This window comes from Elaeis guineensis, chromosome 8 (assembly GCF_000442705.2).
Source record: "Elaeis guineensis isolate ETL-2024a chromosome 8, EG11, whole genome shotgun sequence".
NCBI classification, from domain to species: domain Eukaryota; kingdom Viridiplantae; phylum Streptophyta; class Magnoliopsida; order Arecales; family Arecaceae; genus Elaeis; species Elaeis guineensis.
In genome coordinates, this window is record NC_026000.2 from 636,504 (window position 1) to 750,112 (window position 113,609).

The following is a 113,609-nucleotide window of genomic DNA, read 5'->3' on the forward strand; positions in this document are numbered from 1 at the left end:
TTACGATAGGAATATCCTGTAACTTCAATTCGTCATGTTCTTTATTCTTTATTGATACTAGGTAACCTCTGCATCCCTTTCTTAGCATCTGTCTAGCTTGCACAAATGAAATAATACGTGGAGGGATGGTTCCTATACTTTCATCAAAGCTAAATATTGATTCTTTCGGTATTTGAAAGTTCACTCTCTTTCCATAACAATCCACAGAGGCATGATAAGTAGCAAGCCAATCCATTCCTAGAATGACATTGAAATCATGCATATCTAGGACCACCAAATCTGTCGGTAATTCTCTTTCTCCTATTCTGATACTATATGACTTGCACACACTTTCGGTACTCAAAATACCACCTACTGGTGTCTCAACATATAATTTGATTTTCATAGGTTCACATACTATATCATGTTGTCTAATAAAAGTAGTGGATATAAAAGAGTGTGTAGCACCAGAATCAAATAAAACTAAAGCAGAAATACCGGATACAGGAATGATACCTGTCACCACAGCATTAGAGGTCTGAGCATCCTGTTGTGTGAGTGCATAGATCCTTCCTTGAGTTTTCGATCTTTGACCTCCATCATTTGTTTGTGTGGGTCTATTCTCATTCCTCTGGGGGCAATCTGCAATTTTGTATCCTTTCTGTCCCAGCTAAAATAAGAACCAGTATTCCATGGGCAATTAGAAGACTCATGCTCTCTTCGGCCACATCTCGAACATCTAGCTGTCTTATTCTCACGATTCTTATCATTTGCTGGCTTATTTGCTGGACCCTTATTGTTCTGATTTCGTCCTTGAGTTCCACCAAACCTATTTCTCTTCTTCTGATTCCTTTTTCTCTCTGCATGTACTTCATTAACTTCTCTCTCAATTATTAGAGCTTTATTCACAACTGAGGCATAAGTAGTTAACTCATAGGGTACAACTTATTTTCTAATTTTTGTCTTCAGTCCCATTTCAAATTTATGTACTCTGTCTTGCTCAATCTCAACTAATCTTGGAACAAACTTGGCTAACTCCGTGAATTTAGCTTCATATTCTGCAACGGATCTGTTCTCCTGTTTCAGATGAATGAACTCCTGCTCTTTCGTACTTGTCAAAGAATTCATCTCGAAATCTCTCCCAAGTGAGTGGTATCCTATCGTGTTCATATTTTTGTTTAAGTATACGCCACCAGTTGTATGCCTCACCTTGTCACAGATATGCTGTGTAGCGGATCTTCTCTTCATCGTGGTATTCTTGCACGACGAATGCCTTCTCCATTTCTATAATCCAGTTATCTGCTTCCAGTGGCTTGATGGTCCCTTTGAAGGCTGGAGGGGCTTGCTTCTTAAACTCGACGATATTATTTCTCTGCATCGGATGTTCTCCATGTCCAGGTGTCGATGGAAAATAATGACGTGGCTGTGCATGTTGTTGTTGAAGTAACTGTTGTTGTGTTTGAACTACTCCGATCAAAGTTTGCATTAGTTGAGTCATGTTCGACTCCTCCTGTACTGTCGGAGTATTTTCGGTAGGATCAAAGATTTCCTCCTGCTGAGATGTGCCGCTATTCAATTGGGGAGTGTTATCACCAAGTGAATTTGATGTCCCTCCTACCACTCCTTGAGTATTCTTCGTTCGTCGTAGAGGCATTTTGACCTATGACAAATTTGAGATAATAACTTATCTTTTATAAGGTTATAAACTTACTTGAAACAGGTCAGATCATAATTATCATAACTAACCTCTCAAATTTTCTAATATCTATCCATCACTCGCTCATTCTATTCTATATATCTTTATCTATCTACTTATACTCTGATACCATATTAATTATCACGCCCCTGACCCGAGATTTGAATCGAGGGTCATGGCAACCGCCGCATACTCATAGAAAATTTTTTCCATAAGCATGCAAGGCATCTCATCATGATATCTTACACATAAAGTTAAATAATTTTTTTATCTTTTTTTAATAATCAAATCTTAGTCCAAATAATAAATCAAAACTCAGTGTCCAAAAGAAAAATAATTGTCTGACAAAGTCAACACTTAAAATAAAAGTTTTGAATCAATTCTAAAAAAATCTTAAATCAAATGAGCTAACTCCATCTCTAATCGCTCTTCCAACCGGAATCCTGCATCATGCTAATTTTCTGAATCTGTAAAGAAAAATATAAAACTCATCATAAGCTAAATAGTCCAGTAAGCAGTGTATACCTTTAACTGAATGAATCAGACAATAATACTATACAAATCGATTTACTGATAATAACAAAATCAATATGTAATTTCATGAAATCATAATCATACTATCAATCATATATAAAATTCAATTCATCATAATTTCAAATTATGCTTATCATCTTAAATTCATCAATTTCTTAAGTTCTTCTTACCAACCATGACTATGACCATATTTTTTCTGTGGCAGGGTCATAATACCGCGTATCTGCTTGCGGTAGGCTGCGAATCATCTGGCAGTCAAGTCCTTTGAAACCGCTGGTCTCGCTGGTGGTTTGTCGCTAGTCTCTCTGGCGACATGTCGCTGGTCTCGCTGGCGACATAAATTCTCAGGACAATCAATTGCCAACGTATATGCCCCCATTGGCGGGGTCCTTTACATAGTCAGATTGTCAATTCATATTGTCTTCCAATTCATATATTATTTTCAAAAATAATATAAATAAATGATATTCGAGTCAAATCAATCATATCATTCATTATGATCATACATCATCATAATAATTTTGCAACAAATAACTTCATAAATAATTTCTATAATTAATTTTAATCACAAATAATTTCAACAATTATTTTTAATAAATATTTTCAATCACAAGCATGCCATGAATTTATTTAATTCAGAATTTATAATTTACCAGATAAATTCAATAAAAGTAAATACTACTTACCTCAAAAGAAAATCCAAACTAGAAATTCTAGAAATCTTGAAAATCCTTCTCTGGACCTGATACGTCAAATATCATATTTTGATCAAAATTTTATCAAATTAAAAAATTAAAATTTATTAAAATCCAATGTCCCCACATGGATCAACTTGACGACAGCATCCAGGATTTTTGGATTGATCCATGGAAACTCCTCTTATATTTCTTATCATTATTATATTATTATTATTATTTTTTAATTTCATAAATCCTAAAAATCTGAGAGAGAGAGAGAGCAGAAAGTTTCTCTCTCCCTTTTCTTTTTCTCTCTTTTTTTTCTTTTCTCTTTTTTTTCTTCTTTTTCTTCTTTTTTTCTTTTTTTCTTTTCTTTTCTTTTCTCTTTTTCTTCTTTTTCTTCTTTTTCTTCTTTTTTTCTTCTTTTTCTCAGGCTTCTTCCTGGCCGAAACAGGGGACCGACAGGTCCCCTCCTTTGCCCGACCGTTCAAGCCACGGCCGTCACGACAAAGGCCGACGACAGAGGGGGGCCACTCTCCCGATTTCGAAGAGGCAAGGCCGGCGGTCGGTTGTGATCGCCGGTGCCGGAAAACCCAAGGAAAGAAGAGACCAAACAGGGGTCTCTTCTTCGACCAAAAATCGATGACACCCGTCACCGGCAGTCGCGCACAGAGGCACGGGAAGAAAGGAAAAGAAGAGAGGAAGAGAAAGAAAACTTACTTCGGCCTCCGGTGACCCCACCGGCGAGCAATCACGGCGAGAATGAAACAAATATCCGCGACTCCAATTCGAAAAAATCAGGGAGGAAGAGAGGGGAAGAGGACCAATGATCGGCTTCTAAAGAAGGGGAGGATCTTTTTATAGAGAGTCCTAAGACTCCTGGTGGTCCTAAGACTCCCGATCTCCAGGGTTTAATCGGAGAAGAAGACTCCTATCGGGAGTCTTCTTTCCGATTTTCCTGTTTTTTTTTTTTTTTTTTAGGCTTGGGTCTTGATAGATGGGCTTGGGCTATAACAGAAATGATTGGTCAGACGGTGATGCCGTGGGGTATCTTTTTACCAACGGGCCGATCTTTGGGCAGAACCGGAATTAATCGACAGCAATTCTAGCTGGCCTTGGAAGATGAGTCCCGTCTCTCCCTCACCTGCCGGCTTTGAATTGGTCACTGGCTAACATTGAGGTCTGAAAGTAGAGATGATAAAATCGGATATGCATCCTATCTAAATTTGATTAAATTTAAAAAATAAAATTTAATTAAATTTGAATAAAATTTGAAAATTATAATACGGATATAGATAAAATATGGATAGTGCTATTTTCTATTCGAATCCGAACTCAATCTGAACCTACGGATATGGGTAATATCCGAACCCATATCCGAATATTTATATTTATAATTTAATTTTGATAATTTTATTTTAGTTGATAATATGTATAAAATTATTTTGATTATTTATATGTTCTATATTGAATTATAATTCTATTTCTATGTTTGATTCCTATAAATCTGGACTTATAAATTATGTTCTATGTTGAATTGGTAACTTTGTTTTGATTGATAATATGCATAAAATTATTTTGATTGTTTATTTTTTTTGATATGGGATAAGCATTGGGACGAATATGAGTTGAATATGAAAAAATAGGTTATCTGTGGATATTTTCGAATTCATTGGATATGGAGATGAATATCTCTTTTTTTATCCGATTGGATATCGAATAAGATTTGAATATAAAATATTAAATTTAAATTTAAAAATAAATAATATAATATTTGATTCAAATCTTATTCATCATCATTTCTGTGTTCACGTAGGTTAATTAGCTGAACAAAAGGTAGCATTCTTTTTTTTCCATTTTCTTTTAAAGTTCCATATGCTTTTTTTTTATAAGTTCCATGTACTTTTGTAGTAAAGTTTAATCTACTTTAGTATTGGATTTTTTTTTTTTATAGGATACAGGGTAACTTATTTGTGGATTTTTTTAAATAATATTTTTTAATAAAATATTTTAAAAATATGATGGCTCAAAAATTATTTTCCAATCTATCATTAAGTATGTGTCACGCGTAAAACAGTATGATTTCACAGCCAATTCGATTAGTAAGGTGCCATCAGTAAAATAGTCACTTGAAGTCATAATTAAAAAAAAAAAAAAATTCTGCTTCGACAATGTGGGCGCACGGAGAGGGTGTGTGGAAATTTTTTTTCTTTAAATTAGAAGGGGATTATATATTAAATAAAATAAAATAATATATTAAATAAGTAAAAATAAAAAAGATGGTGTGTTGAATAAATAAAAAAGAAAAAAATATAAGGTGGTTTGTTAAATAAAATTTTAACAAAAACAAAAAGATATGTTAAATAAAATAAAAAAAGATATGTGATGCTATTAAAATTTAAAAAAAAGATCTGTGGTGTGTTACGTGTGCAATGAATACTTGTTGATTATTTTATGCAACACAAGCATCGTGGAAGGGTGCTGAAGGCATGCACAGATGAGGTGGAGTGGTGTTTGGTGCCGGAGGAGGGAACGTGAAATTGTATAAAAATAAAAATATATATATATTAAATAAAATAAAATTTAAAATTTAAAAATATAAAATATAAAAAAATAAAAAAAAATTCTTCATGTCCATCCCACTATCTGTCCTAGCTCCATGCGGCTTTATGCAGTCCCTCTATCCACCCTTCATCCTACGGTGTGGTTCTGTACATCTTCGGGCCCTTGATGCAGTTCTGTGCACCTCCACCCTATGTGCAGCCTCCTTCCCCACCCCACCACGGCTTTGCACTCTCCGATCTTCATAATAGGCCATTTTTATTTTTATTAAGATTTCATAAAATCTTAATACATCATAGATTTTTTTTATATTTTAATGATACTATAAATTTTTTTTTATTTATTCAACACATCACCTTTTTTTATTTTTATTTTATTTAATATATTATTTTTTTTTTTATTTTATTTAATATATAACTCTAGGCTTCCTTCTGTCCTCTCCGCTCCCTTTTCAAAACACACGCACCACCCACCCAATCACCCCGTAAGTGCAAAAAAAAAAAAAAAAAAATCTCCAACACTGCATGCCGTAGTATTGAATAAAAAAAAAAATCAAATTTTAAAAATATAATTTTTTAAAATCATCACTTCAAATCACAGGCCCCTCAAATACCCATAGGCATCCGCAATAAGCACAAAAAAACAAAAAAAAAATCCTCCAACCCTGCATGCCGTAGTATTGAATCAAAAAAAAAAAAAATCAAATTTTAAAAACATAATTTCTTAAAATCGTGATTTCAAACCATGATTTTATTAATATCGTATCATCAATCAAATTGGCTATGAAATCATAGATTCAATTTACGATTTCACGCATGGCACATACAGAATGATAGATTGAAAAATAATTTTCAAACGATTATATTTTTTAAATAATTTATTAAAAATATTATTTAAAAAAATTTCTTATTTGTTGCGGCCGTTCTACCAGCATCAAACCATTAAATAAAATTTCATCATATTACATAATAATTCAAAATTTTAAAATATTTTATTTTATTAAGAATATAAATTAGAAATAAAATATATAGTTAACCATATATATTCCTTTTAAATTTATTTTTTGTTGAATTTTTTAATCTCAACAAATTATATGATAATACTTTATTTGATGATCTAAAATTTACATGATAAAATAATTCTAACCAAAATTTTTTTAAGAACAATGAAGATTTATTAAATAAAATACATATTGTTGGGTATAAAATACCCCCCATCCGAAGTTCGTGTCGGGAGTGACCCTCCAGGGATTCTACCGACGTCCGACCTTCGGCGACATCTTTCCGAATCTCCCCAGTGGCCGAGCCTCCGCAATGTTCCCGAGTTCTGTCGACGGATAAACCTCCACCAGTATTGACCGGATTCTCCGCGACGAACAGACTCCATCCAGGTGTCTGCGGTGGTCGACCACCTTCCAGACACCATCCGGACTCCTACGGGAGCCGGACTTCATCCCCGACTCCGACTGCGGGAAGACTCCATCCGGACTCCCACGGGAGCCGGACTTCGTCCCCGACTCCGACTGCAGGTAGTCCTCATCCGGACTCCTACGGGAGCCGGACTTCGTCCCCGACTCCAACTGCGGGAAGACTCCATCCGGACTCCTACGGGAGCCGGACTTCGTCCCCGACTCCGACTGTAGGTAGTCCTCATCCGGACTCCTACGGGAGCCGGACTTCGTCTCCGACTCCGACTGCAGGAAGACTTCATCCGGACTCCTACGGGAGCCGGACTTCGTCCTCGACTCCGGCTGCAGGAAGACTTCATCCGGACTCCTACGGGAGCCGGACTTCGTCCCCGACTCCGACTGCAGAAAGACTCCATCCAGACTCCCACGGGAGCCGGACTTCGTCTCCGACTTCGACTGCAGGTAGTCTTCATCCGGACTCCTACGAGAGCCAGATTTCGTCCCCGACTCCGGCTGCAGGAAGACTTCATCCGGACTCCTACGGGAGCCGGACTTCATCTCCGACTCCCGCTGTAGGAAGACTTCATCCGGACTCCCACGGGAGCCGGACTTCATCCTCGACTCCGACTGCAGGTAGTCTTCATCCGAACTCCTACGGGAGCCGAACTCCGAACTTCTACCGCAAGCGATCTACCCCGAGCTTCTGCTACAAGCGGTCTACTTCAAATTTCTACTACGAGCGGCCCGCGCCGGATTTTCACTGTAAGCCTTCACCCGAGCTTCCATTGTGGACGAATTCCTTCCGGGTTTCTGTTGCAGGCAGGCTTCGACCGAGATTCCTCGATAAATGATCCTCATCCGGACTTCTACGGAAATCGGACTCCAACCAAACTTCTGTAGCGGACAGATTTCGAGCGAACTCCTACGATACACGAAATCCAGCAGCTGGACCCCTCCTGCGGATGAACCTCTCCAGCGCCATCCGACGTCCACTGCCGGTCGGCCCTCTGCCGAAATTCTGCGCGAAACCGAACCTCGTCTGCGGAAAGCCTCTAACCGAGCTCCTACGGCAAGTGGCCCTCGCCTGCAGTATTAACGCCCAAGGCACCCAACGGTAGAAGGTTCGCCAGCGACATCCGAGCTCCTCTCAGATGGATGGCTACCTCTCTCCGCCAGGCACCTCAACCAAGCTTCGGCCAATAGGCCTCCACTCCCTGGTAGGCCACAGTAATGGCCACGACTCTGCTCCACTTCCTGCGACGGATACCGTGCAGCTCCACCACCCCTGGCAGGCCACAGTAATGGCCACGACTCTGCTCCACTTCCTGCGACGGATTCCGCGCGGCTCCTCCACTCTCTGGCAAGTCGCGACAACGGACGCCGCTCCACTCCCCGCAACAGGCTCCACGTGGCAGGCCAAGGTGATGGCCACGATCTCACTCCACTACTCTTCATAACAAACTCCTCCTGGTACCGAACGGCCCACTGCCAGATGGTTACAAATATCGCTATCAGTCTGTTGCACCTTCCGCCTATAAAAGGAGATCCCAGATACGTTATTTTCTAAGCTCTAATTTCTATCTCAAAACTCTCCGAAAATTTTCGTTCGAGCACTCCATTCTTATTGAGGCAGAGAACTGATTTGAGCGTCGGAGGGTCTTGCCGGAGTACCCCCAACTCCGGTTTAGACTTCCTTTGCAGGTCCTGACGGTGACCGCGGCTCCCTTGACTCCAGCTTCTCCGATGCCGGTGGATTTTTGCACCAACATATATAATTTCATGATCACAAGCAAAACCATGTCACAACCAATTATAATACATCTGGGGACTTGCTTTGCTATTCTCTTGTATCAAATACCGTTGGTCGCCATGCATTGCTCCTTCTTTTAATATATAATTAACTATGAATTAGTATATTGATAGTCATCTAAATCTCATAAAAAATATTATATTGCTTCATCATCTGAATCTTATATATTAAAAAAAATTATTAAATACTTCCATTAGAAGTGGTTGTGAAATGTCAATTCATGCTGAGACAATCCTTTTATGTTTTTTGCAGAATTAATCCATGCTATTCACTTACTTGGGTGTTTCAAGCTAGCCAACGATTGATATCCATGTCTAAACTGCTTATCAAGAACACACGCAACATTTTTCCCTCAAAAAAGAACGAATGCGACCTTAAGGTGGGGGTCAATAAGACAAAATGAGTTACATGGAATTTCTATGTTAAAATAAGTAAATAAATCAATATCTGAATAATAAATAAATAAATATTTTTTTTTGCACTGGATGTTTACCGGATCCTTGCAACAAAAACTTATGGATTGGTTGCCTGTTGTGGATGGTATCTTAGTAAGGTGCCCGAGTACATATAGGAATACACAAGCTGGTGCAACCAATACCCTACTCGATCAGCAACCCAGTCCCCTCATTCCCCCCATCCAAGGCAAGTTGGCATGGCTATAAAACACTTCACGTTTTACTGCATCTTCTTGAAGTCTCATTTCCTTAATCGGTCGTTCATTGGTTTCAGTCTAGAAATTTTTTTCATTTTTAATTAGCATCTAGGAGGAAGCACATGATACAAAGTTGTTAGAAAAAATTTCATACAAATCGATGATTTAAAGAAGTCCAAAGCTCACGATATTCAACCTGACAAGCTCGTTTGTTGAGCCCTTACTGACTCCTAATCGACCGTAACCATTATCGCTCTGTCGTCGACTGATCCTCTACATCCATCTTGTCAGTATCTCATATCCTGAGCAGATGAAGACCCGCTGACTGTCGCTCGGTAACTCTCACTCATGGCTGCTGATATCTCCTTATCATCCGACTCCTGTAAGCCAAGATGACGAGTCGACAGCACGTCCAAATGATCAGCTCAGTCCGATCGAAAGGCGGACATCAGCCGATCACACCCAGCCGACCAACTTTACGCTATCGGAATAGATCACAGCTTTGGACTTCTCCATCCAACGATGGCATAAAGCATCCGACTCTTGATCATGACCGACCAGTCCTCGGCTTACTGACGCCAGTTGGCACACGAATTTGAAATTCAATGCCAGTCAGGTGACAACCGTCGTAAAATTGATAAGGCAACTACAACTATCATATCCGAGAACCTCGAGCGATAGTTTCACCACTATGCATGAATTGTACCCTAGCTGGATGAGATCGTGCCAACCAACTTGCTAACTAAAGCAACCACCTCCGTCCATAAAAAGAAGGCCAAAGGGCATCCTAAAAAGGTACGTCATTACTCTGCCTCTCATGCTCCTCCATCTATTGAACGAGAGTTCTGATTTGAGCATCGAAGGATCTCCGCCGGAGCAATCTCTGACTAAAACTTTTTTGCAAGTCACATCCTAGGAGACCCCACTTTGCCATTCACTCTAGCATCTCGGCACCTTGCAGAATCTTGCACCAACAGATTGATGATAGAAGGAGGGGCCCTGAATCCATTCAGAAGAGTGTTGATCTAAAGCAACGATAACCATGCCATCTTGGGCGATGAATTCTTATCCTTCATGAATGTCTTTTTTGGTTATAATCAAATCTGGATGGCATCTGAAGATGAGAAAAAAATATCTTTTATCATTGACCGAGGTCTCTTCTGTTATAAGATCATGTCCTTTGGTCTGAAAAATGCAAGTATAATTTATCAGCACCTTGTAAACAAAGTCTTCAAGGACTAGATTGAGCGGAACATGAAAATGTATGTGGACGACATGCTCGTCAAAAGTAACTCCACAAGAATCCATATCGATGACCTCGGAGAAGCTTTCACTACCCTACGAAAGTACATGATGAAGCTGAATCTAATCAAGTGTGCTTTCGAAGTGACTTCTGAAAAATTCCTGGACTTCATGATATCTAGCCGAGGAATAGAGGCCAATCTGAAAAAGATCAGGGCTGCTATTTCCTTCAAAAATGATCAAGAAGGTGCAATGCCTCACAGGAAGGATCGCCGCTTTGAACCGATTTGTCTCAAGATCGGCTGAAAGGGATCTGCTTTTTTTCCAAGTTCTGAAGCAACCAAAGAACCTTCAGTGAACCGAAGAATGTTAGAAAGCCTTTGCAGACCTCAAAAACTACCTTGGTTCTGCCCTGCTGCTCGTTAAGCCTGACATTGATGAAGAATTATTTTTATACCTTGTGGAATCCCGCACCAACAAAAGTTAAATAGCAAAACCGTGTAATTAATTAGAAGGTTGTATTATCAAAGTTGTATTGAATCTTTAATCTCTTAGGACTCGTTTGGTTCGCAGGAAGAACTTTTCTTTCGAGGAAGTAATTTTCTGGGAAGTAACTTCCTAAGAAGTTACTTCCTGAGAATAAGATTTTGGTATGTTTGAATGACCATGGGAAGATGACTTATTATAAAGTAGCTTATATTTGGATGAACACCTATTTTTCTGAAAAAATTATGTAAAATACCTATTATACCCTTAGTAGATATAAAATCATATATTTTTACTCATAAACTTTATATAAATATTAATATCATATTTATATTAATATAAATATAATATTAATATATTATAATATAAAATTAGATCATAATAATTTATTATATTAATATAATACTAATATATTAATATTATATTAATATAATATGAATATTTTAATATAATAAATTTATTAATATAGATATAAATATGATATTATATTAGTATAAATATTATATTAATATTAATATCAATAAAAATATTATCTTAATGTAAATATTAAAATAATATTAAAATATAATAAATATTAATATTATATTTATATGAATATTAAGATAATATTAATATAAAATTATATTACTATTCAGTATTTCATCCTCACCATCTATTGATATTTTACTAAATTTTAGTTATGGATTTTAAAAGAGTATTTTAGGAAAGAAAAAAATACTACCACTTTCCATGTCACCTAAAGTGCCAAAGCCCATCCCCATGCGTTTTCACTTTTCATGAAATATAGGAAGTGGCTTCCTATAAAAAATATTTTTTTATTCTTTCTCCTTTTAAAACTTCAATCAAGCAGAAGGCAAAAATGTCTCATAAGAGTAGATGCTAAGCTTCCACCAGATTAGCTTCCAAAACGCAGAATGTGAGAGAGACAAGCGAGATGGGTGAGGCGTCCCCGAAGGATATATATCTTGTTTGTTCCAGGGGCAGAACTCTTAAGTTGGTCAGCATTAATACCAACAAGCTAGCATTAGCTCTTGCTACGACTCACATTTTGACCCAGACTCCGTCCCTCGCAAATGGGGAACATAACAAACAAAGTCCAATAATTTAATCAGTAATCGATCTCTATGATGGCTCTATGATTTTATTACTTTTTCTTCTTACAAGGACATCCTTCTTATCCTTTGGGTGCCCTGGAAGGGGACAGTCGAATGCAGTGTGTCTCCTCGAAGGAGACCAACTTGTTACAGGTCTTTGGTTTGTGGAGAGAGAACGCTTCAGCTTGGAGAGGAAAGCTTTCACCTGACCCAGTCATTGCAAAGAGAAAGGAAAGGGAAAGGGAAAAGGAACTAGGAAGCTCGCTCACTGCCAAGATGGACCCACACAATTTCTGCCGATTCCGAAGTTTGAGTCCCAGTCGGCTCTTCGGACCTGATCTGGATCCAAGATATAATGTTTGGACTCTTCGATCTTAACCATTGGCTTGGTGGAGCTCCTTTCTTGTGGGTAGGTGGACTAATTTGATGGCAGCTATGCAGTGAAAAAATTCAACCAGTCGAACAGCCGAATACGAACGCTATATGCATGCATCATGGTAAGTATCATTTTGAGCAGACGCAGAGATAAGGAAGGGGGGAAGGGACCAATTATTGTTAGCAAGGCCCCGTTATTTGGAGGGCACATTGATTAAATTCTAGGTCCCCCATCAGATGAAGGGTATGATCAGGGTACATTGGGTGCCGACACGTGTCAGTTAGGTGGCCGACATGATTATATGGGCCTCTAGGGTGGGGGGATTCCCTTTCCATGATCTATTGACATCAAATCAAATTGGAAAAGAGTAGATGGGTGGTCCGCTTTGTGCAAAAGAAGCGGACCCTTTTTCGGCCGTGGCCTCAAAAAGGAGGCAAAAGTGGCTCTCGGGTAAAATTCCACGCAGGGGAAAAAAAGACTTGGATGGCCCGACCTGAGGTGTACGTCCATGTAGTTGATTTTATTTTTGAGTAAAGATGCCTGTCCGATTGCTGATTTTCTTTCTTAACCATCCTTCTATGATCTTTTTACCGCATGCCGTCAATCACAACCGCCCATTTCTATAGTAATGCACTGAGATGGAGTCTACAGGAAGGAACAAGCAGCTACATATGGTATGCTTTTATTATTAATGGTTTGGTCATTTTATGGCCGTTGAGTGGTTGTGTTGAAAGATGATTGAAATGGTGGCCATTGGCTGGCTAGTTAGCCTATCAGAGCATTCCTTTTAAAAGTAGGAATCAAGCTTTCCAACAACTATGAATGACTTAGCTAGCCCTGAAAGTTTGAGATATGTTTGATTTCCTGATCTGAAGAGGAAGACTGTGGCATCAAGCCTTGGACTTTTTGTCAAGATTGCAAAGAGAGGAGACCCTAGCCACCATGGAAAGATGGGTTGCCCAAGAACTTTAGAATTAGTTATTTTCTAAGAAAGCCTGCTAACTTGTGAAAAATCAACCATATTTAAATTTAGGCAATAAAATAATCGTTCTATGAATTTTTTTTCTTTAGATATATAATTCTTGCCCCAGAAGGAACAAAGGGAAAATAAAAGTGAAGGCCCATCAAAGTAGGTTGTGTCGAGGAAGCAATCAGTGTTTTGCTGAAAGATTTTCATTCAGCACACTTCGACTTTAAACTCACGGTCGATGCAATGCAACTTCTTCTCTCATTCATTCATGTAGAAAGTCAGACCCATGAGACCTTAAACTCTCGGTCAATGCAATGTACGTAGTTTCCCCAACACGGTTCAGCAGAACTGCTCCGTGGACCACCAAGTACCGGAGCAAGAGTTTGGGGTAATGAATCTTTCTATATATCAGGGCAGGCAAAGAACAACGGACTTCATGATTTTGAGAAACGATCCATGGTAATTAAACTCTACCGAATGACACACAGCATATGTAGCGAGACGTCCAGGAGTTCTTAATTCGATGAAGTCATTATTATACAACTGGGTGCATGCTAGGGCCTTCGACCAGTTATCGATCTAGCTTCTATCACCTCGTCATCGACATGAGAATATGCGTTTATATTCTTCCCTCTCCTGGGTCCTGGCCTGGTGTTCGTTCTCTTGCCCATTTAATTTAATTGCATGGCACCACGTAATCGGGTGGATCTTCTTTGGTGCCATACCGGCGCAAAGATACAACCAAAGACCGCATTGAATGCAAATTTGAGCTCTAGTCCTCATGCATCCCCCTGGCACCACGAGAGCCAGCTCACCTGATACGGACCTCACCACTTGGTTATGTTGGGAAGTCCATCTCAGTCTCCCGCACTGGAGTGGACACGTCACAGGAAAATAGGTAGGTCCGGAAGTTCATTCAAAGACACCAACTTCTGCCCCCACCATCTTAATTAATGACCCATATCTTGGATCAGGAGAGACAATTGGGCTGGGTGGGTGAAGTCCAGTCAAGTGCTATCTAACCGACATGGGGTGACATTAATTATAGATATCGATTCATTTGCTATACGCAAATGGACCCATTTCCTTATCACGTTCGTTGTACTTGACCTCCAGCTGCGTCCATTTTGCCTACTGGCTACTGGTTATTATTAAGATAGTCTTGAACCTTTATCTTGCTCCGGTTCGGGTCCAAGGGCCGATCATTCTGGGTCGAGGTTTTATCTTGGCCAAGGTGCCCACTTACGTCCGTACACACACACACACACACATATGTGTATGCATGTATGAATATTATGACGATCCCAGTTATCTTGCCTGAAATAAATCCAGTTATCTCGACATATTAGGAAATACAGTATCAACTAATGACCAGTAGATATCTCTTAACCTTAATTCAATTGGCTATCCTAGATAATTTTGTTATTACAAAATAGTAGCCGGAATAGAAGGATGGTTAATTATAATTTTGATATATATATAGGCTGGGATCTTGACTGGTCTTGATTTTTTATATATATAAAGAAAAATATTCAGCAACTTTTCAACGATCTCAGCCGAAATAAGTCCAAGCATTGGCCATCCACAATATTACACCGGACTAGCTCGCATGCTTATTGTCATGGACCCCATGAGATGAGAGGGAGAGGGAGACGACGAACAGTGTGGGAACGGTAGTACTAGTGTTTGGGGTGCATGCCATGCCATCCTCCGAGATGCCAACACCAACGTGGAATGCTTGGGACTGTTGGTGGTGTGAGTCGAGTCAGACGGACTGGACGTCAGTGGCGGAGCAGGCTCGGGCACTGGGACTCATCATGGTTGGAGGGCCATCCAAATCTCATGACTCCTTTTGATGGCTAAAGATGGAATGGACAGCAACCAAGTCCATCACCTGGTCCTCCAAAGTGGGTGGCCGAATGATGCCCATTCCATCCAAAAAAAAGAAAGCCTTCCTGTCTTTGTTGCTGGCCTTGGAATCGGCATGGATTAGGATCTTCCAAATATCTTAAAGCCATCATGTGTTCTGAGCGTCGGCTCTTCTTTTAGGCTCGAACCACGTTTCTTGCCTTCCTTCCACTCACCTCTCATTGTGGCTTGGAAGGATGGAAAACTCACCACCAGATTGGGAATATTGGGTTCCCTTTTTTTTTTTTTTAGCTTCTTCTTTCTTTTTGGTAAATGAATATTGGGTTACTAGGACTTGACACCAGTAAGAGATGTCCGCTTTAGCACTCGGACATGACGTTCTACAACATCCAGATGAACTGAGTGCTCCTTTTACTGGCACACGGAATGCGACATGGTGGGTCCTCATGCTGGACTGGAGCCGGCTACGGGCTACTTGACATGGGGAGAAAGTGGGCTGAATGGACCTCGATCCCTAATCCGAACGCCCGGTTTCCGATCGGAAGCTAGCTAGCTACTAGGCCCAGTTGGACATGATAAGCCTCAGCCAAATATAATGCGTTATGTCTAGTCTAGACCTCCAAGTTTGGGGTTGGACTAATTCATAACCAATTTGAACTTGGTTAGAGTCTAACTAGATGTTCATCTGCCCAAATTGCAACGTTTGTGGTTCTCTGGGTAGTCGGTGATCGGATGATGAGTGAGGAAGAAGATATTATTTACCATTTTGACGTAGCTATTGCACCGTTCTTGGTTGTGGAATAAGTGAGGTGATAACCTCCTGTCCTCCAACTTATTCTGCCAAAAAATCTTGAAGTTTCGAGACTTTTATCTGTAAACTCATAAATTGTAATGGTTACTTTCCGCGGGGAAGTATTATATGCAATGCCAAGTTTGAAGCAGCATCAGCACGTGGTCAACCGGGACCATCCAACGCATAAAATAAATGACTGTTGTGTAATACATATTTAAATACGTTCTCTTTTCTTGAATAGATATTCGTCGCACTATTTTCACCACGTTTGAGCTAGTTCCCGTGTCTTCAACCGAAAATCGGCGGCAATGCTTATACTGATAGAACACTTTGCATTCAATACCTAACGTAAACCTAGAAGATGTTTGATGGGAAAAAATAGGATCTGAAATCTGAATCGGAATGGATAACTTCCATTCCAACTATTTGATTGGGAAGAATTCCATTCCGATTTCGATTCCAGAGTGGAATGAAAATTGCTCAATCTATATAGAACTCAATTTCTATTCTTTTTTATGGGTTCAAATTTCTATTTCAATTCTGATTTCGATTTCGGTCAGAAATCAAACGTTTTGGAAGATTTGACCATTTCGATTTCGATTTCAAATCATTTCAATTTTTATTTTCATTCTGATTTCAATTATGAACCAAATACCTCTCTAATATAAATATTTTTATATATTTAACATGCTGGCAAACCAGTGCCAGGATTTAGCTGGAGTTAGGAGGTCTTGGGATAGGTTGATTCAGATGACACGTGAAACTAAAATCAATCCAATGTCGATCGATTCTCAAATTTTGAATCAAGACCAAATCGATTGATGAACGAGGGAACCAACACAACCCAAATCAGTCTCGGGTTGATTCTTTCGTTATCATTTCTTTTTCAAAAAGTAGCAAATAAAGTACTAATTTATTAAAAAGAATGTATTAAAAACTAACAAATGGCAATAAATTATATATCCATCAAGTTGACTGCAAATTTGTACCATAAATACCAAAGAGTCAGGAACCTATGAAATGACATGGTAAAGAGAAGGGAGCGATCATCATCCAAATATTTAATACAAACATAAGCAAATATTGAATTATATATATATATAATGCTATGTATGAATGTGATGTATATTAGCATACAATTACATTTACTTATTCTATGTTCGGCCCCCTTTCGTTGACGAAAGTAACTGGGACCCTGGAAACCCTAATTCTAGCTTGCATTGAGGTCATGCTTTAAATCCACAAAAGGAGTGGTTACCAGTTATATATATAACAGAGTTCCACATGTAAAGATTAAAAAGAGAGAGGACTCCATAACGTGCTACGGCGAGGCCACACCACCCGAGGCAACACCGTAACAAACATTCACAACCGAGCCGATCTGATCGATAAGATTGGCAACCATGACAAGCATGTTGAGGGAATTACTCGACAGAAGCTGTGCATCGTTTAAAAGACCTTTTACGTGCATTGAGAATATGCTAGCTTTTCAGAAGATTTAAAATCTGATTTCCAAAATGCTTTACCAGTCATCAAACCACGCATGTATGGTCAGCATGTGGGCAAAGCATTACGTATCCCAAACTGAACAGCTTATTCAAGCTGGAAACTGTCATCACATCATATATCTTATTTGTAACTGGAGAACCTTTATACCCGGCTGGGGCTTCAGGGTTTTCTTGACTTATTTCAAATTTCCATCTGCCGAGGATGGCCGACGTCGCAGTCTTAGGTAGCCGAACTTTCCAGCACCAGGTGATGAGCCCTCAAAAGTGATCGGTAGATAGCCAGTGGCAGCTTCGTACCTTTGCTGAATCTGGGAAAATTTTAACACAAACATAAGGATGGCAGATTCCATGCATTAATTATAACTCAAGTGCACATTAACCACGTAGGGCAGTTGCCAGTTGGTAACTACCAGTGAAATTGGAAGAGCAAATATGATCGGTTACATTAGGTTGTGTAACAATCAGTATTTTCCCTTCTTAGAATGAAATGTTTCCTTCCTGGAAGAAAGGACCACCAGGCACATGATGCTCTTCTTTTCCGAAATCCGGAGTTATGGCAAGTTATGATGCTGCTGGTATTACTATCTCCCCATTCTTGACTTTCAAAATAACACCCTTGTCCGGATTTTCTTTTTATAATTTAAAATTAATGAGCAATCCAAAAGGTTATTTTCAAAAAAAATTACCTCAATAATTTCTTCACTGCTCCTAACGCAGTTCCTTCCAATAACACAAACTGAGCCACCTGAGCCTCCACCAGTGATTTTTGCACCAAATAAACTAGAGCTTCCATCATCAACTTTCCTATGATGCATTTCTTGCACCAATTTAACCAGCCTATCAGTCCCATCAGAGCCAAGTCCGCAGTCATTGTAGCTGTAATGGCACTGCAGCAAAGCAAGGATGGAAAGTTACAATATATGCTAACAAATATGTAGCATTGCTTCTAAAATCAGGATCACAATAAGACGACTGTGCAGTCTTTACTATCAATTTGAACTTAAAAATTGTAATTATTACATAAACTATCAGGTGTATGCCTATGACAAACAAAGAATTTTGTTAGTGTAGGAGATAAGGGAGTCTCAAGGTAATGGAGTTCCAAACAGTACTCCTGTGGACAAAACAACAAGGGTACACACAATTTATACAAAGAGAATGGATCCCTTGAATTGAATGGACAACTTACACTGTTCTGATAACAAATTGAAGGATCTAAACAATGTTGAATACTGTGTTGCTATTACCAGAAAGAGGACTCGATGATTGAGAGTAACTGAAACTACATTTACCTGATACATGAGTTCTCCAAGGGCAGAAAGTTGTTCGTCGGTTTTGGATGCGGTCAATAATGCTTTGAATGCCTATATGAATTGCAATACCATGGAAAGGTAAGTCCTAATCGGTTTCCATGATGGAACAATATAATTAAACCAAGAAAAAACAAGTATAGAATTACTAGCATAAAATATAGATGGAAAAAAAATACAATTCAAATAAAACAAATGAAATATATACAATGCAATTATGGACAGCTTCCCAAGCGCGAGAGCAGCACAACCATCAGGTTTATGAGAATAACATAATCTTCCTCTAATTATTTTTAGGACAACTCAGAGAAGATCAAATTTTCTGTGGAATGGAAATATTATGAGTTTATGACATAGTGTGGCATAGGTTTTCTGCCTAATAATCCTGTTGCAATTTAAAGCCTTCAAAATTTCCATCCTACTAGAACAATCATAACTCTATAAATATCTGCATAGTCTGCACATTATGGTATGAAAGCCTTATTTCTTGATGCAAAATTTGATGAAAACTGTAAGGTATATGGTCCCACATGGATATCTCTATATTCACAAGCAGGTTGCCACCTAACAATGACCAAAGTCAGTAGGCATATCTTCAAATTTTCTGACACTACAATACACAACACTAGCGCTGGTGGGTATTTGACATGTTCAATGTCAAACATTTGACTTGTTCTAATAAATAACTAGAAATGTATGACAAGATTGAACAATATACCATCAAACAATACAAAAATTAGTAAATAGATTTGCAAATGCAGAGGCAAGTTTTATGTAGTTTTCTGAAAAAAAAAAGGTATACAGTGAAAAGAGCCAACCTCAACACGGAAATTTTCGTAGATTGGATGTTTAGTAGGTGCCTTGACTACATAGGCACACTTGGGATCAATGACTGTTACAGTATCACTGTGATCGTTGTACTTCTTTATAAATACCTCTCCAGTTATGCACTCAGGAAGTTTCTTTGCATATACAGCTTTGTATCTGCAATAAAAGAATAAAAGGACACAATTCAGTTTCAAAAAGATACTCAAAACACCTTTGGTCCATAATGAAATCCATATGTCAATGTTTTTGTGACCAGCAATGCAGCGCTTGAGAAAAGAAACTCTTCATCGTTAGCAGGTTCAGAAAACTAACATTGAATAATAAAAGATATCTAACATAACTTACCTGTGTGGTGAAAGGTTACATAAGTAATCCAGTGAAGATTCAGCTTTAAGTAGCTCAATGCTGTGCTCTTCGAATTCATCCAAATTCATTCCGTCCTCTTCTTGAGGAGCATTTACACTAGCCAAAGACTGGGACAGTAGATTAGAGGCAGCAGATTTTATCATCTTACGCCCCATGAAGGTGCCTATTCTTACAGATCCATAATCAGTGCCGCCAACACTGCAAACAGATAGTTGTCAGAAGGTGAAAAACAGTAGAAAGTCCATTCATCAGCCCCAAACTTCAAATGAAACTTTTTCTGAGGACTGAAAACCGAGGTGTTTATGGGTAATTGCAAAGGAGTTATGATATATACTAGCCAGTGCATCAAAATTATGCTTAAATTGCAATAAAGAGACACCATTTTTAATATTTACACTATTGTAAGTTGACTGGCAGAAAGCCTGACATTTAACTTAGGGTAAGATGTCTACCTGTGCCGTATTCCAGAATCAAGACCCCAAAATCGTATGTGAGTTGGAATAGCAACAAGTTCCTTTACCTCTGCAGGCTACACGGAAAAAATCAAAATCAGGTGAGAAACTGAAATACTCTCTCTAACAACTAGAAAAAGAATTTCTGCAAAATTTGCAATGCAAACCTGGCAAACCATGGCAAGCAGCTTGTTAGCTTCCCCACAAGCTGATGTCATTTGGTCCATCACTCCACATGGAGCTCCAACAATATGATTTTCGACCTGTGCAGTATTAGCTTATGAACAATCTGAGAAAATATGATGCATCTGCATCACCACAAGACAATGCAAAACTCTTGATCAAGAAAATTATACATAAAAATATACCTTCTGACAAAGCAATGCAAGATCCCTTGGATCAATATTCAACCCTGAAGACATGAAGAGCAACATTGTTAATTTCACTCATGGGTTTGCTTGAGAATATGGAGATCATAATATACAAGGTGAAATCTGAAACTCTAATTTTCAACATCAAAAGTAATCAGGCCATCAATGGGCAGGCTAGCCAGAACAGACGAGGGCCTGACCCAGAAAAAACCAGCATGGGATCAAGTTTTAGGCCATGGACCAGCCTCAGACCTGAAAATAGAGCCCCTGATAATTTGTGGACCAGGTCTGGACTGGAAACATGGTAAAACATGAACACCATCCATTTTGAGACCAGCCTGGATGACAAAGTTTCCTATGTTCAGGCCTGATGCCTCCAAAACCAGATCCGACCAGCCGGTTTGTGCTCAGGCCTCAGATTGAAATTTCAGGCTTGCCTCAGGCCTAGGCTTGATCCAGCCCACTGACACCCCTAGAAAGCGAAATACAAGGCTCAAGAACATACAATTTTTACCATGTAGCATTAGTTGATAAAAGTAATTGATTTAATTGCTTTAGAGTAAGGGAGTATGAAAAATGCAACTTTAGATAGAATGTTAAGAAAATTGAGACCCTATAGAAGAGAGATGGCCAGTGGATACTGGATTACAAATAATGTAGTATTAAATGCAAGTAATGAACAAAAGCTGCAATCCTACTTAAATGAGAAAGGGACAAATATGGGTCTGATAGGAGCTCAAACAGGATATTTTAGCAACCGTTTCAACTGATCAGTTCACCAGGCCAGACAGCATGACTTCAAAGCCAGTTCGATGTCTGAGAATAAGCTTGAAATTTTGGTCAGAAACATTTACCAGTATCGTCAAACTGGATACTTGATCTCATCCCGTGTTTTAGAAAGTTGGGGATGGTACCTGGGGAGTGTATTCAGGTATCATAAAGAGAACAGATAAAAGCTCAGTCCCAAGCTGGGGACAACTCGCCATTAATGCTTCCCACCCTCCAACTCTCTCTCTCTCTCTCTCTCCAATCTCTTCTTCTCTCATCTTTTTCCTAAGCTTTTGAAGACCATCTCATTCCCACCTCCTGCATCTGCCCTCCCTTCCTCTCTTTCTAGCAGCAGCAATATCGGCCAATCAAAAGAAAATTCCAGCCAGGAGAAACCCCAAGGATCTCTTGAAAAAAAAAAAATTCGATGATGCCAGCATAAAATGGAGTGGAACTGGTGAAAAATCCTTGATCAATGTAAAGATGTAGGCAAAGATCTGGGAGAAAACTCCAATTTCAACATGAACCAGTGGCAAAGACAGGTTTCTCATTTTGAAGCTGGGTGCTTGAGGAAGGTATGGATCAGCAGCAGAGAAAGATTTCTTGGGTTTTTGGTATCATAGTTGGTGAAGACAGAAGAGTCAAGAAAGAGGCTATGGCATTGAGGAAGAAGAGAGTGAGTTCGTGAGTGGTGGGAAGGCCAGATAACTGGTGGTTCACCTGCGGTTGAAATGGTGACCTGTGTCCTGGCCACCAAATGGGTCAGGCTGAGTCAGTTCTAGAACACTATCATAAAGTGCAAGAATACTATAAAGCGGAACAAAAAAAAAAAAAAGGGAAGAAGAAGAAGAAGAAGAAGATCTGTTCTTCTTTGCGAATCTAAAGTTTTGTCCAATCTGTCCATTCATGCACACAAAAAGATGGCATGACAATTAAAATCTGTAGGACTTCACTCATCTGCCCTTTGTTATGCTCTTATAACTAACACTACATCTTCCTAATGTTACACATAAAAGAGTTACATTACACAGGTACGATATGCATCTTTAACAAAGGCAAAGGCTTTTTTTTTCCTAATAAATAACAAACACAGGGTGCATTTTGTCAAAGAGAAAAATGGAACAAGCATAAGATATCAAATGTGGTAAAGATTTTAGTATAGCGTGCGTGCAGAAACAAGCACTCAGGATTCACCATCTTGAACATGTACCTAAAGAAATAAAAGTGCATTACATGTTAAACCAACTTGACCAGATCCAGCAGAATTTCTTAACTAGCTATCTAAAACTGTATACTGGTGTGAGCATAGAAGATATGTAAGTACGGTCTCCAGAACAGTCATTTCCACAGGAATGATTTAAAGATAAAAACTAACCATGAGCAGCAGCAATCGCAGACATGGTGGCTACCTCCACTGCTGCAGAAGAAGAAACACCTTTACCTTCTGGGACAGCAGAAGAGACCTGAATTATACAAAAACATCAAATAAGAACACAAGGTTGAACTATGTGCAACTATATCTATGATAAGCAAAGAGCACCATTTTTTCTTTTTAAGTCCGTAAAGAATGAGGACAAATTCCTATAAGACGGTGATAATTCAGATAACTACAACTGTTATTGTTGCGTATGCAAAAGCTACCACAAGGAATGCCAATCCATCCACCTCTTGCCTCATTTTCAACCATAAAAGATGGTTAGGGATGATATCCATGCGACTCCAGATGGACTAAGTCAGTTATAAGACACCATATAAGGATCTAAGATAGCATCAGAAAGATTACCTTGACAAAGAAAAATAAATGAACAAAAGTCAACGTTTGTTGTTAGATATGCATGAAGCATCATCTGTACTGCAATTCTTGAAGAAATAGAGAAAGTTATTGAAGAAGTTAAAATTCACAAAACCTGTGGTAAAATCCAATTTCTGACATAAGATATAGACATGCCTTTTTTTCCCAGAGGCAGGTGTTTTTCCATTTCAAAGATGATGCCTTTTGTAGACCTTTATAGCATCTTTTACTGACTTATTCATATCTTCTTTAGTACATCCTAATAACAAAACTCAAGAAGCTATGCCTGAAACATTGAGGGTGGGCAACCTTGTTATCCACTTAAATCGAAGATCACATCCTCTCCTTTTAGTCAGGGATCCAGATTACCATCTTAAGGCCCGTTTTGTTCTGTTGCCACTTGCCAGTTTTTCTTTTAAAACAGGAAATAAACTATTAATTTATTCTGTTTCTAATTTTTGTAAATAGGAAACAGGTTTGGCACTCCCAACCATTTTTTGCATGTTTAGAAACAGGATATTCGAAACCACATCTGACAGTAGTGTAGCGGAGGTGGGAATTATAGTAGTAATGATAGGAGAGACGGTAGCTTTTCAAACATTAAAGAGAAAACATATTTTTGAAATATATAATTTTTGCCACTTGTTTCTAAAATTTGGAGTTATTTTAAAAAGATCTACCAGATAAGTTCAGGGCCACTATTAGTGTTTTTCTATTTTAAAAACACAAAAGAAGAAAAACAGCACCTAGACGTTTAGCCCTGGTTTAAGGTTTCTTCATGACAGCTGAACGGATTAACCATGCTTCATGCATGAAGAGAGAGTGGCCACTGAATAATCTCACTTCGGCTTTTGGTGACAAAGCTTGGGTCCATGTTTGAATTTCATGGGAAAATTGTTTTTGGAGAGATAATTGAGGAATTCATATAAAGTGATAGAACAATGTTATAAAGGGATCTGATTCCTTTATCAAGATAGGAAGAACACCAATAGATGCTCCAACTGGAAACTATACATATCTGGATGATCATAAGCATGCAATATAGTATGTCTTCACCAGGGACGGAACAAGGATTTTAATATTGGGGGGCCCAGACTACAAAAAAAAAAAAAACTATGTACAATATTTTTCAAACTAAATAATCAAAACATATTAAAATTTTTGAACAAAGATTAATAAAAACAATCAAAGAGTGATAATAAGAAATTGTCAATATCTTCTATTATTTCAATTGAATACATCGATTTTTCATATTATAGAAGTAATCTATGATACTGTCTAAAGCAATTGTTTCAGCAATTTCTTTTTCTATATGAACAACCAATGAATCTGCAAGAAAATCATCTTCCATTTTTTACAGCAACATCTTTCTTACCTTTCTTTTTATTAGCTTCATAATATTTATATTATATTTTTATAATCACATTAATCAAATCCCACATTCACGGTTATATTCTCACAACACATTTAAGTTTGGGGGGCCACTAAAACGAACCAAGTCCTATATCTTCACATAAAATATAGATTTTTTTGTAAGGTTTGGAGGGCCAGGGCCCCAGGCCGCCCCCTCCTATCTCCATCTCTGGTCTTCACTAAAATGTTGAAAAGTAGTTTTTCCACTAAGCCTTTTGCTATAAACTGCTAGAAAAATGTAAACTAGTGCATATCATGAAATTAGTAATATCAGGTTTAAGAAATGCAACTAGTAGCATTGGTATGAAGCTATACCAGTATGCATATACTGTCCACAAAGTGCACACCAAGCTCAGTCATCAAGACAAGAATTGTTCCAGCAATATATGCTGCCCACCTGAGACAGAAGACATTAACGAAACAAAACGGCACAACAATGAATCACACCTCCATTTAAAGAAGAAAAAATTTACCCACTTCTGAGATGGATCTTGTGCAAAGTACTTATGGGCCTTTTCATAGGAAATCGGTTCCCCTCCATCCATCAAGTCTGATAGGTCCATATCGAAGGTTGGTGCACGGTTACTTAGCTCAGAACCAAATGATACCTATATGGATGTTTCAAGAAAGTCAGATTTAAAAAAATAATACTGGGTTATAGAAATTACAAAGAATTAAGTGCTAAAGATTAACAAACATAAAGATAGAATAGCATCTTAGAAGAATAATTTTAACAGGAACAAGAAGGTAAACAATCAAAAGGATGTAAAATAGTTAAGTAAATGCAGTTATATCAAAATAAAGTGATGAAGGACATTAGCAGGTAAGGCAAGAAGTTCAAACTACATGATTAGTCCAGATTTCTATATGGTAAAGAGGTCAGTGACAACTTTTTACCCAGACTTCAATGCAGCAGACAGGCTTGTTAGAAAAAAAAAAAATTCCGACATAAAAAATGAGCAAGTTATTGCCATACAATTTGTAGCACAGGAATGGGTCCTTGTCCCTTCGCCTGCTGCCGTGCTTGAGCATGTTTCCAGAGTTTTTGCCTGCTAGGACAATTCTTCTGAACAGCCACGTGGCAGGCTTCCCTTATTGGCATCTAAAATGAAACAAGGGAACTAAAACATGTTAAACAAGCCACTGAAGAAAATAAAAAAGAAAATAAAAGCAATAAAAAAAACAAACCACTCAAGAGACATTTTATTCAACATAGCAGGTTCTTGCTATATAAATTGGACTTAAAGAGATATTTTATTGGTTAACATACGCACTTGCCAGGAGAAGAAATTAACCTGCAAAACTAGGCTTCCTGAATAATCAGCAATTCCTCCCATAACATCCAACCTTCCAGGTGCTCTTGCTACATAAATTTCTTCCTGCGTGAGAAAAAGACACCCAAAAGCATACAGCTTAATTATAACCATCTTCTGGGTTCATCCTATTCTATTACCTTTTGCATATTGGACACTTTAATCAGATTTTAATTAGGCCAATATTTATACAAGTATGCATGATTATATAGAAAAATAAAATTTCTAGGAAGCTTACTGCACATTTATAAGATGTCAGATAAAAATCTACGTGTTTCTGGGATGTAAAATTTGCTAGGTTAAGAAAATATCAGGCATACTTTTCTGCAACTGATTATCAACCTGACCTTCCGCCATACATTTTGTGGCTTGGGATTGACATTTAAGATGTTGAAGATGTTAAACTATATGCAATGTAGACCTGGAAATAGGAGAGGGGCTCAGATCTGGGTCGAATCATGAAAGAGAGAAAAGAGAGAAAAACCTAAAATTGGTAAATATCAGCAGAAGGATTTGGAAAATAAGGATTCATTGAAATGCTTGGGAGTGGAGCATTAGCTCATCCAAGTAATGTCAGATAAGAGCTCATTCAATAAAATAAGATACATCTACAAGCATGAGTTCAACATGCATGTTTTAATATAACATGGGATGACATGAAGGCAAACTTGTTTCAGGTGTCATATTTCAAGTTGCTGTGCGCTAAAGTTTAGCTGAATTTGTATGACAGAGAGAAGACATGACAACAAGAAATTTTAAGCAAAACTATAATAACCTTTGCAGACTGTATTTATTCCCAGCATATAAACAAAAAGTCATAAAGATTTAAAGAAAAAAAAGAAAAACAGGAGAAAAGGGTGAGGCAAAGACCTCCCAATTAAAGAGTGCTGCAGCAGCAATCCTCTCCCTTAATTGGCGCTTCTCAGGACTCTTTAGATCAGATCCACCATCAAGACCCGATAGGCTCTTTAGAAAAGCCACTGTATCGGATAAACCATGCAGATCACCATGAAGTATCTCAAAGTTCTCGATGCATCTTGCAGCAGATACAAGCACAAATCAGCAACAACTCATCGAGCTAGCACTTGGAGAGTAACAATATGAAGTTAAAAAGACTCACAATTCCACAAGAGAGGCATTTCCATTGATCTCAGTATTTGGCAATGCAGGACGAAGACGGACTTCATTTTCAGCAAGAGAATACCAATCAGGAATGCCTATATCTCTGCCAGGAGCTCTTTGTAGTTGATATCCCAGCACTATGGCATCACGAAGTCGCCTTGCTCCACTCTACTAAATTCATAGGAGCACAAAAGTAATAATTCAGGATGTCAGTATGTCTCATGAGTAAATCATAAGGCAAGACAAGAACTTAAATTAATAAGTTCAATGCATTTGACTACAGAGGAGGCTAAAGAAGAAAGTAGATATATGCTTACCTAGACAAACCACCCAAATTAAAAAAAAAAAAAAAATGTTCCAAAAGCACCATTCCCCACATTAAAGAATTCAAAGAAATAAATCTTGGCATGTAATTGTTTATACCAAAAAGACATGTATCAAATATTACATGAAGTTATAAAATGCTATAGTCAACCAGTTCAAAAAGCTAAAATCTAAAAACAAAATAATAAGAAGTGCTACATTATAACAGAACATGAGGGAAAAAAAATAGAAAGTTTACTAGAAGGCTCAGAACCAAAACAACTTATTCTTTCCCAAGTGTAAAATTGAAGCATTTCTAATTTACCTTAATGCTCAGAGTCTCAGACTACTATCTGTTCAATTATAAGATATGCAATTCCACCTGAACCATCCTAATTAAAAGTAAGAGAGAAACACGAGGAAAAACCTGTGAAGTTATAAATATCATCAAACAGCTGGTGCACATATTTAAAGTAATATGCATTTAACGAGCATGTCACCTAGAAAAAATGACATTAGAAATAAAAGATGACATTAGAAAATACAGAAGATGATCTTAATTCATATATATCAAAAAAAAAAAGATGAAATTAGAAAATATAAATCTATTGGAAGATTCACATGCTCAGGAGAAGCAGAAGAACATCTGGACATTAATGAAAAGAAAGGTAGGCATGTAAATATACACATTCAGCATTAGAAGGAGAAAACACAAATTTGAAGGACAAATGAAAAAAGATGCAGGATAAATTGTACAAAAAGCCATATAACTCCTATTTTTAAAAATAATACTTAATTCCGACTTTTGTATCTTACGTTATATTGTTGGCTAACCAGGGAATATAGAAGAATGTAGCTAATCTGAAACTAGCGAAAATAAATGCCAAATATTCAAATAATGTTTCATACAGTAAATGGATTATCTACGGTGACATACCTTATCTGAAGCATATTTTTTTCCAATAGCTGTATCCTGTAGTATGCAGGCAGCCACCTGATTATAAAATTACATATATATAAACTCATGATTAAGATTACATGTCAAAAAAAGGAAGTTTAACTACACATGAAATTAATATTACTGTCTGCCTGAATGGACTTAGTTTTCATAATTTCAAGATAGATATAAAGACAGGCAATGAATAAAACTGCTGAAAAAATCAACACAGTTTTTCTCTTCCACATAAAGGGTTGGGCTAGCATGAGTTTGTGATAATTTTGTTTGTGCATCCTCTAACTGAAACTGCATGAATATCTTCCCTTTGCCACTAGGAGATGTTTAGCTTTTCCTTAAACAACTTGTTTGGTTGACTGAACCAGAACCATTTTACCAGGAAGATTAACAGTCTTAAGCAAAGAACAATATGGATATCAATCAGATATTGACATACACACACATGTTTGCACTTAGCTAATACGGATGCAAATCAGAAGTGACATTCATATATGTTTAATATAGACATGGATACTTATAGGAACTTGTCATATATAAGATAAACCAAGTACTTACAATGGCCGTGTAAAAAACTAGCTGTATACGGAATATATGATGGGATAACTTGAACAAGCCCATCAAAAGTAGTTACTAGTTAGTCTTTGGAACGACAATACAGATCTATTATATAACTAGAATTAAAACCTTATCCTCTAAACAAGCTTTATGATATGCTGATATCTGTATCCATATCAAGATATCTGAATCTTTCTGTATCAAATACCAGTATCTGTATTCTTTTCTGGGTATTTTGGAAACATATCTGATCCCATATCTATATGCAGGATGGATAGATAAAGACATCAATATCCAGCCAATTTCAGATGCAGAAATTGATAAGTTTATATAACATTTAACCTGTTCCCAGCTGAAGATTCCAATACAAGATAATAATGTGGAGAAGCTAGCGAGTAAAGCAACCTTATTGAGTATGTATAGCTACATAAAAGAGAATACCTCTCCACCATTAATTCCTCCCTCGTAGCATGGCCTAAGAGTAAGGGCACGCTCAAGATACGGTGTCCAGTGTCCAGTGAGCAAATCTCTCCTAATCATCTCAACGCCACCCTGGTAATACTGCTTAAAATAATGACTATATAAGTAAATTTTCTAAAAATTCATACAACTAAATTGTTTTACCAGGTTTAACATGAAGAGAAATAAGTGTAACCTCAAGCATATTTCTTAAAAATGGCTCTTCATTGAAATAATCTCTGCGCACAAAGACAAATGGCAACTTGTATGCCAAAGCTTCGCTGACAGTGCCATACCCAATTTTTCCTGCAACAATGGATACAGGAAACATAAACAATCAAGTATATAGCAAGCCGTAAAGTGATTCCACTTAGATGACTAGTGAAATATATTACCAAGCATGCAGTTGGATGCTGCAATTAAGTCAGGTGTATATACATCTTTTGCAAGCTTCACAAAATTTGGCGGAAGCTCTTGGTTGTCAGATGCACCACAGACCTTCATCAAGACAACTATACTTTCAGACATGCAAGTGTCTCAAAACACTAAACACAAACAAGCACAAGAGATCATGACCCTTAATCTCTAACACGAGCATACCAAACATAGCCAACCATCCGGTAACCACTCTTGCTTCAGTTTCCATCCAGCTGGCTGCAACAGAAGGATGAGAACCAAAATTGTATTGAATTTAAAGAGTCAGTAAAGTCCAAGTCATGAACATCAAGAAGCCAGTTCATAAACAATAGCAGAATTTCACCATCAAATGCAATAATGGTAATCTCTAATAAAAGCAACCACAGCAAACATAAGTTAGTCTATTATGCCATTAAAGTATGTGTGTAAATGAAAATGTGATGATATCAGGCACTGATTGATAATGATTTTCAGATTTTCACTTCATATATTGGAGGTTAAGGTAGCATGCAAGTGAATTTTGACAGGTCAGAGATGTCAAAAGCATTGGAAGGTAAGGCATTTTTTTCAAGGATCTTTCCTGAATGAACTATAGACTTTGAAAGATCATTAGACCAACAGTCCTTGTCTCACATATACCTAGTCCCACGAGGGGAATCATGATTTTGAGTATGTGATAGACTGCTGTCAAAGTGTAAGCAAAACTGCAAAAGCCATGGCTGCATTGGAAATTGTGCTAGAATAGGCATAGGAATTGAACTCAAATTATTCTGCACCTTAGATCCAAAGCAATAGCAGCCATCCAGCTGTCAGACAGATGACATCAGGTGCAACTAACAGACCAATTGTAGACAAAATCAGAATCTAAGGGAACAAGGTGACATCCAGAAAAACAGATTGCATCTGATTGGTGACACCAGCAGACTACTTTGACACAGAATCACCCAATATTTATCAAAACCTTCCAATGAAACAGAATTTGTATCTAACTAGAAAGTCAGCACCAAAATATCTAATGCAAAGTTTCAGGGAAATTTGTTAAAAACCAGCATATCATTTGACAGCTTACCTGTCCCCCAAAATTGAAAATAACTACTTTCACATCATTCTCAATTCCAAGTTCCTTCCTGACCTGATACAACAAGAGCATCAAGGGAAAACAATAGGATGGTAATGGTCTGGACTCTGGAGACTAATTACTATTAGTGATATCCCCACCTCCAGTCGAGATTTGTGCAACCTTCTGACAACCAGAGGTACATCAATGACATCCCGGAAAGCAGGCACTGCATGAAAAAGGTGGAGGAAGGTAAAAAAGAGCATCTTCTATATCAACAGATAAACAAGATGGTATGAAGAGACTCGGGTAATCATAAATTTTGCGTGCTGTCTAACATACTAGGGCAATATCCAGGAAGACGGATTAAGAATTCACAGTGAGAGTAATCTTCGGCTATCTGCAAAAATAATAGTTAACAAAACAGAAAAACAAATAAATTAGCATGATGCAAGTTTATTGCGATAGGCAAGATGAATATCACAAGATAAAACATAGCAAAGATCCTTGTATATTCATATAAAAATCAATTAATTTGATAACAGGGATAGATTTTTTTTTTAATTGTAAAACAAAGTGCATAATTGATGGAATAACAAGTGATTTGAATGGAGATATAAGGGATACCAGAATGCTGTTGGTCAACCTTTTACAGTGCAATCCATGTAAATACTTGCATATAAGAATGTAAGAACACAAAAAGACAGCATCATGAATTTTTATCATTACAGTTGCAAGCAATTGCACTCCATTGTGCCACATAAAGCATTAAAGATTACAATATTATGCTGAAAGTAACAAAAGCTTTTAGTGAATCAAGTCAAGTTTAAACTTTAAACTCCTAATTGCAAACAAAACAAATGGGAAAAAGTCTGCATAGCCCAGAAAGTACCAAACAAGAAAAGGATCAATAGTCACCTGCCAAACAATAGAACGGTGATGATGCCCAGCTGCCATGACATATTCTGCATATATAAAATCCCAACTGCAAAAGTTGACAGATAATAAGAAGAAAATCCAGATGTTAGAAATGTCAACTGTTTATCCCCACTTTCAACTTCAAATACACATCACTCAGATGGAAGATTTTTCGTTTTAAGACAAATCATTGTATTATTTTGAAACTTTTAAACGCCCTTAAAAATGTACTTTGAGATTAGTCTAAATGTCACATCAAATATCTAAATTACTCAAAAAGTTTTTATTTTCATCAGATGCTTTTGCTCCATGTCATCTCAACAAGATCAGAAGTGCACTTTCAGAATCATGGATAATTTTGTTATAAACTATACAAGCACATACTTACGAACTCATTTTCCTTCAAGATATTTAGCCTTTATCTTACTTTTCCGATTTTCACCAAATGAATAATTTCTCTGATGCAAAGTTAATAATAACTTAAAAAATTTGGGAAACTGTGACTGTAATCAAGAACCGTTTAATAGATGTAAAATACTGAACAGGTGAATATATAATAGCAATCAACAAGGATAACATAATGTTGGTCCATGAAAACAGTAAGGCTTAATCATAAAAGTAGATTTCACAAGACTTAAAAGTTCTTGGCCTTTGTATAGGATTTCTTCTGAATCTCTTTTGTCAGGACAAAGAACTTGCATATTCACCTACACCTTTAGGCTTGACCTAGCTCCTTTATGTATTGCACTTAACAGGCAAAAGGCTTTAAATTTTTTGCTCTCTCCCTTTGGGCTTGACATGCCCTTTCTTCATCTCTTTTAAAAGCTAAAAATCTTAGAGAGCCTCTAGGTTCTGCATGACAGTTACTTTTCCAAGTCATAATTGTCAACTCTTTCTTCATCTCTTGCATGTAGTAATAGCAAGAAAAACAGTGTAATTTGGTGCTTAAAGAGATGGTCTTCTTTTTAAAAGGCCATGAAATAAATGAAATCATGCAAATCATGATGTAACAAAATTTTTTCCATTGTTAAATTGGAATTGTTAAACAGTATGATAATAAGGGGAAAAATCATTATAACAAAATCAAGATGCATGCAGAAGGAAAGGTAGAAATCCAACAAAATACATGTGCTTGCAATAGACCATTCTACTCGGTAAGATAAATGGAAATCAAGAGATTATATCCATTAAACTTGTTCAGCTATGTGGTAGAGTATGGTGCTTTTGATTTCATTAAAATGGAAACAAGCAATCTTAGTTCCTTAACACTGTGAAGGGCACTACAATAATTCATCCCCAAGCAACCAAGGAAAGGGAAGTACACTTTTTATCCAAGCAATGACATTCAGATAAATTTATGCCCTAAACTCAATATTATTTAGACATTGCGACACAGGTGTCGAGTATCCAAGTGTCCAGAAGCATCAAGCGCAGCAATGTTCTGAAAATTGGACAGCGACACATCTGTGTCTCATATGTGTATGTATAAGTATGTATTGAAGTATGCATATAATGTACAAAGAGCTAAATCCATGCTCCATAAATTCATAAATTTGACATAAAAAATTTTTTAAAAAAAAGTGCCTAAAGTAGGCGTGATGATGATGGCATCATGTTTTGATTGTATGAAGTCTCAAGAAGTGTCATGAAGTCTCCAACCATACAATATATCAAAAATCCAAAATTTGGAGTGTCTGCAATAACACTACCTAAATAAGTTTGATAGAGGAGAGTTAGCAGCTCACTAGCTTAGAAGATGACCATCGTCAATGCTTATTGTAAGATCTTGCTTCACATGATTCTTAAAATTCTTTTCTATTCAACCATTTACTATTATCCCCTCAATCTCCAATTTTTTTGAATCCTATTTGTAACGATTCTTCCCTGAATCTTTCACTTACAAGGAAAAAGTGAACACTCTTAGTCAGATCACCTATTACCGGGTTGAACATGATAAACACCATCTCTAAGATGCATGCAGAAATCACATTGTTATGAACTTAGCAATAAAGTTTAATACACAGTAAATTTGACAGTTGATCCTTGTAATAGTAATTGTACAACAGCAAAGATAAAATGTGTTACCTGAAATTCGTGACACAAACCGAGCGAATCCCAGCATCTGCCGCTGCTCGGCATGCCACAGGAACAACATCCGAGACCTGTCACAGCTAAGCAATATCAATTATAACGGCTAAAGCAGCACAGAATGCTCCTTATCAAGCAATATGAATAACTTGATGTATTCAAAGCTCATCACATGATAAGATGAGATTTTAGTTCAGCAGTCATGTGCAGAAGAAAATAGCAAATACCACTAAGTCAGCCTTGATGGAGTTCAGCCATTCCACTTCAGTTGCCAAAATAGAGGCCCGAGGCACCACAGCTGTCTGATGATACTGTATTTGGAACAACAAAAACAAATGGGGAAAGCCATATATAAATATGAAACTCTTAATGCAAATATTTGTTACATCAACGAACAAATTACTCCTTTACATAGCAAGTTGAACACGAGTTGAGGGAAGCACAGAAAACATGTGCTAATAAAGAGGATGGAAATGCACTGCCTTCACACCTTCTCCAAGGAGGCAAGCCGGTCTACCGTCAAAGCATCAGCTTGCACAGCTCCGCAGTCCAGCAAAACCTGCCAATTCCACAATTTCAATCAGAGTATTCATAATTTGTATCAGATTATTTCTGATGACAAGCAGTTTCAGCTTCAGGCTGACCTTGCGAATGTGGAGATTGGGAGACTGTATCTCAGTAGTGAAAACAAAGTCTGGAGCACCCGTCACCACATGAACATCATGACCAGCCACAATGAGATGCCGCACAACCTGCAAGTAAAGAAACTTGGAGTCTCTATTGCAATAGCTCTAACGTGTATATTTGACCAGAGAAATCAAAGAAGTATCTTTAGGACTTTACTTTTATTACACCTTTCTGCTCAATTCCCAGATTGACCTCTGTTTTCTTACAAATATTTAATCCTTATTATTAAATAAAAATGCCAATCTTATCAGTATTTGCCAGAAATATAGTTAAAAAACGCATCCTTTTCAAACAGAGAACCGTTTTTCTTCCCGGAAAAAAAAAAAAAAAAAAAAAAAGATATATCAAGCAGAAAAAATAGGCTAAAACTCCTTTGGAAAAAAGCCCTACGATGTCAGACTACTTGTCTTTCTCGATATCATCCACAGCTTCCAAAATTTCGAGATTTCGGGCATAATGAAAATCACTTTTTTGAGGGTTACCCTTATCCAAAAAAGAGTTTGGGATAAGTTTATTCCAAAGATTCCCATTTCCTACAATTCTTCTTAATTTGAATACCATTACTCGGCCATTACTCCTATTTTGCAGAAAATTATAACGCTCGCATCTTTTTCCAATATTTCGTCCCCAAGGTACATGAAGAACCGAGAGACTAGACTCGTCCGTGAAAACCCATAGACTAGGTTTTGCATAAAGGAAAACAACACGATCGATAAATTCTTGAATTCTTGAAAGAGGGAAAAACAAAGAAAAAGAAAACGCCGGTTAAAATTCTTGAAAGAGGGAAAGAAAAGTATGACAGAAACAACAAGAAAGGACACTGCGATCGGTGCACCTCAACGACGCGGGTGGCGTGGCCGAACCCATGGCCGGTGACGTAGTAGGCGAAGACGAGGTGCTCTCGAGAAGCGGAGATCCCTTCATCTCCACGGAGAATCCTCATCGCTCGCTATGATCTATTTCGCGAGAAGAATTAGGAAGAAAGGTTCCAAGAAAATCCCTGAAACCCTCGAAGGGGAGGAGATTGGAAACTTAAACAAGCGAAGAGAAAGAGTGAGGAGACGAAGGGGCAGCGGAAAGAAAGTGATCTCCCAAATTTATGGGAGAAGGCGGATAACCGCAGCGACCAAAAGTTAGCATGCAGGACGCATCCTTTACTATACTTCCATCCATCCACGTCGATGGCACGTCATCCAAGACGGACTTTTCTATCTCCAGATTTACGTGCGCGTCATGCCTTCTTCCGCCCCTCACCATTCCCAATCTTCTGCTTCGTTTTTGGAAGAAGAAGATGAGCACCCCCAACAAAAAGATATGGAATCTGCATCAAAAAGGCAAAAAAAATATGGAATGAAAGAAAGGAAGTTTCTATATCATCAATTTCTAAATCAGATTTTAATTAATATATTTTTTAAAAAAAAATTTCTCCTCTGATGAGACTGATCTCTGACGGATATTTATAAAAGATTAATAAAATTAAATAATAAATACCTCTAAATCCTTATCCATTACCTTATTTGATATTTCTCTGCAAACTCTAACCGATATTTATTTATTTTTTTAAAAAAAAATCTTGAGAAGATAGATGACGGATAATTTCAAATCTTTATCCAATTATTATTATTGTGTTAATATTATCAACGATTCTCCCATAATTCTATACGTGCATGCAGGTGGAAGCAATCGACCCGAAGAAGCATGGCCTTCCGACGGTTGACGGCTTCTCCCCATCCGACTCATCTCTCTCTGTTGCCGTCATCGCCGCGCCAATCCTATTCTCGCCCGCTGGCATCTTATGATTCTGCCTCGCATCGAAACCCAAGAAAGAAGAGGGAGGAAACAGAGAGAAAACGGAGGGATTGAGGATGGGTGCAGGATCGGAGGGTTCAAAGGCTCCAGTCTTGGTTTCTTGGGAAATTTTGAGATTTTTGTTCCAAAATCATGGTAATCACGATCAGTTACAGTTGCTCCGATTAAATCTTTCTTCTCTGTGGATTTTGATCGGAAACAAAAATTGGAGAACTAACGCTGCTTTAATTTTCTCTAGTTTCTCATCTGAAGCTACGATCGTCTGGATTCCACTTCCATCTAGAACTCGGGGTTTCTAAAATTTTTCTCCGGATGATTTTAAATTAAGCTATATCAATTTCTGGCCTCTTAAAAATCCTCTTGATAGATAAGCTGTTTCATATTAATCGAGCATCTTGTATCTCTAAAATAATAATAATAAAAAAAATCTTCTAGAATTTTTCCTATCACTAAGGTAAAGAGCTATATATCGTTCTCTTGCCGCATCTGTTCCGTGGAAGCTAAACCCACAAGCAAGAGAGATCAAGAGCTACAATGAGAAGGGCTAGGAGGAGGAGGGAATGACAAGAACAGAAAGACAGTGACCCCTAATGGCATCGCAGAGACAAAGGGGAGGTCAGTTGCTCAAAAATTGCATGCTCGGGCTACATGGAACGAAGGATACCAAAAATGTCCTACGTGGCGCTGCATGGTGTAGAAATTTTCTTTAATTAATAGAAAAGAAGATGTTAGATATACCATACTTGACTAGCAGCAGTTGGCATTCAGCATCACGAAAATTTGGCTTCAGCGGACCGGATCAAAAAAGATCACTCAAAGATGTCCAACTGTCTCTGATTTGCATGATTTTTTCATCTAAATCAACATCATCTCCAATTTTGTAGCATCCATATTTCCATTCACGCATGGCTACAAAGTCAACATCTCTCATTCTTTGAGAAATGAGAAACCTATGCAACCTCTTTTAACACCTCCAACAACCGTAAACAGTTCGGCTCTTACTCCCAAAAGAATAACGGCAAATAAGTGTATATATCAAGTAATTTAAAAAAGAAAGTCTTTAATCACATGACATGGGTGGATGTCAGCCCATCATCGATGCGAACATACTTAACATAGCGTTTCTTTTAACCCATGTTCTGCTGTTCATAATTACCCAGCAAGAGAAGTCTGGTTCTCTCAAAAACACGAAGCATCAAAGTCATCACCCAGGCACCCAACAAACAAACAGCAAGGACACTGCCAAAGGTAATTAAATTGCTGTAATCTCATTCATATTCAGAATATCATACATGTTGGTATCTCTCTGTGCCAAAACTTTGAGCATTCCACAACCAAGCTAACAAAAAGGCACACCCTTCTTGCCCTGCATGTTTATGCCTATCATTCACTTTGCTACACTAGAGGAAAAAGAAAACAAATAGCATCACAACCACAGCAGCAAGGCAGAGGAGACATCACAATACAGCTCATAGAAGCATTTCTGGATTGTTAAGCATCTTCTAACTTGATCTTTGGCTGATCATACACAGAACTATCGTACATATGTCTGGATGAAGTCCCGGTTGTTTTCTTCTTTGCTGGAGGCAATGGTGCAGGTTCATCAGGAGGGAAACAACCCAGCGCCCCATGAGAAGGAATCGATGAACCCAGTCCACCACTCTCAAGCTCCTTCCGAGTAGGAGCTGCCCAGGAGAGGGGGTTCACTGCACCAAGAACAACCATGCATGGTATTAGCCTGATTAGCACCATGGTTTTGAGGTCTATGTTCTGGCAAAAAGTTCAATATCCCATAAGTTAGCAAGAAAATTGCAATCTCTCAATAAGAGAAATGATTAAAATCTGATCGTATCGAGGTAAACGTATAGGGTGGATTACACAAAAATCAGAAATACCATGAGAATACGTGCAAAATTTGATGAGACTTGGCAACTAAAAGACATGAATAACACAAATTGTAAGAACTAAATGAAAAAAGATCCCAAAATATGGTCACAGGATATATCATGTTTTCATGAGTGATATACCAAGGCTGGTTCTCATGATATTTTATGTGCAGATTCAACGAAATGATTGCACAAAGAATTCATAAATCATTAAGTGTTTCCCAAGTAACCGCATAGAGATTACATGCCAACAGGTTATAGTTGTCATTAACTCTCTCCTGACCCTTCCAGCTCACATCATAATCGCAGAACATTTCTTTAAGATAAACAGCTATATCTTACAAAACAGATACCACGGCAATAAAGGAAATTCTTAGGTTGAATGGCCCCAAAGTTGGTACCAGAATTTATTCATTACTAAAAAGACCAAGCGCACAAAGAGCTTGCAGGACAATTTTGCAGTAGATAGGGCTCTGAAAGAACACCAAGTAACTTTCACTACAATCACATACCATCTTCTGGTTCAAGAGGCCTTGGCGATCCCAGGCCAGCACCATCACAAGGATTTGTTACACGTGAAGAACGTTTTCTCACATAATTCTCTTGCAGAGGTTTAGGGATCTGAAATGAAAACTGAGATTTATTGACACCACCCCCTGGGTGTTCCTTCAAATGCCTGCACGTGCAATAGCTTGCTCAAAATGTTCACAAACCAAACAAAAAGGATGCAGGCTTATCCAAACAAAATCCAGAATATAAAGAATCAGGAATAGGAAGGCATGATTAACAATCTTGAAACATTTGGTGAGGCATGAGTGCAATAAATTTCAGTCATACTTTTCAACCTCTACCATTGACCGAAGTTTCTTCCCAGATGGAGAAACATAATACCTGGAAAAATATTAGAGTCATTGTTAACACAATAGTTCAAATTAAATTACCAACATTACATACGTAGTTTAAAAGTGTACTCCATACTGGCGTTGGCATTGGCGATAGATTAAGTTTTCCTAGGGTGTCAACTGACTCATGCATAAGCAGAATTATTTTAATATGCGGCATATTAATAGAAAGACTAAAAAAGCAACAAATATTGGATAAAGAGATAAAGGCTTGTAAAATAGAAATTATCCAGAAGCTACCATCATAAAAGTAACAACAAGTTTTCTTGTGGGGAGCAAAAAACCATTTAAGAACATTTGCTTCTGCTAATCAAGAAAAAACTTCACTCCAACAGTCACAGATAGTATTGAAAGCATGGTTGCACCATAATCCTGGCTAATGCCAAAATAAGAGCATCCTCCAAGATTTTCCTACTTCAGTGCCTTCCCTTCTAGGACTTAAATTTAATGACATTACATTAAAGTCCTAAAAGGGAAGGTACTGAACTAGGAAAATCCTGGACGATGCTCTAATTTTGCCTGTGCCACATTATTTAATCTAATAACAGCAACCACCCACACCTCTTTTGCCAAAAGCAGGACACATCCATAAATTCTTAAGAACTCCCCTCCACCAATCAAAAACATCCACCACTTTAATGGTAAAATCTAATACAAGTCCAACAAACTAAGACTACATGAACCACACATGCCATCTCACAATTAAACAAGGAAATGATTTCACTTAAGCACCAAGCAAGACTATGAGAGCATAATGTTTCACACAAGCACAAACTAGATAAAATACATCAAACTAGAACCCCTGTAAAAGTTGTCTGTAATCTTCAGATATTCATTTTTCTAATATAGACCAGACAGTAAAATTTTAAGCAGGCAACAACAGAAGCAAGATTGAGAGAGAGAGAGAGGAAAAAGAGCCCCAAACAGAATTGTCTACAAGAAGTGGGCATAAGTTTTCTTCCTTCTCCCCTCCTTGAAAGCAAACGCTCCAACAATTATGATGGTTTCAGAAAAGCTTTAGAATGTACTGCAGGTACAAAACAGAGAACCATTGCCAACATGAAAATCGAACCATAATGGCATGAAACAAATACAACTAATTATGTGAACCTTCTGGCATCATGCTGGTGCATATTTGTGCAATGAGGTGGATTCACCTCAAGATACAAATAAACAATCCGACCAAATAGCAGAAATGACAAACGAAGACTCCTTTAAAAATCATTTCTCAGAGAGAGGCCTTGTTGCGGCAAGTTCTCATGCACTAGGACATTGCCCTCTTCATGCAAGTTCTCACAATGTTGCCCCAAGGAAATGCTGATTCCAAGTATCCAATACATCACCGAGCTTCTGAACATAAAGCATTACAACTGGAAAATCACACAATCCTTCTCCACATAATGCTGTACCTACTGAAGAATCTTAGAGAACTCATTTGCTTTCATGAGACTAAATTTCACCTGGTATCCAGATGGATGCAGCTTAAGATTCCTAAAATCAAGCCTCCAGGATTCGGAAGCTCTATATTTATGGCCTTGCTCTAATAACATTAACTCCCAACTCTCATCCCATGTCCCCTTGATAGCATTCCAAATCATCATACAGGTAGAGTTTTACACTGCCCCTAAAGACATTATCTCTTAACAATTAAGCTTTTACATAAAAAATATAGTTCCCTATATTTGTTTTGAGTTGTAGTGAAATTGTGCTTTATTTCTTTAAATGGCGTGATACATATTTTCAGAATCCATTCATCAGCAATAACATATATGTAGTTTGACCTGAGCTACAATATGGAGGAGATAATTTTTTTATATGAGTGTTCATGCAAGCCCATGCATTACCAGACTATAGTGAAAAATGATAAAATGCTAAAATTATAGATTTTCCTAATGTATTTGGCATAACTTTCAACTTTGTCACTTAGCTTTCCATATCAATAAAAATCAAATGCAGATAGCACATGATCCGTTAGGCATACCATGGTGGTGCTAACTTGCATAAGAACGATGGTTAATACATTATTCCATATTAGAGATATCCATCTAAAAATAACTTGGCACAAATTTTACTTGTATCACATTTTCTTCTACATAATTACACCATATGACTTTCATCATGCTATCTTTCATCATATGTTTTGGGATCAAACTGCATTTGTCCTTACTAACATGAGCTTTCGGAATTCGTAAGACTAATTGACCACTTGAAAAAATCTTCTTGCTTCTGTCCATTACCATACATCGAAAACTTCAAATCCAAGGAAATGATAAGGACAACTCCATCAGTCCGTTCATCTTCCAGTGTATATTGCTGTCCATGTACTACAAGAAACTACAAAGATGGGTCCACATGCCTAGAAAACAAGAAATAAGGGTCAACATGCTTCCCTGTGCATAAAGTATTACAGGTGATGAAGGAGATCATAAGAATAAATAAACAGCTACTGTGGATTCTCATTGATCAACATTTAATTAAAAAAAACATGTGAGAACGTTGTCACAGAACATCTACTGTGGAAGGAATTGGAAAGCATCCATTATGAACAATAAAACTTACTAAATCCCACTTAGATGGTTTTCAATATGAACTCATTCGGAAACTTGTCAAAATGCCAAGGTACTCAGACCCCTAAATGGCTAGGGAGAACAAACATAATACCTAGACAGCCAGGTAGAACTCACAGTTAAAAAACCTACGACATTAATAAAATTAATACTATAGCATTGTGATCAAATTATCACAAACATAATAGCCCTAAGCTCCAGGTTTTCCTCTTTTCCTTGTTTATTGCCCTCAACCCTCCACTCAGTGGAGAGGAAGGTCTAGAATTAAGAAAGGGCAGCTTGATGGATGCTTGATATTACATAGATTTGGTATGGCAGTGGTCTTAAGGAAAGATAGCCTTAAAGTGATTTGATAATTACACTACAAGACTTGTTAAATGTAAACCTTCATAAAGGTTTAAATCTTGAAACTGGGGCCTGATCCAGCCTACAGCTAGGTTGGTATGGTACCAGGACAATACAAGATGGACTGGGATGACTATTAACAAACAAAAATGAAGCAAATTTTTTTTTTAAAAAAATGGCATCCAAGATGCTTAGGGTATCCAAGTTGCACAATGCAACAATCCAGATCTATTGGACCAAGACAGCCTGGTCTAGAGGAATTCAGGAAACTGAATGCATCCTAGGACAAGGCGGCTCCCTAATCCTGCCACTTCATTATATATATATATATATATATAACCTATGCTTTCTTCTTTGTTTCTCAGGATGAGGATCAAGATAAACGGTGTTCGAACTGAGCTTTCAGTCTCTCTTTTTTCGTGGAGTCCCATAGAAGAAGATGAAAGCATTGATTGATAGCAAAAGGTGATGTGGAAACGGCGCATGATGTTGGTCAAGACGAAGTGTCGAGCACTGACATCTCTTACTGAGTAGATCCAGCCCTTGCTCCGCTTCTCAGTGATCCTCTTGGCTTCCTCGGTGAGTGCAACAATTGAACAAGAGAGGAGTTCAGGCCCCAACTCTTTTTGGCTGTGAAATTGGATCTGAAATTCCCTTTCGAACAAGAAGTTTCAGTTTCCCCTTCATTGATGCTTTTCACATGTTGATTCACCTCTATCTTAACCACTATCCTGAACTGAAAGTAAAAATGAAGAGCATATTATGGAAAAGCCCACAGATAATAAGGTCCCTATTGATCCATCATTCACAGATATCTACTGCTTCCTGGAGTAGCCGAAGCTCCATGGAACCATTCTTTCCCTTCCCCGAGAGCACTAGCCAAGAACCTGAGAAGCCCTCTTCAACAAAGGAGAAAGCCACCCGGGACAGATGCATCCCTGGCTTCCTACTCCCTGTTGTCTGAAAGTTTCTTCTCAAATCATTGACAACTGCTGGAGCTCAGGTTCTTTCCTTTCTGATTGAACGGATCGCTCGAAAGCAACTCATGCTGAAAAAACACACACATATATAAGATCCCTAAACTTGAAATAGGCACCCCCTGGTAATAAAGCAGCTTGTAGGTGGCTAGGCACTTTGCCTAGGTACCAACCTTGGCACCCAAGTGGCCGCCCCACATAGCATGGAAAGCATCGAGCACCTGAGCAGTGGGCCTATATCAGGCACCGATGCACTCACACCTAGATGACCACTTTTGACAACCTTGCAATTTATCATAATGGCAACTTATTAACAGCTGCGACATCATGAAGAACCTCATTTTAGACCATGAATGAGAGGACTTGGCACAGTCCATCATGTTATCCTTACGGAAAAAAGGATAAACTTACATGGATATAGTTTTCCCATGTGGTCATAATGACTTTAAAAACGAATATCAAGATTCCAAAGGCAAAATATGCTTCATTATCATTGATATAGTCTAATTTCATATCCATATTTGTGATGAGAACAAATTTTCTCCATGTCAATTCAAGGTGACACAGGCCTAAAGCAGGAAACTGGTGAGCTTCAGAAGAATTCTGTAAATCTGTCCCCAACTCATCAAATGATTAGTTTTTAGTTTTAACAATCCTATCATGATAAAGGCCCTTAATTTCAAACTAAGGAAAAGATTCCCCATGATCCACAATGTACTTCTGCTAAATATCAATGATAAATTTGCATGGCTATTCTACATGATGATGATTGCACATTGTCATCGTTGATGGAGCCCTCTCTCATATATAATTTTGCAACAACAAAATCTTTAATAACCCCCCTTTCTTGTTGATTTAAAAAGGAAAAGATGCGCAACAAAGGGTTCATAGTGCATAACATGATTCATGGTTTTTATGAAAAAGAGAAAGCTCTTCATAAATCTTGTTTTTAAAGACAATTCTTTTTTGGCAACAAATTTCCAAAACACTGTTTACTTTGGCACAGGTTGGTTGCATCTACCTTGCAATCAGTGAACAATGTTTCCTTGCCTTGATGAGTTACTTGATTTTCCCATAATAGCAATTGGATACACTCCAATAACATTTTCATGCACATAAGTGGATAAAATAAACATGGAAGGAATAGGTAGACGGTAACATAAGAAGCACCCTAGAAACTAACTTGTATTAGACTTTAAAGATGGAAGAGTAGAGCAAGCAATATAAATCACCTCTCCTTATAGGGGTTACTGCCAACCAACAATAAGTTGAGCAACTTGGGTGATTTGAGTCCAAGAACAACTTATTAACTATGTACGAGATTACCTTTTAGGGTGAAATCGATATCCCAAGAGCCCACATAAGAGACATCAGAACCACCTTATACAATCCTTATGACTCTAAGGCATTATTAACTCAGTTTATAGCTAAATAAAGAAATTATAGCACTATTTAAAATTATAATAGAATTCCATAGCAACATGGCAATAAATGATTAAAGTAATGCAGCACAAACAATCCAGGTGCCCTCAGAAATCCTCTAAGGGATTCTGATCGGGACCCCCAAGCCGAGCTAAGACAAGGAGACCAGAAGCAGTTGACCTTCAAAACTGAAATCTCTCAACTCGGCCTAGCAATTTTGGCAACCAACCCAAGTTGAGCAGACCCTTCATCCCAAATGTACATGAGGATCCGACAATTCCATCATGTGCCAGGTGGTTATCGTATGTCTCTGGGTTCCTACGCCACATCAGCAGTTTATTATGGCACAACCTCAAGTTTGTTGCGATATGATTTCGCTAGAGATACAGGATCCTAGCTATAAATACGCTCGAAAGGCCCTCCATAAAAGGTGAATGCTCCACTGCTCTTTAGTACCGGCATTATTATCCCTTTTCTTCTTCTTCCTTCCCACGAAATAAACCCTCTCTGATTGAAGCATTGAAGGACCTCATCAGAGCCAATCCAGCAAGCTCTCTGACCTTTACTTGTTGCCTTGCAGGTCCACAAAGGTGGTCCGCAATGGCATCATGAAATCCTCAGCAACACATAGCCCTACTGAAGCAGCTACATACTCATTTGACCAAGGCCAAAACGTTCCTTGTAATACACAAAAAACTAGAATAATTAAATGACCAAGAGAGTGGCACATATTCACCTTGAACCTGGGTGATCCACTAACATTAGAAAACTGGCTTTTTTAATTGACAGTAATAAGTGGCTAATACTTGGCTAGCCTTCTGATATGCAAAAATGAAAAAGCCCAAAGATTCAAATAGAAAATAAAAAGACAGAATTGAAACAGACAAAGAGTTATGATGCTAATTGTACTAGTTTATTGTAGGGACCCAAACACCTTTAGGGCCTGTTTGGATGGCAGGCTACGCTATTCATCGGTAGAGATGATCATGGACCATGCCTCGGGTGTAAACTATATTTATTTTTAGCTACGCTTCAAGCCGAGCCTATTTAACATTTGACATTTTCTATGCCCAAGCCTAACCCGTGATCATCTCTATTAATTGGACAATGCCTAATTAGTTTTTAAAAAAACAAAGAGAAAAACGGTTCAAAAAGAGAAAGTACTGAGATCAAAGCCGTCCTAAAGCCACATCCTAGAAATATCAGGATTATGAGTTCCACTTGATAGATGATTTTTCTTATGCAGACTGCTTAGGATCAAATTAAGTATTCCCTTCCCATTACATAACTTCTCCTCAGATCCTCTTTCTTCAGCTATAAATAGATTAAAACATATCTTATTGTCAAATGAGAATCTCCAGCATCCAAATGGGTCTTAAAGACTAGCCTGCATTAAATGCAAGACATCTCGTACACTGATCAAATATTAATTTTCTTCCAAGGGCCCAATGCGTTTATGGCCTGGCCTACATTAAATGCAAGAAAGGTTACACCAAGGAAATATTTTCAACTTGAATTATCTATATCATTTATGTGATGCAATAAAGGACTTCATAGCATATGTTAAGTGCACAAAATAAGAATCACTAGGAAGCAAACTTATTGAGAAGCATGCACAAACGGTACATTTCCATTTGCATTAATTCTCACATGGTTCATAAAACAAAGGAACCTATAGAAGACCAAATTCATCTACCATAAACTAGTGATTCACCAGATTGTTCCAAGCAAAGTATACCATCTCAATACTGAGTCATGTATCGATGCCACCCTGTTACTATGTCAATACGCCTGATACAGAGGCTGGTTCGACGTACTGACAACATACTGAGTGTCAGTCCACCCTCCGTACCATGTACGATACTGAACCGATATGCTATGGTATGCCCTTTACCATCCGATTCGGTATAGCATGGCATGCCTTAGTTCTACGCACAAACATCTCAACTGAGTATGGCATGCCTTATATGCATGACTCTTTAACCAGAATGACAAACATGAAGGTCACAAAGTTTTATTTATTTATGCCATCAACATTCACTAGCTTGCAGGCAATGCACTTTGATTCAATATCTGTGTGAACTTCCACTTATATGTTGCAGCACATCAAAATGTTTGCTTAAATATTTGACCACTTAAATACTTTGCTCCAATGTATGTGATGCAGTAGGTTGGTCTTTTTCTTGATATAATGTGTTACTTGAGTTGTCTGATAATGACATGTGAAAATCAAGAAAGTGTTGCATGATCTTATAGCACAAAGTATCAACAGAGCAAAGTTCAGCTTAATAACCTCATGACATAACTACCAAATATAAAAGTAAAACACAAATTTGTTCGTAGGTCTAGAGTTCCATTATTAAAAAAGAAGAAAAGAAGATTACGCCTGGCCTTAAATTCATAAGGGGAAAGAAGCAAGCATGTGTATAGCAAGCCTATCCAATAGCAATTACATTTCATAAGACAATGTTACTTCAAGATATAGCAAAAGATGAAAGTTCATGTAACCAAATTTTTCAAAAAAAACTGCAAAATAGTAAAAGGCTTTCCTACTTCTAGCTATGTGGATCAAAAGCTTTTCATATTTTGAGGTTTGCGAATGCCATTGGCAAATTACAATTATCTCTTGTGGGAAACATGGCATATGGTGACAACAGCAAAAGTATCTTTAAATGAGTATAGACTATAGAGTATATATTTCAAGTTCAAAATAACAAGCGATTCTTTAATAATGACAAGCCTATTAATCTTGAAAACTCAAGAATGTACTAGAGGAAGGACATACACATCTGCAAATCTAGTGCTTCCTTCACCTCTGATTCTAAGCAACCTTTCCCAGCCACGAGGAGGTTGAGCGATGTTAGGTTTATCAATTGCCCAGAGTCTACTACCATCCTGAGATATATCTGTCGGATCTTCACATGATATATCGGGCCGCCACTCACGAGCTCGTTCACATGTAAAAGGTTCTTGCAAGATAGTTTCACGAATTTCTTCATACTTCTCTTTTGTTGGAATGAGCCTCCATTTAAAACATGAAGCACATTGGACAGTGAACGCCCCAACAGACGGCAGAACTCGGCTAGAAGAATTTGGTACTGTAAAATTTTGGAGTGATGAATTATGATTCTCTGTGTACTCAGTAACCTCAAGAGCATCCTGACCTGAATCACTTGCATCAGGGTTGTAAAGCACTAACTGATTTGAAGCACTTTCAAGAGATTGATCACCACCACTCTCTGCATCAACCTCAGCATCACCAAATGACCTTTTACGACTACTTTTTGAAGGCCATGGCAAACATTCCTTCTTAGGCTTATGGCGAGCATCTTCTAGATTTGACTGCATCTGAACTTAATTCGCCCAAACCCTGTTGTCAAAAGCCATAAGATTACAGAGGCACTAATTGAGACTTTTCTGCAAGCAATAAAAATATTCAGTCCCAAACTAATGCTTTTGCAAGAGTATGCTTTTGAAACTGGAAAAAAAGTCTAAAATAAAAATCAAGCTGTTGCTTGGATTCTCATTGGAATGGATTGACTGCTAAAAGATTTTAGGAATCACACTTTCATAGGCAGACATTTTAATAGTCCAGATTGTTAACTTTACTGTTCCTGAACTACATTCTCACTTCCACTCCCTAAGCCACTCTGAACTATAACAGTGTCTCACCATTCCTCCAATGCCTCTCATTTGTCTCAGCCTCTCAGCTTACAACATAGCTAAGTTGACGCATATCAAATTTGCTGGAACGAAAAAGTGTTAATCAATTTTCCTAGGATTAGTGTTACGCTTGGTTGATTGGTTCAAAACAATTGAACATGTTGCAGTAGCCCTATAGAGACTCAAAAGAACCATTGCACTTCGTACATACCCAGTTCTTGAACCCTAGAACTTTGTCTCAGACATCCTGCCAGATGCTGTTAATCAAATCTAGCTGCAATACAATCTAACCTTTCTCTAGTCTAGTACAAAGGGTGCTGCTGGTACTCTAGCCATACCCTTAGTGCAATTCCAGTTACTTTTCTTTGAATTTCAGCAAGTATTAAGCAGCAATCCTCATCAATGGCCGCATACATGCCAACAAGCTTTATCTCATATTTTTGCAGGCTAGTTTGTGACAGAGGCAATCATTCACACATCGAGAGTACATCTTCAGTGAAGCAATGCATCTCAAACGCATTATTACTCCATTTCCCCAAAAGGTCCGCGCTTCATTCACTTTAGGGTATGATGATCTTCATAAGAAATGTCCATACCATATCAATTCTTCCCATTACTTGCCTAATACAATTCATGATCTTCTATAGTCTTTCCTTATTTTATTACTTGCAAAAATTTCTAGCACTATATCTGCTTAAGCTTTAAAGTTTGACGCCCTTTGTAATATTTTTTAATGCTTAGATTATCGCAAGCATCGCATTTCAATAGACAGCTAAAGGATTGTTGAAAGCAGAGGCTGAAAATGGACAAATATCCACAGCAAGAAGAAATAAAACGAAAAAAAAAATCTTGAAAAGTGCCTCTGGATGATCAAAGATACTATCTTTACACAGAAATCGCAATCAAGACTGCTGTCCCGTCATCAACCACCCTAAAACAGAAAAGCACAAGGATTAGAACATCAAGCCCTTTTATAAGAAATAAGTTGAAACTGCTGCGATCATATTGTTTCCTTTTATATGGCAAATGCGTTCAATTCATGGATGAAAAAAAGAAATCAGAAAAATAAATGAACAAATCACCTAGGAAAAAAGAGAAAGATATAAACTTTTAGCTGCATATAAATCCCAAAGGCAGCTAGATCCAGCAAGAATATTCTTCGGCGGACAAAAGTAAGACCTAATTCCCAAAGGCAACTAAAGGGAAGGTCAAATCTTCCTAAAGAAGTCCGAACTCCACTGCTAGAACCAACACGACGTACGACGCAGGAACCAAAACCCCCAACAACCCATCCGATCGCGGACTATGAGACATAATGCAAGTGAATGCAAGAAATAATGCAGAAAGACGTGAAAATCAAACGCACCACCGCGGGTCTCCGTGGCGATCGATTCTCGCACCGGTTTCGAAGCAAAAAGCGCCGGCGGTCAAATGGACAGGCAGACCGGCGATACAAAGTATCCGAGCGGGTGGATCTTGGAGATGTATCGCTCGCCCCGAGATCCGACGAGGAGAGAGAAGCAATCTCTCCCGCCCCGCCCTTCCCTATCTATACCCCTCGGGGACGGTGAGAGGACGTATCCTTTTGGAGGATACGGAGGTGTTCCGGTGCTCCGCCCCACTTCTCCACATGGGAGGATGTATGGTGTTTCTATTTAACCTCCGCATTTATTGTTCTCCCGATGACGAAGGAAAGAACCGGGATCGCCTGTCCTGAAGGCGTGGGGACCAGGTTACGCTGACCGACACGTTGGATGGAAAGCGCGTCTGGTGGTGCGGAGCAGATAGCTGAGTCGGAAAATCTCGGGATATCGCGACACGAGAAAGGAGATGAAAGCGAGCGCCAGGCATTGATGGCGGGGTTGGGGACGTGAAACAAGCGGCCGGACGGTGACCGGATGCTGGTCCGAATCCACGATGCCACATTTCCAGGAGCCTGCCATTATATACTTCCGAGCGAACCAAGCAGAAGCCGGGTTTTATCTTTAGCGCGAAAGAATGATTGATGTTCTATCGTGAGGTCGACCGTTGGATCTATCATTGCAAAGATCGCAAAGCACTCGATATCTTTCGGTTCTCGAAATGAGAAACGGTTGACATCGCGAGAGGCGGTGAATTATTTTTTGGCGCGAAGGATACAACCGGAACCCATCCAATCCAAGCGGTACATATCGCATTCCCTCTCGCCGTAATCGCCCTGAACACCGTACGGAATGCAGAAGGGTGTCTTCGGAAGAAGCTTCAGCCATGGCGGACCATTGTCTTCATTCCCAAGCCGTATCATTGGCCCCACCCACCTCCAAACCCCTCTCTCCAGATCAAACCCCATCGTAAGAAAATCCCGTCTTTAGCCCCAAAAAACCAGCAAAGATTGAAACATCACCATCGCTTTCTTCTGCTTGCTCCCCGCAGAGCCGATCTTGTGATGGTTCTCGTTCGCTAGTTCGTCCACTTGCGAAAAAATCCAAAGCTGAGTCCAAAACAGAGCACAACCTAAACTGACATCGGTCTCACAAATCAAAGCATCAACGGAGAAACGGAAAGATGGCATTTGTTCATCATCGAGTCTCCACACTGGGACCAAGCTGCCGCCGGTAACCGTCGCCAAGCTCGCCGGAAAGAGGAGGGCTTGGTGGTTTGCTTAAAATACGAAAACATGTCAAAGATTTTAACCGACGATTTTCTCGACGGAGGAGCAGGAGGGAGGTGGAGAGCGGGGTTGCGGGGTTGGCGCCAACTGCGGCGCCGGAGGTGGGGCAGAAGGTGGTCTTCTTAGAATGGTGGACCCTGGAGGGACTAGAGAGGGACAGGAGAGGTCGGGACGGACGTAGCGGACGGATTGGCCGAAGCACTCATCGCCAAGATGTTCCGACATTATCGCGACGACGACGTGCTAGCCGCCGTGGAGGGCGGGGCCGTCGCCGGCGAAGCAGAGGGTGAGCTTGGATGACTAGAGAAAAACGGTTTTTCTGGTTTGTAAACCTGGTAGAGAGTAATTAGGAATAAAATAATATTATTATTTTTGATTAATTTAACTATAGAAATAGAGAGCGAAGGGCTAACCTAGCAAGCTGTCAGCAGCTGGGGTTTTTCGCCGGTGGCCCAAAAGATAGTTTAATATTTTTATAGTTAATCTATGTTTGGCCGTCGGATCAGCGATGGATGACTTAGATATCTTTATTAACAACCTAGATATCTTTATTAACAACCGAAGTGATGCAATAAATATTTTAAATATCAAAATTTTGAACATTAAAATGATCAAATTAAATATCATTTTTTTTTTCTATCGAAAATCTTCATCCCACTTCTCCTCTTCCAAATCATGATTTCTCGATGGAAGTGGTGGTGGAGTTGGGAGAGGTCCGAGGAGAAGTTGGGGGAAGACTCTTTGTTGAGAGTGGAGGAGGAAAGATGGGGAGTATGTCGAGGACAGTGAAGGAAGAGGAGGTAGTTAGGTCATTATCATTCATGGAGGAAGAGAAAAGGGAGGGAATTTTTTTATTTTTTTTGATTGTTGAGTGGAGGGGGGGTGAGGCGGGTCATGTTCACACCACCACAGAGGTTTGCACCACCATAAGGAGGGAAGAGGAGGGAGCTTCGGTCTTTGTCGAGGGTGATAGAGGAGGAGCAGGAAAAGGATGGCGTACGAAGGCGAGAAGGTAAACAACAGAGAGATGGGTAGAGGAGGAGGAGAAAGAGGAGAGATGGGTAGAGAAGGAGGAGAAAGGGGGGGTGGCGTGCAATGACGAATCCGGACGATGGAGAGGTGGGCGGAGGAGGAGGAAGCGAGCGATGTGTAGCATCAGAGAAAGTTACAGGGAAGAAGGGTTTGTGACTTATTCGATATTATGTATTACATGTTATTTGGATGAATTTTAGTAATCACATGCATCGAGTCTTACAAAAAAAATAAAATTTTAAATTACTACTCTTTAATGCTTCGAACCCAGCATTCAAATCGAGTATGCGATGGCCGCACACTTTAAGATAAACCCTAAAGAATATGTAAGACTTGTAAAATTTCTTACAGTCTCAAAATTCTATGAATATTATTGATCTTAACTTATAACAAATATTCTGCATTAACAAATATTAAACCTTACATAATTTAGCAAATTTGATATTCGATTAGTATTGATGATGCTCTATCTAATCAATCTTTCTAATCGTGATCCCAACCATGGCCAAATATATATATATTCTAACTCTAAAAAATTAAAAAAAAAAAATTATCATGAAAAACTTTATAGTCCAATAAAAATTTCCACACACCAACATCAATATAATCATAATAAATGAGAAATTAACAATGGCTGCTATCCATATAGATTCAATGTCAAAAGATACCATGATTCATAAAACATACATACCAAATATACCCTTTTGTACAATAAGTCACATGCAATTATTTCAACCAACATACATCGGATCCGACCATATCAAGATACTCGATTGTGAAAAAAATAATAAGATATTAAAAAATATAATAATACGATAATATCTTAAATATTTTTTATAATAAAATATTATAAACAAGTACTATAACAAAATCTTTGCAATTAATATTGAGAGTACTAGCTTTATTTGTAATAATAATAAAAAAAATTATATATAATATCAATGAAATAATAAGGAAGATAAAAAACAAAATACTTATTTCTATTAAAGATCACATATTGGTTCTCTCCTTGGTAAACTTTTGGGGGCTTTAATCAAGTGGGTCATCAATTTAAACAAAATTATGTATCACTTCACGCAGTGCACATATTGCAAGAGAATGAACAAAAGACTATGCAAGGTTTGGCATTCCTGGAAAAAAAAAGAAACTTCTATGTATCTTCTTTGATTATTAGCATGGTGGACAATTAATTCCAATAAAATAAAGCTTTTAGTACCTTATACTTCTATACCGCAACAAAGAGAAAAACAATAATAAAATATCCACAATGGAACACAAGGAAATCACTCATATTTTTTATCTATATTTTCATGCTGTTTTTTTATTACTTAGGTATTATAGATCTAGTTAGTTTTTTTATAATGTCTAAACTAAAGATGAAGTCACATAGTTTGTTAATTTAATTTTTATGGGTGCATAGCCACCTTATTGATTTGAAATGTTTCGTATAAATTGTAAAATAAATACTAATAAAATTAAAGATAAATGTAACAATATCAAAATTTATAGAAGCGTCGGTGTGCATGCATGTGTACATTTTTTTCTTGTTGTTGTGCATACATACATATAGCTAGCTGATGGCTAAGACAACAACAATAAAGGAAAATTATTTTTCAGTAAATGCGAATTTTTTCTAAGGTGGAATAGAAATGGAAATTGTATTCTTTATTTTTTGAAAAAATCAAAAAATAATTAAAAATAATTTAATGCAATATGTGACATTGATTAGATTATAGATTCTTTTCCCAAACAAAGGAAAGGATATTAGTTTATTTTAAATATGCTGTGATCATGATATCAATTCTTCCAGCTATATAAAAAGAATTTATTATTGTTGATCTTATCTAGATATCAAATCATCAAAGATTAGATTATTATATATCATTGAACAAGCTATAAAAATATATAATAACAAAACAAATATGTCAGTTATCCACTAAGGTGAGAGATAATATCATAGTCCTACAAAATTTAATAGTATTTTTTATTTCTAGGCAATGCCACAATCTACATCCATCAATCATCACAATTTTGATATTTTCTTGAACTGATCAAATTCAACAAGAAATTGAAAGGAAAAATACATGAGCAAGATTGCAACATGGAGATAGATGCCTTTTGATAGAGATCAATAAACAAGGTAAACTTGATGTCAAGATTGATCACTTGATGAGTTCTTTACGATCAATATCTATATGAAACTTTAGAAGGAGAAGTGGCATGCCATCATTTTTTTTTCAAGCTCACATGAGGATCGAAAAGCCAAAACAACATCGCGCCCCCCCCCCCCCAACTCAAAAATAAATAAATAAATGTAAAAAAAGAAGAAGAGGAGGAAGAGGAATAGCAAATCTTAAATAGCAATTATTTATGACGGAGACCAAATTGGCTTACAATATCAAAATATTCATAAATTATTTGCCATCACATGGCTAAAAGTAAATGCATACAGCCATGGGCAACAAAGAAACATCTATAGTATATTTATTGTTAAAGCCTAATTGGTTGTCATAGATCAAATGGTCTAGTCTATCCTAATGGATTAATAATCTTCAAATCACTATTGAGATTTCTTGCCTGAGCATAAAAATTGATTCATCAAAATCATAATAAAATGCCATCAAATCCATCATGCCACTCTTAAGTGTCCGAATCTCTCTTGTGCATCCAAATAATACTCTCCTCCTATGTATATCAATATAAAAGCAAGGTGAGTGAAGATGTTGCCTCATTCCTTGTTGCTTTTAGCCAAATTTTGATCTCTCTTCGTACTCATGGCTCGAAAGAAGGTGAAGCTTGAGTGGATTGTCAATGATTCAGCTAGGAGAGCTACATTTAAGAAGAGAAAGAAGGGTTTGATGAAGAAGGTAAGTGAATTGAGCACTTTATGTGATGTCAAAGCATGTTTGATTGTCTATGGGCCAAATGAACCAGAAGCGGAGGTATGGCCATCAGTGCCAGATGCTATGCGTGTGCTTACAAAGCTAAAGAAAATGCCCGAGATGGAGCAAAGCAAAAAAATGATGAACCAAGAAGGCTTCATGCGTCAGAGGATCATGAAGCTACAAGAACAACTCAGGAAGCAAGATAGAGAGAACAGAGAGCTCGAGACAATCCTATTGATGTATCAAGGCTTGGCAGGGAGGAGCTTACACACCGTGACTATTGAAGATATGACAAGCCTCGCATGGCTTATTGAGATGAAGGTAAATAAAGTACAAGAGAGGATAGAGCATTCAAAAGGAGAGATCGCATCAAAGATGGTGGAGGGGATGAAAGAGGAGAAGAAGAAAGTCGAAGGGCCATCAAATATCAAAGAAAAAATATCTTTGGAGGTTGCCATGGAGGAACTTCAGAGGCAAGAATGGTTCACTGAAATAATGAATCCACATGACCTAATGATTTGTGGAAATGAAGTCGTGCAACCCTACATAGATCATAATAACCCATGGTTGGATGCTTACTTTCCTTGAACTAAGGTGGTGTTCGTAGTAGTACCTACTGCAGTACCAATAGAGATAGATATTTAGTTTTTCGACTTTTCAACCGCAGCACCAATAATGTCTTTAGCATTGTGGTCTTAACTTCAATATGTCACTATGCTTTTCTTTTTCTCTCTTTTATTATCCATGTTAATAAACATTGCAAGATGACAATGTCATTGAAAATTTTAAATCTCAGTTTTCAGCAAGAATTAATGACTCTTTCATGTATATTTTTTTAATAATGAAAAGATAAGCATATTTAGCATGCATGGCTCTCGGAAAAGAATCCCATTCAATTTTGAATGGAGCTGATAAAGCTGCTCACAAGTAATGGGATTGAGTTAAAGAGAAACATAAAATGCTTGGTGCCGTGAAGAAACAAGCACATGATTTCTGTTTATACACATTTTTGGGAGCACATTACCTTCAGAAGATTAAACAAATGAGACAACAATTTTCATGTGATTAGCGATTATGCCCGTGAGGGTACTAACAAAAGAATGGCTCATTCCATAATGAGAGAAGAAATAAAATAATTATATTAAAAAAAATCAAAGAACACAAAATCGTAAACATTTGAACTATTTTATAATGTAAAGCATACTTCAAGGACAGCCCATGTCATTGCATTCAACATATCTGTTTATACCATATTATGTATTTGATTGTAATAAGAGAAAATGTAAGTCCTTCACTAACTCTTTGAGGCAACACCAAATAATATTGACAGTAGAAAGTTCTAAACCTACATGGAATAAGACATTAACAAAATAATATATATTTGAATCATAATAAATGACTATACATTGTCAAAGCGAGTGATTCATCATTGTAAAACAAAAGGAGTAGAACAAATAACTGGAATAAAAATGATTATACTGGTTCTCTAAACTCGTTGCACAAGTAGATACAGCAGGCAAAAGGAAAATAGAAATGTGTGGGGGCTCCCATACGTGCGCAAAAAAATTAATTAAGCACAAAAAAACTGATTGGGTAATTTCATAATCAACTGCTTTCTTATATACAGTAACAAGTCTCGCAAGTTATACCCAGCAGCAAATCTAAGGGGCTGGTGGGAGCACAATCCCTCCCCCACCCATATCGAGAATTCAATTTATACCATACACAGAGGGTTCACTTAAACTTCTAATTACTTTATATGGACCTAGCCTCCCTGTTCAACTGTTATACATGGCTCCCTCAGCACATATTATCGATACTCATCAATCTGAAATCTTGTAAATTCAAAGAAATAGCTATAGAAAGAATGTGAATCAATGATTTCATGATTTCTATATCTTTCCTCGCTAAGTTGGTTATATTAAATCTAGAAGCCGTAGATAGAAACTTTTTTTTTTTTTTTCTATTCCTCTTAAAATGCTTAATCTGAATTTTCACTTATTCTTTCCTCATGTATTCACCAAGCAACCACATAGATGGGGATGCCTTCCCCTATGATTTTGGAAAACCTTTTCTTTGTTAAGCAATATTGGAAATGCTTGAAGGAAAAGAGAATAAAGTCAGAGAGAGGGGGAGAGCACTCTTGCTTTGAAATAGAAATAATATTTTACCAAAAAAAGAGAAATAATAAATATAGGAAATGATTGAAGGAAAAGAGAATATAGAGAGAGAGAGAGAGAGAGAGCGCACTCAAGCTTTCAAAGGAAAATAATAAAATAAAAAATTTTCGTACATCTTTAGCACGAACCAGGGTCCAGCAAGGAGGTTTTTTCTTCTTCTTCTTTATTTATTTAGTCTTTTCACTTTTTTTACAATTTTATTTCATCGACCTTTCCTCCATCCACAAACTCTAGTATACACATGTTAAATATTCTATTATTTTTAAATTACAATTTGTTATAGGATTTTTGTAGAATATGCATATCCATAGCACTATAGAAACAGCACGTATTTTGTTATTTAGGCTTTTTAACCTTTTTTCTGTTTTGAGCAGCACTACATACTCCATGTCGTAAATTTCTAGCTCATAAATCGCTTTGGCCACATTACTTTATCCCTTCTCTCAAACATGTGAAGTAAAATAGAATGGAACTTTTCTACCCAAAAAAAAAAAAAAAAGAATGGAACTTCTCTGTTAGCATAAAAGGAAAAAAATCATAAATACTAAAATTAAATATAAAAAAAATGCTGATTTACTCACTTAACCCTTTTCCATACATTTTGTATTGTAGCTTTTTTCCTTTTCGATTCTAAAAATTAGAAGAAACACCTATTTTAAAGAGTATTTCTTTTATTAGAAAATAGCACATGGTTGAATCTCCCAAGGTATCTTCTTTCTTGGGGAAAAACAATGTGTTAGTCACTACAAAAAACATTTAATTAATGACTATATTTTTTAAAAAAAAATATTCAAATACAACATAAAATATGTATATATATTTATTATATATCAAAATTATTTTATTTATAAAATTTGATAATTCAATGCTCGAGACTGCCGCCTACAAATTAAATCCTGCATCGCGCCCTGACGGTATCATGTTTATAACACGCAATAAACATGAGTTGCCACTTCACTTGATCATCAGATAAGCATCAGCTTTCACAAGCACAAACCTGCTCGCGTGAAACCTGAAAATGGGCTGTACCATAAAAGAGAGGGAAGGGGAAAAAAAAAAGAAAAAGAGGCGAGATTGGGGAGGGTACGACCGACTGATACATGTTTTTCATTTCAAAGACAAGGAATGACCAAAAAGAGAATATTCCATTCTACACCAGGAAACTAGACGCATGTACAAAAGGGCCTTCTCATCGATTCCTCGACTTCTAAACTAATCCTTCAGTTCTGCTGGAATACGTCGCCAATTGATGAAAGTGAAGCAAGGAAAGCAATCAAAATACCAGTACCATCTCTGATTCTCCGTGAAGAACCGGAACGTCCATTGCCAAAAGAAGGCACGGTCATGCACTCTGCTGCCGTTCATCACCAGGACCACATTATAGGTGTGGATGTGTTAGGTGGAAGCTGAGTCATGCAGTGCTGCGGCCACTGATGGAATCCTTCACCACCCGCTCCTTCGTCGATGCTTGCTTGCTCTGCTTGGTCTCTCTCTTCTTCTACTTCCATGGACACGCTCTCAATCTGTTCAGCCTCCATTGGCTCCTGCGGCACCTTGCTTTCCACTTTAGTGACTCCGGAACCAGTAGTGACCACAGAGCCCTGGTTCGGCACCCAGGGAACCACTGCTAAGCGGTTGCTTGACACAGCTGATTTGTCTTCTATTCGGATCTGGTTACCTGACCGGAAAGCCTGATCTGGAGAAAGTCCAAGGGAGAGTTAAAAGCCCTTACACTAACAAAATCAAAGCTCAATGTCTGATCACAGCTTCAATGCATATTCAAAGTATATAATTTTACAGAAGAAACGATTTAACCTCTCCTCGTGACTTCGATTCTATCTTGTTATTTTCATTTGGAAGGAAAATAAGGCAGTCACTATGGTTGAAGACATGAGAAAAAGAGCTGCTCTTTTGGAAGTCTCTTTGAATAAGTAAATAACTACTGGTTCCACATCACATAATAGTAGACCTTTTGAAAGGTACTGGAGCAATAATCTGAACCCATCTTAGACGGAATTTAGCAATGAGAACTCAATATACAAGATATAGACATGGGGTTAAAAATTAATTTGCCATCCAGGAGGAAACCCAAAACAAAAAAAAAAAAAGAATCCAAGAGAGGATATTCTGAGTACTTACTCTTTAGACCATGAATCAGGTCCGAGCTCAGTCTGAGGGAAACATTTGACTGAGCTGGTGACAAGAGGAGCTGCGCGTCCACAGGCTTGTACAGAACAAGAGCTCTCTCCTCATTCAAAGCAGGAACTGGCACAGCATCGGTCATAGTGGATGTTGATTCCGGCATAGTACTGCTAGCACTCATTAGGTCCCTTGGCAGCTGCTGTTTTTCGAATTCGAACGCCACTGGAACTGCCGAGTCCTCCTCTTCCATGATCGGAGGTAGCTCCGCATCCTTAGCAGAGGAAGAAAAGAAAAAATAAACAAATGAACAAAGATATAAAAGAGACCAGCTAATAGCTGGCCTTCCATGAGCAGGACAAACAAACAGGGTTTTTTTTTTTTTTTTCAAAAAAAAAAGGAAACAACAACAACTAATAGCTGCCCAGCATAAATTAACTTCTCTACTCCCAAATTTGTGTGACAGCCAGGAAGAAACAAAAATCTGAACAAGAACACAACTAGGAATGTATCCTTACTTGAGATTAAAGTTGATGTTCTTCGAACGAAAAAAAACTATTCAGATTTAGAAAAAAAATAGGGAACAAAACGGGAGAAGAATCTTGGAGTCAAGATTATCACTTATTAAATGGGTGACGGCCAAAATTAAGTTTTCCTTTTGAGTCGGTAACCTACGCCTCCCAAAATCAACATTTTCCATCCCTTGAACGACCAAAATCGTCCAAAGGTCCACTATTTTCATCCAATAAACCACCAAAAATTCTTAAATTGTTAAAAAAAAAAAGAAAAAAAAAAGGTAGGACCTCCCGAAATTGAGCACAATGGTGGAAAAACCATTGCAAAAATTCCACTTATTTTGTAGAGAGACTGAATAATTAGGGGGAGAATCTGGTAAAAATTTCCTTAAAAAGAGGAGCTAAGAGTGAATTTCCGAGGAAAAAAGATTCTCTTACCAGTCTCCTAATCTTTCTAGCCGGTGACGACAGAGAGAACTCCGAGAAATCGTCGTACACTTCCTCCAGATCCTTCCTCTTCATCTTCCCCGACAGAAATCCAGCCATCTCCCAACCAACCCACAAACCCTAACCCCAGCCCCCGGTCACAAATTCTACTCCAAGTCGGCCACCAGAACACCAAAAAATTTTAAACACGAAAATCGCAAAACCCCAGACCCCCTTTTCACCAAAACCAACTCCCTAGGGTTTCTCTTCTCCAACAATTCCTTCCCCTTTGGGCGCTCCCCACCTCTCTCTCTCAGTCGGATTTATTCCCCTTTATCAATCGATCCTCCGCTCAGAGCTTGGAGGCGATGGATGAAATAAGATTGGGAAGAAGAAAGGGGCTACTTCGCGAAGACGCTTCCGCATCACTCTCGATCTCTCCAGAAGAACCACGGTAGGTTTCACGCTCCCGTGGAGTTATCTTATTTAATTTTATTTATTAATTTCTTTTAAGCGAAAGAGGAATTTCTTGGGCTTTATTAATTTCCTTTTCCCGCACGGAAGCTGGGTTTTCAGATGTAATTACTGGAATACCCTCGGGATTTAAGATACGTGGTATTGGGTTTGGGGCGAAGCCGTCCGTTTTCGTCATTTAGGCCTTCGTCAGCGGTTAGGCAACTGACGACTGGCACGTGACACGGAGACATCAGCTTCGGTGATCTCGACCAACATCATGGGAATTGGTACCGTTGATCACGATCAGGATAAACGAACGGCTATGCTCGTGCACCTGATTTCCTATCCCGTGGTAGCGCCTCTTTTGTATCTCAGCTCCGGCCCAGGCAGTAATTAAGTTTGGCACATGGAATACATGGGAAAACAAATCATGCTGTAATTCTATCCGGTCAAAGACAGTGGACCTGTGTTACCCCAAAAACGAAAAAGGGCCATGGACCTGCATCGTGCTGCATGTCATGTGCGACTTGATGGCGATTAGATCGCATGGGGATCAAGCACTGCTATGCTATTCGCACTGGCCAGTGTTTTCCCTCCCTCCTCCTCCTCCTCCTCCTCCTCCTCTTTTTTTTCTTTTCTTTTTCTTTTTTTATAAAAAAACTAGTATTTCTCCTTAATAACTTAGTTGGAAGAAAAAAATAACGAAGAAGAAAAAAAAATTATATTTTTTTAATTAAAATTTTTTATTTATAAAATAAAAAAATAAAATACAAATTTTTTCACAGTGATAATTTATTTCTCCTCTCAACCAGATGAATTTAGAGAAAAAAAATTAAAAATTAATTATTTTTTTATATTTTTTTAATAATAAAAAAAATTAATATTATATTACAATCTTAAATTTTTTTTCAAATCTCCCATCTGAAGGGAACTCATATAGATATAAAAATTGATGAAAACAAATGAAAGAATATAAAAAATAAAAAAATATTTTTTTTTAATTTTTTTATATTTATTGATTTATTTTTAAAAATATAATAATAAAAAATTATAATATTTTTTCTATTTTCAATCAAAATTTTTTTTAAAAATTTATTTATATATATATATATATATATATATATATATATATATATATATATATATATATATATATATATATATATATATATATTTTTTTTTTTTTTTTTTCCCGAACTCCTTTGTAAAAGGTACCTGGGAAGGTAATGGAGTTATAAGCTCTCATCATTGGCAATCAATTCGGAGGCGTAGAAAGATAATGGCACATGGTTGAAGAGATCGAGACTTGCCGGGCGCGCGCACGCATATATATATATATATATATATATATATAAAAGCAGTCCGGGCTCAGTCTCCTCTCACCTGTCATTGCACCAGAGGATTGAACGGCCTGAAATTTTGCCATACATGCAGATACATGCATACACACACATAGAGAGAGAACATGGTTGGTTTCAATTATAATCACCTTCTCTCAAGCCACCCTCAACTTTGTTTGCAATGTCATGCCTGATTAAGCTTGATCAATTCCATTGGGAGTCCATTCCTTTCTAAAAAATTATAATTTTGGCCTGTAACTGCGTCTGTTTTTTTCTGAAAACTAACCGGGCACCAGCAGGGTCTTGTAACCTCTTCCGTAACTCTTTTCCTTGACTCTGTACAAACTCTCTTATTTTAAGAAATGCTGGGGGGCTTCCAGCCTCCCATATTCATCAAAAAAAGACATTCCGGGCTTGATAGGGCAAATATAGAGCTGGGATCCTTTTCGGTTTGCAGTTGAACTAGAGATGTGAGAGGTCCAGTTCTATGTCGCCTGCAATCTATTTAGGGTGGTATGGTATGAGAATCATATTAAATTAGTAATTAAACAAACGACACATGGTCCTGTTCGATCAAGAATAACTGTTAACACATAGACAAGAGTTGATATGAAAATCAAATTTATCGATTCGACCATGCTCACATAAGTGTACTCAATGATGGGATAGCACGTGGTTTCTATCAAAATATCACCATGTCTTCTAGTGAAGAATGAGTTATATTTGAATCTCCTCTTCATATAGCTGGTAAGTCAACATCTTACAAGCGAATTATCTTGAACTATGAGACATGGGAAGAATGACATTATTCAATATGATCCAATGGAATACCTTGGAGAGCCAGTGAAGTCCACCAACCGCCGATTGCATTGAAGCTAGCGACCGAAAAAGTCTTCCATAATTTATTTTAAAATTGGGAACCTTCATTCACACACACACACACACACACACACACACACACATATATATATATATATATATATATATATATATATATATATATATATATATATATATAATTTATTTTAAAATTGGGAACCTTCATTCACACACACACACACACATATTTTAAAATTGGGAACCTTCATTCACACACACACACACACACATATTTTAAAATTGGGAACCTTCATTCACACACACACACACACACATATATACACACATATTTTAAAATTGGGAACCTTCATTCACACACACACACACACACACACACACACACACACACACACATATATATATATATATATATATATATATATATATATATATAAAAGGAGAGAGGGAGAGAGAGTAAGTCAACAGTATTTTATTACTACTGGCAGCTTCAAGTCTGAGCCGAGTTTGTTATCGTGCGTATTTTTTGAATAATTTTCTTAGGATAGTCCATCGAAGTACTTGCACTGTTGCTTTTTTTTCTTTTTAAAAAAAATCACCATTTTTTTTTCTTTTCCCTCCAAGAGTAAAGAAGGGAGATACACCATGCCACAAGCATCTAAGTCCTATTATTTTTGAGAATGCACCATCCAAAAAATTTAAAATTATATCATTTATCATAAAATATTCTGGAGATTGGATCCGGAGACAAAAGAATCTATATCTACCTAATCTACGAGATATTTTATATCTTGATTTGATGGGCTGCTCTCATTCCATAATAGTATGACCGTCCGTTTATTTCAAAAAAAAATTAAAATTACTAACTGGAGAGATATAATCATCAGGACAAATTTTAATTGATTATCTTAAACTATTTCTCAAAAATATTTAATATTTAAAAATAATAATATTTTTAACATAATATTTAGTAATCGTATAGCAATATTTGATGAATAGGCTTATCATGTTCAAAGATGACAGAGTAATTTTAAGAAGAAGCACTAAAAGTAATTTTTTTTTCTTATAAAAAATATATTTTTGGATTTTTTTTTGATAGAATTACTATCCACTGGATGCTTGTTTTCTGAAGAATATAAATATATTTAAGGCTGCAAATGGGTCGGGTTGATCCATGATCCACTCCGATCCGATCCGATTAGACTCGACCCAAATCGATTTAAAAAATTCATGAAAATCGGGTTCAAAAATTGGACCCGTTCTCTTTTTCGGATCGAGTCTGGATTTTCTGAATTTGGACCCGACCCGACCCGTGGAGATTTTTGGGTTAATTTAGATCTTAAGATACATGACCCGACCCAATCCGATCTGGATCAAAATACAGGATCCGAACCCAGTTAGAGTGACTCATCCAAATAGGGGTTTGGGCTTGAGCTTAAATTTTTCAAATCTTTCAGTCTTTTCCATCCGATTTTCAAATTAAAAATCTCCAAAACTAAAAGTTTTTCAAATCTTTTAGTTCTTTTATTCTGACTGTTGTAATATCTATAACAATCCGAAGAGGAAAGATTAGATGGATTCCTGATAATTTAAATGAAGGACATCTCGATTACTTCTTCTAGCTTCTTGCTGGGAGCTCAGGCTACCAACTATTAGTAGTTTTTCTTAATTTTACTAGGAATATGCTATCGATCAATAATCACACTTGCATGCCATGTTTATATATGGTAATGATTAGATGCTATTGGTTTTGGATGTTCATGGATTCATGTGTGATGATAATTGTGTGGAAGGACTGTTTTGGGGCGTAGAGGAGCAATGACAAACAGTACTTCCATGGAGCAATGGATGGAAGAGTGGAGTGCCTTCATCGTGGAGCATATGCCCGACCTATATCATGAGATCAAAACACGAGATTTGAAGGTCTTCCTCATTTCTTCCAGATGGGAGCATCTGAGGGACACCATTATCGACAACCTTGTTAAGGTTGGGTACCTCGATTGAACCGATTTGATTTTAAGATTTGTCATTCCTATCTCCTACAATCTCTATATTTTGATGCCGTATATTTTGATTTCTTCTTTATTTGATTTTGAGTCATGATTTTTTTTAGTGCTAAAGCACTAGAAGGCAACAACAGTGATAATAAAAAATTATAAATTTTGAGTGATCTGTTAAGTTTAGTGCTAAAGAACTGAAATCAGAAAAAATATTAATTACAAAAAGTTAGAATGATAATACATTCATATCATATTGGAAAAGACTTCCATCAAGCCCATCCATTTGTAGATCATGGATACCTTCATGATCAATAATAATCAAGGGACAATAATATATTACCTCCAATTCCCATCAAAAAAATTTTCCATATGATTTCTGGATATTAAATACAAACATTTAAGATCCTCCAGTCTGTAACTAATGACTGTCATTTATATGATTCAGGTGCGCAGAAGACTGCTACGATGCGGTAGCAAATTATAAGGCCAAGAAAAGGAGAAAGTTGATAGAGCAAGGCTACCATTTGTGGGGGATTATGAGAGACCAATGGTGTAGTCTATCAATGTACTACAATGCTTGAAATTTTTTTCTTCTTTCCTTGCTTTTTTTTTTTTTTTGGTGGATTCTCTCTCTCGTTCTATCAATATATAATCCGCCCCTTCAGCAATACAAGAAAAAAAACTTTTCTTAATTGTCATCTAGCATTAGTATTCATTGATGGTAGGTTTCAAATAAATTAAACATGTGATCCGATTCGATCCGAATCAGATTTGAACCGAACCTGCATTTCATGGATTGGGACCGGGTTATATATGGACCCAATCCGACCCGAATGATCCAATGGATCAATAAATTTGGCTATGGATCTAATCCGATTCGATTTTTTATCGGGATGGGCATGGGTCCAATATCATGATCTGATCAAGAAATTGGATCGGATCGAGATCACTCAGGATCCAATCTGATCCGACCCATTTATAGGCCTAAATATACTTTAAAATAATAAAAAAATATTTTAATCATAAAAGATGTCCTCAATCCGAATTAACAGCTTATGCCAACTATGTATGAAGTTGGTGGATCAAGGACTTGTAAGCAACATATCCATGCTTTTACATGATTTTTCGGGATACAAAGTGAAGTTCAAATTTCTACTCAATTTTGCAAGCTTGAAGCATTATGTTTGAATTTTACAAGCTGAAAGTTAATATTTTACAGAGTCATACATAAACTTTACTTATTACCATTTTATTAATTATCTGACCTTCCAATCTCTATCCAGAAGGTATCATCCGCTTTGGAGCCGCTTTTAACTATTGGGCGTACAACTTTATTTAAAAAAAAAAAAATACCACCTGGAGGAAAAAAATTTTCTATCTCTTGACTTGCAATCGATGTGAGACAAAAGGCATCCCCCGCACCGCGCCCCAGCAGCATAAATGATATAAAATGCCTATCTAATTTGCAAATAGATCCTTATATAGCCTTCCACTGCCCCAATGAACCATAATCACTTTTTATTTTTTAAGCTAATTAGGGTCAGGGTCCATACATGATTGCTCTACCATGGATGATCTCGATTGTGGGTCCACGAAAATAATACGTCCCTTCCTTTCTGCTCCTTGCAACAATGGTGTAGATGGCCTCGTAGGTATGAGGGTGCACTTAAATATGTTAAGCGGAGGATCTTAAGAGCAGTGGTAGAGAGGGTAACGCCGGTGGGGATCTCATCACTTCATATGATGTCAAGGAAGGGATAGAGGTAGGCAGAAGGTTCGATGGTGCTCACTCATTATGGTGGGAGCGAAATATGAGTGAATGGAGCAACTTGAGGGATTGGGAGAAAATCTTATGAAAAAAAATGCCGTATCAGTATTTTGAGCTGGTTAAGCATCGGTATTTCTGGAGTTGGGGGCTAGTGCCTCATTGACCATGGTAATTGCCGTGAGCTTGGCAGAGGGAAACAGCTTGCTCCTTAATAAGATGGTGAGATGGTCGAGGTTATGGATGAGAAAGTTTGCGAGGAAGGTGCAAAAGTTGTGGTCCTTCAGTCTTCCCGTCCTCAACCAATACCATCTGTGCAAGTCAGCAATTTCCAACTTCTCCTTCCAGGGTGTTTTGTTTCTTTTTGGTAGAAACCTTCCAGGGCGTTTAATATTGGAGACGAGCAAGTAGTCTGCCATTAACTCAATCTCACACCTCTAACATCATTGACCACCCAAAATCTTGGCCTTGATCAAGTAGTGCAGCGAGGTTGGTCACAGCATCCCTCAAAACACTCTTAAACACAATGCAGTCAATGTTCGATTTTGATCTTCACCATCTCGAGAATGTAGCTGCGCTTCAGAGCGGACTTACTAGTGGCATAACTGATCAAAGATGGGCCCCTTGACAAGCTTGGTATTGCTCAACGTGCCGCCAAGCTTCTTGAGGGCCTTCACATCATTGAGGTCAATGAGATCGAGGTGGGTGGGGTTAACAATGGATATGATGGCGTCCATATTTTAATTTATTGAGGATGGTGGTGTCATCTTCCTCCTTCTTCTTCTCTTCTCTTTTTTTTTTTTTTTTTTTTTTTTTTTTTTTTTTTATAATGGTAGTGTCATGCATGGGTGATGATAGTATCATCGAAGGTGGAGATCATCTTTTCCATTGTAGTATCATGTATGGGTGATGATAGTATCATCGAAGATGAAGATCATCTTTTCCATGCTCTTGAGGCCAAGGTTGGTGCAGATGCATGGTGTCAACCATTGCATCGGAGGCATGACTTCGGTGCTGAAATTTGAGGATTGGAAGTGGAGAATAGGAGAGAAAAAAAATGGAAAAGAAATCTATTTAATTTAGAGTATTTTGGCCACAAAACATCAATGGCCCCCTACTAATGTCTAAAATAATAATTTATTTATCATCCGCTGAAAACTTAATCCAAGAATCCCTTTACAATATAAGGATCTGGTTGGATGATTGAACTCAAAATCTCATGACATTCATGAATTGAATCAATACAACAACCACTACTACTTTGGAATATAAATTAGGCTCAATCTATACTTACAAGTGTCTAGGATTATCTTTTGAGTGGACTGATCTGAATCCTATATAGAGAAAAAAATATTCTGCCCAACTTATAATTTAAGCTTTTGATGGTTGTACTAGCTCAACCCTTAAATACCATAGGATTTTAGGCTCAACCATCTAAACAGCAATATATATATATATATATATATATATATATATATATATATATATATATATATATATATATATATATCAATTAGAAAATAATGATAAGAAGAGGTTTTATACATAATTTTGATAAAATATTAAAAATAATTCATGGAAAAAAACTAATTATATTGATCCCTAGCTTGCCTTCTAATTGAAAAGGCTTAGGTCCTATTTGGAATTGTTGTTGGTAGTAGAATTTTTGGAGCTTTTGGAAGTAGAGCTTTTAAGAAGTAAAATTTTTGAAAGTGAAATTTTTATAAAAAACTATTTGTTGTTGGATAATTATATTTATAAAGTGCTTTGAAATTTTAATATATATTTGGTAAGTAAAATAAAAAATACTTTTGGTATGATAAAATGATGATTAAAGATATTGAATAGTATTACATAGTAGAGAATAATATAATATAATATAATATTATATATTAAAATATTATTATACTATATAATATTGTTATCATATAATATAACATAATATTGTAATATAATATAATATTATTATAATTATAATATAATTTATAATGTAATATAATATATATTATTATAATAAATTATATGATATTATTATAAAAATATAATATAATAAATATATTATATGTCTTTAACATAAATATTATTATATTTTAAAATATTACTTTATTATATAATATTATTATCATATAATGTAATATAATATTATAATATAATATATAATATCATATAATATAATTATATATATCACATAATATAATATTATTATAACTATGATGTAATATATAATGTGATATAATATAATAGATTATCTAATAATAAATTATAATATGGCAGGTTATATTATATTATTATAATATAATAATATAATATTACTAATAAATATTATTATATCAAATTATATTTTAATAATATAACAATACTATAATAGATTATATTATTAATTTATTATTATATTATATTATATTTAAAGTATAATAATATAAATATGATATGATTATGAGATTTGTTAATGGATATTTATATCATTAAAAAAAAATTATTTAAATCAAAATAGCTTTCCGATATTAGCTAGAAAGTATTTTTGGGAAAAACTTGAAAATACATTCTTTAAGTAAATCTTTTCAGCTTTCTCGTAAAGTCAAAATAATTTTTTTATTTTTTTACTAAATATCACCGTATTACCCTAAAATATTTTCTAAAGGCCTGAAGGTATTTTTTGGAGCTCTAAAAGCTGAGCCAAATAAAATTTTAATTAAGCCTATTATTGAGCCAAGCCTTGGCATGTTTTGAAACATCTTGGGACATTTACAGCCTTACAAACGGCTCTTATATATTTTGCATCAACTACCATCCAAATTCAATTTGAAATTTCTGAGGAGCCGTGTGCTAAAAGAATTCAACCAGGCGGCACCAGAGTCCACAGGAAGCCAGACCGGACCCGGACCCGGACCCGGACCCGTTTCAGTTAATGGGTCAGGTCAAGGAACTGCGAAGACCGAGGGCTGTTTCGGACCATGCCGACACCGCTAAAAAGAACGGGCCTAAGCCCAGTGTCCTCTCACGTCCCAGGGACCTCTCTCCCTCTCCGCCAAAAGCCTTTCTAAAACCCTTCTCGCCTTCCTCCTCTCCATCCTCCGCCGCGGCCCGGCCATGGCGGCCGCCTCTCGATCCCTCGCTGGCATGGAGGTTCCCATCGCCGGAAGCGAAAAGGTCCGGTGGATCGAGGTCACCGTCCCTTTCTCCTCCCCCTTGTCGTCTCCTCCTCAGCTCCCTGCGTCCCAGCCCTCCACCCCTACGGCCTCCCGAAACGCCGCATCTTGTCACGTTATTCACGGAGATCCTCCGGCCTACCTCGTCTGGTAACCCTTCTTCTTCTCTTCTAATGTTCTTCCTCCTCTTTATTGGTTTATTGATTTGATTTCAGTTCACTCCACTGACTTTGATTCTTTTTCAACGTATACCGTCATTTATGCTGCAATGCTTATTACCTTATTACCTTATGGATTATATTTTTTTTTGGTTTAAATTAATTGATTCCATCTTGGTAGGATCATCTCCATGTCCTTGACAGCTTCTTTTCAGTCTTTTTTTTTTGGTTCCGCTGCAACCTAAAACCTAACATGTTTTTGCTAGTTTATTGGCTCTATTTTTAATTAAAACAAATTGTTTCATCTTGGTAAGATGACCTTTACGAGCCATTCCCGTGAGCACCCAGTTGTCAGACGGAGAATTAATTTTCTGGCCGATTTCTTGAATCTGGGCCTTATTTTATTATCAATTGAAGTTGGCAAGTTTACTGGATCGTTTCTTGAATTTGTGCACATCCGAAATCTTGACATAAATTCTAATGCTATATTTCGTTCCAAGAGAGGCACTTGATCCTCCTTAGAATACTAACAATATTGATCTCAGGTAAGAAATTTACTCTAGCTGCCAAGGGATCTCACGTGCATGTTCTATTTGAACCTAGGATTGCTAAATGCCGCTTTGTACTATTTGAGCTGGCGCATAGATAAACTTTCTAATATTGGACTTCTTCAGGAGAAGAAAAGTCAATTTGTATGCGTGGAATCAAGAGGAATTTGGAGAAAAATAAATAAAAAATATGAAATTAAGTAGGATGGCCATCCCATCAGTCTGGGGTTGATCATCTATCAATTCAGCCTCTTGTTTTCATCCAATACAAAGTCAACTACAGCCAGAAATTATCATTGTTTTCTTTTTCATTATTTTCATCCAAATCCTTTTGCTACCATTCCTGCTCCTTTTGAACTCTTCAACCCATATTTTTTTCACCGGCCATTCTTATCCATGCTGTACATACACTAATCACTGTAAACATATATTCTCTCCTGTGTATTTTTTTGATCAGTGCAACTCATAGACTTCTTGTAACATGCTCAGTTATAATTATATCTTCCATAATTTTACCATATGCATACGCCATCTTTATATCCATATTCTTCAGCTGGTACGGTAAAGCTGGTCTTTTTGCTGTGTTATAACATTTATCTCAGATATGTGGTTGTACAAAGATGCGATGATGATGTTGCACGAAAAAAGCAGGACCTAGATTCTTTTTTCCATTCTAATTTCTTTATTTACTTTCCCTTATTCTTCTTTCCCCGCTTTTATCAACGGTGCAATCACATCAGAATCTTAACATGCTTGCTTGTCCACAAAACTTTTTATTCTTATTTGGCCTTGGCTTCTATAAGATGCATGTGTTATAGCATTTGATATTTTCCTTCTTTGGATTTTAAACTTAAATTCAAACTTCCCAGGAGGCTTCATAAGAATCTTCCAAATGTCCTTGAGGTGGTCGAGCTTTTTCCACATAAAGAATTTCCTGAGACTGGATTGCACATTGTATTTCAGGATGCACTCTGTCCCTTTGCTTTTGTATGCAAAAACGAGGTCAGTTCAGTGTTGATTCTGAAGTACACATATTCTGAGCATGTAGTCTTATGGGAATTTTTCTTGGAACAGTCTTCCTTTTGTCTATTATATATTTTTTTGCCCTGGGGTAGCTTAAAATTTTTATCTACAGATTCAGAGCAGAGCAGGAAATGGATACTTGCTTTATACGCTGACAGTTTCAGGAGTTGCTTATCTTTTCTACTTGAGAAGTTCATTATCTTATATATCTGGTTCCACCTTTCCTCAGAATGAGCTTGTAGAGTTTAATGTTCAAACTCATGCACAAATTGGAAATATTACAGCGGTAACAGCAGCGCCAGGATGCATGATAATTGGGCGACAAGATGGATCAATTGGCTGCTACCAACTGGGAATACTAGATCCAAGTGCACCAGGTTTTCCTTGAATTTTGGGATTATACTGTATATATCACTAAGCCTTTCATATTCTTGCTTGTCTGAATCTAATGCACGTTCTTTGCCAATTTGTTTCTTGTAATTTGTTCATTGCTTGTGAAAACCTTTTTCTTTTTGACTGTAGGTTTCATGAATGAGCTTCGTGATGATGCTGGGATTGGTCGTTTATGGAATCTTGTGTCAAGGTATTTCTTTTAGCATACAAAATATTACCACCTGGGAAATGCTTAAGTCCTTTTCCTCTTCTGGGAAGGGGAGGAGTTGAGCTAGAACAATTTGTGAGGGTGATACTTAGCTACCATTTCTCGATTACGAAACAGGCTTGTATTTGTCTAGAAGCATGAAAGGATGAGGAATGATTTTTTTTTTTCCTTTTCAGAAGATAAACATTTTGCAGTTCTCTTAGCAAAATCAGTACTTTGTTCTGGTTTAACTTTTTGTCAAAATATTGAAAGACAGCACTTGAACTATTCAAAGGACCTAAAAGTCACCCCTAAGCTGAAAAAGTCACGGAAGCTAACACCAAACTCCATAAAAGAGGATGCTGAGGCAAGACTTGCACATTAAATGCTGGCAATCTTTTCAATTGTAGCGATGGAAAGATTTTGTCTATTGTTAAACATGGTTTTTGTCACCTTCGTGAATACTTATTACAATAGTGTGATCTATGTGAAGGTTTCATTGGTGAATAAAACCATTGAGAGGTGCTTCCTAGAAGAAATAAGGTGACTTGTGTTTTTATTTATTTATTTTGTTAAATTAGTTGATAAAGTTATGCTACAAACTCTGGCCATCATTTCTGTTGCGCCCTAATCATAACGTGCACAAAAAGGAAACATCTAAGTTGTGAATTAGCTAAATGTATAGGAGATTTCCTTTTAATAATTTGTTTTGGGCTTTCATTGTGGGGAGACCTTACTTTCATAGTCATTTTCGATATGGTTTGGGAATGATGTTGCTCGTCCTTCTTTCTCATTTGTGCCAGTAAAGATTACATGTGCTTTCACTATCGGTATTCTCGAGCAACTAATGTGATTATTCTCACTTAAAAAAAAAACTTTGAAATTCCTCATGTGCTAACTTTTTTGGGGAAATGAAATATGATTTTGGCAGCCATGGAAGGACTCAAGAAATATCAACAAGCTTTTATCTCTTTCTAAATGAAGCTTCAGTGTTAAGGATGCTAAATAGACCTTAATTGTACTTATGCTTCTGTTTGCAATTTTGCATTGAATTCCTGTTTAGTTTGGTAAAATATTAGATGAGTGGGTAGTGTAAATCAGACACACTAAACAACCTTATCTAAATGCACCTTCAGATGCGTTAGTAAGTTCTAATTAAGCTGGAACCAGGAAAATTTAAGACACTGAGGTCATTAATGGCACTATTTAATTATTTGACCCTTCTGTGTCTGGTGCCTTTGGTCTTTCTGGAACATTGAATTCAGTGATGGAGATAAATTACATAAACATCTTTTTGCAATTTTTCTTGATTAATTCACCACGATTAAAGAATTTTTGGTCCTTGATATGTTGATTAAAGATGATGACCTTTAGTAGACATTAATATCTCTCAGGATGCATCACCTTCTGCATGGTTTCTCCTGAACTTTGGCCCTGTTTCCTTTCATGTTGACATGTTTCATAGCTGGTGCTATATATTCGATTTCTGCCCATCTTTCCACTGCATATTTCTTTTTAATTCTTTTTATACACATGGTTTATATTTTTTTTGTTTTTCTTTTTCACATTTTGGGGCTTAAGTTGGTATAACTGTAGAATCTATCTTATATTTTCTGCTGCTATTTGTGTTTCTTATGCTTTGTTCTTTGTTTTATATGTTTATCCTCCTTGTTTTTGTCCCTGAGATTTATTTTCATAACAAACATTTGCAGGGGAAAGGTTGTTGGGCCTGTGCAAGATATGGTGATATCTGAAATTTGTGGAAGAAAATTGCTATTTGTTCTTCATTTGGATGGAATCTTGCGTGTATGGGATCTTGTTAGTCGCATGAAGATTATTGGTCATAATGTTAGCTCAAGTGAACTGGAAGGCAACTTTTGCTACTCCTTTTCCTCTACAATTTATTGTAACACATGGCACATTAGTTCCTTAACAATTATTTCATGTGTGTCTTGAATCATATATGTCAAGGTTTGCCGTACGCGTCAGTACTGTACCCGCCTTCCTATCTTGTACTGTACTGCATACATACACTGTAATAGGAAGGTACCGGTATGAGATCCAGTACTAGGACGGCGAATGTTGATATATATAGTCAAAAATTTAAAAACCATTTCTATTGAAGACCATTATCTATACACATTTCTAAGTTTGAAGGATTTGAGATCAGGATCTGAAATTAAAGCATGGTGTAAATCTGCTGTTTTTTATGTATGCTTGAAATTCAATTTTGGTATAGTGCTAATGGATGATTTCATTTCAGACTACTAATTTACACGTATATTCACTTTTCTGTCCTTATTATATTTCTATCTTACATTTTGCTTTTTTTTTTTTTTTTTTTGTTGTTGTTGTTGTAAGAGATCTTTGATCTTTTGCTCTCCCGTACAGAACCAATCCATCTTTTTTTCACCTCGTAAGATTGTTATACAGAAATTTTTGTGTGTGTGTGTGTGTGAGTGTGTGTGTTGATTTTGATCCTTGTTTGTGGACGGTCTTTGTCCATGCATGTGGTGTTTCTTTTTTCTTCATGCATGCAGCATATAGATGCCAATCGTCTTGTGAAAAATATTTCCTTTTGTAACAATTTTGTGCGATTTGTTACTTTATTAAGTTCAACTTTTTTAGCATCACTTCTTGTATACATAATTTCTAATATCATATATTTGTGTGGGTATTCTTGCTGAATATTATTTGTTGGAATTATCAATGCTGTTACTATTTCTCTTGTCTATTTCTTACTATCTATTTATTACCTTTTAATTATCCACTTTTACATATTGTTTTCTAGATAAAGAAATTTCAATATGTTCTTTATTAGAATGATCTTTAATAAAAACATTACACACTCCATTTGTAAATTTTTTGAAATAAAAGACTCTTCAGTTAAGTGTAAATTTCCTACTTGTAGTCTTCAATGCACCCTTAAGTAGATGAAATGATTAATTTTATGGATTTGAAAGGTAAAGAAAATGAAATAAATTTCAGTGCTATATGACTTTGGTGACAAAAGCATTGTCTTTTCTTCGTTTGTTGATCGAGTGGCTTGATGAGGAACCAGTCATGATTTTGTATTTAATCTTATGATCCTTATGAGATTGAATCAGTGTATACTCTCGCAATGCTGTTATCATTTGGATGCCATGCCTCATGGTTTTTCATCTGGTTTGCAAAGTGTGGTATCATGTCCAGTATCAACCTCTTTAAAATTTTTTATGGTGATAATTATTATATCTTTCTCTGAAAAAATGGTTTTCTGTCTCCTGCAAAATATATTGCCATTGAAATTCAGTGCTTGATGAGTTGTGTGCCTTGACGTCAAGTGTTGAGCAACAATAATTCGGACTCATGATGCTAAGCAAATGTTATGGTATACTTGTTCTGTGGACAATTTGCTTGCTTTTGTTAATAATCTCTTCTGTTTTTATGTGAATTTCAGGATCTAATCCCTCCAGGTTATGTGTTGGTGATGCCAATCAAGATACAAACCTAATTTGTTTGGCAATTTTACACGAGGGCATTTTGGTATGTTTGCTGCAGATTTATCATCCATAGTTATAAGGTTATGCTTAGCTACAATACATGCATTCTTTTCTATTTTGTTTATCATTTTATTTCTCTTTGTTCTTTGGTTTGTCTTCAGTTATGATCATCAATTATAACATGCTTCCATTACAATATTGGATATTATCATTAGGCAAGATAGTTACTGCAGATATCTGGTAACATATTCTGTTGTTTTGAAATAAACAGTGTTTATGTGCTATGGGAACATGTTGTGGTTCACAGTTCAAGATCCAGTAGAGATATGGCTTTCATCAAATGTATTAGTTTGTGTTACCCAAATATATGTAATTTAGTTGGTGAATGATTTTCATTTAGCCTCCATGTAAAGAAGCAGGTCAATCTCAAATTGGATCCCAAATTTGGTAATAGGGTTATCATGTTCTACGTATGAGGATTTCTTCTATTCCTTAGGAATATGATTAATTATATTCTCTTTAGAAATGCGAACAAATGAATAAAACATCAAAGATAGAAGCTATTTGAAGTTTTGAACAAAGTTTATCATCTCACAGGTCTTGATTTAGCAATTGATAACATGTTGCCAACAGTAATGAGCTGTTGGAAGCTTGTCAGCATGCTGTTCTTCTCCTATGAGGAAGAAAATGAAAAAAATCATTAAGATTTTGAATAACATTTGATTAGATGAAGAGGCCCTCTCCTTATGTAGATTTTAATCCTATTCTTGTGCCAAAACTTTTATAAATTACACAAGTTAGGTTGCAATGAAACATCATAAAACAAGTCATTGGAACTGTTTATAACTTTCTTAATGCTAGCAGTATCTGCAGTAAGATTCATAGATGCTAATCTATCTTATACAAGGATTCAGGGAGCTACTAAAAGCGGTCTCTTGAATCAGTCATGAAAATTACAAGTAAGACAAGTTCTGGTAGCTAAATCTGAGATCCCTAGAATGAAAAAGAAACTACTCAGTGACTCCTAACTTACAAAGGAACAAAAATTTTGTGTAGAAACCCTAACTGGATTGGGAATCCCTAACTCTATATCATATCAAATCACACAGGAACCATAAGAATTTTGAGACACATGGAAGAGTTCCAAAAATAGCATGCACTACAAGCATATTTTTACATCAATAAGAAAATAAAGCATATCAAAGAAAGAGGGATAAAAGGTGTATCATGAGTGTCTATTTACCGCTCCTATTTCTCTTATCAACTTGCCACCAATAGCCATCGGAGAAGCTTAAATAGCTGTCAATTAAGTCCTAGAGAAGAATCGTTCTAAACTATATTCAATAAATAGCATCTGAAATTTGCCTACTCTAACTTAAACTAACTAGCTTTACTACTTTATAGCGTAATCCCTCATTATGGCAACCCTTAACCAAGCTTCCTATGGTTCAATTATAACTCTATCAAAATCCCAAACAATCCCTAGGCCTCTAGGCAATCAATGTGTACACTGAAAACAGCTGTAGAAATCTGTCATTGCTGACGGCAAAAGAAAGTTTCCTATGAAACATCGGCTTGGGGTTGGGAAATTTTTTTTTGCTTTAATTGAATCTAAGAGTAGTTCACATATGGACTTTCAATCCATAAAATCTTGGGTTTAAAATTCTATATTTATCCCATGTAAAAAAAAAAAATTCTAATTCAGCCTTCAGGTATTCTACCCCGCAGAACATCTACTCCAAAATAAATATAAAATAATCTCATAGAAAGAGAATTAAATATTGGTATTTTTCAAATTAAAAGTCCTTTGCAGCCTTTCTTCTTTTTATTCTCTCAGTTGCTGAGCATTTCTTCCCTTTTCTTTCCCAATGCAACATATTGAAAAATAAGGTTTCCTAGGATTTCTCCAAGTCTAAAATTCGAGTAAAATATTAAAAATTTTAGGTTGGATTCAATGAGAACTGTCAACCTGTTATAACCTGCTATAGAACCTTCGAGGTCTGGTTTCATGTAAAACTGCTCTCACTAAAAAATTCTACACTTATTTTTGAATGATGGTCCATCATAGCTTTCTGGATCGAATCCTTAATTGTCAGCATGTACTACTAAATCTTAAGTTCTAGTCTAATGCTATTAGTTCTTATTATCCTCGACAAAAACAAAATTAAATACGTTACATAAGAATACATATAAAACAAATAAATAAAAAAATATAATAATAAATTTAGAAATGTACAGAGTGTCACAGTTCTGGTTCTTGTTATTACATAAAACCATGTAGTAAGTTCCGTTATTTCTCTTATTATATATATATATATATTTTTTTTTTCTTTCTTTCTTCCTTTTTTTCTTTTTCCAAATTAGATTGGAAAAGTAAACTCTATTGTATTTCAAGCATTGGATGTATTACGTTCTTATGATAATTGGAATGGTTAATCTATTATTAGATTGTTTTTAGAAATAAACTTTTCCCATCATTAACTAAACCTCTATGCTATTTCTGGCACTTGCTTCAAGATGTATTATGGAAATAACTAACTGGTTCATATTTGAAGGTATCTGATAGGCAGATGGTTTCTTTGCATCATTTTGGTTTTAGCGCTGGAGAAAAGGTCTCTTTATCGCCAGAGCCTGCAATGCAGAATATCCACTTGGAAGAGGTAAACATGTCCTATGTGCATTTTTTTTGTTCTACTAATCTTCTAGATGCTTGATAATAATTTCGCATGTGGTTTTAATTGGAGGGCTTTAGGTCACTTGTTTTGACCCCTAATCCTTAAGGGAAAAGGTTTTATCAGCCCATGAGCAAGGCCCGAAAAACTGATTGTACAAAGTATGTATTGCGCCATGCTGCCCATATCAGCAAACCATGAGTTAATAATGGGGGTGTCTATGGTCTTGTGGCTGATAGATGACTGCTGTGCCCCTCTTTCTGCTTTCTAAAACACTCCCATAAAAACATCCATTTGGAATCAACCTGAAAGTGAATGTTACATTCATGGTTAGTTGTCCTTGTAAATTGGTTAGGATTCCTTGTGGTATTGTCAGGAAAGATTTTGGCAGCTGTTTTGAATTAACCAGAAGATATGCAAGCCTTAGGAACTTCGCTATCTTTTTTACCCTCAGTTTTAACCTTTTGAAGACGAATTTTTTGAAGGCAAGCAAATTTATCTTTGTAAAAGGGATGACCTTTTCAACTCCAAAACCCTTATTTTAGAGCTGCTAAAATTTTTGTGGAATGTTTTTGATATTTGGGAACTATTTGGTCAATGATGGCTATCGACATTCTTCACTGTTTACTATATCGCTTGTCATTTTTTGATCTCCTTGTCTCACCCTTAAGCAGCCAGTCTATGAATAAATCACACTAACTTTTATTTAGATGGTTTCTAAGGTCAATATTTCCCTAGAATCTACTCAAGTCAGTGGCCAAAGTTAATAGGTAAATATGTTCATTGCTTGGGTTGCAAATTTGAACATCTAACCCTATGTTTTTCATGATCATTTTTGTTAGTTCCGCTTTTTGAGATCAGTGATGCAAAGTTGGTTTTGTGCCAAGAGTAGAGGTTATCTGCTATGTAGTTGCCAATTTGGGAAATGAGTGCAAGAAACGATACAAGAAACAAGAGGGGGAGTTGATCGTTGAAAATTTATATGACTTGGAAACAGAAAACATCTATATAAAATTCTTAAAATTATTCTTATATTTAGTATAGGAAATAAGAAATATATCTTGTAAAGATTAGCAAAACATTAAAAATCTCTACTAACTGCCCATGTGTTTTTATTTTTTTTTCACAAAAAAGGCAGAGGGGGTGAATATTTTTAACTTCTTTTTTCATGGAGCCTAGTACATAATTTTTTGAGGCATGAAGTTGTGGCTTCACTTATATTAGTAATAGTATATTACTCTTAAGGAAAAATAGTTTTGGATTTATAAGACTTCTCATTAAAGAAGTCAAATTGATCAAGGGTCATGTAGGAAACACAACTCGTGGTGAAGCTTGCGGGACAGTGGCATCAAGGCACATGGGGAGGAAAGAAAAAAGAAAGAGCATGTAAACCTTTTTTCCTTTCTCATCCTTTCTCATCTGGTGGGATATCTCATAGGCAATTTTGAGAATGCAAATTCTGTGTTTCTTAAAATGCACTTGGCACTTGTTTCTTAGTTCAGTTTCCCAGAAAACCCCTCGTTGAAGAGGAAAAGTGCTTTTACTGGTATCACTGGTTTGCTAGATTGTAGATACTAAAGCTGTTTTGTGTTAAATAAAAACCATTATCCTGCTTTCACTTTGTTAGATGCTCTAGCTGACTTTGGTTGTTGCTGCATACTTCTCATCAGGGAAAACTTATTGACTTGAGACTCCATTTCAGCAAACTCTGGATGCTTAAGGAAGATGGATCAATGCTGTATGATCTATCTTATTTTGATTGTAATGTGTAAGTATGATTGCTATCCTACTCTCTCTTGTGTCTTTTCCTTTTTTTCTTTTTTCCTTTTTTGCAGGTGCTGCATTCTGCATCATTTGTCCTATAGATTAGGCTCTCTTTTCCTCTATAATTTGCAAGTTGTTAATTCTGATTCTTCTCTTGAATGATGCTGCTCCAAATGCCTTGCATGATTTTTTTTCTACCAAAAGATGCCTTAATATGGTGTTATATATATGTATATATATTACATAGTAAAGCCTCAAAAAAATAATCATTGATCTAATGGTCCTTAATGATTAATAATTATGTATCTCAGAATGAAGGTGGTTGTTTGGCTGGCTGTTAGGATTTAAAAGGTAGGTTTCCTGCTGTTCAATCATATAATAGACACTGATTAGATATTTCTTGGAAGGTGATGCCCATTTTGTGTTTGACATAAAATCTGATCATAGATAAAATCTTGGACTTAAGTCAGATCTGATCATAATATTGAATAGCATTAACTATTACTTCTTGGAAGGCAATATCTTAGTGAATGCACTATGCAGAAGTTCATGCAAGTCTTCAAAGGCTTGTATCAGTGTCCTTGATTCATTGGTAAGATGTCCTTATGCACCTGAAGGACCTATAAAATGCAAGTCGAAATCAAAGGAAGTTACCACTTCTGATCATAAGATCTTTTGTTTGTGTCTTTTCTAATATAAGAGTTGATCATTTTTTAACTGGGGCTTCAAATATGGATACATAAAATGACCTGCATGAAAAAGAAGGTTATATAGAAGAAGGTATTTGTTGTGGACAAAGGCTCGGCCCAACACGTGAGGTATTGTCCGCTTTGGCCCATGAGCCTCACGGTTTTATCCTTTAAAAGGCTCTTCACGTGGGAAGGATGATCCTCTCCTTATAAGCTTGAGTCTCCCTTGACTCACAACTGATGTGGGACTCTTGGTGCCCTCCACATTATTAGAACCACAATAGAGCCTCCCAGTCAAGGGGGATTCTGATTGTGTACAGTTCAAGGAGCCCACAGTCACCTCAGCCCTAGGGAACCAAGCGGACCTCAGCTCCAGGGAACCGAGGCGGATCTCGACCCCTACGTGGCGTGCCATTGTTGTGGACAAGGGCTTGGCCCGACATGTAAGGTATTGTCCGGTTTGGCCCATAGGCTTCACAGTTTTGTCCTTTAAAAGACATCTTACGTGGGAAGGATGATTCCCTCTATATAAGCATGAGTCCCCCTTGACTCACAACCGCTGTAGGACTATTGGTGCCCTCCACATTATTAGAATCACAACAGTATTCATCCTAAATTCCTTTTTATGCCTGGTGTAAGGTAAAACCATAGCAGTTTCTTCTATTTCAAATTACATTTTTAATTTTATTTTTTGCTCTACGTGTTTCATCAATTACCATCTAAGCTTGCTGGAGCCAATTAAACAAGTTATACCTTGCTGGTTATGGTACTCTCAATGTACTTTTAATTGTCCTTTTTTGAGCGTGTTGCATGAATTTGTAGCCTAACTGTGCATTACTTTAGTGGTGGTAGTAGAAAAGAACGCTCAGTTTATATTTGTGTCCTGATTTTTTTTTCCTTTTTTCCAAGGAAACACACAGGTACTTATAATTTGCAAGAAGACTCTGTTGCTGACCAACTATTTCAAAGTTCTGAACATGCTTTAGATGACTTAATATGGACCAACAGTTCTATTTTTTCATCAATCAAGGTATCAATTTTTTTCTTTTTCGGGTTTTAAGTTTTCTGGCATTTAAATTCCATGATGGATGTAAGAAGCTCCAGTAATGGTTATATGAGTTGATTTTTGGAAGCAGAACACTGTAATGGTGTTGGAAGAAGGAAAAGAATTTCATATATGAATGTTAATATTAAGAATTACAGAACAACTTCTAACTTTGATCTTCTAATTTGGTTCCTTTGCCTGCTTGAACTTTATTCTTATGTTCTCATTAGGAATTGTTATTTCTTTTCAGCTTCTTTCACTCCAATTGTCAGTTATTTCTTCCTTTATGGTTTCATGGTGTACTTAATTGGAACTGGTTTAATTTTGCTTGTAGTTTTTCCTTTCTTAGCAATGCATGATACATGATCCCGATATTATTACAAAAAGAATGGGTATCATTGTACAAAGTGATACAGTATATCTCATTAAATACTCTAAAATATCTCCTAGTTCTTTGAGTCCTTGTGAAAATGTTGATTCTTTATCTTTAGCTCAATGTCAGAGTTCACATGCATGTTATGTTCTTTATGGAGTTGCCCTTATTTTCCTAATTTAGTCGGGTTTAATTCTCTTGGTTACCCACTGGGCTCTTCTCAGCTTAATTTGGTTTGTTCATACTCAATTCATATTATTTACAATTAATATTTATGATGTGCACCATCATGAAGAAAGAGATGATCAGATGCCATACGCGGATCCAAGAGCCAAATTGATGACCTTGCTCACATGCGTAGAAGCATGATGTGGTGCGAATTAGACTTGGCAAGAATTTGAAAGAAATTATTACTTGAAAAGAAATCGAGTTTAGAAGGTTGTTTTATTTTTTTTCTACTTCATCATTTAGTAGTCATCATGATTTTCAGCCACCATCATTTTCATAGTAGCAAGATACAGCCACCATCATTTTCATAATAGCAAGATGCAGCCACCATCATTTTCTTTGTAGCAAAATACGGCCACCATCATTTTCATAGCAGCAAGATGCAGCCATCATCATTTTCATATTAGCAAGATGCAGCCACCATCATTTTCATAGTAGCAAAATTCTGTTATTCCTTTTCATTTACTGAATTTGCCTTATGTTCCCTCTCATATCTATATAAAGGGAGGTGATTTATGTATTCAATTCAGACTTCAATGAATAAAAATGAGTGTTGCTAAATTCTCTTATCTAATCCCTATGTGTTAGTGGCGAGTTATAATTCCTAGAACTTATCACTTACATTCTCCTTTTTTCTTGAGTGTGGCGTTCTACCTCTTTGTGATCTGATTGTGGCGATTTTCTTATCAATTAGATTTCAAAGGTTTCTTTTTTTTGTTTTTATTTCTTGCACTCCAACCTTTATCTTTATTTACACAAGATAGTTATTCAGGCTTGGGCACGTCAGTTTGGTATCAGAGTCTGAGGGAGTGTTTGACATCCAAATCATGTCTGGAAGAGACGAGGTCCATGTTATTCTTAGAGGCATGAGTCTCGAACAAGCTTAGATTATAGGACTCCAGCGGCGTCAAAAAGAGATGATGGAGCAATTCAATCGCCTAACACAAGCGTTTGAGCGGTTGGCAACACTTCCCCCAGCACCACAGTGGCATGGCCATCCAACACCACGACGAGCTGATCGCGATGATGAAGAGGAGTATGACGAATCCGAAGATGATGATGGTGTGGAGGAACACCCATGGCAAAGGCGGTAGCAAAGAAGTTCGGGAGATAATATTAAAATGAGGATCCTATCCTTTAAAGGAACCAGCTCACTCGAAGAATATCTGAAATGGGTACAATGTGTGGAGAAGATTTTTGAATGTCAAGACTATTTTGAGGTAAAAAAATGTAAACTTGCTGCCCTTGAATTCACTGATTACGCTAATCTTTGGTGGGAGAATGTGAAAGCTCAGTGTTGGAGGGATGGAGAAGAGGAGATCCGGAGCTGGAGGCTTATGAAGCGGATCATAGAGAAGCGATTTGTCCCTCAATATTATAAGTAGGAGCTGTACATCAAGTTACAAAGCTTGAGATAAGGTGGCATGTGTGTTGAAGATTATGCCAAAGAATTTGAGATGCTGATGATGAGGTGCGATTTACGAAAACCTCAAGAACAGACCATTGTAAGATTCTTAGGAGGCTTGAACAAAGAGATTGCTGATACGGTGGAGTTGCAATCTTATGTGTTTCTTGACGATGTGATCAAATTTATTGTTAAGGTGGAGAGACAGTGCAAGCGTGGTGCAAATAAGTCGAGTAAGACCACCAACTAGTCTTTCTTATCACCATGGTCTGTCTTTAAGGTGGTTTCAAAACAAGTAGAAAAGGGTGATTCCAGCAAGCAAACCACAGATGCAGCCAAAGGAAAAGAGAAGATGGAGAATTCGCAACCTCCCAGGTGAAGTCGAGATATCAAGTGTTTCAAGTATCTTGGTCACGGTCATATAGCCTCTGAATGTCCAAACAAGAGGGTGATATTCATTCGGGAGTCACAAGAGAAAATTAAAAGTGAAGATGAGGCTATTTTGGAAGAGGTGGAAGAAGATTATGTAGAGTTTGCAGATGAAGGAGAGATGTTGGTTATTTTCCGTAACCTGAACTTACAGGCCAAAGTGGATGATGAGCAGCACGAAAACATCTTCCATACCAGGTGCACCATCCATGATAAGGTATGTGGTGTTATCATTGATGGGGGTAGCTGTACTAATGTGGCTTTCACTATTTTGATGGAAAAACTTAATCTGGTGACCATTAAGCATCTCCGTCCCTATAGATTGCAATGGCTTACTGACGATGGTGATGTGAAGGTTACAAAGCAGGTTGTAGTATCTTTCTCTATTGGCAAGTCCTACAAGAATGAGATTGTTTGTGATGTGGTTCCTATGAAAGTCAGTCATCTTCTTTTGGGAAGACCTTGGCAGTACGATCGGACGGCTATTCATGACGGCTTCAAAAACACCTATTCATTTGCTAAGAACGGAAAGAACATAATGTTGGCATCACTTAGCCCGCAACAGGTCCAGAAGAATCAGCTTGTGATTGAGAAGGGCAAGAAAGAGAATCTGTTTGCCAACAAAGAGAAAGTGAAGCGAGTTTTGACTAACCATGAAATTATTTTTATTCTTGTAACCAAGCAGGTGTCAGATGAAGAAGTCTCCCTTCCGTCGCAAATGAAGAAGATTTTGGAGAAATTTACCAAAAAGATTTACCAAAAAGATTGTCGTCAATCAGAAGGATCGAGCATTAGATTGATCTCATTTCAGGGTTTGCCTTGCCAAATAGACCAGCCTATAGATGCAATCCCGAGGAGGCCAAAGAGTTGCAACGACAAGTTGCAGATCTTTTGGAGAAGGGTTGTGTGAGGGAGTCTATGAGCCCATGTTCAGTACCAGCTCTGTTGGTATTGAAGAAGGATGGATCTATGCGGATATGTGTGGATAGTAGGCCGATAAACAAGATCACAGTAAAATATCGCTATCCAATCCCGCGACTGAATGATATGCTTGATGAGTTGCATGGAGCTAAGGTCTTCTCAAAAATAGACCTTAGGAGCGGATACCATCAGATTCGCATGAAGAAAGGTGATGAATGGAAGATCGCATTCAAGATCAAGTTCGGATTGTACAAGTGGACGGTCATGCCATTTGGCTTGTCCAACGTGCCCAGCACATTCATGAGATTGATGAATCATGTGTTGCATAAGTTTATTGATGATTTTGTTGTTGTGTATTTTGATGATATTTTGGTTTTTAGCAGGAATCAGGAAGAGCATATGGAACACCTTAGGGGGGTTTTTGAGGTTCTACGACAAGAGAAGCTATGTGGCAACCTCAAAAAGTATCATTTTTGTCAGGATCGCATAGTCTTTCTTGGTTATGTTGTGTCATAACATGGAGTGGAAGTTGATGAGGAAAAGGTGAAAGCGATCAAGGAGTGGTCTGTTCCTACTAATGTATCTGAAGTGTGGAGTTTTCATGGCCTAACATCCTTTTATCGGAGGTTTGTGAAGAACTTCAGCACTATTCTTGCTCCTATCACTGAATGCATCAAGAAGGGAGGAGAATTTAAGTGGACTGAAGTAGCCCAAAGGAGCTTCGAGTTGATCAAGGAGAAGTTGAGTTTAGCACCCATTCTAGCTCTATCCGACTTTTTCAAGACTTTTAAGGTAGAATGTGATGCCTCCGATGTGGGCATTAGGGCTGTTCTGATGCAAGAAGGGCGTCCCATAGCATATTTCAGTAAGAAGCTGAATGGTGCGAGCTTAAGCTACTCTATTTATGACAAGGAGTTTTACGCTCTGATTCGGACTTTGGAGACTTGGCAACATTATTTATTGCCAAGGGAGTTCGTCATCCATACTGATCATGAGTCCTTGAAGTACTTGAAAGGACAAAGCAAGCTAAATTGTAGACATGCCAAGTGGGTGGAGTTTTTGGAAATCTTTCCTTATATGATCAAATACAAAAAAGAAAATGTCAATATCATGGCTGATGCACTTTTCAGGAGGTGTGCTTTGATTTCATTGCTTAATGCTAAACTAATGAGATTTGAGCTGATTATAGGTCAATACAAGGGCGATCCAAATTTTGCAAGCATTTATGAGTGCAAGAAAGGAGCTGTAAATGGCTACTACAAGCATGACAGATACTTGTTTAAGTTAGGCCGGCTGTGCATTCCTAACGGTTTCATTCGAGAGCTTGTGGTAAGAGAAGCTCATGGTGGCGGATTGGCGGGTCATTTTGGAGAGAAAACATTGGAGATAGTGAAAGAGCACTTCTATTGGCCAGCCATGATTCGTGATGTACATCACGTCATTGAGAGGTGCGTCACCTGCAAGAAGGTGAAGAGCAAAAAGACTTCACAAGAGTTGTATATGCCGCTATCTGTACCAGATCAACCATGGATAGATTTGAGTATGGACTTTGTGCTTGGACTGCCAAGAACATAAAGGGGGAAGGATTCGGTTATGGTGGTTGTGGACTGATTCTCAAAAATATCTCATTTCGTGCCATACCACAGAACCGATGATGCTTTACATGTTGCAGATTTATTTTTCAAGGAGATAGTGTGATGCATGGTGTACCAAAGAGCATTGTGTTTGATCGAGATGTCAAATTTTTGAGTTACTTTTGGAAGACCTTGTGGAAGAAGCTTGGTACTAGATTGCTCTTCAGTACGATTTGTCATTCGCAAACCGATGGTCAGACTGAAGTGGTAAACTGTACCCTCTCTTCTTTGTTTTGCACTGTTGTTAACAAGAATCTGAAGAATTGGGATGAGTGTTTAGCTTATGTTGAGTTTTCTTACAATCGTAGTGTTCATAGCGCTACTAAGCATTTTCCTTTTGAGGTGGTTTATGGGTTCAATTCTATCACCCCACTTGATTTAGCACCACTTCCAATCAGTGAAAGGGTTTGTATGGATGGGAAGAAGAAAGCTGAGTTGGTTAAGTCCATGCATAAGAGCATCAAGGAGCAGATTGAGAAGAAGAATGCGGCTTATGAGAAGATAGCTAACAAATGAAGAAAACAAGTTCGTTTTGTCCCCGGTGATCTTGTTTGGATACATTTTCGCAAGGAACGATTTTCAAACCAAAAAAAATCTAAGCTCATGCCGCGTACTGATGGTCCATTCCGAGTTGTTGAGAAAGTGAATGATAATGCTTACAAGATTGAATTGCCTGGTGACTACAATGTATCCGCTACATTCAATGTTCGAGATCTTTCTCCTTACTTGGAGGATAGTTTGGATGATGGGGAGGACTTGGATTTGAGGGCAAATCCTACTCAACAAGGAAAAAATGATGTGCACCATCATGAAGAAAGAGATGATCAGATGCCATACATGGATCCAAGAGTTAAATTGATGACCTTGCTCACGTGCGTAGAAGCATGATGTGGTGCGAATCAGACTTGGCAAGAATTTGAAAGAAATTATTGCTTGAAAAAGAGTCGAGTTTAGAAGGCTGTTTTATTTTTTTTCTACTTCATCATTTAGTAGCCACCATGATTTTCAGCCACCATCATTTTTATAGTAGCAAGATGCTGCCTTAATAGCAAGATGCAGCCATCATTATTTTCATAGTAGCAAGATGCAGCCACCGTCATTTTCTTTGTAGCAAAATACAGCCACCATCATTTTCATAGTAGCAAGATGCAGCCACCATCATTTCTATAGTAGCAAAATTCTGTTATTCTCTTCCATTTATTGAATTTGCCTTATGTTCCCTCTCATATCTATATAAAGGGAGGTGATCTATGTATTCAATTTAGACTTCAATGAATGAAAATGAGTGTTGCTAAATTCTCTTATCTAACCCGTGTGTTAGTGACGAGTTATAAACCTTAGAACTTATTACTCACATTCTTCTTTTTTTCTTGAGTGTGGCGTTCTACCCCTTTGTGATCTGATTGTGGCGATTTTCTTATCAATCAGGTTTCAAAGATTTCTTTTTTTTTTTTTTATTTTTTGTGCTCCAACCTTTATCCTTACCTACACAAGATAGTTATTCAGGCCTGGGCACGTCAATTTATTAATCCATTAAGCTAAGTACAGAAGTATGAGAATCCTAGGGCCATGTCAGCCAAACACCATAAATCTGACTTTATTTGATTGATAAACAAATGCTCAGGGGATGTTGATTTTGGAATATATTGGATTATTGGTCTTTTTATCAGCTCATTGATAATGTTCTATGTCAAGCCCAAGAGAGTGGTGCTTAAAGTCCTTTCGTTTCACTTGATTTCTTATACACTCTCAAGTCATGTATGATCTAGAGACTACTTTTGCTCAGGTTTAGCTAGACTTGCTCAACCAGTGACTCTGCAATAGTTAAGAGGTGGCTGAAGGCTGTTGGTGCAGTTAAGGGGAACATGTATCAAGAGAATAGAGAAAGCTGAGGTTGTGTCAATAGGTGGATGATTAAAGGGCTGGGAGTTTTTTTGATGGTTGAATCAGGTTGGCATTGTAGTCACCAGAGTGAGAACAGGGTGTAGTTTGAGGGCTGAAAAACAGTAAGTGTCATTATCGAAGTGGACAAAGAGAGGGAATAGGGAGGAGTGAAATAGTTGGCATGAGGAAAAGGTGAAATTGGGCTTTGAGCACCAACATAACTGTTCTTGTTCAGAGTGTAGGTTTAAAAATTTATCATATGTCCTTCCGAAAAAACCTGAATTTACAGATCCTATTGTATCATGGTGTACTGATCAAGACAATCTATTTCTATCATCAACACCTCATTTCATGTTCTTGTTCACATATTTAGGGTAATGACAGTATTGGATAAAATGACTATTCTTACCTTTTATTTTCTGTTATCTGTGATGTTTCATTTTGTTTGAGGACCCATGTTGCTACTTTTCATGCATATTTATTTTTGCAACTTTGAGAGCCTTACACTCTGCAGGATCGAACTGCCTATTTTATCTCATCAATATTTTTGCGGAGATTACTCCAACCTGGAGTGTATCATAGTTCTGCTCTACGTGCAACAATTTTGGAGCATAAGAAGTACCTATCTGACCATGAATTTAAGTCTCTTACTGTGGCTGGATTGAAAAAAGCGATTTTTACAATTATTGAAGGCGAGGTAAAACTCTATAAATATTTCCTGCTTTGGTGTGCAATCTTGTTCCTGATGAATAACTCCTTCCTTTTTGGCATCAGGGAGCTACTATGAATTCTAGTTCAGCCATTTATAACTGGAAGAGTTTTTGTTCACATTTCTTTGGCCACTGGTGTCAAAGCAGTATGCCATATGGGTTGCTTCTCGATTCTTCAAATGATGTAATTGGTTTGATCAGGAAGAGCTCAATTTCTCTATTCCGTTCTTTGGAAGGCGTCGAACAGCTTATTTATGGTTGGATTCAAGACTTAAGTTTGTACCTGTTTAATTTTTTGGATTGGTCATTAATTTAAATCTAGCTATAGCTTATTTAATTCTTTAATGATCTCTCATCTGTTGCTACCACCTTTCAGGTTCTTCTGATGAATTTCAAGACCTAAAATGTTCTACGATGATTCTGCCAGATAGCAACATTGATTCTGAAATCCTTTTTGAAGCGCTTAGATGTATGAGTCATATCAATCACCAATTAGGAAGAGCTGCTACTGCTATATTTTATGAATCTCTTGTCAGTCCTATTGTTTCATCTGATGATATCATTTGCCAGTTATTGAAGATACTGGAAACTGGGTACAATCCATCATTGGCAACATCTCTAATATCACAAATTGGAGTTGATGCTACATGGGAGAAGCAGCAGATGGCTCACAAAAGTCAAAGAAAGTTTGCAGTTGAGATGTTGTTGTCTCTTCATAGTCTGCATACAAAAGCTGCTAACTGGTCTGGAGTTTTAGATGTCATAGAAAAATACTTGAAGTATCTGACGCCACATAAAAGCAGCCAAAATTTTGATTCCAAAGGAATTTATAGTATCAGCTCTTCTGTATTAGTTCTAACTACCTCACAAGTTGCAAGAGTGATGTTTGAGTCAGCTTTTGATGTTCTTCTGCTTCTTGGGTATCTGGTCAATGTCAGTGGACAGGTATCTAAAACAAGCAAGAAACAGAAATTATTCAAGTAGCTTGATACATCACATAATCTACAATCTTGTTGGCATATGATAACAAGCATGTTTGACTATAGACTAGCAGCTAAGAACTGCAGGGACATGCATGCTCGCTATAAGCACTAGTCTTTTCTTTTTCAACAAATAAATTTTAAGGGCTGGCAGGCTATTTAGAGTTTTATTTCTGAGTTTAATACCATTCTGACATGCTTTATGAGATCTATATATTGGATAATGTTTTTGATTCTTTCTGTGCCATTTTATTATGGAACTTTTTTTTTTTTGAGGTTCCCTTAATCTGAATATGATGTGTTTGATTTATTATCTATCCACTGTCAATTTACTCCATAATTTCTTTGCTTTGATCTCTCCATCTCATTCAACTTTATATTGAATTTTATAAGGGCTGGCATAATTTTCTAAGTCTTATTGTTTGACCATTTAATTTCTAATTATCTGAGGTTGATTTTTATTCCATCATATCATGAAAAGGAATTTAACAGCTAATTTTTTTTGTCAGTATTTACTAAGCACATACTGTCCACATATTTGGCCTTGCAGGTGTATATGATGCAAACTGATGTTGCTCGAATAAGACTTAAGTTAATCCCAACTATTCAAGAAATACTTATGCAATGGCTTATCCTCCATTTTATGGCAATTACTCCAACTACTCCACCAACAGTGGAGGATTTCAGCTCTCGTCTTTCTTCATTAAATATAGGTATATGCTTCTATCCCTGCATCATGTGTCATTGGTGTTAGTTGAGAATGTCACACACTTATGTTATTTTGAATATGGATTTCTTCACAAGTTACCTCAAATAGCACAAAATGTAGATGATAATGACTTTGGCCTGTAGCAAGGGAAAAATTTGGTTTTGCACTTCTTTGTAGATTTGAAATGCTCTAATTTCAAAATCAAAACTGGATGGAACAATTGTAGAATTTCATTTTAGTAGATGATTTATGATTGGATATTGTAATAAATTTAGTTTTTTTTTTTATGTGGATATAATGCTTGATGTCACCTTGATTTTACTGGTACTGGTGGTGTTATCGTGTGCAAGGTTTTCATGAATATGCACCTGTTGTCTATTTTGTAATATTAACATAATTCTCATCAGATCTTTGTACTCTTGCAATGCCTGAAAATTACTGGAGATGAAGAAGAAACAAAGGTTTTTTCAATGCAGTATTTTACTGGTTCCTTGTTTTTTATACTTGTTAAGGAGTAAGGACCATAATGATTGGTCTTGGTTGTCTTGAAAATCTCAGCCTATTCTTTTATTTTTTCCCCTTCTTAATTCTTAGAATCATATTCTGATTTAGTTGATACTTCATGACATGTTGTAATTTTTTTCCCCAACAAATCAAGCTTAGCTGTTAGCTAATCCAAGTTGTCACCATGATGCATCTCTTTTTTACCGGCCTGGTCAACTGCAAATGTACAGTTCATAGTAATATAATATGAAGTGAGCTTTCTACAACTAATCCTTGCGATACTTCTAGAAAGTTGGTCTTATTTGCTTGGATGATCCACCTGAAAGTAAGGGAAAGACATCCACGTCTATGTCAATGAATTTTGAAGGTACAAAGACAAGGAAAATACACCATTTTGGGAATCTTGAGATCTGTAGAACTACTTCAATAGGAAGAAGAGGCAACTGAAAATTTTTGTACATTTTTGTGCAGGTTTTATCCTTGATCATTATGATCATGCATTAGTCATTGACTACTCATGGATCTAGTGAAGTTGATTAGAACATATTGATAATTATTCAGCCTGTTTGTTTGCCGCTTCTGTTCTATGTTTGCTGAACAATATTTGTCAAGTCTAATAATGGGGAAACTTAGAATTGCAGTATGGAACCGATAATTGTCATGAAGATCAGTTGCATTTGAGTGTACTGGAGAATCAAAGTACTTTGTTATTCTTTTATATTTTCAAAAATTAAATTTCAAAATGTAATTCTAGACAACTAGGTTTATAGCAAGTGAAAATTAATGAAACATCTTAAATCATGTAATTGGAAATTTATGTTTTGATTAGAATTTTTCCAAGTTCATGATTTTCTTTCCATTTTCCCTAAAAAAAAAAATCTTCTTTCACCTTATTGTTTTTAATTATCCATCTTGAACTATTTTTTAGCAACAAAACAACTATAAAATCTCAATTTTAAATCTGTATATATTTCAAATTAAGAAAATGAGTAAGATCTTGTTTTTGAAAAATTCAAAACTTCTAAATGCAGTTTTTGTTTCAGCCATCTGGTTGCATGCTTTCTTGTATGTATATGATAACCGTCCCATCTTGAATTGCAATGGACACTAAAATATACTTTTGAGTTTCTCTGAGACCTGCAAGACTCATAAAACACTCATTTTTACATAAGTGTAAACATTCTGACCGTCCTGTTATTTTACTTGAAAACCAGCTCCTCTAATCTCTCTCTCTCTGTGCACGCGCGTGCATGCATGTGTATCAAACACTCTCTCTCTCTCTCTCTCGCACTCATTGTTTCCCCATAAAAGCCCAGAATATGAAATAGCTTCTATACAGTGTACAAGTGCATGTTGTGATGCTTTAAATTCTAATTGTTCCGGTTAGTTAAAAGATCCGGGACTTTATCATTCTCCTCTTTGATCATGCTTCATTTTCCTTTAATATACGTTGACTGTCAATTTTTTTCCTTTAAAAGGTTTACCTTTTGTTTTCTGAGTTACAATGACATGTTTACTTTTCATGGTCGTAGATAACAAAACTGATAAAAGATCTCTGGATGGAAAGCTTGGTTCATCTGATTTTACGTTGGCTTGTTTGCTGGATTTCCCATGCTCCTCTGAAGGCGAAGATGTTCTTTGTTCAAAATCTTTTCCTAATCCGAGGAAGTTAATTCACTTAATTCAAAATTTTAGCAGTTTGGTTATATGGGGCAAGACTAGTGAAGAATTTCCTTTATCCTCAAAACCTATGCTTGAGCTAGCATCACTTCTACTTCGCCATGGTCAATATGAAGCTGCTGAGGTAAATGTTTATTTGGTTATTAGATTTTACTTTTTTTTATTTTAGTGATAAAGTGTTTCTGTGGTTACTAATCTGTGATGTTTTCCTTTTGCTTCCCTTTGTCAAGAATCTATTTCTTATTATTGATGCTCACTTAAGGAGTAGAAAGGCATCCCAAAATGCTCAAAGTACTGATGGTGAATGGTGTGCACGTCTTCATCTTCTGGGATATTGCCTTCTTGTACGGGCACAAGGTGGGCTTCATGGAGCCCTTAAAGAGCAGAAAATAAGGGAATCTATCCGCTGTTTTTTCAGGTATCTTGCGTCATGTATGCTATGAGATTTTTTTTTTTTTTTTTGGTTAGCATTCATTTTATTCTATTTCTACACAACCACTTCCATTCACCTTTTCTTTTTTTTTTTTTGTTTTTTTCTCTTTGTCTCTGTTTAGCATTGAAGAATTTTCTAAACTTACTAGAAATTGTAAATCATAGAAATAATCTTATATTGAAAATTTTGCTTGTTCTGGAAATCATCTTGTGTCTGTAGTTAGTGCTATCTTTCTTCCCTAGTCCATATCCCATATTCATCTTTCTACATTCTGTGTTAAAAAAACTGGTCACAATCTTAGAAAAATTTACCTTTATGTTGGTTATTTTGGTTGGTTAACTTCTATATGGTTGAACTCTTAATGCATTGCCTATAATATTTCTTATAATGTATCTCACCTATTTAAATTGTACAATACAATAACCCTGCCGTTATGTTGTCATGTGACTAATGCATGATAACCGAGCAAATTTGAATTTCTACCATGTAGAATGTAATTGATCATAAATTTGAGCTCTTCATATAGGTGATAAGATTAGCATAGGACGTCAAATCCCTTCGCTCATCCTTCTGCTAGGTGTTATTTATCAAAATGTTCTTATTTTCAGTTTATTTACCTATTTCTGTACAACTTCGGGAGATGCATCACATTATTCATTGTCTCTTGTTTTCCATTTATATCTTGTCCCAGAGCTGCATCTGGACAGGGAGCACCACAATCTTTGCAAAATCTCTCTTTTGAAACTGGCCTCCAATATTCTGGTAATTTTTTTCCTTTTAGATATTGTTGATGCTTAAAACATCTGTTTAGTAGTTTGATCCCACGATATAATTTTCTTTTATCAGGAGAATATGGATCTATAGCCATCTGGAGACTTCATTATTATCAATGGGCAATGCAGCTTTTCGAGCAATATAGTGTCAGTGAAGGGGCTTGTCAGTTTGCTCTTGCTGCTCTTGAGCAAGTGGATGTTGTTCTTAATTTGAGTGATGGTAACAATGATGATGACCTGCTTCCTGAACCTGCAACTACAATTCAGGGACGGCTATGGGCGAATGTCTTTAAATTCACCTTAGATATGAAGCAATATGGGAATGCCTATTGTGCCATAATCTCAAATCCAGATGAGGATAGCAAATACATATGCCTGAGGCGTTTTGTTATTGTTCTTTGTGAACTTGGTGAAGCTAAGGTTATCCTGTTCTCTTATCATTCTTCTTTTTGCTATACATATCACTCTTGTTGTCATTGCTATTGGTTGATAGATAATAAAATATTGATCCCCCTACCCCGTGAAACAAGAAAACAAGAGAAAAAAGAATCGTATACTAGCCCCAGAAATCAACCATGATGAGGCCTAATACATGTTGCATGTTTATCTATGTAGAGAATCTGTGAATCTAAGAAGCATCATGAATGGTGAACTGGGGCTTGTCTATCCTTAGCAACTAAGGATTCTGTGTTCCAGTCTTGGGTGGTGCATCTCCAAGTACTAGGGCTTTAGATAATTCTAGTGCTGGGGGATCCCCCCTCCTTTCTCTCAAAAAAAGCACCATGAGTGCATATAATAGTAAAAATATCTTTTTTTCTTACAAGCTATACTTAATCTATGATTTTTGTTTATTTTTAAGATTTCGTAGCCAAATTCATCCAATTCATTGTAAAAATTCTTGTGTGTTTAAGTAGTTTGGATCATAATAGCTTGACACTCATTAGATTTCATTGAGGTTTGCAGAACCAAAATCAGAACTTGTGCTGGTCCATCAATGGTACACCCCCGTACCAGGCTTAAATCGATACAACAAAGAAAGTGAAGGAGAGGGAGAATCGGAGAAGAAAAGAGAGAGGAGAGGGAGGGAAGGAAAGGAAGGCCGACGGAGACGTTGATGGTGGATGCCGAGGCCTCCAGAGCTATGCCCTCTTTTGAAGAGACGAGAATAAAGAGAGTGATTGAGAGATTGAGAGGGAAGAAGAGAAATAGGAGGAGGCAGTGAGGTCGGCGGTGGCCTTCAAGGTCCTCAAATAGCTGGATTCTGATCTGTGCTAGGTTGAAATAGGGGTGACTTGCCTCTGTTTCATCATGTTTACTTTTTTGTTTTTTGTAATGCACAGTGGGTCACCCTTGTTTCAACCTAGCGGAGGCTGGTTTGGGGGGGGGGCAATTCGACTGTTCGAGGGCCTTAGCAGCCCTCCGATGGTCACTGCTGGCCTCCCGCTTCCTCCCTCTCTTTCTATTTTTTTCCTCCTTTCTCTCTCTCTCTACTCTCATCTCTTCGGAGGAGGGTGGAGCTTCGGAGGCCTTGGCGGTCCTCTGGCGGCCACCGCTAGCCTTTCTCTCTCCTTCTCTCCCACCTCTCTCTTTCTTTGTTCCCTTCTCTCTTCCATCCTCCGTTTTTGCTGGTGTTCTGAATCAAATGCCCGAACTGCACTAGTGGGCCATCGGTATGATCAGCATGTCCTGAACCGTCTGATTTGGGGTGGTTCGGTGAACCATGGATCACATATATCATGTTTTTCATCTAAAAAAATGTATGGGTCAATAGTTGATGTTTGATAACATCAAAGTTAGCTGTGCTTAGGAATGTTAGGCTAATGAAGATTCATAAATCTTGCTAGTTTGCTCCAAATTGTAGGGGCAAAGCTTCATTATCATCGTCATAGTTATCGGTCAACTTCTGCAGATTGTTTTGACAAGCCTATGATGTTCCTTTTTCCCAAATTTTCTTTGATATTATTCATTTTTTGATTTTATTTGGTAAACTTCATTTAATACAATACATCTTCTATTTTGTCCGCTTTCCTTTTGTTTTGCTTGAGAGGAAGGGTGCGTTTGTAGTCTGGAATCAAATGCTTTGACCTCTAAATTGGGATTGCTTCAAAACTTTCTAAGAGCCATGTGGAAAGTATGACTGCTGCTTGGGTGGGTTGGGTTGGGTTTAGGGCTAACCCCAACCAAACGAGTCTCAATCTCCTAAGTGAATCCAATGCGACCTTAGTTTGGATTTTTCCAACCCAAGCCAACGGTCCCAACCCTAGTTCATCTTAAGCAAAATTTGGATTGGGTTGGGTTAGCACCATGTAGGATCGGGTTGGGTTAGGTTCATGGAGGAATTCTAAGACTGAAAATGTTCTGACATTCCTATTTGGTTACTAGTGTTTGAGGTTATGATCGCAATTAGCCATATATTTACGTAATTCTGTAACTCAATAGAGCTAAAGATATTGTTAAATGAAACACACAAGTATGCTATATAAACACAAAAACAAATACATGTATTTAACTAACTACACAGTTGGGTTTGTGTTGGGTTCAAGCTCAATAGTAACCGACCCCAAGTTTGCAAAGTATTGGCCTATCCCAAACCCAACAAGTTGTGATCGGGCTAAGCCCAACTAAAGTTGCAATGCTTGTGAAAAATATGGTTGTTTGCAGTACACTTTTTTCCCATGGCAGTTACCGCAATGCATGTTTTTCTATACCTGGTTTAAACTCTAATATTCCCTTCTTGATGCTGGGTACTATCAAATTTTTGTCTTTCACAATTCACACTTCAATCTCTTTCCTTTCAGCCTCGATAAAAATCTTTTCATTTGCCAATGTGCATTTCACAAACTCTCTCCCAATTTATTAAATTCTAGTCAATGTGATTGATATAACAAAATATATGGCATTTGTGTGAAATAATCTTGTATGATGAAACATATGGATTTTCACATGTATGAGTCTTTTTGAAAGTTTAGCCATATTAATACATAGTTCCTTTAACACTGGTAAATGCCTTTCTAAGGGGGTCAAAATTTTTTGGGCCCTTCCTTGATACTTTCTGATTTCACACAGGTTCTTTGTGATGGTAAGCTGCCATTTGTTGGATTAACAGAAAAAGTAGAGCAGGAGCTTGTTTGGAAGGTGAAGCCCGGTCACATTGGGTTTCAATTTCACCAAAGTTCACTATTTTTCCGTAGATCTATAAAGCATTCTGTAGATATAATTTACCATGAATCATACGTTGACTTTATAGGCTGAACGCTCTGATATTTCTGCAAGGCCAAATCTATACAAACTGCTTTATGCTTTTGAAGTGCATCGAAACAACTGGAGAAAGGCAGCTAGTTACATGTACCGATACTCTGTGAGATTGAAGAAAGAAGCAACCTTGGATGGAAAACACCTGGTTTCGTCAGCATTACAAGAGAGGCTACAAACATTGGCTGCTGCGATCAATGCTCTGCAACTTGTTGATCACGCTTATGCTTGGATTGACTCTCAGTATGGTGATAACTTTACTCATGATCAAGGTTCACCAAGTAAAAAGCCTAGAAATGTCGTGACAGCAAATTGTAAGTGTTGAGTTTTTTAAGCTATTAAGAAATTTGAATTATGTTATCCCACATCCTTCAACAAGAAAAAATAATTGAATTTCTATTTCATTTAGCTGCTTCTGTTGATGGTGCTCCTCAGTCTTGGGGGCTGCAATACTGTGTTGATATTGAAATGCTGGAAAAGGAGCATATGCTGGCATCAGCGCAATATCTGCTTGCTCTTGTGAATGATAAGTTCAAGTTTTCTGGTAATTGATGCTACTAGTTGAAATTGATTATCAATTGTAACAGTCATGGTTCAATTCTGCTGCAAGCTTGTTATAGCAATTGTCTCATGCTTGTGGGTGGAAATCCTGTTATACAGCACTGTTTTCTTCTCAACAGGAACCCAAGCACTAGGAAATTTGGTGGATGTTCTGATCCAGGAAAATATATACGACATGGCTTTTACGATAATAGTCAAGTTTTGGAAGGGTTCGGGACTAAAAAGGTACAGTAATTAAGGTTTGCCGGCTCGGTGCCAGACCCCATACCAGTGCCAATCTATTACTACGTTAGTACGGGGCCAGTTCAGCATACTGAGTGTCAGTACGCCCCCGTACCGCATATCAGTACCAAACTAGTATAGTATGTCCTGTACTATCCGGTTCGGTACGGCAAGAAAAACCTTAATAGTAATACTAATTTCAGAATATCATTTTATATCTAATTATATTGGATTCATGAGACAGCCAAATTTGTTACAGGGAATTAGAACGGGCCTTTGTTGCTATCTCACAGAAATGCTGTCCAAATAGAGCAGGGTCCTCTGTTATAGGGTGAGCTTAAATCTGTACCTTTTCTTAAACCTCGTGACTTTTTGTGTTCTACATGCCACAGATTACTTTGCTGGTTTCTATGCAGCTAGTAGCTGGTGGGAACATGGCATGTTAGCTGAAGGGATTATGTTTGTTGTTTTCAGGAGCAATGTGAAAGCCAGCAATCTTCTGCTGCCATCTTCTGAGGATGACACGTATGCTGATGGAAAACTAAATGCTAGTCCTGTAATTCATCAATTCAAGGGAAGCGGCCAGTGGGAAACACTTGAAATCTACCTTGTATGTATGAGAAAATTAAATGCTTTCTTCTGCCAGAAGTTTATAAAATGCCTTAGACATTGCAATGCATATGTTATGGCCTTTGGTCTGTTTCATGAAAATGAGATCCATGGGTGGAGGTACTAACTGTTACTCTACCTCATTTCTTCTCAAGTTCAAAATAACCTTCCCGAAGGAGTGTTTCCCAACTCTTCTTACATTGTAAACTCTATCATTGAGCATCTGTAGTGTCACATGAAGTTCCTCTTGAGGGCACCAGGAAATGGCATCAGTTCTACAAGAAGCCTAAAACTGTATTATGCAGCCGTTTTCTTGTTGCAGAGGATAGAACTAATATTTACAACTTCATCAATTATATATATTCTTTCAACAAAAAGTACTAAAAGTTAAGGAACTACTAAAAGTTTAGATCCTGTGTTGACATCAAATGTATCTGTTATGATAAGAAGATACCCAAACTTCACTATTTAGTTTTTCACATGAATTTGGCTTACGAGTATGTTGATTATATCAGTGAAAGCTACAACACATTTTGGATTCCCTTGGCAGCATGAAGGACATATCGAAAAAAGATTTCAACATACTAGCATTAGCCAAATGTTTGAAGAAAAACTTTGGTTCCACAAGTAGTTTTATATTTGTGTCCCAGAACCTTGCATAATGCAGTGTTTTCATGTTCATTATTTTGGTAAAAGTTTGGTGATGCTGAAGGATTTTGTTATTTTACCTTGCATGATACAGTGTTTTCATGTTCATTATTTTGGTAAAAGTTTGGTGGTGCTTAAGGGTTTTCTTATTTCATTTTGTAGCTAAGGTAATTCTCAGAGAATTACATGATCCGACATTTCCATAATTTTTTTTCCCTCTCTGGAGGATTTTTATTAATCGGTTTTGGTTGCATAAGCATCAGCATTCAGCGTTTGGTCATCAAATAGTGACTCCTAAACTGACTTTTTGTGCTCTGTAATGTTAGTGTTTTAACTCGACAGTATTGAGTGCAAGCATTGGGAGCACAAGAACTTTGTATTGGTCCTCTCATCCTGTTGCTTCTTGAGTTCTTGTCTGAAATAAAAAAACCTCTCGATTTTACTCCAGATTTCAAGTTATATGTTTGCATTTGTCTCCTCCAATAATAGAGGAATGCATTTATTCTTTCATAGTGTATGTGTATAATTAGAAGATGTTTTACACTTAATCATATGACTGTTGGGATCTCCATGGGTAAGTTTAAAATCAAAGTGTAATATTGATTTTCTTTTTTGCTAATGTCAAGTGCAAGGCTTTGGCATTCATGGAGGTGTCTGTCTGGTACAAAGTCATAAATAAAACCATATTGACCATCTTATTTTCTTTTTGAGTTACAATTTTGGAGGGTTGAGAAAATTCTGCCTTTACAACATTGAGCATTTGATTCTTGCTTAGAATTGTAATCCATACATACTGTTGAGGCTAGTAGTAAGCTTTTATCTTTTCTTTTTACCTTTTTTAATGCTTGTTGTGGGCTAGTAGTGTCGGAACAATTTAGTGGATACTATCTTATGTTTTGATTTTACAGATTTATTGTCATCTGGAGTTGAACTGACTACAGTATTAAAATTTGATCACCTCTCTACTTTCAATGTGTATAGCTTGTACTTTGGGCTATTTGTAGTTACGTCCAGAGTATGTAATTATTCCATATAATTTTTATGTGTGTGTACGGTTAAAAGAAATTCCTTTACGTCTTACTGGTGCTCTCTGCTATCGCAGGAGAAATACAGAAAGTTGCATCCAAGATTGCCGGTGATTGTTGCTGAAACACTTCTATATACTGATCCTCAGATTGAGCTGCCTCTTTGGTTGGTTCATATGTTCAAGGTGACTCTGTTACTTGTAGTCTTGAATTTGCTTCTAGTTTATGGCCAGTTGTGAGTTCATGGGAATTGCTTCTAAACATAATGCAGTTGCTCCCTTACCCTATTCTACCATCATCCTATTTTGTTTCCTTATGTGAATTGCTTCTTTACGTTCTACCTTTTTGTGGCTCATAAACGTCCATTTCAAAATTTACCAAAAAAAGAAAAACATCCATTTTCAAATGCCCAGTCATCCTTTCGATGTGTATATCTGATGTTTATCTATGACTCTCACTGATATAGTCTGAATTCATGTACAGTGCATCATTCCAAATGGACGTTTTGTTGTCTGCATTACCGTGTAAACATGTAGCTTGATCCAGTGATACAAGATAACTGACTTTGAGATGTACCAGGGTGGACGGAGGGCAACGTCCTGGGGGATGACAGGCCAGGAATCAGATGCAGCAACCTTATTCAGACTCTATGTGGACTATGGCCGACATGCTGAAGCTACAAACTTGTTGCTCGAGTACCTAGAATCCTTTGCATCTTTGGTAAGTTAGCGTACCAAATTTATCCCACTATTTGGTCCTTGGTTGAATGCTCTTCCTCAGTTGATAATCATCATTTATACAATGATTTTCAGAGACCAGCTGATGTAGTCAATCGAAAAAAGATGTCGGCGATTTGGTTTCCTTACACAGCAATTGAACGGTTGTGGTCCCAGCTCGAGGAGTTGCAAAGTGCAGGCCACATGGTTGAGCAATGTGACAAACTAAAAAGATTGTTGCGTGGAGCTTTGATGAGCCACCTAAAGCAGGTAAAAGTTTGTTGATCCATAAGGTTTGGGTCTCTGTGTCTTTTGATAGGGATGCTGATTCGTTTGGATCTCCTTGGCACACAGGTGGAGGTGGACTCGGAGGATGCGTTATGCGCTGCAACTGGAGCAGAAACACAGAATTCCAGCAGCTAGGTGTGGTCGAAGCAGGTTTCGAATTTATTGTCGTTTGTGTACTTGTATTTAATCTAGTTGCTGTTAATATGGGCGCCAGTACTTCTTATGTCATTACCTGTTTTTATGCTGGACTGATTGGAAGTATATTTTCCAAACAAAACCGGAAAACAAGTAATGGAATAGGCTCTTTTCTTCTGGCTGATGACTGATGTTGATTTTGAACACAGGTCTCACTAATGCATGATGTTGTGATGGCAGTTACAATGATCTTGGCCTATCTTCTCGCTCTATGAGCACAATTTAAAATGGAATGGTAGTAAAATTTTGGCTTCTCATTTTCAAAAAAATATAAATCGATTTTTGTTAGACAAATAAATTTGAGTATGTGCATACCACAGAAAATGATATCGCAGAGAATTCTGAGGCGCATTGAACCAGAGGCTCGCACCCTTCAATCCAAAGTAGTAGGGTATAATTTTTAATTAAACTAGTCCATCCTCATCTCCTTTGTCCATTATGAAGGTACACAAAACGGATGGGCGCTTCAACAAAAAAAGAAAACGGATGGGTGAGAATAGAAAGAAATCAGGGCCTAGTCTCGATCACAGAAGACCAGCTTTCCACCCTTAAGGCAGAGACCCTGCTCCCCGAGCCCTTCCACTACCTTCCCGTAGCTGTACCGGAGGGGCATCACACGCAGCATCCGGTGGAATTCCCTGATGCAATCTCCACGCCTCTTCCGGTGGTCTCCTCTGGAGCTCAATCCCACCCGTGTGATCTCTGTTTCCCTCTCTTGTTCTTTCACTCCATCGCCATCACCGCCGTCGGTGCTGCTGCTGCTGTTACTGTTTCCGCTGTTCCGGGGGTCGCCCCAGTCCCTGACCCTCCTACCCTCCACCAGCACGGTGACGGGCCCCTCCCTGCCCTCCGCGGCCATGGCCATGGCGACCACGAAGTTCATGAGGATGTCCTCGCAGTTGCGCTGGCGGTCCACCAATCCCCGCGCCTCGGCTAAGCGGGTCCAGCAGCTGTAGCGGTGGAGGTAGTCAGTTTTGAGGATCATGAACTTGGTGAGCACGATGGAGTGGCGGTCTGGGTGGATGGTGTAGATCCAGGTCCGGCGGGCCAGGTCCAGGTCGTGGGACCGCGCGAAGAAGCCCACCAGGCTGTGCTCGTGGGACCTCCACACCGCGAAGGCCCAGGCCAGCGACCGGGGGTCCACCTCCACGTCGTCGTCGCAGACGGCCACGGCCCGCGTGCGGATGGCGGCGCGCGGAAGGAACCGGGCGTTGAGGGACGGGGACGGGTCGCGGACGACGGTGACTTTGGAGGAGGAGGAGGAGAGGGGAGAGAGCACGTGGGAAGGTGTTGAAGGGTTGCCCCAGAGGATAAGGACCGCGGCGACGGAGGGGAGGGAGGCGTAGCCGGCGGCGAGGGAGTGCAGGAGCAGGAGGCGGCGCTCCGAGTAGCCACTGATGAGGACGGTGAGCTGGTCCGGCCGAAGGGTCAGCCGGTCCGGTAGGGATCGGGGATCGCAGGCGTCGACTGAGGACGCGGCAGTGGCGTCGGAGAGAAGGGAGAACACGAAGAAGACGAAGAAGGAGAGGAGCTGTTTCTGCCGCCGCATCGTGGCGGCGGAAAGTGGAGCGGGGAAGCGGATGGGGTAGGCGTGTGCTTCGGTGATGGGAGGGTGCCAAGGAGGGTTTCTTTTTCTGTCCTCTGTGGGTTGGGTCAATGGATCGGAGTCGTTGGATCGAGCGGTCTGGGTGGTTTCAGATTGGATTCTAACCGTTTGTTAGGGATCAAGATTTGTCCCCAAAATGAAGCCGGTCCATTTACTCGAGTCGGAGGTTTGGCACAAAGTTGACGATGGGAACGATGGTGGTGATGGTGGGGCCCATCAGGAACGCCCAAACTACCCGCCATCCGCAGGTGGAGATGGATTGGAAGAGAGCTGCGGCTTGGAATCCGACCAGAACAATGAATCTCGGCCGTTGGTTGCGGTGTTCCCCTGGATCAGTAGGTTCCAAGGCCAGCAGCGGTAGCATGGCGTGGAGGAGCAACGAGGTAGGCGGCCAGGTGCATTTACATTTCTTTCCAGGTTTTATATTGTTTTGTTTATTTTTGATGGTGTTGCTGCTCGTTACCGCGGGATCGAAAGATGGGCGCCTAATCTTTGTACAGGGAATGTTGGAGTGATATGTAAAAAAAATTTGGATAGGAGATTTTTGCTCTTATGAGAATTTTCTGATGCTCAAATCAAATTCAGAGAATAAAAAGAGTAGCAATGAATTTTTTGAGAGGGATTACTCAATTTATTTTGGTCTTCGGAGTTTTGATGATTTATAAAGAATGTCATCGGATAGCTGATTGGACAGTTATGAGATCGTACAATCTCGAGTTGCAGGGCCGTTCTATATGCCATAGTGGGCGAGATATTTTAACCTTCACTCGCTCCTGCAAAATCAGAAAAGCCGGTTACACTTGAGCCCATCTACTCGAAGTAGATAGCTGAAGTACGTGCCCGGAAGCTGATTGGCTGAAACTATGGAAGGCTGGTCGAGGTAAATAATCCGTGCAATAGATTAGAGGTAAATAGTTCTGCTTTATGTACCTCAGTCCTACGTTTGGATCGACGACTGCGTGGATAGCCTGCCGATCAGAGGTATCAACGATAACATGCCAGATTCGAGGTATTTAGGATACAATCATAACACTACCCCCTACTCCTGAGTCTGAGAATCAGACGAAAAGAGTATCTCAAGCGGTTCTTCAGATGTGGGGATATATGTGCTCCTGTTTCTATGTGCCCCCGGCATTGGAGTTTGATAATGTCAGCCTGACGAAGAGGTGTCGCGAACGACCATGATGGATAGGATCGCTTGGCTGGCAGTTTTCTCAAGGGTTTAATTCCTTAAATAGCGGCTCTCCTTTTAAATCTGGCTCACAGATGTGTCAAAAGATAATCGCGAGCTTTTTTCTGCTCCGGATTTTTGTCGAGACTCCCAGCAGGTTCCTAGTGACAAAATGACGAATCCAAAGTTTGTAAAAAAGTTGGAACTGAGATTGATCCGAAAAAGACAAACCAAGGCTCCATCGACTGGTCCTCTGGCTTCGACAAGTGGCGATGTCGGGGCTTCGGCCATCAAATCGACTTCTGTGGTTGTGAAGGATGTGAATCCCCCTTTAGTCGTTGAGTCTGTGGTCCCCCCTCCGAAGGTCACGATGGAAGTCTTATCGAAAGAGATTCTGATGAGGGAGATCTTGACAGAGGAGACTCCAGCAGTGGAGATCTCGATAAAGGAGGCTCAGCAGAGGATACATGGGTGAAGAAGACTATCGACCATTCGAGAGAGGCTCTAGTGGCCGTAATAGAAGCTGAGAATCCTTCGGAGCAAGCAATGTTCACTGCGTATCTTCTTTTTTTGGATGCTTCTCAAACAGGTCTCTCACAGCCTGTTCTCACTGCTCTATCCATAGCGGAGAATCTCAAATCTGCAGTAGAGTTTCTGAAAAATTTTCTTTCTCCCATCGAGAAATTGTTCTTTGAAGAACAAGGGACTCAGCAACGGATGGCGAGCGCCCTCAAGTTCCTTACCCAGATAAGGGATTTCATGAATCTCTCATTCCTATCTCCTGCAACTTGTGACGTCTAATAGCTTTGATGCCAATTTTGTGCAGGTTGGACATCATCTGGCCAACTTCGTCGGCTCTACTTCTGATGCATCTGCCCTAGAGCTTACAGCAACGAGGGAAGAGATTGACTTGCTGAAGTACTAGTTGGGGCAGGCAGAAAGAATCAACTTCGAGCTGACCAGAGGGCTCAATTCTTCTGAGGAAGCCCTTCAAGAAGCCCGAGAAAGAATCAACTGTCACGATGATGAGATTAGAAGGGCCTAAAGGAGGATTGCAGATCTCGAGAGATAGAGGTCTAGGGTCGAGAAGAACAGGCGTCGAGCTCATGACGATGTAGAGTGCCTGAGGAGAACGTTCGAAGGGAAGAGAGGACACGACTACACCTCCTCCGAGGCTCGTTCTCAAGGGAGCTTCAACAGAAGTTTGGCAAAAAAGGCCAAGATCTCGGATAGGGCTGGCCACAGAGAGAAAACACCGCAGAGAGGTGGAGGCTCCACCTCCAAAGAGACTCAAGTGTCTCCAGAGCCATCCACACCTCAGGCCGAGCTTCAGGCGACTCTTTCAAAAATGGAGTGCCTGAAAAAGAAAGTTAAAGATAAAAGAAAAATGATGGTTCTTCTTCATGGCCGGTTTGCAGACCAAGAGCTTCTGACTGAGAAGGCCTAGTGGAGGGTGGATCAGGAGCCTTCTGACTGAGAAGGCTCGCGGATCAGGAGCTTTCTGTTGCTGCTTGTTACCGCTGGGTTGGAAGATGGACGTCTGATCTTCGCATAAGGAATGCTAGGGTGACCTGCAAAAGAAGTCTGGACAGAAGATTTTCGCTCATGCGAGGATCCTCCGACGCTCAAGTCAGATTTAGAGAATAAAAAGAACAGCAACGAGTTCTTTGAAAGGGATTGCCCAACTTACCTTGGTCTTCGGAGCTTTGGTGATTTATAAAGAATATCGTCGGACAGCTGTGAGATCGTGCAATCTCAAGATTGCAGGACCGTTCAATATGCCATAGTGGGTGAGATATTTCAGCCCTCAATCACTCCCGTAAAATCAGGAGAGTCGGTTATGCTTGAGTCCATCCACTCGGGATGGACAGCTGTAGCATGTGCTCAAGAGCCGATCGACTATGGCTATAAAAGGCTGGCCGAGGTAATTTGCCCGTGCAGCAGATCAGAGGTAAATAGCTCTGCTCTATATACCTCAGTTCTGCACTTGGGTCGGTGACTTCGTAAATAGCCCACCGATCAGAGGTATACGTCAGATCCGAGGCATTCGGGATACTGCCATAACAGATGGTATATATTATTATCAAAACCAATTTGATGATCTGAAGATTTAAAGAGTGCTACTATGATGGGAAATGAAGCATTAATCTGTATACAAAGAGAACAACAAAGGAGGTTCTTATCAAAAAAGAAAAGAAAAAAAAAAGATAGATTTAGGAGATCCTCCGATATTTAAGTTAGACATAAATCTAGAGAACAGGACAAGAAGGAAAAAGACTTGAAAAGTCAAGTAGGGAGTGTATCTGTACTTTTTTGTCATACATACTTAGTATTTTAGGCCTTTTTATAGATGAAGGGATTTTGTTCCCTCGAAATTGGACTCTAGAATTCAGAGTCAAGAAGAAAATTTTTCAATCCGAGCCAATTTAACTTTAAATCTAAAAGCAAGATGCTGTGCATACACATTGTTAGACCTGATAGTATGAATAGATGAACATCCTTCCCTTCCGCTACTATTATCCTTCCCCATTTTCTTGCTTGTCCTCATGGTCCATGACTTCCTTGGTGCGTCTTCTTCTATGATAGGCGTCCATTGTTCTCTCCATCATCGTTCCCTTCCTTTCTTTTCTTTCTTATATTAGTTTTAGAGGGAAATTGAAAACTCAAAATCTCCTCCAACTATTTTCAACCAAATCTCTAACTTTCATAAAGTTTAGTCCCATATTGAAAAAAAAAATTAAGAAAAAAATTTATTTTGAAGATCCTTCTCTTGGGCCTATGAACAAGCGCCTGTGGCCCGACCTAGCTCAGCTCGTATACATGCGATTGCGGGGAGGTCTCCAATTGTATCTTGGGATGAATTTTTTGAGTTTGATCTTGATTTAATATTAATTTTATATTTATATTAGATTGATTTAATATTAATATTTATTTGTTAGTTTAATTAGATTGCAATCAGTTTTTGTGAGAAACAATAATTTTAACATTCTAAGGCAAAATCCATTTCGATTATAATTTAATTGTTAACAATCTATCAAATTTTTTGATATAATAATTATTTTATCAGGTATAATTAGTTCTGTTAGTGATAGTGTAATATTTATTTCATCTTAAATTTCTCATCTTGGTATAATAAATTTGAGTTAGTAATAGTGTATATCTAGTATTTATTTTTTTGCTAATAGCCTATTGAAATTTAATTTTTCAATAAAAAAGATTTAAATTTTTGTTTATTAGTTCTATTCTGCTTTAAAATTTATTTCTTACTGTCAATAGAAAATAATAAAATTTACAGTGATATGAAATCACTAAAATATTTTGATATTTTTTTTTGCAGCTTTTTTCTCTTATAGTCTTATTCTTTATTTTTTTTTTGAGATTTTTCTTATGAATTCTGAAGATTCATCTAGTCTCAAATCTGATAGGTTCAATGAAAAAGATTTTTTTAGGTGGTAAAAATAATTAGAAGTCTGATTGATATCTTTAAATCTGTTATCTATTTTAAAAAAATCACTATCATTTAAATCATCCTCCTTTTACATGTATTCTAAATATTTTGAAGAAATAGATTATCACTGTAGGTTTATAATTCTAAGTTGCCTATTTAATGAACTATATGAAACTTATAAGAAATATAAGACCTCTAAAGATCTTTGGCAAGCTTTAGAAGAAACCTATGTCCAAAATAATGAGGGGGCTATAAGGTTCATCATTTCTGATTTTCATAGGTTTAAAATGGTGGACAATATACTTATCAATGATCAAATTCATTAATTCCAAAATCTAGTCCAAGAGATTCGTAGAGGGGGATTTAATCTAGATAAAAACTATCAGATATCATGCTTAATAGACAAGCTTCCATCCTCTTAATCTCAATTTATCTGTGATCTTAGAAGATCAGTTTTCCCTCGACCTTAGGTCTGTTCTTCAATCTATTAGGATAGAAGATCAATTTAAAATTAAAAAAATTCAAAAAAATTAATTTAAAACTAAGGTTAATCTAACTGAATATCAAAATCCAAGTCCAATCCTATAGGTCAAATTTATAGAGGTCAAAGCTAAAGGAAAGAATTTTAAAGGAAAGGATAAAGCTAGGTTTCAAAATCAAAAGCCCAAGTCTAACAATCAATTCCAAAAGCCTAAGGAATAAGGTGGTGAGAGATTCTGCTTTGTCAGTGATCGGGACAACAATCTTGCATCGCAATATTTCTACTGAAAAAAGTAGAAGATTATCTATAAAATGAAGAATATAAAGAATCAAAATCAAACTAAATCTCATATCAACATGATAAAAGAAGAACTATCTTTTTTTAGGTCCGTCTCTTTTACTCCATCTGTCAATTTAACCTACTTAGATTCAGAGTGGTAGTTAGATACCGGAGCCAACATCCATGTCTATTCTGATAGATCTTGTTTTTCATCATATCAGAGATCAAGTGGAGGCATTGTGGGTGATTGGACAGTTGTCAAAGTTTTTAGAAGTAGAACAGTTAATCTAAAGTTTACTTCAAAAAAAATTTTAACTCTTCGAAATATACATCATGTACCCACCATAAAAAAAATTATTAAATAATTCTCTACTTGTTCAATTAGGTTTTAAGATTATTTTAGAGTTCAATAAAGTGGTAATTTCTAAGGAAGATGTATATGTTAGAAATGGCTTTGTATCCGAAGAATTGTTCAAGTTAAATATATTCTCTTCTTTTAAAATTAATGAAAGTTCAGTTAGTTTTTCTTCATCTTTTGTGCTAAATTCTAAATATTGTAGAACATGGCATGAAAGATTAGATCATGTCAATCTTAGATCAATCAATAGAATATCTTGTCTTAATCTGATTCTAAAATTCAATATTGATCAAAATTTAAAATGTGAAGTTTGTGTTTAGGCCAAACAATCTAGAAAGCCTTTCAAACCTGTAATTTTTAAAGATACTCAAATTCTTGAACTTATTTATAGTGATATCTGTGATTCTAATAGAGAACCAACTCATAGAGGTAGTCGTTATTTTGTAACTTTTATTGATAACTTCTTTGAGTTTTGCTATACTTATCTTTTAAAAATCAAAGATGAAGTCTTAAACAAGTTTAAGGTTTATAAAGTAAAAACTAAAATCCAACTGAAAAAAAGAGTTAAAATCTTAAAGTCTGATCGAGAAGATGAATATACTTCAAATGAACTGATCCTATTCTGCGAAGAAAATAGAATAATTTATGAAGTCACTATTCTCATTTTTCTTCAATCGAATAGCAAGATGGAGCGAAAGAATTGAACCCTACTGGATATGATCAATGCTATAATTATAAGTTCTAATGTACCTTAAAACTTGTGGGAGAAGCTCTTTTATTAACCTACTATATATATCATAAATAGAGTTCCACCTAAGGATAGAGAAAAGACACCCTATGTATTTTGGAAAGGATATCTTTCTAGGCTTAGTTACTTCTAAGTTTAGAGATGCTTAGCTAAAGTTGAGATTCCTAAATCAAAAAGAGTTAAGATAGGACCTAAAATTATTGATGCTATTTTTATTGGCTACTCTTTAGATAGTAATATTTATAGGTTCCTTGTTGTCAATTCTGAAATACCTACAATCTCAAATAATATCATCATTGAATCTAGAGATGCAATTTTTTTTGAAAATATCTTTTTTTTTTTTAAATTCAAATTTCTAGATCAATCATGGATCAACTATTCTCTTTAAATTTACTACCACCATCATCATCTATTCTTACTCTAGTAAAATTAACTTCCGAACCTGAGCTGAGAAGAAGCAAGAGAACTAGGGTTGAAAAATTCTTTGATGATGGCTTCTTTATCTTTTTTATAGAAGATACTCCTACTTCTTTTCAAGAAGCCATGAACTCATGATCTATTATGAAAGGAGGCAATAAACAGTAAAATCGAACCTGTTATTGGAAACAACACTTGGATTCTCACTGATTTACCTTTTGAAAACAAACATTTAGGGTGCAAGTGGATCTTCAAAAAAAAATGAAGATTGATGGTATAATTAAAAAATACAAGACAAGACTTGTTGCTCAAGACTTTGGACAAAACATTGGTATTGACTTCTTTAATATCTATTCATCTGTAGCTCACATTACTACTATCCGAGTCTTACTTATCTTAGTTTTCATCCATAAATTTATTGTTCATCAAATAGATGTTAAAACTGTCTTTCTGCATGGAGATCTTAAAGAAGAGATTTACATGCAGCAGTCTGAGGATTTTTCTGTGCTAGACCAGGAGCATTAAGTTTGTAAACTTGTTTAATTCTTCTATGGGTTGAAGCAAGCTCCTAAGCAATGACATGAAAAATTTGATCAAATAATATTTTTCTATAGATTTTAAATCAATAAATCAGATAATTATCTTTATTATAAATAATTTGATGATCGATTCATTCTTCTTTACCTCTACGTCGATGATATTTTGATTCTTACACCTGATATTGACTTAATCAATAACATCAAGAACTTTCTATCATATTATTTTAATATGAAAGATTTAGGTAAAATTGATATAATTTTTGATATGAAGATCATTCATACTTCTGATTCGATCTGTCTATCCCAATCTCACTATTCTCAAATAGTTATTAATAAATTTAAATATTTTGATACACTTCCGTATCTACTCCTTGTGATCCATCTATCTACCCATCTCTTGAAGAACACAAAAACATATGTGAACCAAAAAAAATATACTCAAATTATTGATTCATTAATGTATCTATCTAATCAGACTAGACCTGATATTGCTTATGCTATTTCTAGACTCAGTAGATGTGCTAGTAATCCTAGTCTGGTTCATTAGACTGCTTTAGAGAGAATATTCTGATATTTTAAAGGTACTACAAATTATTCTTTACATTTTGTAAGTTATCCAGATGTACTTGAAGATTATAGTGATTCAAATTGGATTTATGATACATTAGATATTAAATCAACTTCTGACTGCGTGTTTTTTCTAGGAGGAAGTGCTGCTTTTTGGTGATCTTCCAAATAAACTATTTTAACTAGAAGTACTATGGAAGCTGAACTTGTTGTCCTTGATTCTCTCTATTCTAAAGCTAAATAACCAAAAGAACTTCCATTTGAGATTCTTTTAGTATCTTCTCATATTTCTCCAATATCAGTTTATTGTGATTTAAGAACTGCAATAGATTTTTGTAAAAAAAAATATATAAATATTAAAATAAATAGACATATCAAATTAAGATAAAAGTTTGTAAAAAATAAGAGAGAAACTGCAAATAATTTTTTTGAATCATATTGTAACTAACTTTAATCTAGCAGATTGCCTTATAAAAGGCTTAAATAGGACTAAAATCCTAGAATCATCGAGGGGGATAGGGCTTAGCCTATAAAGGACCTTCTAGCAGTGGAAACCCAATCTCTGTGATAGAAGATCCCTTGAAGGAGGTTCAATGTGATAATAACAAGTTGATTGATTGGTCAGAGAGCACATGTGACTTATTTGATATTGGAATCATAGATTCCAATCCATCCCTATAATGATTAGTGCTCCTATGTAGTGGTTAAGAAGAGTTTATCTCTGAATAAGATCCAAGAGATATTCTTCGAGATGTGACACTACACATATTCCTGTAGGTGCTAATCTATATGAGAGTATCCATGCTTGACCATTGTTAGAGATATAGACAATCTCTAGAAACTCATAAAATAATCAAGATACCTGAACACGGCCATTAATGGGCAAACCCGCAATATGAGCTTTTGTATTGTATGTGTAATAATAGAAATTTGAGTTAAAGAAATGTAGTTTAAGATTTGATTCACTCCGCTTCCTTCAAATTGATACTATTAACACTAAAGGAAGTTAAGTCATAAAAGACATTTCACTTATTACATAATATTTATATCCAACAGAAAATTATTAATTATTTTAAAAACTTTGAATTTTAAGGAGGATTGTTGGTTTTGAAGAAAAATTAAAAACTCAAAATTTTCTTCAACTATTTCCAATCAAATCTCTAGCTTTCATGAAATTTAGTCTCATATTGAAAAAAAAAATAAAAAAATATATTTTAAAGACCCTTCTCTTGAGCTTATGAACGTGCGTACGTAGCTTGGTTCGGCTCGGCTCGCATGCACATGATCATCCCGCGTCTGCATCAGTGGCGGGATGGAGCCTACATTTTATCTCTCCTATATTTATTTTTTTTCATTTTATCATATTATAACGATTTTCTGTTGGATTTTCCAACATTATGTTTTACCTGTTATTTTTCTATCCATTATGATGGGTTAATCTATTTTTTTTTTCATTCGTTAAGCATGGCTTGTTACATGGTTAGGATTTTTTAATATTGGACTAGTCCAAACGGTTAGTCCGTGGGCCTGCCTGTGATGGAGGGATTTCTACAAAGAAAAATACTTGCTCCTCCCCTCTCTTCTGATCTCATTTCTTCTTGTTCTTCATTGGTATTTTTTCTTCCAAATTTTTCTTGACCGTTTGATCTTTCATCTGTTAAATTGAAAATTCTATGATCTTCTCTACGGTCATGCTTGCACGGGAGGTCTTCGGTTAAATCTAAAATTGAATTTCTCAAGTTTGATTATGCACACGGATCGAGAATTATCTTAAGACCGTACATTACACGTCTCTAATCTGTAAATTTTAGTTTGATTTAATATTAATATTTATTTGTTAGTTTAATTAGATTACAACAGGCACTTGTAGGAAATAATATTTTTGATATGTTAGCTCTAAGAACATAAACATGTCCATCCTTAGTCTCCTATAATCCTATCTCCTTTACTCTCACAGTTAATATTGTATATGAGATTCATGCAAAATAATCGTAAGGATCAGTAATGAAATGTTTGTGCCAATAAATAATGCCTTATCATTCTCATATTCATTTGAACACAATCGTTACCCTGAAAGATA

General features: G+C 37.2%; 6 protein-coding genes across 13 annotated transcripts; 2 read left to right on the forward strand and 4 right to left on the reverse strand.

The window, feature by feature from the left end:
* Positions 1-17,221: 17,221 nt before the first annotated feature.
* Positions 17,222-37,211, reverse strand: LOC105050888 (L-arabinokinase). Its single transcript, XM_019852365.3, has 29 exons — positions 35,666-37,211; positions 34,788-34,895; positions 34,634-34,702; positions 34,371-34,454; positions 34,141-34,217; positions 32,056-32,122; positions 31,480-31,537; positions 31,299-31,366; positions 31,150-31,212; positions 30,264-30,317; positions 30,059-30,161; positions 29,860-29,969; positions 29,646-29,765; positions 28,632-28,688; positions 27,390-27,559; positions 27,140-27,305; positions 26,252-26,335; positions 25,933-26,058; positions 25,434-25,564; positions 25,272-25,353; positions 23,127-23,214; positions 20,981-21,024; positions 20,780-20,875; positions 20,613-20,689; positions 20,140-20,358; positions 19,785-19,950; positions 18,949-19,020; positions 18,343-18,543; positions 17,222-17,964 (listed from the first exon to the last, which is right to left on the reverse strand). Exons 1-29 carry the CDS (start codon positions 35,771-35,773, stop codon positions 17,833-17,835), a joined length of 3,000 nt encoding a protein of 999 aa, XP_019707924.1. The 5' UTR covers positions 35,774-37,211; the 3' UTR covers positions 17,222-17,832.
* Positions 37,212-37,874: 663 nt separating this feature from the next.
* Positions 37,875-50,051, reverse strand: LOC105050887 (methyl-CpG-binding domain-containing protein 2). 8 transcript variants are annotated; one of them, XM_073261764.1, is made up of 7 exons: positions 49,768-50,049; positions 49,291-49,332; positions 47,938-48,108; positions 47,524-47,836; positions 39,363-39,416; positions 39,038-39,201; positions 37,875-38,345 (listed from the first exon to the last, which is right to left on the reverse strand). In XM_073261764.1, the coding sequence occupies exons 3-7, from the start codon at positions 48,065-48,067 to the stop codon at positions 38,131-38,133; spliced, it is 876 nt and encodes a 291-aa protein (XP_073117865.1). In that variant the 5' UTR covers positions 48,068-48,108; positions 49,291-49,332; positions 49,768-50,049; the 3' UTR covers positions 37,875-38,130. The 8 variants fall into 8 exon arrangements, with proteins under 8 accessions (XP_073117865.1, XP_073117864.1, XP_073117863.1 ...); XM_073261763.1 differs by having other exon boundaries at positions 49,262-49,332; XM_073261762.1 differs by lacking the exon at positions 49,291-49,332 and having other exon boundaries at positions 49,768-50,048.
* Positions 50,052-54,857: 4,806 nt separating this feature from the next.
* On the forward strand, positions 54,858-55,556 carry LOC105050955 (agamous-like MADS-box protein AGL80). The gene has a single exon (XM_010931181.1). The coding sequence runs from the start codon at positions 54,858-54,860 to the stop codon at positions 55,554-55,556; it is 699 nt and encodes a 232-aa protein (XP_010929483.1).
* Positions 55,557-58,232: 2,676 nt separating this feature from the next.
* On the reverse strand, positions 58,233-60,705 carry LOC105050886 (uncharacterized). The gene is made up of 3 exons (XM_010931098.4): positions 60,241-60,705; positions 59,288-59,561; positions 58,233-58,844 (listed from the first exon to the last, which is right to left on the reverse strand). The coding sequence occupies exons 1-3, from the start codon at positions 60,346-60,348 to the stop codon at positions 58,513-58,515; spliced, it is 714 nt and encodes a 237-aa protein (XP_010929400.1). The 5' UTR covers positions 60,349-60,705; the 3' UTR covers positions 58,233-58,512.
* Positions 60,706-69,620: 8,915 nt separating this feature from the next.
* LOC105050885 (nuclear pore complex protein NUP160) lies at positions 69,621-102,039 on the forward strand. Its single transcript, XM_010931097.4, has 27 exons — positions 69,621-69,925; positions 71,351-71,483; positions 71,617-71,881; positions 72,027-72,087; positions 73,797-73,954; positions 75,524-75,609; positions 78,122-78,226; positions 79,909-80,006; positions 81,601-81,721; positions 89,125-89,307; positions 89,385-89,577; positions 89,697-90,265; positions 90,851-91,013; positions 93,046-93,317; positions 93,424-93,611; positions 94,318-94,388; positions 94,473-94,819; positions 97,466-97,534; positions 97,647-97,965; positions 98,061-98,195; positions 98,332-98,437; positions 98,694-98,765; positions 98,909-99,044; positions 100,794-100,901; positions 101,296-101,436; positions 101,529-101,702; positions 101,787-102,039. The coding sequence occupies exons 1-27, from the start codon at positions 69,717-69,719 to the stop codon at positions 101,853-101,855; spliced, it is 4,551 nt and encodes a 1,516-aa protein (XP_010929399.1). The 5' UTR covers positions 69,621-69,716; the 3' UTR covers positions 101,856-102,039.
* A 174-nt stretch (positions 102,040-102,213) lies between these two features.
* LOC105050884 (glycosyltransferase family protein 64 C3) lies at positions 102,214-103,627 on the reverse strand. Its single transcript, XM_010931096.3, has one exon. The coding sequence runs from the start codon at positions 103,462-103,464 to the stop codon at positions 102,430-102,432; it is 1,035 nt and encodes a 344-aa protein (XP_010929398.1). The 5' UTR covers positions 103,465-103,627; the 3' UTR covers positions 102,214-102,429.
* Between the last annotated feature and the right edge of the window lie 9,982 nt (positions 103,628-113,609).

Excerpts from the sequence above, each read along its gene's own strand:
- LOC105050888 (XM_019852365.3), bottom strand. The coding sequence starts at position 35,773 with ATGAGGATTCTCCGTGGAGATGAAGGGATCTCCGCTTCTCGAGAGCAC. Across the intron at positions 34,218-34,370 it reads CCATCAAGGCTGACTTAGTG|GTCTCGGATGTTGTTCCTGT; the intron begins GTATTTGCTATT and ends TAGCTGTGACAG. Across the intron at positions 26,059-26,251 it reads CAGGAAGCCTAGTTTTGCAG|ATGCCAATAAGGGAAGCCTG; the intron begins GTTAATTTCTTC and ends GTTTCATTTTAG.
- LOC105050887 (XM_010931099.4), bottom strand. The coding sequence starts at position 48,086 with ATGCAGTCAAATCTAGAAGATGCTCGCCATAAGCCTAAGAAGGAATGT. Across the intron at positions 39,202-39,362 it reads TCAATGGTAGAGGTTGAAAA|GCATTTGAAGGAACACCCAG; the intron begins GTATGACTGAAA and ends TTGCACGTGCAG. Across the intron at positions 38,346-39,037 it reads GCCTCTTGAACCAGAAGATG|TGAACCCCCTCTCCTGGGCA; the intron begins GTATGTGATTGT and ends TTCTTGGTGCAG.
- LOC105050955 (XM_010931181.1), top strand. The coding sequence starts at position 54,858 with ATGGCTCGAAAGAAGGTGAAGCTTGAGTGGATTGTCAATGATTCAGCT.
- LOC105050886 (XM_010931098.4), bottom strand. The coding sequence starts at position 60,348 with ATGGCTGGATTTCTGTCGGGGAAGATGAAGAGGAAGGATCTGGAGGAA. Across the intron at positions 59,562-60,240 it reads CTAGAAAGATTAGGAGACTG|GATGCGGAGCTACCTCCGAT; the intron begins GTAAGAGAATCT and ends TCCTCTGCTAAG. Across the intron at positions 58,845-59,287 it reads CCTGATTCATGGTCTAAAGA|ATCAGGCTTTCCGGTCAGGT; the intron begins GTAAGTACTCAG and ends GACTTTCTCCAG.
- LOC105050885 (XM_010931097.4), top strand. The coding sequence starts at position 69,717 with ATGGCGGCCGCCTCTCGATCCCTCGCTGGCATGGAGGTTCCCATCGCC. Across the intron at positions 93,612-94,317 it reads TCTATCCGCTGTTTTTTCAG|AGCTGCATCTGGACAGGGAG; the intron begins GTATCTTGCGTC and ends ATCTTGTCCCAG. Across the intron at positions 98,196-98,331 it reads TGATAAGTTCAAGTTTTCTG|GAACCCAAGCACTAGGAAAT; the intron begins GTAATTGATGCT and ends TCTTCTCAACAG.
- LOC105050884 (XM_010931096.3), bottom strand. The coding sequence starts at position 103,464 with ATGCGGCGGCAGAAACAGCTCCTCTCCTTCTTCGTCTTCTTCGTGTTC.